The sequence below is a fragment of the Engystomops pustulosus genome, chromosome 1, assembly GCF_040894005.1.
Source record: "Engystomops pustulosus chromosome 1, aEngPut4.maternal, whole genome shotgun sequence".
In the NCBI taxonomy this organism is placed as follows: Eukaryota; Metazoa; Chordata; class Amphibia; order Anura; family Leptodactylidae; genus Engystomops; species Engystomops pustulosus.
In genome coordinates this window covers 150,276,507-150,406,050 of record NC_092411.1, presented here as the reverse complement: position 1 = coordinate 150,406,050, position 129,544 = coordinate 150,276,507, and the positions used below count along the sequence as shown (strand labels likewise).

General features: G+C 43.5%; 2 protein-coding genes across 3 annotated transcripts in view; one reads left to right on the top strand and one right to left on the bottom strand.

Moving 5' to 3' along the window:
* Window positions 1-42,471: 42,471 nt before the first annotated feature.
* On the top strand, window positions 42,472-106,912 carry LOC140064132 (guanine nucleotide-binding protein subunit alpha-15-like). 2 transcript variants are annotated; one of them, XM_072110702.1, is made up of 7 exons: window positions 42,472-42,963; window positions 51,632-51,816; window positions 54,187-54,341; window positions 59,514-59,642; window positions 68,729-68,858; window positions 88,674-88,827; window positions 101,100-106,912. In XM_072110702.1, the coding sequence occupies exons 1-7, from the start codon at window positions 42,819-42,821 to the stop codon at window positions 101,327-101,329; spliced, it is 1,128 nt and encodes a 375-aa protein (XP_071966803.1). In that variant the 5' UTR covers window positions 42,472-42,818; the 3' UTR covers window positions 101,330-106,912. The 2 variants fall into 2 exon arrangements, with proteins under 2 accessions (XP_071966803.1, XP_071966811.1); XM_072110710.1 differs by lacking the exon at window positions 101,100-106,912 and adding an exon at window positions 99,370-99,494.
* Window positions 106,913-116,298: 9,386 nt separating this feature from the next.
* Window positions 116,299-129,544, bottom strand: part of LOC140064124 (mast cell protease 1A-like) — a 14,799-nt gene continuing 1,553 nt past the window's right edge. The window contains exons 3-5 of the mRNA XM_072110690.1: window positions 121,939-122,080; window positions 117,010-117,261; window positions 116,299-116,564 (exon numbers count right to left, since the gene is read on the bottom strand). Coding sequence (XP_071966791.1) covers window positions 116,412-116,564; window positions 117,010-117,261; window positions 121,939-122,080 — 547 coding nt within the window. The 3' untranslated portion in view covers window positions 116,299-116,411. The remainder of the gene's footprint in view (window positions 116,565-117,009; window positions 117,262-121,938; window positions 122,081-129,544) is intronic.

The following is a 129,544-nucleotide window of genomic DNA, read 5'->3' as shown; positions in this document are numbered from 1 at the left end:
AGATCTATAGGAGAAGGTGGTAGTGGACGCTTCCAATGCAGGGAACGAAGACACTCGGCGGCAGTTAAGACATGAGGGAACAGTTTGGCGCGTATTGGGGAGCATGTTTAGGAGGTATTCAGACAGTTTGAGAGGGATGTCTACATGTAGTAATGACCTAGAAAGCCTCCTAACCACCTCCCAGAAGGACCGAATAATTGGACAGTCCCAATAGAGGTGGAGTAGGGAGCCATTTCCCATACCACATCGCCAGCAAACATTTGGGATAGCTGATTTAAATTTGTGTAGCAATTCTGCCGCATTATACCAGGTCATGAATATCTTAATCTGGTTTTCTTTGTAGAGAGTACAAATGGAGGACTTCTGGGCCCTAGCACATACAATTTGCCACTGTACTGGGGTAAACTGACATCCCAACCAGGAGAGCCAACGCTTCATATAAGAGTGTATAGGGGAAGAGTCCCTATGTAGGTGTTTTAGTGTAGTTGGAAATGTTTTTATATATCTTTTTCTTTGTGTATGATCATTTCCTACTATGATGCAGAGCTCCAGTGATCTGTGCTGTTTGCTCTCTCTCTCTCTCTCTCTCTCTTCCCTCTCCCCTCTCTGCCTTGCTCTGCACTAGATCTCTGTACAAGCAGTAATACTGATTCTGTGTCCTGATTGGCTGGGTTTGTGCACTTTCACGTGAATGCCCACGTGCTGTAGCCTCGCTGCCCTCACAACCAGGAAAAGCTGAAAGGGTTTTACATTTAGCTCTATATCTCAGGTTAGAAAGAGGCCAGAAACAGGATATAGGTATCGTTGGAATTGTTGTCAAAGGCTCTCTCCAGCTGTACTAAAACATTTTTTTGTCATGTAACTTTACAGTTTTGGTTTGAGCTTCCACTATCCATGTCAGGGGGTGTGTAAGTAACATGGTTGGTCTATGTCCAGAAGTTAATAAATCGGTATGGATGATTAGATTTGACAGGCAGTTCTAGTAATGTTGACATACAGTGCTCTGTAAATCATTCCCGCACCTCATTGTTTCCCAAGCACGTACATCACATTCTTAGCACTCCCTTGTTATACTAGTCTTTTATGGGATATGCCAGACAGGGCGTTTTGCAGCTTGTAGTGCAAAAGATAGCACTGTGATAGTCTAGAGGTCTTCCAGTTGTACTCTGGACAGAACTACTACCCCATGGTGATTAGAATTCTTTAAACCTATTGGGAGAGATTTCTAAATCTGTGTATGTCTGTAGTAAAGTGCCCTAAAGAACTGTCTATGCCATATTTTTGATGCGTTTTCAGGCACTCCTATGACTAATTCGACAAAAAGGTTGTGGTCTTTGAAAAGGGGGCATGGCTTTGCACCAAAAAAATAATAATGATAAAGTTTTAGATATACATAACACCATCATATTACAGAGCGCTGTACAGATAATGAGATACAAATATAAAGGGACATTACAGAGTAATAACATATTCAGATGATAGGATAGGAATGAGGGTCCTGCTCTCCAGGATTTACAATCTATGAGGATAAAGGAGTGACACAGAAGGTGACTTGTACTATGGTCCAGCCATTCTTTAGGTAATAAAATAAGTCGGGGACTGCCTGAATTTAATTAAGGACACCCAACTTAAGCAAGTCTCTTAGTTACAGATGGACCTGTTATCAAAGGTGTCTGCAATAAAGCTTAATTGTTAATCCTTGAGGCAATGACAATTCAAAATTGATTAAATCAAATTGTCACTGGGCGCAAATTTGTTTTTATCCAGAGTGACATACACAAAATATAACTATTCTAACTTGCATACAAATTCAACTTAAAGGACATCTACCACCAGGTCCAAGGATTGTACACCAAGCTCACTGACATACTGGTGTGTGCCCCCTATGGCTGAATCTGCTGGTTTTGTATTCCCTGGTTTGTACAAAAACTCTTAGAAATTATGCCAATGAGCCTGAGGGACTTCAGGCTTTATAGGTTTTAATGCAGCCTGGAGTCCCCCACGCTCGTTTGCAAGAGAATAAGAAACCTAAAGGGCTATTCCAGGAATCAGCATAATTCATATACAAATGGGTCCTTTGAATATAAGCGAATATGTAATTATTTGTGATTTCAAATTTTGCTCCCCTTAGCAGAAAAATGCTGGTGACATACAATGTAATGAAGAATTAAAATACTACCGGCCCTTTAATCAGTCCGTTAATTTCCTCCACGTGGAGAAGACACATGACAGAAGATGGATGCTGGTCTCATGTCCACATCACATGTCCTGCACCTGTCTGGGCACTTCATGTGATCACCACTATGTTTGGCTGTAGTCGGTTGCAGTGCATCCAGTATGGCCAGTGTTGTGGTGATGGCAGTTACACATCATTACTATGGTAGCAGAGCAGGACAGTCTGTTACATCATCACTGGAAATAGAGGTAGGAGGAGTTACTGAGACCTAAAGGATCATGGGCCTTGTAGTTTCTAGTGGCGGCCATTTTGGTGATAACTGCATACATTAGAGAAGCCATCAAACTATTTAAGCTCCATTTTGTGACTAATGACATTTGAGTTTTGTTACATACATTTATTTATAGCATCATGGGTTTTTGTATCAGTAGTTCATATTCCCGAAATACCCATTTAAAGAAAAGTGTATCCTGTCAGAGGGGACACACACCAGACTATAAGTGTACTTGGTTGACACTCCTTGATCCTGGTGGTAAATGTTCTTTGACATTTACAAACCTACACAACCTGAAATAATTTCAAACATAGTAAAAAAAAATCCAGCTTCATGTCTTCCTGATATATTGCCAAAATTCAGCATACAGCTCGTTTTAAGATTTAAGTATAATGCATAAACAAAGCAACTTGTTTCGGTGTAAGCCTTAGTCTTGATCGGTCGTGTTTAAACTTTGCCAATATATCAGGAGGACGTGAAGTTGGATTTTTTCTTTCAATGTTTGAAGTTGTACCTCGTTGAATCTGTGCACCATACGTCTATTTGTATACCAGCAGCAGGTGAGCTGTTTTTTTCTTATTCTTAGTTTTGCGTAACCTAGCTTGTATGTAAGTGCTTGTAATAATAAGAAGAATAAGAATAATTTTTATATAGCGCACACAGATTAAGCAGCGCTGCACAGAGCTTGTCAAATTGGTCCCTGTCCCCATGGGGCTCACAATCTAAACAACCTACCAGTATGTTTTGGAGTGTGGGAGGAAACCGGAGGACCCAGAGGAAACCCACGCAAACATGGAGAGAACATACAAACTCTTTGCAAATGTTGACCTGGGTGGGATTCGAACCCAGGATCCCAGTAAATAGATAATTAATGCTGAATGAACCAGTCACCAGCAGCTATTGATATGAACTGAAACCCGGGTGCATCAGTCTGCAGAGAAACCTATCAAGTGGTAGGGGATTACATTCTTTTGAGTAATGGGATTACAGCAGCATGTTTAAAGAAGGAGGGAAATACACAAAGAAAGATTACAATTTTTATTGAGGAGAGAGAGGCTACTGGTGAGAGGGACTGTATGAGATTTGAGGAGATTAGAGATGAGCGAGCACACTCGTCCGAGCTTGATGCTCGTACGCATTAGCGTACTCGAAACTACTCGTTGCTCGGACGAATATTTCGCCAGCTCGAGAAAATGGCATCTCCCGCCGTTTTGATTTTTCACGGCCAGAAACAGAGCCAATCACAAGCCAGGAGACTCTGCACTCCACCCAGCGTGACGTGGTACACTTACACGTCGATAGCAGTGGTTGGCTGGCCTGATCAGGTGACCCTGGAATAGACTAGCCCCTGCCCGCGCTGCTCGGATCATTCTCTGTCTGGATGCCGTTAGGGAGAGAGCTGCTGCTGCTGCAGGGATAGCGTTAGGGTGTTATATTAGCTTACTGTTAGGCAGCAGTGAGTCTACAAGAACTTAACAGCCCTTGTTAACCTGAGTGAAGTTGGCCCCCCCACCTTGTTCAAATCAAACGAAATTGGTGTCAAACGTTTGTGCTATGTTTGTGCTGGTTTGTGCAGCAAAAATTTTCGTTTGTGCCGCTATCGTTTTTAAGATATTAATGAGAGTTTCCAGAGGTCATCAGAGGTCAACCAGCCCCCCCACATTGTCCAAACCAAACAAAACTGGTGCCAAACAATTCTGCTACGTTTGTGCTGGTTTGTGCTGCTTAAATTTTTGTTTGTGCTGCTTTTGTTTTGAATAAATGAACAAAAAATGAAAGTTCAAAAGTTCAAGCAGCCCCCTCACATTAACCAAATCGAACAAAACTGGTGTCAAACGTTAGTGCTACGTTTGTGCTGGTTTGTGCAGCAAAAATTTTTGTTTGTCCTGCTATCATTTTTAATATATTCATACTTTTTTCCAGAGGTCATCAGAGTTCATTTCTTCCAAAGTACAATGTGTTTGCTAGCTCCCCCTGGTGATCAAACCAGGGAAGTGTCACTAGGTTTGTTTTTTACCAGTTCATCCTAAACACCTTTAACCTATGTAAACACCTGAACATATCGTAAAAATGATAGCGGCACAAACGAAATTTTTTGCTGCACAAACCAGCACAAACGTAGCACTAACGTTTGACACCAGTTTTGTTTGATTCCGTTAATGTGGGGGGGCTGCTTGAACTTTTGAACTTTAATTTTTTGTTCATTTATTCAAAACAAAAGCAACACAAACAAAAATTTAAGCAGCACAAACCAGCACAAACGTAGCATAATTGTTTGGCACCAGTTTGGTTTGGTTTGGGCAAGGTGGGGGGGCTGGTTGACCTCTGATGACCTCTGGAAACTCTCATTAATATCTTAAAAACGATAGCGGCACAAACGAAAATTTCTGCTGCACAAACCAGCACAAACGTAGCACAAACGTTTGACACCAATTTTGTTTGATTTGAACATGGTGGGGGGGCCAACTTCACTCAGGTCCCTTGTTATGGCTAGAATATTTTTTTTTCTTTGCTTGTGGCTGGGCTTGCTGGCACTAGTAGTGCCGATAGTACCATATTGTAACGAATTTGCAGGAAGACTTGCGAACGTTCTATTTAGCTCTTAGTGACACACATATCCATCTCAAACACCTAAGTGGGACAATTTATTAGAGGTTTGATTGAATTAGGCACAGTCTGCCGAAACAAACAGACAAAAAAAAAAACCACCAAAAAACACCAAAAATAAAAAAACACAAAAAAAATTTGCAGTTTGCACTTTAATTTTGAAAATGTTGAACCCGAGGGCTAGGGGTAGAGGACGAATTCATGTCTCAAGTTACTGGGACTCATGGTAGAGCACTGTTGAGGCCAGAACAGTGCGAACAGGTGATATCGTGGATTGCGGACAATGCTTCTAGCCATTTGTCCACCAGTCAGTCTTCCACGCAGTCCACCCATGTTACCGAAATCAGCACTCCTCCAGCTCCTCCACCTCAGCCTCCTTCCCCCCAGTCTGCCCCCTCCCAGGAAAATTTGGCATTTTGAGCTGGCATACTCTGAGGAACAGTTTTCTGGACCCTTCCCAGAGTCACAAACCACTTATCCAGTTGCTGCTGAGCTCTTTCCCGATGCCCAGGTTTTCCACCGGTCGCAGTCTGTGGGTGATGATGACATTGTTGACGTAGTGGAAGAAGTGTGTAAAGAGGTGTCGAACAATGAGGAGACACGGTTGTCAGACAGTGGTGAAGTTGTTGTCAGGGCAGGAAATCCGAGGGGGGAGCAGACTGAGGGATCGGAAGATGATGAGGTGACAGACCCAAGCTGGGTTGATAGGCCGGGTGAACACAGTGCTTCTGAGACGGAGGCGAGTACTCGACGAGAACAGATTGGAAGAGGCAGTGGTGGGGCCAGACGGAGAGGCAGGACCAGAGCTGGTGCATCAGCGCCAAATGTTTCACGTAGTGAAGCTCCCGTGGCGAGGGCTAGATTTTCGGAAGTCTGGAGGTTCTTTAAAGAAACACCGGATGACCGATGGACTGTGGTGTGCAACCTGTGCCACACCAGGATCAGCAAAGGTTCCACCACTACCAGCTTAATCACCACCAGTATGCGAAAGCATATGAATGCTAAACACCCCACTCAATGGAACCAAGGCCATTCACCTCCGGCCGGGCACACCACTGCTCCTTCCCCTGTGTCATCTGCTGCCTCTGCTATTCAGCCCCCTGCCCAAACACCTCCCATGCAAAAACCACACCTTTGCCTCCACGGTCCTCCACAGCATCCACCAATGTCTCCATGCGCAGCTTTCAGCTGTCTATACCCCAGACGCTGGAGCGCAAGAGGAAATATAGTGCAACCCACCTGCGCGCCCAAGCCCTCAACGTCCACATCTCCAAATTACTCAGCCCTATAGGCTGGTAGAGACCGAGGGCTTTCACAACCTCATGGCGGCGGCCGCCCCTCGGTATTCGGTCACCAGCCGCCACTACTTTTCCCGATGTGCCGTCCCAGCCCTGCACCTGCACGTGTCAGATAAGATCATTGTCCTGACCAACGTCGTTTCTGACAAGGTCCACCTGACCATGGGCACGTGGACGAGTGCTGCCGGGCAGGGCCACTATATATCGCTGATGGCACATTGGGTTAACTTGGTGGAGGCTGGGACTGAGTCTGACCCTGGGGCTGGTCCTATACTGCCGATGCCACGGATTGCGGGGCCTACCTTGGTCCAGGTCTTTCAGGCCTACTATGCCTCCTCCCACCCCTCCTCCAAATTACCATCCGTGGGCATGGCACCATCAGTTGGTAGCTCTAGGCACAGCAGTGCCGTCGCTAAGCGACAGCAGGCAGTGCTCAAACTGCTGAGCCTAGGCAATAAAAGGCACACCGCCCAATAGCTATTACAGGGCATCACGGTTGTGTGTGACAACGGCCATAACCTGGTGGCGGCTCTGCAACTCGGCAGACTGACACATGTGCCATGTCTGGCGCATGTGTTAAATCTCATAGTTCAGCGGTTCCTCAAGACATACCCCAATCTGTCTGATTTGCTCACGAAGGTGCGCCGTATCTGTGCGCATTTCAGGAAGTCCAGCACAGATGCTGCCACTCTCAGGCCAGCGCAGCGCCTCCTCCAACTGCCCGCTCACCGACTGTTGTGCGATGTGCCAACGAGGTGGAATTCAACATTAACCATGTTATTCAGAGTTTACCAGCAGCACAGAGCGATTGTAAACTGCCAGATGTCAACTTCCACCAGAACTGGTAGTCAGGTCAGTCAGCTTCCTCAAGTCTACAATGAGGAGTGGACGTGGATGTTTGATATCTGTCAGGTGCTGAGTAACTTTGAGGAGTCAACACAGATGGTCAGTGGCGATGCCGCCATCATCAGCCTCACCATCCCTCTGCTTGGCCTATTGAAAAACTCTCTGGTCAGCATTAAGTCAGAAGCTTTGCGCTCGTCACAAGAGACGGGGGAAGAAGATTCCCTTGTTGATAGCCAAAGCACCCTCAGGTCTGTTTCTCAGCGCATATCGGAGGAGGTGGAGGAGGATGAGGAGGAGAATGTTGGCAAGACAGAAGAGGAGAGCATTGCTCAGTCCTTCACTGTTCAGCGTGTATGGGCAGAAGAAGAGGAGTTGGAGGAGGAGGAAATGGACAGTCAGGCCAGTGAAGGGAGTGAATTCTTGCGCGTTGGAACTCTGGCACATATGACAGATTTCATGCTAGGCTGCCTATCCCGGGACCCTCGCGTTCAAAGAATTTATTCCAGCACCGATTACTGGGTATTCACTCTCCTGGACCTATGGTACAAGCAAAATTGCACTCTCATCCCTGGAGAGGAAAGGAGTGTGAGAATGCATGAATACCAGCAGGCCCTGGTGCACAAGCTGAAACAGTATTTCCCTTCTGACAGCGCTAGCGGCAGAGGGCGTACTTCTGCGGGACAAGTAGTGAGGGAGAGTAGGCGAGCAGGCTGCTTGTCCAGCACTGGTAGGGGTACACTTTACAAGGCCTTTGCCAGTTTTATGTCACCCCAGCAAGACACTGTCACATGTCCCCAGTCTCGGCAGAGTAGGGCTGTTCTTTACAGAAAGATGGTGAGGGAGTACGTAGCTGACCATACCATCGTCCTAAATGATCACACAGCTCCCTACAACTACTGGGTTTCAAAGCTGAACATGTGGCACGAACTGGCGCTGTACGCCTTGGAGGTTCTTGCCTGCCCTGCTGCTAGATTGTTGTCAGAGCAGGTTTTCAGTGCAGCTGGTGGCATCATCACTGATAAGCGTACACGCCTGTCGACTGTCAGCGCTGACAGGTTGACACTTATCAAGATGAATAAAGCCTGGATTTCTCAGGATTTCCATTCTCCACCAGGTGAAAGAAGCTCAACCTGAATAATGTATGCACTCCTCCTCCTCATTTTCCTCCTTCTCCTCCTCTTTGTACATTAAAGCAGAGGAAACTGGCTATTTTTTGCCAGGGCCAACTGGCTCTAGCTATAGTACTCTATGTATTTAATTTTTCTGGAGGGCCACCTACCCGGTCCTCTGTTTTAAACAATTTTTGGGAGTGCCACATAGAGGTACTCTATGTATTTAATTTTTCTGGAGGACCAGAAAAAACAGTTTTCCGAAAAAACAATTAAAAATAAAACCGCTATGCTATTTCATTATTCCTAGATGAAATATTCCAACAACCCCGTCTGCTTTGAAAATTATAATTTTTCAAAGTAAACGCTTCTGGCCCCCAGGCCCATTTTGGGTGGGGAGGAGCCGAGAGGCAGGGGCTTGGACAGGCGAAAGCCCGCCTGGCAGCGGACCACCAGCTCCATCCCAAGATTAGGCAGCCTCAGAGGCATCCATGCATACTGCCCCTGCTGTTTCCTGTCCATTTCGCCTCCACAATCCTCTACAGCGTCCACCAATGTCTCCATGTGCAACTTTCAACTGTCTATACCCCAGACGCTGGAGTGCGAGAGGAAATACAGCACATCATCCCCTTATCAAACAAGGTGTCAAGGAAGAATTTTCAGGTGTTTCGCCAGATACATAATGGAACTCGGCGCATCTGTCGCCGCCATGCTGGAGACCTCAAGTTGCAATCATAGCAGCCAATATGGATGCCCCATACTGTCGCTCTTAATCATGGAACCATTTCCAAAAAAAGCAATTAAAAATAGAACCGCTATGCTATTCCATTATTCCTAGTTGAAATATTCAAACGACCCCGCCTGCTTTGAAAATTATAATTTTTTCAAAGTAAACACTTCTGGCCCCCAGGCCCATTTTGGGTGGGGAGGAGCCGAAAGACAGGAGCTTGGACAGGCGAAAGCTCGCCTGGCAGCGGACCGCCAGCTCCATCCCAAGATTAGGCAGCCTCAGAGGCATCCATGCATACTGCCCCTGCTGTTTCCTGTCCATTTCACCTCCACGATCCTCCACAGCGTCCACCAATGTCTCCATGCGCAACTTTCAACTGTCTATACCCCAGACGCATATCATCCCCTTATCAAACGAGCTGTGTCAGGCAGAATTTTCAGGTGTTTCACCAGATACATAATGGAACTCGGCGCATCTGTCGCCGCCATGCTGGAGACCTGAAGTTTCAATCATATTAGCGCAATATGGGTGCCCCATACTGTAGCTCTTAATCATGGAAGTCGTCTCCATGGCTGCCTCTTATCATGTCGTCCCCTTATCAAACGAGCTGTGCAAGGCTCATTTTTCAGCTGTTTCACCAGATATGTTATGGAACTTGTTCACTATGTCGCCACCATGCTGTGTTATCGACTAAATATACCGTCAACCTTTTGTTCACATAGGAAATAATTTCAGCGCTTCTTGCTCACCTCCTTTGGTTCCTCTCTGCTACCCATTGGTTTGAGGCCTGAGTCCATTTAGGGTATGTCGCCATGACACTCTCTAGCCTGCCGCTGCTGCCGATGCCTCTGCATGCTGTCTTCTATAGTGTCAGGGTCAATTATTGGATGTTTTAGATGCTATCTAGCCTCACTCGGTCACTCTGTCATCGCCATGCTGTTGCCCATAATTTTGGCATAATGGTGCGATTAAGCAGCCTCAGAGGCATCCATGCATGCTGCCCCTGCTGTTTCCTGTCCATTTCCGTGGTGTTTCCATCCTTTTCTGAGGTTCCCAGGTGTTTGGCCAAGCTTCCCTGTGCAGAGCCTTGGTCCCCTTGAAAAATGCTCGAGTCTCCCATTGAATTCAATGGGGCTCGTTATTCGAGACGAGCACTCGAGAATCGGGAAAAGTTTGTCTCGAATAACGAGCACCTGATCATTTTAGTGCTCGCTCATCTCTAGAGGAGATAGATACAGGTAGTGGGGCAAGCAGAGGAAAGGAGTCTGGACACATTTTCCTCTATGACTGGCTCAAAAGGAAGAGAGCAAGTAAAAAAAAGTATGTGTGTGTGTGAGAGGTGTACAAAGGTGATAAATGGTACAGGAAAATAGATGGACATCAGGCAAATAAAAAGAGAATAGCAAACATTAGACAGAAAACAGAAAAACATTTTAGAAAAGTTATTCTCGGCCAGCTTACCCATCTCTTGGCCTGTATAATGCGATGTGTATCTTCAGCATACTTTTCAGAATATAATACGCCTATAGAATATGTGATGCAGACAATCAATGACAAGTAAGCATTTATACACAGAGAAGGCAAGAGAACAGCTCTTAATTTAGCTGTAAAACAATTATCTAGGAGACTTAACACATGTGGTGACCAAGAAAAACAAACTCCTTTGAAGGGCAAATATGAACATTAAATTAGTTAGGACAAAGAATGGTCAAATGTTAGAGAAAGAAACGGACAAATGCAATGCAAAGGTAATTAATAGATTAACCATTGAATAAGCAGTGAGCGACATGAATAGCAGAGTAAAGCTTGTAGCAATTAGAGATGCATACTTCTCAAAATATGCTATGCAAACCATCAATGAATGCATACATCAAGGAATTTATATGTATATCTTGTGCAGCATACGATTGTCTAATCAAATGGTGGACTCACATTTGGTGTTTTTTTTCACGACTCTTGTCAGGTGAAGACCACAAAGGCTTCACAGCCAAACACCCGCCAAACACCACGATCTTAAGACATGGTATTGCCTGTCTTTCTGTCATGGATGTCTGAAGGGTACCTGGAGACTATGGCATCTCAGGAGTATACCCTTTACTTCCGCCATTAATAGCTGCATGTTACTCTCACACTGAGCATTTCACCACCTAATTTCAGCTGGCATCTGAGACTTCGTAATATCAGACCATTCCCCAGGGTATACACAGGGTATTTCCAAAAGACACTGATTTTCTTTGGCGATTCCCGACTTTCTTGACCAAAGAAGACTCCTTCATTGACCTGCTAACTTCATTGCTTAAAAGGGAGACTTTGGAAAAAAAAAATTATCCAAAAATATCTCCAATTTGGGACAAAAGGATCCTGTTAGATGGATAGTGCAATTGGGGCATTGTTTTGTGGCGCAAATCCGATTTTTTATTATAATTTATTTAAATCTGATTATACATATACCGTGAAAATGAATGACAATGCCGTTTACGCCAAACAATCAAGCTTTTCAATACACATGGTAATTCTCACCTTCTTTTAAACACAATACATGGATGTATTAGATTTTACTCCAGAACTAATAATTACATTGTAATGATACTAAAAATTCTCATTGTACCCATTCAGAAAAATGATAATGAAATCTATATATCTTTCTTATATTATTTCTAATACCAGTATTATTCAAAACAACTTCCCAAATGTTATAAATGATTAGAAACCGGAACTTACTTGGCAGATGGAACTTTGGATGAGCATATGGAACATACATATAACTATGGTGTCTGTAAGTCAAAGAGACTATGGGACACATTGCAAAGGTACATATAATGTGGAACAGGTTTATATCACTGCTTCGGAACCTCATTGAGGCCATCGGGCCTTAAAGCATGTAATTTATACATCCAATATATTTCTCTTCTACAGGTTGTCTGGTAATGTGTATCTTCGAGGTTGTGATCAATGGGAGTAATAGTAATACATTTTTTGATGTTTAAATGAAAAATACTTTGACAACCCATGACTCATATAGCCCTTTTTTATATTGTCCTGGTGTCCATTAAAGCGGTTTTCGCATAAAAGAAAATTGTCAAATCTCAATCCCCTAGTGATGTTAACGCAATAAAGCTCATTTTAAACCCTTTACAATTTTACAGAGTTTTATTGCTGTATTAGCTCCCATCACTCCCTAGGCTGGTCAATGAAAAATTCCAGGGTGTGGGAGGGGACTCTTTAAGCAGACACATTGGGGCACATTTACTTACCTGGTCCAGTCGCGATCCAGCGGCGGGTTCTCCGACGCTGATTCGGGTTCTGCCGGGATTCACTAAGGTCTGTGCGCCGATATTCACCATGTGTCACTGCTGCGCCGAGGTCCGCCGAAGTTCACCTGCTTTTTTCTGGTGTATGTGAGTGCTTGATCTTGCGACACAAATGGCTTTTTAAATTCCGCGGTTTTTCCGAATCCTTCGGGTTGTCCGGTGGCCACGCCCCCGATTTCTGTCGCGTGAAAGTCGGCGCGATTGCGCCAAAAATCAATCGTGTGCGCCACAATCCCGTGAAATACAGCGCAAAGCGGAAATATTCTGGGAAAACCCGACGGATTCGCAGCTGCGGACCCTTAGTAAATGTGCCCCATTATGATCCATCTAGTTCTGTGGTGTGACAATGTGGTTAGATTTTTAGGGTACAGGTTTATTTACACTTTCATCTGGCTTCTGACATACGGTACTGTATAAAGAGATATGAGACAGATCAGAGATGAGATGCCTAGTACACACTGTCAGCTTTGCTACATATCTGTTCTCACAGATCTGTGCCTGCCTCCCCTTTCCAACAGATAACTTATCTGCCTGTAGCTTGCAGCTTCTCTCTCCTCACAATATGTTGTTTGCTGACAGGAAGTGAGTGAGTGAGTGTCTTTGAGCTCCGTCCTGGACGGCATGGGGGAGGGGGCTAGAGTGCAGGGAGCAGGGAGAGAGAGACAGAAATCTCAGCTGCACGACCTCACACAGAAATCAAAGATGGCATCTCCGACCCCAAGTCAGAAGTTACAGGGTCGTTTCTTGGGGAAACTGAAATTGTGTACACCAGGACTGATAGAGACAGGTTGGATTTATATCTGTGAAATGCTGTATATTTATTAATAATAGTGAATTAGAGAATGTGTTATTTTGTTATCCTGAATACATTTACAAAACTTGTCTTCGTGGGAATACCCCTTTAAGACGGTCATGTAACACCTGTGTCGTTCTGCCCATTTATTGCAGACCACACAGACATTTTTTTCTTCATTTTATTTCATCTATTGTCTATTACAACAATAAATACATTACCGTATTTTCCGGACTATAAGGCGCACTTAAAAGCCTTGGATTTCCTTATAGTCCGGTGCGCCCTATGTATGGCACAGGGCAGCGGACCATACTTACATAGGTCCCCGCTACCGGAGACCGGAGACAGCAGATCTCCAGCGGGAACTGCAGACCTGCGTGGTCTGCAGTTCCCGCTGGAGATCTGCTGTCTCCGGTAGCGGGGACCTATGTAAGTATGGTCCGCTGCCCTCCTCCACCTTCCCCACTCACCTTCCCCGCGTCGCCGCGTCGCTTCTCCGCGTTGCGTCCCGTCGCGTCCCGTCGGGTCTCCGCTCCGCCCCCGGACCTCTGCCACGCCCCCGACCCTGCGCCTTATAGTCCGATGCGCCTTATATATGGAATTATTACATATATAAGGCACATCGGACTAATGCGCCTTATATTCCGGTGCGCCTAATGGCCCGGAAAATACGGTACATCTACAAATACTGCGCATAACAAATGCATCTGCAGATAGAACCACAACATTATTAAATAACGTACCCCTCCCTCTACCCCAAATCCTATGCCGGTAAGGAAAGAACTGGACTACCAGGACCAGAGTAAATGCCCTTTGACAATCCATGACTCATACAGCCCTTTTTTCTATTTTCCCGTTGTCCATTAAAAGGGTCATGTAGTTTTTTTAGGGGATTATTGTTTTTAAAACTTGAACTATCTATATCTGCTGTTATGTAGTTATGTAATGTAGTTATGTTATGTAATGAATGACATGGCGCTTATTTACTAAGGGTTCACGGACGCACTTTCATCGGATTCCTGAAGTTTTTGGGCTTTGCTCGGCTGTGGCTGTGACATTTTTAACAGGGGATTGTTTTGCATGCGATCGTTTTCTGTCGCAGCTGCGCTGGCTTTCATGCCACAGAAATTGGGGGAGGGGGACGGGCCATCAAACGATCCGACTGATTTGGACTGAGCGCGGGATTTTACTTTCAAATCGTGTCGCAAGATAAAGCACTTACATGCACCAGGAAGAAGAAGGTGAACTCCGGCGGACCTGAGCGGGGAAGCGACACATGTAGGACATCAGGCGCACAATCTTAGTAAATTGCGTTAGAGTGCATGATCGTCAGACAATGCACTTTCTGTGAACTCATCCAGACGGGTAAGTAAATGTGCCCCAATGTGTTCTAATTTTTTTCTTCCAAACAAAAAAGAGAGAACGCATTGTCATTCATTCTGAAGTATAAGAGCAAATATAGAGAGATAAAGACTTAAGACAAAAACAGATAAAGACAAAAACATTTAAAAATTTTTTTTATGGAATTTGAAATATGCAAACAAAAATCACACTAAGATACCTACAAAACCCCAAAGCAAGTTAGGAGGCAACGGCGCAAAAAAAAATACATCAATGTGAATTGTTAATTGATAAAAATACATCAATGTTAATAAGTAACAGATCTATATAAAAATTCCCTTTCACAGAAATGGATCTTTTATTTGATCTTGATGTCTGAATTGAGACCTAATGAAGCCAGAGTTTTTAATTGGAAAATCCAAAAGGATTCTCTCTGGCTAATTTTTTTCAACAAATCCTCCCCTCTCCAATGTGGGGACACTTGTTCAATGCTACAAAAAAAAGGTACCTTAAGGATTCCTATGATGGTGCCTAGTATAATGCGCAGATAGGGAATGGTCCAGTTTCCCCATTTCTAATACTGTATATACTCAAGTATAAGCCGAACCGAGTATAAGCCGAAACCCCTAATTTCAACACAAAAAACTGGGAAAAGCTATTGACTCGAGTATAAGCCGAGGGTGGGAAATGCATTGGTTACAGCCTCCCAGTATAAAGTCTGCCAGCCCCTGTAGCATACAGCCTGCCCAGCCCCTGTAGCATACAGCCTGCCCAGCCCCTGTAGCATACAGCCTGCCCAGCCCCTGTAGTAGGAAAAAAAATAACACTGTACTCATCTTTCTGACGTCCCCCATAGGTCCTCTTCTGTATCAGACAGAAGAGGACCTATGATGTCAGATGATGTCAGAAAGGTGAGTTTTGACTTTATTTTTTAGTTGACTCAAGTATAAGCTGAGTTAGGGTTTTTGAGCACAAATTTTGTGTTGAAAAACTAGGCTTATACTCGAGTATATAAGGCACTTCTAAAATTTTCATTTACCCGAGTTTTTAATTTTCTAATAGCCCTCCCTATTTTTATAATTGTTTGTTTAAGCACTTTATTCCTGGTCGTTCCTTCTCTTTAGATTTGTAATAAATCGCCCCTTTGCAGTGATAATATAATTCATCACAGTAGACCTGAGGACTTCTAATAATATATTATATATTATTCCTTCAAAGGCTTGAATTATTAGCAAAAAAATGTTGAACGTTATGTATGCACCATCAATTTATGTTACTATACTGATATTGTTGCTACCAATCTGATTGTATGCGTCCCTTTAAGAGTGATGCATGATTGCATGTCGGTAAGCCCCGGAAGAAGCCATCCCGCCAGAGTCGGGTGAGATACCGAGTGTGCAAAGAAGTTTTTAAAACTTAAGGCTTGTTATACACAAGTTTTGTGAGTATTTACAATAAAAAATGTTATAAATGATTGCAAACTCTATTACACTATTGCAGTCTTTTCTTTTCCTTTGGGAGTGAGAGCAAAAGTGTCCCGGAACCAGAGGTGGAGAGGTGTACCACTCAGGTTAGAAGATCTTGCATTCATACTAGAATCACTTACGAGATCAGCCAACCTAGCAGTGTGGACGCCGCCCAAGAGAAGTGAGATCATAATTGGAGATTGCCTCTACTCTTGTGCTCTAGACTGGAGCTACAAAGGTACTATCTTATCCTTATTATTCTGCCGTAAATTGTAACATTGGAGCACGTAGAAGCGGAAAAAACTTTTATTTATTTGAATTTGAATTATGCATGCCCCTGCCACCTCCTTCTCCCATGTTGAGAGAATGGGAGAGCGAGATGACGACTCTTGTGTGGCGTCAGCATTGGAGAGGGAGGTATTGGGGTGTGCATAATTAGCAGCCCAGAGTGCTGGATATTATGTCCCTGTGTCTGTTCTGCTAATTATAACTTTCTTTAACTTTGTCTAGACTAGTGACCTACAGCGCCAGGATCAAGATGAAGAGGAGCAGAGGTGAGCATTCTAGCATTTTTCTGTTTTTATTAGTGGTTGAATTCCTTTAATTTGGCTTTTTCACATAATTCCAATAATTGTGTGCAGGGCAGATTTGAGCTTTTAGCTGCCTCAGGCGATAATTTAACCCCTTGACGACTTGGCTCTTTTTTGTGTTTCCGTTTTTTGCTCCCCACCTTCAAACATCTATAAATTCTATATCTATATTTTAAGAGCTGTGTGAGGGCTTGTTTTCGGTGTAACAAATTGCACTTAATAGTGATGGTATTTAATATTCCATGTCACATGCTGGGAAAAAAATCCAAATGCAGTGAAATTGGTGAAAAAATGCATTTGCGCCTATTTCTTGTGTGCTTGGATTTTACGACTTTGACGGTGCGCCCCAAATGACAGGTCTCATAAATTCTTTGGGTCAGTACGATCCCAGGGATACCAAATTTATATAGGTTTTACAATGTTTTTATACATTTACAAAAATTAAAACCTCTTGTACTTTAAAAAAAATTCTTCATTTTGACATCTTCTGGCGCTAATAATGTTTTCAAACATCGGTGTATGGTGTCATTTTTTGCGACTTTTGATGACATTTTCAATGCTACCATTTTGAGGACTTTACAGCCTTTTGATCACTTTTTATAGAATATTAGAAATTTTTCAAAATGGCAAAAAAGTGGCATTTTCCACTATGGGCGCTATTTTATGTTACGCCAGGAATTACTCTTATTATATTTTGATAGGGCGGACATTTGGGGACTTGGTGATACCTAACAAGTTTTTGATTTATACTGTTTATTTGCATTTATATCCAGGTCTGATTCTAGCCTGAAGCAAAAACTGAAATGCCATCTTCCCCCGATAACATGTGTGTTCCCTTTAAACATTAATATCAAACCTTAATAAAGCAAAACACACATTGCTCTTTACAAAATGCATATGCCTCAAAATACAGTATAAATGCATCATTCTGTCCCCTAATTAAGTGTGCCCAGGAGGGGGCTGCTTACAAAAATAAACATTCATTTCCCTCCTGGTCTCCCCCCCCACCGTCCCACTGTGACATATCTCAGCACTGTATATGCGGATGAAATCAAACTCAGCGCAGCTTCTGTGACCCTGTAAACAAACAGGGCCACAACACGGCAAGACGACGGTGTGGGACACTGGGAGGGACGTGGAGATAAGTAAATGTTCATTCTTTTAAGCAAGCCCTTCTCGGACAACCACTTTAATATACACCCCGCTGTTAATATTCATTTACATAGAGCCCCTTATGATTTTATATACAGTGCCACCACCCTAATCTAATACATATATATTTCCCCCTATTAGTTACAATAATATAATGACAGTGCAACTTAAAAATATATACAGCACTCCCTAATGCATATACAGACTCCTCTTACTTGTTATACAAATATAATCATTTATATACAACTCCTTTCAATGTACAGGGCCCCCAAATTACATTATATACTGCTCTTTTCAAAATTCAGCTCCAAATTTAATAAAAAAACTGGCCCCCTATATACAACTCCCCTACCCACAGTTTTATTAAAGTCAGGCCCCTATATATAGATCCTCCTCGTCGTCTATATACAGTCCCTCCTAGTTTCTAAGGTTCCTATACAGTTTCCCCCCATTGAAATTACTGTATATATAGCCTTCTACATACAGATCCCTATCCCCCATCCCCAAAGTTGAATGAAATTCTGCCCCCTATCTACAGATCCCACCCCAGTTTAATTATATACATTATGTTCTGGCCCACATATATGCCCCCCCCCCCAGACCCTATTTAGTTACGTAAGCAGCCTCAGAAAGTCTCCCACCCCCCATTTGATTATGTTTCAGTCAAATCATAAAGTTTCCCCATCACCACTTTTACCCTAGTCCACAATTTTATTGTTAATATAACCAGTTTAAAATGAAGAAAAACTAATACTTACATGGTATTCTTGTTTTCCCATGCTTCCCCCGATAATTTACTTCTCCTCCAGTGACGTCATCACACGCTGCCCGCAACCTGACCAGAAGTGCCTGGGTGTTCTGGAGCAGGAGAGCGGTGCAGAGAAACGGGTCGATGTTGCACCACTCTGTATATTAATGGCATTGCAGTCTTAAGACAGCTAGCAACAGCTCAGTACTTCTGTGAGTGATTGCACATTGCAAAATTACAATTATGCCGCCTCCAGCAGGGCTCTGTCAACTGCCGCCTGAGGCTGGATTTTCATCCCGCCTCATGGCAGTTGCGGCCCTGTTTATATCACTTCCAGGGAAAGGGGGAGGGGGTGATTTAATTTTTTTTAAAAAAATTGTTTTAACTATTTTTCAGACCTCCTAGGGTACTTTAACCCTAGGTTTTCTGATTGAACCTACCTTAAACTGGAATTCTACAGTATGGCAGTATATGGGAATTTTCCTTATCATTCATTACAATGTGCAACTCACCGACCCAAGGCTAGCAACGGATCGCTGCTCCCAATGAGCTCACAGGGGGCAGTGATCTAATCCAAAATGGCGGTGCCCACACATTAGTTCATCAAAAGTGGAATTTTTAGATAGAAAATTATAGCTGTAGATAACCAATTAGAATGTAACACATACTACAAACCAACAGTTAAAAACAGATAAATCTTGTACGATACTGGCCACCTCACAAGGTGGTTATTAACCCCTTTTTTGCGTTTTTGCGTTTTTCATTTTTCACTCAACACCTTCAAAAATCTGTACCTTTTTTATTTTTCCATGTATAGAGCAGTGTGACGACTTACTTTCTGCGTAACAAATTACACTTCAAAATGTTGGTATTTAATATTCCATGCCATGTACTGGGAAGCGGGAAAAAAAAAAATCCAAATGCAGTAAAATTGGTAAGAAAATGCATTTGTGCCGTATTCTTGTGGGCTTGGATTTTACGGATTTCACTGTACGCGCCAAATGACATGTCTACTTTATTCTTTGGGTCGGTACGATTACGGGAATAACACATTTGTATAGGTCTTATAATGTTTTCATACATTTAAAAAAATTAAAACCTACTGAACATCTTCTGCAGCTAATAACTTTTTATATTTTGGTGTATGGAGCCGTGGGTGGTGTAGTTTTTTGTGAATTTTGATGACGTTTACAATGTTATCATTTTTAGGACTGTGGGACCTTTTGATCACTTTTTATAGAATTTAGAATTTTTTTTTAAATGGCAAAAAAAGTGCCATTTTTGACTTTGGGCGCGATTTTCTGTTACCGGGTTAAGCGCAGTGCCAAAACCGTTATCATATTTTGATAGATCATGCATTTTTGGACGTGGCGATATCTAACGTGTTTATGATTTTTACTGTTTATTTATAGTTATATCAGTTCTAGGGAAAGGGGGGTGATTTGAGTTTTTAGGTTTATTATATATATACACTACAGTATAGCAATATATGGAGATTTTACTTCTCATACATTACAATGTGCTGATAGCACATTGTAATGCATGGGTTAACCCGTAGTATCCTCGGGTCTTCTGTGTGGGGTTGCTTCTCAGCCAAGAGAATCGGCTCTCTCACAGTCTTGCCTGAAAACACATCCATGAATAAAGAATGGTACCAGAATGTCCTCCAAGAGCAACTTCTCCCAACCGTCCAAGAGCAGTTTGGTGATCAACAATGCCTTTTCCAGCATGATGGAGCAACTTGCCATAAAGCAAAGGTGATAACTAAATGGCTCAGGGAACAAAACATAGAGATTTTGGGTCCATGGCCTGGAAACTCCCCTGATCTTAATCCTATTGAGAACTTGTGGTAAATCATCAAGCGACGGATGGACAAACAAAAACTAATAAATTGTGACAAAATGGAAGCATTGATTGGACTGCTATCAGTCAGGATTTAGTCCAGAAGTTGATTGAAAGCTGCCAGGGAGAATTGCAGAGGTCCTGAAGAAGAAGAGTCAACACTGCAAATATTGACTTGCTGAATTAACTCATTCTAACTGTCAATAAAAGCTTTTGTTAGTCATAATATGATTGCACTTGTATTTCTGTATGTGATAAAAACATCTGACAAACACATATAAAAACCAGAGGGCAACAGATCATGTGAAAATATAATGTTTGTGTCATTCTCAAAACTTTTGGCCATGACTATACAGTCTCAATGAAACTTGTAGGCTTGCCATGTGCAATGATCTCTAATAGCCAGCAGATGGCAGGCTATTAGAAATCATTGTAATATTGGTATACACATAGTAATATTGGTATATACATAGTAATATTGGTATATACATAGTATTAGCAATCAGACCCTACAGGGTTGAATTACCCTGGAGGATCTGAAATAATGGTAAAACATTTTTTAAAAAATTTAAAAAAATATGAAAAAATAGTAAGTTTAAATCAACCCCCCTTTCCCTAGATCACATATAAAAGCTAATAAACAGTAAGAATCAGAAACATGTTTTGTATCATCACGTCCCAAAATGTCCGATCTAGAAAAATATAATAACGAATTTTCCCGAAGTTTAACCCTGTAACAGAAAATGGTGCCCAAAGCCAAAAGTGACACTTTTTTGCCATTTTGAAAAATATAAAAAATTCTATAATAAGTGATCAAAAGGCCATACAGTCCTCAAAATTATAGCATTAAAAACATCATCAAAATTCAGAAAAAATGACACTACCCACAGCTCTGTGCACTGAAGTATGAAAAAGTTATTAGTACCAGAACATGGCAAAATGAAGTTTATTTAAGAAGCTCCCCAGAGCCCACTGTAATGTCCCCCACAGCCCCCAAATGTCTTCACTTACCATAGTAATATCCAACACCCCCCCCTATGCCGCCCACACCCCCAAATAATGTCCCCCATCCCCTCCACTAAGAAGTTCCACATGGCCCCCAGTAATGTCCCCCAGAGCCCCCCCCCCCCTCCCCTCAATGTATACCCCCTCCCTCATACTCATCTCTGCCTTCCCTACTGTTAACTGTAGGACTGAGGCGCAGGGACATCATCACCTTGCATCTCCTGCTCCCGGAAGCTATAGTGAGCTGCTTGAAGCAGGAGACGCTGTGTGATCGCATCTCCTGCTCTCTATAGAGGGAAATCTGCCAGGACCAAGGGAAGAGTGTCCTGCTGACCCAGGACATAACTAATGATAATTGGGTGCAAGGGCGTTGTTAGGTCAAAAAATTCAGGGAACAGTTTATTAGTTGAGTCATGATTTGACCTAGTGACACCCCTACCGAAGGGTACATTTTCTGCACCCACTTAGCATTAGTTATTTTTGAAAGAGATAATTATCGTGTCCAGTAGGTGGCAGCATTCCCCCTTCTATTGTAAGCTGCTCTGTACAGCGCTGACCCTGACTGCTGGAAAAAAGAGGAGGGAATTCAACTTTCATCATTCTTCCTTCTTTCTTTCCCTACAATCAGATAATGCAAAGGGTAGCAGAACAATAGAAGGACGGGTTAGGAACTACAGAAGCTGCTGTCTGTCTGTGTCAGCTTCAGTGGAATGATTTATATGCCCCCATCTATTTACCCCTATGGTCCCTCCACCCCCGACACTGGGGTCAATGATCATGCTAGACTAAGAAATGACTGGTGGCAGCGATTATACTTACTATAAATTTATTGGTGACAGAGGTTATAGTAGGCTGATGACTGATTGATCACAGAGGTTATAGTAGTGTGAGGACTGACTGGTGGGAATCATTTACACTAAGCTTTGGACTGACCATCTATGATCTTCAAGACTACGATACAGTATAGCTGGAGTGCATAGGAGATATGTAGGCCGCAAGCTGCTTTAGGCTTAGTGTATACTGGTTATCTGAACCACAGAGTGGATATCTGGTTCCCAATATAGCTGGTGAAATGAAATCACTGTGTAACACCCCTGCCAACGTATAGGCAAGGGGTAGTTGCGAATAAGGCCCTCTACCTGTCAGGATCCATCTGGAGAGCCTGATCAACTCACCCAAGGGATAATGCAGGGAGATCTCAGGTAATCTGCAGCTGTAGCCTCTGCCTGGACAGGCAATAGTTAAATGGGTGTAAGATGTTATCCAATCAGCTGTGTTGTAAACTGGAGTGTGATTGGAGAGGTGCTACTACCTGACGGGAAGGGGAAGAATGGGGGTGGGGGGGGGGGGGGGGGGTTATAAAACCCCTGTGCAGTGGGAGCACTCAGGAGTCTGTCTCTTTACCACAAGGTCTCTTAGCACATGGTTCAGTCTGCAGTGGTTTTACCACAGAGTGAACAGAGAGACAGAAACCAATCCCAGGACTCTCAGGAGACTCTAACCAGAGCTTAAGCTTCCACAGTTTGGACACAGTTCCATATCAATTCTCCCAGCCTGCATCTATTACCAGGCTGGTGCATTATTCCTGAGGATAACTCTCCACGACCACTCCAGTACCAGAATCTGCTGTTGACCGTTTTGGCCCGTTGCCTGCTACCTGTTGTTCAATAAAGAATGGTGAGTTAATTTGTACAATGTTCCCTCCATCTGATCCCTGGATACGGCTGTCTACCACCACGGGCTTCCTCATCCATTACCCAGGGACCTATTTTACAGACACTCAGGGTTTGCCCCAGGGAGAACCAGTACTTCAGCCTCTCCCTCCATATTTCTTGCACACACCACCTGCTGGAGACCTGCCAGGCTGTAGGACAGCTCTCCGGTCCCCATACCAAGCACCGTAACCACAGCGTGCCCTAGACCGCAATCGCCAGCCACTCTGGTATTCTGGGCCCCGGCTGCCTCCAGGCCCCAAGAAAAGGCTTGGCCCCAGTGAGGGATGTTGCAACTGCTTTGTACAACTTACACTAAATATTACAGTGGTTCAGGAATTTTGTAGACTGCAGACTTAAAACCCACATTTCAAAAAATGAAGAAGATGCTGTGACTGTGTTTCGTGGGGATTCCTACTCTTTTTTCACACGTGGTAGGTCAACAATGGAGAACATAGTGGGCCACATTTATTAAAGTGTTTGCGCCAGTTTTTGTCTAACTTTGCAATGAAAAGAACGTGAAAACTGTTCACACATATATTTATAAAATTTCTGCACTAGTTTTGTGTCACTGCTGCTCTGTGTAGTGATGTGTTGTTGGGCACGCCATGGTCACAGTGCTTGGTTTTGGGGCCGGAAGACAGGCCTACAGCCTGGCAGGTCTCCAGCAGGTGGTGTGTGCAAAAAATGGAGGAGAGGCTAATTGAAGAGATTTCTTCCCAGGGATCCCTGGGTGATGGAGGATGGGGATCCCGTGATGGTGAACAGCCTTATCCAGGGATCAAACAGAGGTACGTTGGTGCAACATAAGTTACAGTTTATTTATTCAGCTACAAACATCAGGCAACCGCCTCAGAACAAACACAGCAGCAACTTCAGCAGGCTGGAAATCTGGTAGGAGATAGCTAATCCACAGAAAGGGCTGCTTACAGCCTGGTAGTAACTTCAGGCTAGGCTGGTAAAGGTGGAGCTGAGTCCGGATGGTGGACCTCTGCTCTGGGGGCTTAAGTCTCCTAACTTTCCCTGGGTGCTAGGCAGTGGCCTGAGGCACCTCTGCTTCCTGGTATTATGACACTGGCTGGTGCAGCTCTGCAGGAGATGCACTCTTCTCTGCTTGCTTGGCTGATATGTGCTCCAAGGTGGAGTCTCTCACTTCTTTGACTAGTTCTGAAGACCTTGGAGCACTGACATGTGTTATACTCTGAACCTGTGCTCCCGCCCACCAAGGGTTTTTATACTGCCTTGGTCAGGTGGTAGCACCCTCCAACCAGCTTCCAGCTTGCTTTACAATAGTATAACGGTTTACAGGGGCCACACAAATACAAAGCTTTGGTTTGAGGTGTAAGCCTATGGTCAGGATTTGATACAAAGATAAACGGTCTGGCACAGTCTTGTCCACATCAAAAGGTTAGTGCCAACTAATATATAGTATTTGTTTCTATATTCATTAACATCTCATAAACATCTCATTGGCAGTTGGTAGCACAATGGGTAAACAGCTTACATAACGTTACAATATATATGGCTACTTTGAGTAGTGGATAAAGCTATGTCCTTTTCCTGTAAAAGGAAGGCATAATGGGATTTGCGCCGCTGGGACAGGTGTGAGCAGCTGCACTGGCTTTCATGCGACAGAAATTGGGGGACGGGCCGTTGGACGATCCCACTGATTCGGACTGAGCACGGGATTTAATTTTCAATTTGTGTCGCAAGACAGGTACTTACATGTACCGGGAACAAGAAGGTGAACTCCGGCGGACCTGAGCGGGGAAGCCACACATACATGATATCAGGCGCACGATCTTCGTGTAATGCGGCAGATGTGCATTTCGGTCAGACAATGCACTTTCAGGGATCACGCAGGATGGGTAAGTAAATGTGCCCCAATGGGGCACATTTACTTACCCGGCCCATTCGCGATCCAGCGGCGCGTTCTCTGCACAGGATTCGGGTCCGGCTGGGATTTAAGATGGTAGTTCCTCCGCCGTCCACCAGGTGGCGCTGCAGCGCCGAAAATAATCTTAACGCCCCGGAATGCACCATCCCATAGAAGGTGAAGGTGAGCGCTCCCCAAGCGACACATTTTCGATTTTTAAATGCGGCGTTTTTTCCGAATACGTCGGGTTTTCGTTCGGCCGCGCCCCCCCCATTTCTGTCGCGCGCATGCCGGCCCCGATGCGCCACAATCCGATCGCGTGCGCCAAAAACCCGGGGCAATTCATGTACAAGCGGCGCAAATCGGAAATATTCGGGTAACACGTCGGGAAAACGCGAATCGGGCCCTTAGTAAATGACCCCCAATATGTTATGGGACGATTTATGATATCATCTTTTAGTGTGCGTTGGTCGTGTGTTTCAAATTAGTTAAAGCATGTGTGCACATTGTAAGGAATGACTCAGACAACTGCTGATTCAATTCAAGTAGAAAAGGAGGAGCATACAAAGCATAACATATCAGGCTTCCCAGATCGTGTAGTCTCTTGATTGGAGAGTTTTCCTGCTGTCTTAAGCTTGAATTCCTGAAATTCCTGAGCCTTGAAGTTTTAGGTGCGGTCCACGATGCTGTCACCATCTTAAAATATATTCTCTGTTACAGTATTTATAGGAAAATACGACCAGTAGAAATTACAGGATTTGATCTATCAGCTAGGTTTACCTTAACAGTCCCCCCTAAATCCTGGAATTTCTCTCAGCTACTCTTAGTCTAGAAAGACCTATAGATCTGCCCTTATGTGTTTGTTCTCCTCTTCACCAGTTGGATGACAGCATACACCTGTTGGGTGTGCTCTAGGGATGAGCAAACATATTCGTCCGAGCTTGATGCTTGTTCGAGCATTAGCGTACTCGAAACTGCTCGTTGCTCGGACGAATATTTCGCCAGCTCGAGAAAATGGCATTTCCCGCCGTTGTGATTTTCGGCGGCCAGAAACAGAGCCAATCACAAGCCAGGAGACTGTGCACTCCACACAGCATGACGTGGTACCCTTACACGTTGATAGCAGTGGTTGGCTGGCCTGATCAAGTGACCCTGGAATAGACTAGCCCCTGCCCGCGCTGCTCGGATCATTCTCTGTCTGGATGCCGTTAGGGAGAGAGCTGCTGCTGGTCAGGGAAAGCGTTAGGGTGTTTTATTAGAATAGTGTTAGGCAGGAGTGATTCTACAAGAACCCAACAGCCCTTCTTAGGGCTACAATAACGTTATATATATATTTTTTATTTGCTTGTGGCTGGGCTTGCTGGCACTAGTAGTGCAGCTAGTACCATATTGTGAGGAATTTGCAGGGAGACTTGCGACCGTTGTGTTTAGCTTTTAGTGACACACATATCCACCTCAAACACCGAAGTGGGACAATTTATTAGGGGTTTGATTTGAATTAGGCACAGTCTGCTCATTTATTTTTTTTTACGTTTATTTCATTTTATAACTCAAAGTAATCTAATAAACAAAAAACAAAAAAAATTTACAGTTTACACTTTGATTTTGAAAATGTTTAACCCGCGGTCTAGGGGTAGAGGAAGAGGGCGTGGACGTGGGCGTCCAACTACTGCAGGGGTCAGAGGCCGTGGTCCTGGGCGGGGTGAGACACCACCTGCTGATGAGGGAGCAGGGCAACACCGCAGAGCTACACTCCCTAGGTTCATGTCTCAAGTTACTGGGACTCGTGGTTGAGCACTGTTGAGGCCAGAACAGTGCGAACAGGTGATGTCGTGGATTGCGGACAATGCTTCTAGCCATTTGTCCACCAGTCAGTCTTCCACGCAGTCCACCAATGTCACCGAAATCAGCACTCCTCCAGCTCCTCCACCTCAGCCTCCTTCCCCCCAGTTTGCCCCCTCCCAGGAAAATTTGGCATTTGACCCGTCATACTCTGAGGAACTGTTTTCTGGACCCTTCCCAGAGTCGCAAACCACTTGTCCGGTTGCTGCTGAGCTATTTTCCGATGCCCAGGTTTTCCACCGGTCGCAGTCTGTGGGTGATGATGACATTATTGACGTAGTGGAAGAAGTGTGTAAAGAGGTGTCGGACGATGAGGAGACACGGTTGTCAGACAGTGGTGAAGTTGTTGTCAGGGCAGGAAGTCCGAGGGGGGAGCGGACTGAGGGATCGGAGGATGATGAGGTGACAGACCCAAGCTGGGTTGATAGGCCGGGTGAACATAGTGCTTCTGAGACGGAGGCGAGTCCTATACCAGAACAGGTTGGAAGAGGCAGTGGTGGGGCCAGACGGAGAGGCAGGACCAGAGCTGGTGCATCAGCGCCAAATGTTTCACGTAGTCAAGCTCCCGTGCCGAGGGCTAGATTTTCAGAAGTCTGGAGGTTCTTTAAAGAAACACCGGATGACCGACGGACTGTGGTGTGCAACCTGTGCCAAACCAGGATCAGCAGGGGTTCCACCACTACTAGCTTAACTACCACCAGTATGTGCAGGCAAATGAATACTAAACACCCCACTGAATGGCACCAAGCCCGTTCACCTCCCGCTGGGCACACCACTGCTCCTTCCCCTGTGTCATCTGCTAGTCAGCCCCCTGCCCAGGGCCCCGGCCCAAACATCTCCCGTGCGAAAACCCCATCTTCGCCTCCACGATCCTCCACAGCATCCACCAGCGTTCAGCGCTCCATACCCCAGATGCTGGAGCGCAAAAGGAAGTATAGTGCAACCCACCCACACGCCCAAGCCCTCAACGTCCACATCTCCAAACTGCTTAGCCTGGAGATGCTGCCCTATAGGCTGGTAGAGACCGAGGCCTTTCGAAACCTCATTGCGGCGGCCGCCCCTCGGTGTTCGGTCCCCAGCGCCACTACTTTTCCCGATGTGCCGTCCCAGCCCTGCACAAGCACGTGTCAGACAACATCATCCATGCCCTGACAAGGTCCACCTGACCACGGACACGTGGCCGGGCAGGGCCACTATATATCGCTGACGGCACATTGGGTTAACTTGGTGGAGGCTGGGACCGAGTCTGACCCTGGGGCTGGTCATATACTGCCGACGCCGAGGATTGCGGGGCCTACCTCGGTCCAGGTCTCTCAGGCCTACTATGCCTCCTCCTCCTCCCACCCCTCCTCCACCTCCTCCTCTGAATTATCATCCGTGGGCATGGCGCCATCAGTCGGTAGCTCTAGGCACAACAGCAGTGCCATCGCTAAGCGACAGCAGGCGGTGCTCAAACTGCTGAGCCTAGGCGATAAAAGGCACACCGCCCAAGAGCTATTACAGGGCATCACGGCGCAGACTGATCTGTGGCTGGCACCGCTGAACCTGAAGCCAGGCATGGTTGTATGTGACAACGGCCGTAACCTGGTGGCGGCTCTGCAACTCGCCAGACTGACACATGTGCCATGCCTGGCCCATGTGTTAAATCTCATAGTTCAGCGTTTCCTCAAGACATACCCCAATCTGTCTGATTTGCTCACGAAGGTGCGCCGCATCTGTGCGCATTTCAGGAAGTCCAGCACAGATGCTGCCACTCTCAGGGCAGCGCAACGCCGCCTCCAACTGCCCGCTCACCGACTGTTGTGCGACGTGCCCACGAGGTGGAATTCAACATTAACCATGTTATCCAGAGTTCACCAGCAGCGCAGATGGCGATGCCGCCATCATCAGCCTCACCATCCCGCTGCTTGGCCTGTTGAAAAACTCTCTGGTCAGCATGACGTCGGAAGCTTTGCGCTCGTCACAAGAGACAGGGGAAGAAGATTCCCTTGATGATAGCCAAAGCACCTTCAGGTCTGTTTCTCAGCGCATATCGGAGGAGGTGGAGGAGGATGAGGAGGAAGAGGAGGAGATTGTTGGCGAGACAGAAGAGGGGACCATTGTTCAGTCCTTCACTGTTCAGCGCGTATGGTCAGAAGTAGAGGATTTGGAGGAGGAGGAAATGGAGAGTCAGGCCAGTGAGGGGAGTGAATTCTTGCGAGTTGGGACTCTGGCGCATATGGCAGATTTCATGCTAGACTGCCTATCCCGTGACCCTCGCGTTCAAAGAATTTATTCTAGCACTGATTAATGGGTATTCACTCTCCTGGACCCAGGGTACAAGCAAAATCTTTCCATTCTCATCCCTGGAGAGGAAAGGAGTGTGAGAATGCATGAATACCAGCAGGCCCTGGTGCACAAGCTGAAAAAGTATTTCCCTTCTGACAGCGCTAGCGGCAGAGGGCGTACTTCTGCAGGACAAGTAGCGAGGGAGAGTAGGCGAGCAGGCAGCTTGTCCAGCACTGGCAGGGGTACGCTTTACAAGGCCTTTGCCAGTTTTATGTCACCCCAGCAAGACACTGTCACCTGTCCCCAGTCTCGGCAGAGTAGGGCTGATCTTTACAGAAAGATGGTGAGGGAGTACATAGCTGACCATACCATCGTCCTAAATGATCACACAGCTCCCTACAACTACTGGGTTTCAAAGCTGGACATGTGGAACGAACTGGCGCTGTACGCCTTGGAGGTTCTTGCCTGCCCTGCCGCTAGCGTGTTGTCCGAGCGGGTTTTCAGTGCAGCTGGTGGCATCATCACCGATAAGCGTACACGCCTGTTGACTGACAGCCACATACAGGCACTAAATCTATTTAATTTTTCTGGAGGACCACCTACCTGCTCCTCTGGTTTGAAAACTTTTTTGGACTGCCACATACAGGCACTATCCAAATTAAATTGTCTCCAGAGCAGCCTCCGCATGTCGTCTTTTTAGCTGCCTCCACACGTTGTCTCCATTGCTACCTCCACACGTCATCGCCATAGCTGCCTCCATACATCGTCCCCTTATCAAACGAGCTGTGTCAGGCAGAATTTTGGGTTGTTTTCATGGCTTCCACATCAAACTTGTTAACTTTGGCGCCACCCTGCTGTGTTATCCACAAAATATACACAGAAACGAAAAAAGCGGGACTAGCACACCTAAGATAAGTATAATGAGGGTCAAGGCTATACATATAAACTATGGAACTCACAAGAAAACAGAAGTATGCCACAAGACCAAAAAAATAAAGTATAAACAACTTTTATTGATATGAATTACACCACAACACAAAAAAACCATAAAAACATTTAAAAGTGTGAACAACACACAAACAAACAATCCAGCAAGGGGACCTAGCATGTGATAGTGCTGGTCACCCCTACAAACCACCAGCTCCCCCTCCTGAGATAACACCCCCCTAGCCGCACAAAATCCAGAAATGTATCTTATAGTGGATGAAATATCCAGTGTATGTGGTCAAAGCTCATAATCCCGGGAGAATCAACAAAAAGTAAACCAGCAATCCTCCAACAGAACAATCTAAAAGCAAATGCAATGAGGTATATGTACAAGATGGATCCACATTGGATCCACATTGCTGGTTTACTTTTTGTTGATTCTCCCGGGATTATGAGCTTTGACCACATACACTGTATGTGTAACAAAGCTACAGACTCTCCCACTGGTGTGTCTCTTTACCACTTTGTTGTCTCCTGGCTTCAGGATATGCGTCCTGAGGTCACTGTCTGGATCTGCAAAGGAATCAGAAACACTTTTGTGGACCTTTTCCAAGGCCTGGTTCAACTGTATGGCATATTCCACCTGGTTTCCTGCCATCAGCTATAGGGTCTGTGGAAAGTAGAGGCTTAGTCTGGGTGCACAGCCAAAAAGTAACTCAAAAGGGGACAATCCCATCTTTCTGTTAGGGGTGGTCCAAACTGAATGGAGGGCAGCAGGAAGGCACTCGGGCCATGGTTTCCCTGTTACTTCCATGGCCTTCCGGATCTCTTTCAACCCTACCACTAGCTTGGGAAGGGTAATGGGTGTGTTTGGCCTGTTCTACATCCAAGATGGACAAGGTTTCAGTCTTTACCTGTCCAGTGAAGTGGGTTCTGCAACTGGACTCTATGGTCTCTGGGTGTCCAAAACCTGCAGAAAATCTCACTCACCAACTTCTTGGCTCTGGCAGTAGGCTTGATCGTGGGAAAAGCTTCTGGCCACCCTGGAAAGAGATCAATGCACACATGCAAGTATTCCTACATGCCACTTTTTGGTAGCTGGATAAAATCCATCTGCAGTCTTTGGAAGGGATAAAGCAGCTTGGTTGTCACCTTCTGTGGGGTCTTTACCACCTTACCCGGGTTGTGACGGGCACAGACTATAAAGGCTTTCACTAGTCTAGTGACAGGGGTAGTAATGCCCAGGCAAACCACTGGTGGTTTATGAGCGCTAGCATGGCCATTTTGGATTTGTGTGTGTGTCCATGGGTGCAGGGCTCCGAACAGGCACACAATTTCTTCTCTTCTGATGACACTCGGGCCACCAGGGACTGAAACAGCTGTGTATCAAACTCAGAACTCACCGTTGAGACTTCAGGATAGTCTCTGCGTTCCATCTGTGCTGCTGCCTTCATCACCTTGTCAGCCACATACTTGCCCTTGGCTTGTGAAGTTACCAAATTGTGTGTGCTTTTACTTTTATTATCCCCACCTCTTGTGGAAGTAAGAGAGCATCCATGAGCTCTTTAATCAGCGTGCCATGCTTAAAGGGGGTCCCTGCAGAGGTGAGGAAATCTATTGCCTTCCATATGGGTTTATAGTCATGTTTAGACCCCAGAACTATCCCTTGAGTATAGATGTTTGCCTTTTTGCCTTCTGCCAGCTGTAGCACTTCCCTGAGTGCCATCACTCCACCTCCTGCGCTGACCCGTGTGGAGGGAGTGGTTCTGCTTTTACTACCTCTCTCCCCTCCAATGAATCCTGTAAGACTGGCGACAGAAAGAAGGATTCAGAGCTGTGCACCTTGTCAGTGTGACGTTCTGGGGCATCAGGAGTGCACTCTACAGTCTGAGCTGTCTGGCCACTGCTCAGATGCATGGGCTGTACTTGGGTAAGGACACTGTGCAAGTCATGTGGGGTTTGCACAGTAACTGAGTGATCTAGGATCAACTCACTGGTCTTTCTGAGCAGATTGCTGGCTGCAGCTACTGACACATGAGGGGCTCCCCTCACGTCTGAGTCTAACCGGGCCTAATAGTGGGCCACTGGGGAATGGACTAGGACACACGTTTATGGACTAGGACACTTGTGGCGTGACATAGATACTCAGTGCAAAATAAAATAAAAGGTTTGGTCCAGTGTGCCTAGGACCTGGGCAGACACGATTTGCCAGCTTAAGGCTATGGAATGCATCAATTGCTTCCTGACTAAGGGCAAATAGGGAAGAGGCAATTCAGTCATCAGGCTGGAGGCAGCAGACCTTATCCCAGGCCTGCAGTACCTGGCCAGCCCTAGAAACATGTGAAGAGGCTTAGGGCCTTGGGACAGGGGCATATCCTGGACTGCAAACTTTCTTTGCTCTGTCAGGTCTCTACCTGTGGCTGAGAAACAATGGCCTAGGAAGACCACCTTCTCCTGGCAATACTGTAGTTTGACTCCGGAAGCTTTGCAACCTTTCTGGAACAGAAAACACATAAGGTCAATAGATGCATCCTGACAAACCTGAAGAATAGAGGCACAAAACAGTAGGTCATCCACATACTGTAAAAAACTTCATCCAGTAAGGGGCTAGTCTGCCAATTTGGAGTATGGAGTACTGGCTGGGGGAGTTTCCCACTCCAAGAACTACCTTAGCAGAGATCTGGAATTAGCAAAATATCACCATTGTCGGCTCTTATTCCTGACATCTGTCAAGAATCTCCAAGGGTGCTCAGCTGCTAAACTACAACAAAAACCAGGTGTTTTCTACAACTAATATCCTCAACCAGCCTTTATGGCTGCCAACAGAGTGGTGTCATAGGCAATTAATTTAACATAGGCATGATAATGAATGCAGGAGCTTTAAATTCTTCCCCATTGCTGACAAATGGAGGAGTGTCACCCTCAGACTGACCTGCAGCTGTTGGGGGCACTGTTGAGCTTGTGTTGGCGACCTTTGCAGCTGGCAGGGGATTCACACTGGACAGCCTGGGCCTCTTGGCAGGTGGTGCTGGATACACTGCAGGCTGGTCAGCGACGGTTGATAGAGTATTGGGCTCCATGGTGGAAAAAGCCGTGGGGATTACCAGTTTCCCTGCCACTTGAACTGGCCATGACAGATTCCCCAAAGAAAAACGAAAACCCTCTGGAGCATACGAAACCAGGGCACTGGTCCTCTGCAGGGGTGGAACCAGAGTCCCAGACAGAGAAGATGGCTGTGGAGTATTGTCCACGATTTTAGGCTTAGTGTGGAGGATGCCGGCAGCTGAGGTAGAGCAAGTAGAGTCACGCTTCGTGACAGGCCGGAGGTAAGTGTCCACGATGTGGTCCCGAGATGTACCTTGATGCAGCTGGTGATTAGCGGATGGCCTCCGGATGGGGTGCGCCTCAGAGTCTCAAAGACCTCGAGGAACTGTGATTCCTCATTGAGAGGCAAAGTCCTCAGATTTGCCATGGTGGCGCTGCGTCTTCACTCAACTACTGTAGGCACTCAGCAGTTTACTTCCTGTGCTGAGGTGGAGCAGGAAACTTTTGTGCCAGAGGACAGGGTTTAAGTCCTTCCCGCCCAGAGCTTTGGAGGGGTCAATTTTCTCCTGCGCCACAGAGCTCTGAGGCAAGATTCACACCATTTGCACAGGGGGTGAAGCTTGGTCTGTGCAGCCTGTGGGTTCCCGCCAAAAGCTGGATTTTCTTGCTGTGTAGCACAGAGGTTATTGTTTTCAGAGCTGCAGTGACGCACTTGCAGTAGCAGAGGTGACACAGTTCTTAGGTGCAGAAGCAGTGCTCTACAGAATGTGGCAGTAAAATAACACAGTCTATCTTGTAAAGAAGTGGCCTTCAACCGGTGGGCCGTGGTATACCCAGTGCCAGGCCTTGGTTAAGAAAAAAGATCGATACTCACCTCCGGCACTCCTCTTCATCCGGGGCTCTGATCTTCATCTCTCCTCGGATTCCCGTCAGGCATGTCTATGCTCTCTGCTGCACGCACCCATCAAGTGCCCACATGGCCGTGTCATAGTGGGTGCATTCGGACAGAGAACATAGACACACCTCTGACAGCACTGCAGGGAAGCTGAGGATAGAAGAAGCCAGAACCATGGGTGAAGAGGAGCGCTAGACAGTGTATTTTTTGTTTTTTTATCCGGCCCTCGCTGTAGACATTTAATTACTGGGTGGGAAAGCACTGCTAGGGGCATTTTGTAGGGGAGTGGGGGAGCACTGTTGGGGACATTTCAGTGGCAGAGCACTGCTGGGGACATTTTATTAATGGTGGGAGGCCTCTGCAGGACATGTTATTAGTGAAGGGAAGCCTCTACTGGCCATGTTATTATTGAGGGAGGCCATTGCTGGACATGCTATTTGTGAGGGGAGTCCACTGCTGGACATGTCACTAGTGAGGGGAGACTGCTGCTGTACATGTTATTAGTGAGGGGAGACTTCTCCTGGACATTAGTGAGGGTAGGCCACTGCTGGGCATTATATTAGTGAGTGGAGGCTACTGCTGGACATGTTATCCGTGAGGGGAGACCAGTGCTGGACTTGTTATTACTGAGGGGAGGCCACTGCTGGACATGTTATTAGTGAGGGGAGGCTGCTGCTGGACATCTTATTAGTGATGAGAGGCCACTTCTGGGCATTATATTAGTGAGTGGAGGCTGCTGCTGGACAAGTTAATAGTGGAGGTAGGCCACTGCTGGACATGTTGTTAGTTAGGGGAGGCTTCTGTTGGGACATGATATTAGTGAGGGAGACCGTTGCTGCGACATGTTGTTAATGATGGAGGCTGCTGCTGGACATTTGTTAGTGAGGGAGGCCACTGCTGGGACATGTTAATGAGGGAGGCTGCTGATTGACATGTTATTAGTGAGGGGAGGCCATTGCTGGTGCAACAACCCTGCCAATGCATAGGAAGGTGACTAGTTGCGAATAGAGCCCCCTCCATGTCAGGATCCTTCTGGTGAACCTGATCAACTCATCTAGAGGATAATCGTAGGATAACTTAGTATAATAGCAGCTGTAGATGCTGCCTGGAAAGGCAACAGTTAACTGGTGTGTAATTAGCCACTAATATGTCTGCTATGTTATCTGGAGTATGATTTGAGAGGTGCTGCCACCTGACCAGGGGGAGTATAAAAACCCCTGCTGTATGAGAGCACATGGTCTCAGGTCTGTCTTAGGAGTCAGGTTGAAGAGAGTGACAGAGTGTGCAGCACAACTTCAGTGCTGCCACAGATACTAATCCCAGGAACTTATAATGCTTCAGGCCTACTGTCTGACACTTCGGGCGAGTCTGGAGGCTCTAGCCCAGAGCTGTAGCTTTCACAACACAGCTCCTCCTCAACTATCCCAGCCTGCATCTACGAACAGGCTGTGTGCACCATTCCTGCGGGCCACTCTCCATGACCACCCCAGGCACCGAAACCTGCTGTTAACCGTCTTGGGGCCATTGCCTGCTGTTCAATAAAGAACTGTAAGTTGGTTTACACAAAGTTGCCTCCGTCTGATCCCTGGATACGGCTGCTTACCATCGTGGGCTTCCCCATCCATTCACTCAGGAGTTGCCCCAGGGAGAAACCATCACATCATGGAGAGCTGCCAGGCTTTAGGTTAGCCCTCCGGTCCCCATACCAAGCACCGTGACCACAGTGTGCCCAAGGCCATTCTAGCCAGCCACTCTGATATTCTGGGCCCCGGCTGCCTCAAGGTCCCAAGAAAAGGCTAGGCCCTGCTGGCGGATGTTGCACTGGACATGTTATTAATGAAGAGAGGCCACTGCTGAACATGTTATTAGTGAAGAGAGGCCACTGCTGAACATGTTATTAGTGAGGGGGCCACTGCTGGGACATGTTATTAGTGAGGGGAGGCCGCTGCTGGGACATGTTGTTAATGAGGGTGGTCACTGCTTTTGATATTTTATTAGTGAGGGGAGGGTGCTAGACATTTGATGGACCCACTGTTTCACACAACCAACGGGAGCTCTTCATTGTGAGCACCCGACACAGGAATTACTCGTACAGGTCATTTGGACATCATATACGAGTTAACCTGCACCCATTTAACACCCCGGCTACCAACCGCAAAGGTGACTATGATAAGTATTAAATGCCCGCTGATGAGCCTAAGCAGGACGAAACATGGCATGTAGGGACATGCTCTACCTGACACCACTATTTTAAATAATTAATTTGTATACCTTGCCCTGGACTTTTTAGGTCTTTAACAGGGCCAGTGTTAATAGGGAAAGGTTCCAGTCGGGTTGCAGCCTCTAGGGCTGCGGCTCCGAGCCTAGGACATTTAGGGTATAACAGTCACCTTTCTGGTTAGGGGTTAATAGGTATAGTACTTTTATCCAATCCCCCATTTTTTCTGACAGTTTGACCGTACCCTGTGGACCCATGCCTCCATATACAGCCCCAACCCGAATGCACCATCTACAGAATTGTTTTCTGAGATACCGGTTCCAGCTTCCTCATCTGAGTCCTGGTACACATCGAGATGGTCAGACAGGAGACGTTGCTTCCCCTCTTTTTTTAATCATAGGCCATCTCATTGGTGAGTCCTTGTGGATCATTGCTCTTATTTATTACTATGTTGGCTGTATTTTGTGGTAAAATTAGGTACACTCAGGTCGGCTTATACTTGAGTTTATATGGTATGTACAAAGACAAGGGGACATTATAGGTGTTTGGGGGTTGCTAAGGAAAAAGGGGTATTGTAATGTCCCCTTTTCTGTAGCCATCTTCTTATTAAAACATTAAAAGGGTGATACAGAAAAAGAGCAGCTACAGGAAAGGGGGCATTTAAAACCTGGGGCTGCAGTAAATGGCACACTAAATGGTTTGGGGTTAGATATGGACTATTTGCGAGGCACACAATTTTATTTTCCAGGAACCATGGTAAGAGGGTTACCAGGCCCGGTCCCTGGTAAAAATGTTTGGGTGCAGATCCCCAGATACAAAAAGATTGGGGAACACTGTTGTAAAGCACAATCACACTTGGGCCTTAACCCGTATGGCAACTGGGATAGGCAGCACAGTCTTTATAAAACAACAGTTCAAAGTGCCAATATAAGGCACAGAAGTAAATATCCTGTTCGTGATGCAACTTGCAAGATCCCTCACCGGGGCCTAGCGTTTCTTGGGTGGTTGTAGACAGCCGGTGCCCAGAATACCGGAGTGGTTTATGCGTCCTTGGGCACGCTATGGTCAGCCCAGGAGATGGTGTGTGCAAGAAATATGGTGGGAAAGGCTAATGAAAGAGGTTTCTCCCTGGGGTGTATATTGGAGTCCCTGGATGATAGAGGATGGGGAGCCTGTGGTGTTTATACAGTCTCATCCAGGGATTTCACAGAGGCACATTGCAAATCAACTTACAGTTCTTTATTAAACTTTAAACAGCAGGCAACGGCCAAGCGGTAGCATCAGATTCCGCAAGCTGGAAGGCTGCTCTCAGCCTGGTAGTAACTTCAGGCTGGGCCGGTAAAGATGGAACTCTGTCCGGATGGTGGACCTCTGCTCTGGGGTCTTAAGTCCCCCTACTTGCCCTGGGTGCTAGGCAGTGGCCTGAGGCATCTCTGCTTCCTGGTATTATGATACCGGCTGGTGCAGCTCTGCAGGAGCTGACATGTGCTCCAAGAGTCTCTCACTTCTCTGAATAGTTCAACAGACCTTTCAGCACGGACATGTGCTGTATTCTGAACCTGTGCTCCTGTTCAGCAAGGGTTTTTATACTCCCTTGGTCAGGTGGTAGCACCCTCCAATCAGATTCTTATTGGACAACAACATTTCACATTGTTAACTCTTGCCTTACCAGGCAGTGGCTACAGCAGCAATTACAAAGTTCTCCAGACCTCCTAGAGAGGTGATCAGTCTCCCTAACAGCTCCTAACATGGAGAGGGTGCTATTCCCAACAACCACCTTGCCTATGCGTTGGCAGGGTTGTTGCACATATTCCAGTTTTTATGAATCAGGCGCACTCTGCGCACTCTGCACACTCCATAGACAAATTGCACACAGTTTTGATAAATGTGGCCAGAAGGTAGTAATACATTTAAGAGTCTATCTAGGATCCCTGATTTTTTTTAGGTCTGCCCCGTCTGCTGTAAAACAAGAGAGATTTATAATTTCCTTTCTCTGGCACTTAGGTACAGTACCACACTTTGCAGGGTCATGCATGGCTGTAGTGGGTGCATGCTATAGTTGAATAAATACAGAGGCCTGTGGTTATTGTAGTCTGTTCTGTCTCAGAAACCTCAGCTTCATAAACAGCTAGTAGCATCCTACCAAAGGCCTGTTTGCCTGTGTAGTGTGCAGAGGGCACCAGATTCATGATTTGTGGTGCCCGTACTTCATGAATCTGGCACCCTCTGAACTGCTCTGACAGAGTGCACCACTTTTTTGGTGCACCATTAACATAGGGCGTGTGACACATCCCTGTTAAATCTGGAGCACAGTCCGACTGAGCACCGGAACGCATTGCAGAAATTTGTGTTGCGTGAAGCATAGTTCAAGCAGTTTGCACCTAAAAGAACATGCAAAGTCCAACAGAAAACTGGGACACTGCCCTTAGTAAATGAGCCACAGTATTTCATCAGTATTTTGCATCAGTGTTTTAAGTCAAAACCAAATATCTATAATGGAAAACTCTATGGGGCACTAAAGGCCATGTGCCAGTTTTCTGGAGGACTTCACATGTTCTTTTAGGTGCACACTGCTTACACAGGTATTTAAGAAGTGTCTGCGCCACATTTGTGTTGCATGCAACCCTTTTGTGTCACGGCTGCACCATTCTTCATGTGACACAAATTTCTGCACTGAAATGAGCTTTCTGGTGCTCAGTCAGACCGTGTACCACATTTATCATGCAAAGTCCAACAGAAATGTGTTCCACGCCCCATGTTTAAGGTGCACCAAAAAAAAGTTGCTGCACTCTGATGGGGCAGTGCAGGGAGCGGCATATTCATAAAGAACGGGCTCCACAAATCCTGAATCTGGCGCCGTCTGCACACTACAAAGGAAAACTAACCTAGTGCAGTTTGCACAGTTTTTAATAAATGTGAGCCTGTATCTTTTCATTGTTTTGATCCCACTCCTGGTTTTGACTTAACACATAATGATGGAAAATACTGACAGTGTTAAAATGGCCATAGTTAGATGTTTACAGGGAGAGTTGACTATGCACAGATTACTACAATCCCAAATAGATTGGGTTAAACCTCAATGACTATGTATCACATGTAATTTGAATAAAAATAAACCTTTATTAATCAAATATTAAAAATATATTTTCATTTATCACAAAGAGAAAGCCCAGATAATGAAGTAAGTATTAACAAGGGAAAGTCCCTGAGCCAGCCACTAGATGTCACTATGGCACACAGTTAGGACAAGGAAAAAAAGAAAAAATATGTTTCTTAACATCAATGGCTCCCAACGTGTAATTGGCTAAATACATCAAAAAGAAGAATAAAGTTTTCATAAAGCAGCTCAAATGTAAATGCAGAAAATTCATTCTTACCCAAAACTGTGATAGCTCATAGGAGTGTGCCTCAATGCACGTTTCGTGAATGTCTCCTCAGGAGGCATGTATGTTGCATATAGGTAAAGTGGTATTTAAATAAGGGGCCAACCAATGGTGTGTGAAATCCCTACTTATTACATTCAGTGACTGCAGGTGACTTGTCTATGGACTGTAATTGTATCTTCTTAATTAGGTCCAGCATCACCACGTCTCTTCTTCAGCCATTTGTCCTCCCTGAGACACAGACATCTCATGTTCTTCCCTCCCTACATCTTGATACCCTTACAGTGTTATCCTGCTGCTACCCCTAACACTCTCCCCAAAGTACTGTAAGACTGCGTTCACAAGTGACGATTGCCTTGTATTTATGCAAAACAGCAGGTACTGGTTACTGATCACATGCATTTCTTTGAAAATGAAGATCAAGCAGAGCACCACTCACAGGGGTTTGGCTACATAGAAAGTCCTCCTCAACATACTGGTAACAGAAAATAACATGGTAAATGCCATAAAACACACGTATATATATATGAAATATTTTCAGTTGTTTCACACTTTTTTGTTAAGTACTGTATACAGTTCCACATGTGTTAATTCATCTTTTTGATGCCTTCAGTGTGAATCTACAATTTTTATAGTCATGTGCAACATCCCCCACCGGGGCCTAGCCTTTTCTTGGGGCCTGGAGTCAGCCGGGGCCCGCAGTACCTGAGTGGCTGGCGGTTGCGGCCTAGGCACGCTAGTGTCACGGTGCTTGGTATGGGGAACCGGAGGGCTGTCCTACAGCCTGGCAGGTCTCCAGTAGGGTGATGTTGGCAAGAAATGATGAGGGAGAGGCTGCTATAGCGGTTCTCCCTGGGGCAACCCTTTGGTGTCTAGAGTATGAGTCTCTGTGTAGTGGACAGGGTGCCTGTGATGATGGCAGCCGTAGTAGCAGGGACCAGACGGAGGCAGAGGTTGAACAAAAACAACTTACAGTTCTTTATTGGAACCGACAGGAACCGCAGCAACGTGCCTTTAACAGAGTAGTGGAGTGCTGAGATGCAATTGGAGGGAGCCATAGGATGTAGATCACCAGCCTGGATGCAGAGGGCAGGCTGGGAGGTAGCTGTGTCCTGGAAGGATGCTTCAGCTTTTCCTGGGTTGCTTCAGGTATCACCCTTAAAGGTAGGATGAAACCCCTTTCTTCACTATACTAGCTATTAGCTCCACTCTTCAGGCAGGGGCTAGGCTCTTCCTGCTCTTGGTCTGGTGTGCTAGCTGCACTGACTCCTCTGAGTCTCTAATCTGAGAAAGTGAACTCTCTCCTCACATAGCACTCTCTTCTGAGAGAGAACTTCACTTCTTCTGGAAGTTTCCTGACCGGGTCTTGTTACTCCCCCTGGTCAGGTGGTGGCTGCCCCTCCAATTACATCTCAGCTTACATCTCAGCTCACAGAGACAAAGTATAACACATGTGATTGGCTGACACATATGACATCAGACAAAACACTTAACTCCTGCCTTACCAGGCAGGATCTACCACTGCAATGTTCCCCTGTGTCCTATAAGGACTATGTAGTGTGATGTAGTGACATGCTGTGGGGCTGACTAGACCCTACACAGGCTTCAAGCTACATGGTGGGACGTATTCGCAACCACTCCTCTGCCTTGCATCCGCGAGGGTGTTGCACATGAAAATACAGAAAACTCTTTTTCTGAGAAGGTGTATCTAAACTTTTTGTCTGTACTTAATACATATATACTGGTTTACACACAGTACATGGTCCCCAATCTTTATACCCCCTCCCCACTCCGCCATAATATCTGAGTAAAGTAATGTCCCGCACACAGCCACCAGTAATGTCCTCACACAGCCCCCAGCAATCTGCCCACATTCCCCAGTAATGTCCCTACCCACAGTAATGTCCCCCACACAGCCCCCAGTAATGTACCCACAGCACCTAGTAATCTGGCCACAGCCCCCAGTAATGTCCTCACACAGTCCCCGGGAATCTGCCCTCAGCCCCTACTAATGTCCCCACCCCCAGTAATGTCACCCACACAGCCCCCAGCAACCTGCCCACAGCTGTCAGTAATGTCCCCAACATTGCCCCAGGTAATGTGCCCACAGGCCTCGGTAATGTGCCCACAGACCAGTAATGTCCCCCACAGCACCAAGTAATGTCCCCCACAAAGCCAAAATATTGGGGGCATGGGCCCCCAATATTTTTACCTAGGGATGTCACTGTTTAAAGAAGAACAAAACTTAAGGCCTTATGGACATGAACATGCTTTTGGTGTGCTAGTCATTTTTTCAGTGGCAGACACACAATAAGGTTTAAGTTCAATGTGTTTTGGGTATAAATAGCCAGAGGACTCTAGTTTCGCCACTGCCTTCCTCATACTTTCCTAAAAGTTCTATGTAACCAAAATAAATTGTCATAATAAAAGCAACCTGTTTTGAAAAACACAACAATCCCTTATTCAGCTACAACAAGATTAAAAAGTTATGGGCTATGGCATTCCTAAAGGTGAAAAACAGGCTGGTCCAAGATGGTTTAAATAATCCTGGATTGCCAAGGACTTTTCTGAAGGAATTGCTTCCACATGGACAAGGTACACACCTTCAACTGAGCATAAATGCATGCTTGGGACAAAAATATTTCATGACATTGCTTGTGATTTGTAGACAGTGACTGTATTTACTATTTGCAAATTTTATGAAAAGTAAATGAGAAATTGATGTCATTATTCTTAGGTCGGTCATGTTCTATGATGAATGCAACACCTGCATAGGCATTAACCACATAATTATATTGTGTATTGTCATCAGTATCACTCGTGCTGGAGGAGTGAACTCCCAAATCTTCTCCCTGTTTCTTCTTTTTTTTTTTCTCTATTTATAATAATATTCTCAAGCTGCAGTTATGTGTTCATAACCTGTTTGGGCGGCTCATGCCAATGGGAATACATAGCGCAGGTGCGGTCGAGAACTGTCAGCTCGAAAAACTTGTTTCCTTATCCAGTTTCCACTTGAGTTTGACTTCAGCTGCTGAAACACTTCAAGTAGCTCTCATGTAGCAAGCCAACTGCTCAGAAGGACAGGTTTGAGTGTATTACTGAGTAAATCATAGATTTACTTTTCTATGCAGCCATCCTTCCATTCTCTTGTTCCTAAACATTTCTGAAAAAGCCATCATCGCTGGATTCAGCCGGAAAGCCAATGTGGTCCCCAAATATACCAGCTAAGGCTCTCTGTTCAAAGACAACTTGAAATCTTGAGGGTGACAGAGATACCTAGAAAAAATGGACATGAAACGTGATGAGGTTGTCTGCTCTTTGTACTAGAGTTCTGGGATAGAATTCTAGAAGTGTTACCACTGATATGCGGTGGTGGTGTGGCTGGTGCTTCTGCCCCCCCTGCTTGTCCGAGGATGACAAAATGGCATTGGCTGTCAATAAAGAGATTGATAGAATGCTTCAAATACAGAAAAGGACGGATAGGAGAGTGCTGAAACTTCTACTTTTAGGTAAGAGTTAAATTATTAGCCATTACCTTGACATTTTTTCAACAATAATTTATTTAAGGGTATAAAGCAGTACTCTTGCAGATATTTAGCATAGATATTTGTTATTCAAAAGTAGGAGTTGTTCCAGGTTGCAGTTTTGCATTTTGCAGTGACCCCCTTATTGAATGTCCATCACCATGGGAAAATGATGCTCTATAAATAACAATAAAATCTAGGTAGATTCCTTTGATGGTCTTGGCATAAGAAACTGAACAGGATTCAGCTATATGAACTACAGCAAAACTCGTGTTTATGTCATATAGTTGTGCATGTTGTTAAGGATATGTCAGGATATTTAAGCCTTTTTTTAGATGTCCATGATTAAAACAGATATGAATCTGTGATCACCAGAAACAGATCATGCATCCGGTAACTTTAGATCCATTCATATGTCCTGGGTTTTTATCACTGACTGTAGGTGACAAAAGACTGCACTCTAATGTCATCCTGGTGTGGTCAGTTTTTCACATATGGTGCTAGGAAATCATGAAAAAGTAGCAGCTCAGAACTGTGAAAATTTGACAAAACCTGGATGGCACTCAGATTACTAAATCAGTTGGATAGCACTGGATAGAACTAGTATAGAAATCTTAGACAAATCTCATAGAATGCATAGGTTTATCATTTTTCAAAAAGTTCACATACATCATGAGCTTCAGGTATTGTTTAGATCATTGTTTAGTGTCATGAGAATAATACCCCAGAGGGGCTTTATGGGGGACGAATACGTTTGTGTAAATGCAGCCTCACTCTGTGTGTTCAATATTCCCAGCAAAGTTCAATTTTCCATGTTACTTTCAAACTAACAAAAAAAGTTGTGAAAGCAGTGATTCCTTGCATCATATAAAACTTTGGTGCAAGGAACTCTATCCCTGGTAGTGTGGGCATTTACTTGAGATAGGACACTGCATAGTCTATTATTAACAGACCAGCCATGACAGTGTGCAACTGCTCCATAAATTCATAAGCTCTTTTTGTCTGGATCAAACAGACTTCTATCCGAGACCATTGGTAGGCCCAGGGGTGTCACCAGAATGCATTGTCAAAACACAATTAGACTGCAGGGGTTAATGAGAGTGATATGAAAACATGGCTGTCAGATCCTTGTAACTGAGACCTAGAAAACCCCTTTCGGCTCATGTGAAACTGGTCTACGCGCCTAATTTCTACATAGCAGTCTCAGTTAAGGGAAGTTGTGGAAAAACCCTTTATTACATTTTTACCTCACCCATCTCACTATGAACAAGGAAATTCCATGGAAGATGATTCAGTGAAAAGCAAAGGACTGACAACATGTACACATAAAATAAGTTTTATCAAGAGCTGTCTTGAAATGTGAAATTAATTATACATATCTGACTGCATGCACACCAGGTTCTTGCAAAAACATGTGGGCCCTTATTCCAAAATGGTACTCCTTTTTTAAATAGCATGAATAGCATTTATGTTTTTATTGATCTCTTTGAATTAATGAAGATTTAAACAATGCAAAGATCAGGAGGCATGTCTCCTAACCCTCTCAGATTCAATCACAGATTTTGGGTCTGTCCCAATATCCTAGAGAAGTCCATTCAACAACAATAAGATAATTTCACTTACATAGGACATGCATGCATCAAAGGAGTTCCACCTTTTTTCCTCCATCAAGAACTACACTTTATGAATAGTATGTAAGCCAGAAAAATCCCTAAATTGCTTAAATCGTTTCTTTATACTCTTTTTTTTGTATTCATCATACATGTCAATAATCATAGAACAACCCCAATAGAGTGTTTCAAAATGTTTTTATAAATGAATTGAAACTATATACTATATCAGAAATGCCCCTATCCCATTTAATAAGCCTTAACGGCTTAGTTAACAGCTGGGAACCTTCTTTCGTGTAGACAGACTACCGTACTTAGGTCTCTGGGGGATAAATAGTAATTAGTGGTACAGTGTGTGACAGTGTCCTTCTGTCCTTTGCTAGCAAAAAAAATATTTTTTGTGAAACTCATTTTATCATGGAGATATGAAGGAATGAGAGGAGGAAAATAAGTGGCAAAAGATACATTTTCTATTCACTTATTGATTTATGTAAAGTTTGTTAAAATGTTAAGACTCTCCAGCAATCTGTAACATTTTTTTTATATAAATTCTGTTGGTTAAGCCTTTTATCCATCATCTAATAGAGAGTAATAAGTAATGGACCACAGGTTGCTTTATAATAATCTTTATTTCTATAGCGCCATCAAATTCCGTAGCGTCTTACAAATCATAGGGGACATATACAAATATAATAATACTACATTACAGAGTACAAACATTTATATGGAACAATAGGAATTAGGGCCCTGCTCACAAGAGCTTACATTCTATGAGGATGAAGGGGGTGACACAAGAGGTAAAAGAGCTAGTATAATAAGAGAAAAGTGTAAAATAATTTAATAAATACAAATTCTGCTGCCATCAGCCGCAATCTTATATACAAGGTCTTAGGTGAAAGTGACTGCAGAGAAGCCTGATGCTTGGTATATATCTAGTGTTTGCTGAATAAGCAACGGGAGGAGGACATAGGATGGATTAGTAAAAAGATAGTTGACATTTCATGCAGGTAGCGAGTGTGATAGGCATGAATAAAAAGATGGCTTTTAATAACACGTTTCAAGGGACATTTCAGAGAATTGGTGATGTGCTGGAGATGTGCAGATCGAAGAGCACGGGTTGGCTATAGACTCGGATGAGTCGAAGATAGGTTAAGCCTGGCTGCTGCATTAAAGGGGTTCTCCGGTCACTAAATGTACTTTTTTTAACTGACCAGTTCTTTTGCATATATTATAGTTGCACACCCTTACCTCACCACCCTGGGCTGTATACTTTCATTCCTTTACTTGTCACATCAAAGCTCACTGCTGCAGCTGCACCACTCCAAGATGGCTGCCCCCATTCTGCTAAAAGATTATCTCCCACAATCCCCCTGGTCAGCATAGCTTATTCATACAGAGGAAGTGCAGTCATACCCCCACAGCAGAGAACAGGGAGCTGTCTGCTAATGCCCAACTGGAGAGCAGAGAAAGTATACAGGTAGTTTCTGTGGAAACTAAGTGTAGCAGGAGCTGCCAGGGCACAGGGATGACTTTGATTTCATGAAAAAGGGGGCAGAAGATTTAATGACACTGAATTAGTGAAGTGATAAGTGTGGAGTGATAAGGTATAGTGAGGTCAATCTTTGTTACTGTAGAACCACTTTAAGAATAGATTTGAGAGGAGAGAGTTTAGTGAGTGGAAGACCAATTAGTAGCGAGTTACAGTAGTTTAGTCAAGAGTAAATCAGATCAACAATTAGCATTTTAGGATTTTCAATTGTCAGAAATGGGTGGATTCTGGAGATGTTTCTGACATGCATGCAGCAAGAGCGAGAGGTCGGAGTCCAGCACAACCTCAAGACAGCGTGCCTGCTGCCTCTGTGCTATTGTGATCCTACAGACAGAGATGGAGAAGCCATGGTTGGGTCAGTTAGTAGATGGTGGAAAGATAAGGAGTTCAGACTTAGAAAGATTACATTTCAAGAAGAGAGAGGACAGATGTTAGAGAAAGCAGAGAGACTTTTACTAGCGTTCTGGATTAAGGCAGGGGTGATGTTACATGCAGAAGTATATAGCTGGGTATCATCATAGAGATGATACTGGAAACAAATCTGGGGATGGTTTGTCCGATGGGGCAGTATATAGGGAAAAGAGAAGAGGACCTAGGACTGAGCCCTGAGGAACCCAGACACTGAGAGGAAGAGGAGAAGAGAAAGATCCAGAAAAGGAGACACAAAAAGTGTGATCAGTGAGATAGAAAAAAGAGTACATTGTCCTTCAGGCCAATGGAGCGCAGCATCCTGAGGAGAAGCTGGTGGTCCACAGTATCAAATGCTGCTGATAGATCTGGAAGAATGAGCGGTGAATAGTTACTTTTGGATTTAACAGTGAGGAGATCATTGGAGACTTTAGTAAGAGCAGTTTCAGTCGAGTGCATAGTACAAAAGCCAGATTGAGTCAAGGTGGGAGTTAGCTGAGAGATAGCGGGTTAGTTGAGAACAGACCATTCCAGGAGCTTGGAGATGAAAGGGAGATTAGAAATTGGTTGGTAGGTAGTAGCACTGGATGGGTCCAGTGAAGGTTTCTTAAGTAATGGGGTAACAACTGCATGCTTGAAAGAAGAGGGATGACACCAGAAGAGAGAGAGAGGTTGAAGTGACTGCTGGTTAGACTGTACCAGGTGTGAGGGGACAGAGGCATTGATACAGTTAGTGGGTCGAGCAGAGGAAAAGAACCTGGACACTTCCTCTGTGATTGGCTCAAAGGAAGAGAGCGAACAAGGTAAGGTACCAGAGGGATTAGTGGGATGAGTGGATTGAGAAATTATTTCATGGTCTGAAATAATGGTCTGAAAGTGAAAAGGAAGAATTGGTACATAGATATTGAACAAAGTCCGGAGAAGACCAAGTCTAGGATGTTTCCCTCATTATGAGTGAGGGAATCGGAGAGTTGTGAAAGACCAAGAGAAGTAGTTAATGCTAAGAGCTGAGAAGCAGGCGGGCAAACAAGAGTGTTAATAGGGACGTTAAAGTCTCCCATGATTATGGTTGGAATGTCACATGATAGAAAGTGAGGAAGTCAAGAGGCAATGTGGTCAAGGAACTAATGGATGCATTTTCTATTTTCTCTATATTCATGTTTTTTTATGACTCATTGCTTGACTTACATAGGTGTTTGTACACTTTCTGTATTTCCTGAAGGTTTAGTTTGTGTTACATAACTAGAATCACATGAATGCAATGAATCATAATGCTACATTTATCATTTATTACTAATTATTAAGATCTCTAATCTCTTATGGTACTCTTAACTGTAACCATAGTTTATATCCTAGATAAGCCTGTCAAAATACTAAAACTCTGCCTTCTATGATGGAAACCCTCAATAACTGTTTCTTATAAAGGTTCACATAATCTGCAAGCATCTGTGAACAGTGAACAGGTGATCTAGGATCTGTGAACAGTGAATAACTGAACAGATATTGCAAAGATTCAATGTACTACATGACATAAACATAGCATTTTTGGCACAATGGGGGGAATTCATTAGGACCTGTGTTTTGAACTTCACTCTTAAAGTCCCCCGCCAGCGGTCTGTCGTTCGCATCATCTTAATGGATATGGGCACAAAACTCCACCAGTTCCGATCTGTAGACCAGGCCTGAACTGTCAGAGCTTTTTGCTATTGTTTCCACTTGAAGACTATAGTAAATATGGCAGGCCTAGTGTCCACGACGGGCCCGTTCTCCGCCCCAACATGCCCAAAGTAGAAGAATGCAATGATGATTTACTCATCTCTAACAATTTATTGAAACAACAGCCAACAACAATGGTGGGTATACACCCACAAAAAATGTCAACATCTCATTAACTTCTCATATGGCCTTGAGTATCAATTACAACCTGACAATGAAATCTTGTGCTGTTCACAAGTCGACTAATTGTCTTCTGAGGCATGGCAAAACAGGCCATTCCATTTGTGGTACCCCATTCTCCAGCAGCTATTCCTTAATGATGTTAACTTGATGAGCTGGTGGATGACTGTGTAAAACAGTTCTGTATTGACTAGAAACATCTAGCTACAATGTAACTCCACTACCGGGTGACAACAGTGGCTGATGTATAGCATCTCCAACAATGTTTGTACCTATCATTTCTACACAACTAAAATTTAGTGAACAATACTAAAACATTTGTTTCTCATCCAGAGTAGATGATCCCTGATCCATGCAAGATGATGATGGTGTGGTATTCTTCCACATAGTCTATCACGCAACTCTCATTGATTTAAGAGGTTTGCAATAATCTGACGTGAAACTCAGGTGCCTTTCACCTCCCTTAAATGTGCCTGGAATTGTGTGGCATTCATCATCCAGTCTTGCAGAGAATCATTCACAATCAAGCAGTCATCAGTGTATGGTGTGACCAAAGGTTTTTCTGTGACTTTTTCCGTTTCTCTGTATCTCTGTTGCCTCCTGCTAGTGGCGCTATGATACTTGAAGTTCAGAGGCCACTTCCATCTGAGAATAACTTGCTCATAAGCTTCCAATGGTGAGGTACTGTTGATCAATTGTTAAGTGTCATCTTGGTCTCATGATGTCCAAAGGTGACGAGGAAGTCTGTTTAAATACCAATTTCTAAATGTAATAGGAAATGTATTGGGCGATGGATTCATGGATTTGAATTTTGCGGTTAAGCTCCTTCTTAAATAACAATAAGTTGTGCAAAAAGTTATGAAACATTGAACATATGACCATGTGCAGTAACAAAGGTTCACATATAGCTCTCCTGTATAGGTTATAGTGCATTTTAGGTTCATAATAACATTTCATCCACAAGATAAATATGCCTGTTTGTGAATAGTGTATAATGGGACAGATTTATCAAGCTGTCTGAAAGTAAGAATATTCTTAGTTGCCCATGGCAACCGATTACAGCTTAGCTTTCATTTTACCAGTGCTCATGAAGATTTTAAAGGGGAGCTATGATTGGTTGCCATGGACAGCTACGAATATTCTGACTTTCAAACAGCTTGATAAATCTGCCCCAATATCTCTATTTTTACTTGGCGGTAAGCAGCTTTACATAAATGCTGCAATACCTTTATGTTTACAATATAATTTCTTGCTACAGCAGGAAACACTAAGCTCTTCCTATAGAACAGAAATGATGTATAAAAACTTGGTATATATTCCGAAAGGGAATGTATGAGCTTCTTTTTTTAATGACTAAATAAAATCAGATTTTTCTAATCAATTTTTATTTACGGATCTTTTTTTGTGATATGTTTTATTTTATTCCCTGTCTATAATAAAGGAGGAAACAATGTACCAGGATTACTCAGACTGACAAATGAAACAAGTGGGTAGGGAGGGAATGATGTCTTTATAAAAGGCTATGATCATGAGATCATGATGACTAAAATTGTAATTAAAAATACAGGCAGTCCCTGGGTTATGTACGAGTTCTGTAGGTTTGTTCTTAAGTTGAATTTGTATGTAAGTATACAGTAAGTATAACTGTATATTTTATAATTGTAACCCCAACCACAATTTTTTGGGATTGTCATAAGGTTCAGTATCAACAATAAAGCTTAATTGCAGACACTTTTGATAACTGTCACAGCTGATCATTGAAGCCTAAGGCAAAAGTACAGTAAATTTTAACATCAGGAGGTCCGTTTGCAACTAGGGGTTGTCTGTAAGTCGGGTGTTAAGTAGGGGACTGCCTGTAGTGTACTTCTTGGACTAAATATTAATATCTTTCCTCATTAACTAGTGAAGAAATTCATAAATTAAAGGGTTTGTCTATTAGTTGAAAAACATGTCTGCTTTCTTCCAAAAGAAGGTTTAAGAGGTGACACCATGTACACTGCCGCATCACTGCTGAGCCTTAGTATACAAATAGTGATCACACTGCAATGTATAAAGGTGATTATTGCTTGTTTGTTGTGTCCAGTAAAAAGTTTATCCTGAACAACCCCTTTAAGAGAGCTTGTTAAACACAGAACAATATGTTTTGTTTTGTGTAATATGGGCACTGTAAGTAGTTGTAAGAGTAAATGGAATAAAATCTTTTTCTAATTTTGCAGAAATATGCTCTGTCATAGTAAACACACATCAAATTCTATACTGGTGTATGGTAGAAAGATTGTTCAGATTATTCCTTTGCTGAAACTCTCAAACTTATAATATAGAAATGGAAAATAACAAAAGCAATGTTAAAATAGTCCCAGGTGTGAAAAGGTTAAAGTAAATGTTTTTCTGATTTATTCCTTAATAAAACTTTCTAGTGGTTTAAAACACTGAATCTGTAGCATAGACATAGTAGGTAAAGGTGGTGTAGCTCATTGAAGACTTAACTTCTAATCACAGGATACCCATCAACCACTCAGTGCTCATGAGTACCCCGTTGTCAAGTGATGATTGCCCATGCATGCCGCTGCACCATTGAAAGCTGTAAACACTATAATCGAAACACTACACAGGAGCTGCACTGTATGTTAAAGATGCCGGATGCGCCTGACAATTGAAGACTATGCGCTAATATTTAATAATCTGGTTCCCCCTGCACATTTGTGAGTAAACTGCACCTATGGCACTTTGGGGCACATTTACTTGCCCCGTCACTGGAGTTCACAGAAAGTACATTGTCTGACTCTAATGCACTGTGCAGCGATTCACTAAGATCGTGCGCCCGATATCATGAATGTATCGCTTCCCCACTCAGGTGCGACAGAGTTTACCATCTTTTTTGTGGTGCATCTAAGTGCTAGGGCTTGCGACACAATTTGAAAGTTAAATCCCGCTCTCAGTCCGGATCAATCACTGTCTGACGGGACGCCCCCTTATTTGTGCTGCATGGAAGCCAGCGCCAAAAAAAGGGTTGCGCATGGCACAATCGCAAAGTGCCCGCTACTTAAATACCTGTGCAATCCATTTTACCTTTGAAGATATGCACAGTCTGACTAAAGTGTGGCACAAAGCATTAGTAAATATGACCCTCTGCCTCACGTTTGATACATTTTTGCTATTATATTTAATGCATTTGTGTGTATCTTTACAGGGACAGGAGAGAGTGGAAAGAGCACGTTTATCAAGCAGATGAGAATCATCCACGGATCTGGTTTCTCAGAGCAAGACCGCAAAATTTATGCCAAGCTAATACATCAGAACATTGTAACTTGTGCGCAGTCCCTGGTGGGGGCTATGGAGATCTTCAGGGTACCTTATGTCTGGGAGGAAAATAAGGTAACAGTATCTATATATTGATATCATATATGAGTGCGCACATTAATCCTGGTTCTTTTTGAAGTTATTGTTAACAATTATCTGCACACTGGTTCCTTTCTGTCTTTCCTAGTCATTTCATGATAGATATTTGTTATCCATAGTGATGATGAATATAAGAAGCACATACTATAGATCTGAACAAAGAAAACCCTATTATTAAATACTAAATCACAGGTAGAAGCCTGTTAGAGAAAACATGATAGTTTAATAGTATGTAATCATAAACCACACATAACCACTTTTTCTGATGTGCTTTCAGAACTGTATCTGGCTGTATGGTTCAGCGCAGTTACCAAGCTAGTCCCCTTCTATGGTATTGTGTTTGCAGAGACAGAGCTGAGAGCTGGCTTAGGCCCAGTTCACATCTCCATTAACCTTCAGTTATTTTCTTCTCTTGAGCCAAACCAGAAGTAGTCAGACACACAAAACAAGTGCAAGTCTAAGGTAAAATGGAAATGTACATGTTCTTTGTGTTTGAGTACTCGTGGTTTTCGCTCACAATAACCCTAACACCCGGAGACCCTATGGAGAAGGGAGAAGCATTTTATTACTGCTTCTCCCTTCTCGACTCCTCACTGCATTGCACTAAAGTAGCACGATGCATATAGGAGCATAGATGACACTGCCGCCGGCTCTATAGATTCAGCGGTCACGTGACCGCCGGGTCTAAAGGGGTTAATCAGAGCTACTGGGTCTGATCAGACCTAGAACAACTCTGATCAACATTAGCCTTCACAGGTGGTCATTTCCCTCATGTAACTTGAGCTCTTATAGAACCCCCGTTACAGGGGAAAACTTGTAAAAGAAAATAAAAACTGAAAATGTTCCCCAGGGGTCTTTTATGACCTCATGTGTGACATATAAAGTAAAAACCCACATACACAAAAGTATTAATAAATCTTCATACAAATACTTTTGCATTTCCCCATATAATAAAAAAATTCCCCCGATACACTACAAAAAACATCGCCATAGTTGCCCTGTTTTCCCAAGACTGTACATATTATATATCAAATGACCAAAAAAATAGGGAATTCATTAATAATGTTCATTTTGAGTTGATTTGAAAAAAATAATGTATAATAAATTACAAAAAAAAGGCCTTTTTCCACTTCTAACCCTAAATAAAAATGAAAAGAGAAATCTTTAAACTTTTATGTTTTAACTAGCTCTATATGTCCCAAAAAAGCCGCCAAAATTTTTAAGGTAGCACACACAAAAAAAGAAGTGATGGCCCTTAAACCGCCATGTACGAAAATTTGCTAAACATTCCCGGTCATTACAGCTTTTTCAGGCCGTGTCACTAACGGGTTAACCATATCGTTTGTGCTTTAAAATACTGATTTGTTGGCATTATATATACATAACAACTGATGGGCTGTGTAGCCAGTTTAGTATTACCTTTTAATATTCTAGTGAGATCTTTAGTGGGATATGTTATAATATGATTTCTTGAGTCAATGCCAATGACTTGTGTGTATTATGGAAATGGGATTTTTTTGTATCTAGTAAGGTTAATTTCATATGTGGCAGATTAGTTTCAAAAGCTTCTGTGACTAGTCCATACATCTGGGTTTTTAATAATTATTTTCAATAATTCATTTACATGATATAGAAACAATGTTAGTAGTAACACATTGTAAGTAATTTTGTTGGATGTTTGACTAGGGATGAGTGTACTTGTTAAATTTGGGTTTGGCTAACCCCAAACTTTAAAATCCTGTTTGGTTTCGTGCTTGGGTGTCAAAACTTGCACCCCCCCACCCCCCCAACAAATAACACGATTGCCGCTGTTAACTATTTAACTGCTTTGCTGCTGGCAAAGTAAACACCGACATTCAAACTACTGCTGCCACGTGCACTGCTATTTTGAGGTGGGTCGTTGTTCCCGATGAACCTCTCTAAAATGGCAGAATCTAGCGCCAGCACGCAGCTGCAACCGTTTACATGCTGACTTTGCCAGCACCCATCACAGGCATTAACTGAATGGGGAAGTTGAGCTGAACTATGCCCCTAACATCCAACAAAGTTCTAATGAAGTGCCCTTAGCCCCCATTTTTGGCTGGATAGCATATATGCTCTGTCTATCCATACAGTATAAGCATCAGCATCAGAAGATGTTTCAAGATGTGCCCTTTTCACAAGGAACTGTTAAGAGATGCTCAAATTTCATTCTACAGAGAAATATAGCCCATGCCCGTCCTTGTTCTTTGCAAATAGCGAGGGTCAATAAGATAGGAACCCCATACAAGATCACATCTATACAAAGTATATGAAAACAAATGCTTTTAAGAAAATTCAAAAGTTTACAATGCGTCTATTTTTTAGGTAAATTGTAAAATAATTAGAGGCTTGGATGTATATAGTATTCAGCAACTAGAAAAACATCACGCTTTAGCCATCAGAAAACTATGGAGTGATCCTGGAATCCGTAAATGTTATGAGAAGAGAAGAGAATTCCATCTCCTTGACTCAGCCAACTAGTAAGTGTACAAAAAACCCTGTAAGTATGAACATTGCAACATGTAGGAACGCACCTCTCATAGTGTTTGTATGTAACTGTAACGTTAAGCCTGTCTCTGTGTGTAACAACTGCTAGATATGACACTATGTACAAAACAATTTCCCCACAGGGGATCAATAAAGTACTATCGCATCATATCTTAATTGACAAATATAGAAGAAAGAGACTTACTTGCACAGAATACCCAAACTTCAAAACAGACACTAGTCATTCAAAACAGATACGAGTCCAACCATGCAGTGTTCTGGTTCCCATGTTTAGATTCCAGAAAGCCTCCCTATTACAGAGCACTTTAACACTTCCACTTTTAAACTAGGGGTGTTGCCACAGTGTACTTTTTTTCAATGTTTTGACACAGCTGAAAGAAGGGGAAGTGCTCACTGCACAAGTGCTGAGAGAGTAGGGGGGGGGGGATGAAACAGTGTAACAGTCTGTAAAACTAGATTACAGATGGCATAAAACCTACTTCAATGTACACAGAAGTAATATACATGAAAACACAATAGTTGAAACAAATTTTACTAAGTAAATAGAATTTCCATTATAGATTTAAAATGTCAGACAACATAGGAGCAACAAACATACAAACGATTTCTCAAAGGAAAAAACAAGGAAAGGATTCTAGCATATCAATGAAGAAACTGTTAAAATGTAAAGTTTAATTCATCTTCATAAAAAGCCTGCAAATGGCAGGGAAACAGGCATAGAGACATAAGAAACAAAACACGAAGACAAGGCTGGCACCCGTCTCTAGCACCCGTGATCGGAGTTTCCTCCAATCGCAGGCATTAAACCCATATACACGCATCACTGGTCACGCATCACCGCAGCATGCTCAGTGTGTTACATAACACAGTGTAATACATATGTAATAGTGTAATCTGTACATCTGTAATACTTCTGTATTACACTGTGTTAGGTGAAGAAGAGCTTGAACTAGCAATCAGAGCATCGCTTGTTCCAGCCAGCCTGTAAAATTAAAGAAAAAAAGTTAAAAACCCCAAGTAAAAAAAACACTTTTTAATAAAAATAATTAATTAAATAAAGTTAAAGTCCCCTAAACACAAACATTCCCTATATATCTGATAAAGTAAAAAAACTAAATCACCAAAAAAAACCCACATATTTGGTATCACCGCATCCATAACAATCTGTACAATAACTCAGAAACATTATTGGACCCACTCGGTTAGCACCATAAAAACGAAACCCGAAAAACTTGCCAAAAATGTACATTTTTCATAACATCCCTTCACAAAAATGTTTGGTTATGTGCACCAAAATGGTACCACTGAAAAGGACAACTCAACACATAAAAAATAAGCCCTAAACCAGCTCTGTCAACTAAAAAATATTAAAGTTATGTCTCCGAAAAGATGGCAATACGAAAATAAATGAGATTTTCTCTGTATTAGTTTTTCTTCAGTAAAATTGTAAAAATATTTTTAAAAAACTATATAAATGACGTATCACCGCAATTGTAGGGATCTATAAAACAAAGATAATATGTTATTTTTATGGTACGGTGTACGGCCCGCAAAATATACAAGAAGATATGAAACCAAAATTTACAATTTTCTTTTCCTACATACATTTAAGAGTTAATAAATTCTCATCAATAAGCTAATGACCCACTAAAATGAAGTATTTGTAAAGTGCATCTCATGTCACAGAAAATAAGCCCTTACATGTCCAAATTGCCAAAAAAATAAAGATTGTACAGTCAATTAAAAGGGACGATGCATAATCTGCTCTGAATGGTGCAGCTTCTCTTCAATGACCAAAACAAAATAGGGAATTCATTAACCCCTAGGGGACACAGCCTATTTTGGCCTTAAGGACGCGGCCCCATTCTTCAAATCTGACCTGTGTCACTATAAGTGGTTATAGCTTTGGAACGCTATGAGATATCCAGGGGATTTTGAGATTGTTTTCTCGTGACACATTGTACTTCAAATTAGTTTAAAAATTTGGATGATATCTTTTGTGTTTAGTTATGAAAAAAAACAAAATTTGGCAAAAATTTGGAAAAATTCTTTATTTTCAACGTTCTAAATTCTCTACTTTTGATGCAGATAGTCATAGCTCCCAAATAAATTCATAACTTACATTTCCCAAATGTCTGCTTTATGTTGGCATGGTTTTTTAAGATTCCACATATTTTACTAGAATGTTATGAGGCTCAGAATTTAGGTATCATTTTTCACATTTTTTGTAAAATCACCAAAACCCGCATTTAGATGGACCTGCTCAACTTCTAATTGACACTGAGAGGCCTAAATAATAGTGAGACTCGTAAATTACCCCATTGTGGAAACTACACACCTCAACGTATGAAAAACCACTTTTAAGAAGTTTGTTAACGCTTTACGTGTTTTATAGGGGTTAAAACAAAATGGAGGTGCAGTCTGCAAATTGTAATATTTTTTCACAATACACCCATTTTGGGTGGAAAATTAAACATTTACAATGGATTAAATGAATAAAGGCTCCAGAAAGTTTGTTACCCAATCTCTCCCGAGTACACGGATACTCTATATGTGGTGGTAACCTGCTGTATGGGCGCACGGCCGGGCATAGAAGGGAAGGAGGCGCCATCCAGAGCAGATTTTCTATGTCACATTGTACAGGCTATAATTTTTTTCTTTTTTTTTAATGTGGACCTATAGGGGCTTATTTCTTTTGCCACATGAGATGCACTTTTCTGGTACGTAATTTGGGGGAATCTATAGGCTAATTGGTGAGATTTTATTAACTCTTTGTTGGTGGAGGAAATGAAAATCATCACTTTTCAGGAAGATTTTTATGGGTTTTTTTTTTTGCCCGTTTACCATACCATAAAAATAGTATATTATTTTTATTCTATGGGTCGCCACGATTACAAAAAGACCTCATTTATATAGATTTTTTATTTTTTTCCCATTTCTACTGCATAAAAAGTAATTTGGCAAAAATGTTGTTAATTTTAGCATCACCGTCTTTCATATGCATAACTTTTTTATTTTTTGCCTCACAAATCTGTTTAAGGGCTTATTTTTTGCGAGAAGGATTGTTCTTTTTAGTGGTCTTATTTTAGAGTGCATAACATTTTTTAAATCCCTTTTTAGAGCATTTTTATAGGGTATTAATTGAAAATGATCTTTTTTCTGGAGCTTTTTTTTGTTTTGTTTTTTACGGGGTTCACTTTGCGGATCTAATAACGATTCTGTTTTATTATGCAGATTGTTACGGACGCAGGGATACCAAATATGTGGGGGTTTTGTGTATTTTATTCAATTGTACTGAATAAAAACCAATTTGGAGAAAATCTTGTTCATTTTAGCATCACCATCTTTTCATATGCATAACTTTTTTATTTTTCAGCTTACAAATCTGGTTAGGGGCTTATTTTTTGCGAGAAGAGTTGTTCTTTTTAGTGGGCTTATTTTGGAGTGCATAACATTTTTTAAATTACTTTTTAGAGCATTTTTTGATAGGGTATAATTAAAAATTATCTTTTTTCGGAACGTTTTTGCGTTTTTTTTTCTACGGCGTGTACCGTGCGGGTCCAGTAACGATTCTGTTTTATTATACAGATTGTTACGGACGCGGCAATACCAGATATGCGGGGTTTTTTGTGTTTTTGTGTTTTTTATACTTTATTAAGTGTTTTTATGGGAAAGTGACATTTTAGGGGCTTATATTTTTATGTATTTATTTTTTATTTATTATAATGTGTAGTGTTAAGTGTTTTTGCATATTTTTACTTATACATACTTGAACTTAAACCAGTGATGCTCTGATCACTGGTTTAAGTTCAATACACTGCTCTACAATACTATTTTATTGTAGAGCAGTGTAAACTGTCTGAGCAAGCTTGCGCATGCTCAGACAGTTTACAGCCAGACCCGGAAGGGGTCTGGCTGCCATGGAGACGGGCAGCTCCGGGGCACATACCAGTCCTCTGAGCTGCCCAGAAGTGGATCGGATCCCCCGGTAAGCGGCACGGGGGATCCGATCCACAGCGCAAACACCCTTACACGCCGCGGTCATGTTTGACCGCGGCGTGTAAGGGGTTAACACTCGCGATCGGAGCCGGCTCCGATCGCGGGTGTTAGCGCAGGCTGTCAGCTGTACTAGACAGCTGACAGCCGCTGCTTCTGGTACCGGCTCCGTTCGTGAGCCGGTGCCAGAAGCAGGACGTTATAGAACATTCCCGTGCGCTAAGCATCTAGCCCCGGGGACGTACTATAACGTCCTGGTGCGCCTAGGGGTTAATAATGTTTATTTTGAGTTAATTTGAAAATTAAAAAAATACATTAAAAAAGCCTTTTTTCCACTTTTAACCCAAAATCAAAATAAAAATGGAAAAAAAATGTTTAAACTTTTATTACCTTTTTAATTAGCTCGAAAAAAACACCACAAAAAAAATTTAAGGTAGCATGCAAAAAAAAAAAAGATGTTATGTTTTGTGGGAGGTGATGGTGATTGGCCCAACACGTTCACCTCCAAAACTCTATTGGTGCAGTAGATTACAGGTGGTGTATGAGTAAGGCTACATTCACACGACCGTATGATTTCTCCAGTCCCGTATTTACGGGCCGTATGAGCCTGTATATACGTGACGTTTTTCATCCGTATGCAGCACGTATTTAACCAGTATTTTCTACGTCACCCATAGACTTCTAGGGCATACAGAACTGAAATACGAGAGAAAATAGGACATGCTCTATATTTTTATACGGCTAATATACGGTACGGTACGCTACGGTGTCAAAAACGGCAATATAAAAGGTTGGACGTATTGTCCATTGAAATGAATGTGCCCGTATGTAACCCGTTAAAAAACTTTACGGTACGGTACGGATACGGCTGTTTTCATACGTCTGTGTGAATGTAGCCTAAGTTTATCTTGCTTGGTTTTGATTTCCTTTAATAGAGAGGAAGATAAAGTAATGGTCCACTGCCTAATTATTAGAAGGATTAAAATGGGAATTTCTCAAAAACAACATAATGGACAGAGATAATAGAGGAAGGTGGAATTGCTTACCACTACGGTAATCTTAGAATTAGCTTTGTTGCACAGCTCTATGATGTGGGATTAAATCATGGTTTCCCTTTCCTTTGCTTACAATGCTTTCCTTTCTTGCAGCTATTTTACCCACCTGGAAAGGATCACTAAAGATGGTTATCAGCCTACCAATGAGGACATTTTGAGGATTCGAATGCCAACTACAGGAATCAATGAGTATTCTTTTACAGTGGAGGGAGTTCATCTTAGGTGAAATATGAAGCCACATTTTTTTAACACTTTATAAAAATTCCATGTATCAAGGGGTACACATTGGGTTGCCAGCTTTTCAACTGAAAAAATACTGGCCACAGGAGGTTGTGAGACTCAAAAATATTGGCCACAATAGGTTAAGTCCTAGGGTGCCTTTAATCTAGTAGTGCTAGTGCATGTGCCTCCCTGTGTCCCTGGAGCTCTCCAGATTAAGTTACCTCACCGCGCTCCAGCAAAGGTCTCCTCGCTCCGGCAGACACGTCCCAGTCTCTTAGGGAATGCACACCGGCCGTCTAAGTTTTAAAGGGCCAGCTCACCAATAATTGGTGCTGGCCGACCGCCTTTCCAGATAAATTCCAGGCCTCTTCCTGTGCCGGATCTTAGAGTATTGTGCTTTAGAGAAAGCTTGCTCCTGATGTCCTTTGCATTTATGGTGATTTCCCGTTATAACCTAGGCTCCGTTCCTGACTTCACTCCTTTGTTGCCAGCTCTGACCTTCTGCTCCGTTGCCCACTCTAATCCTGTGCTGCTTGTCCTGACCAGGACTCCGTGTCTGCGTTCTTATTTTGTATCTTGCCTTGGGCACCACCACAGATAAAGTTGCACCTGTGGAAGTACCTGGTGGTACCACGCTGCAGCAAGTCCAACCCGCTTTGCGGCGGGCTCTGGTGGAAACCAGTAGCCACTTAGACTCCACTCCCAGGTGTTGGTTTACGTTGGTTTATCGTCTGCAGTGGTCCAGTGGGTCCACTACCAAAGTACACATAAAAACGCAGTCACATGGGAAAAATAGACAAATAGGGAAAAAAATGGCCTAAGAATAAAAATAATGGCCTAGCTGGTAGATTACTAGTAATAATACTAGTAAGAAAGTGAGCACAGACCACAAAAACCAGCATTACAGGCAGGCATTACAGGTTGCCTTCAGGTTACAGTAGGCCCCCGGATGACAGAGCCTCAGTGGGCCCCTTTGCAGTGAACTCACCTAGCGTCATTAAAAATTTAGTAACTAAAACAGTCTCCTGTTCCCTAAAATATTCCCTACATTATCATTCCGAACAGTCCCCTAATGGTTATTTTATATACAGCCCCCTTATGGTTATTTTATATAAAGCCTCCCTCATCCCGTATGGATTGATTAGGTATAGCCCCGTCACTCCTATGGATTCCTTATGTACAGCCTTATGTGTGCCCCCCAGCAGCTCTGGGCCCCAGCACTTGCCCAGGGATGCCCAGTCCTGGGACAGAGTACAGGCACAACTCTGCAAGAAGCTTCAATAAGTAGAAATGCTACAGGTAGCTGCCGTGTCCAATCCTGAATACCAAAAGTTGATCAGAGGCACATAGAAGCATAGTAAATATATACTATAGGTAAAAGATATACTAAGGTATATACCCGTAGGGGTATAGATATTTGGGAATGGCGCTACTACTTCCCATATGTTCCCATCATCCTTTTTATTATTTTATTTGCTAAATAAAAATGTTATTGTGATTAATCTCCTGATCATATATAGATAATTTTCAAATGAAGTTGCATTCATATGGGGAGTGGGAGCGCAATTCCCAAGTGTCTATACACCTAAGGACTGAGTATCCTTCTACTATGCAACACCCAAAATGTCACCTGGTAAAAGAGTTGAAGGAAAAGGGGATGTTCCTAATGTAACAGGCCAGAGTATATCCCCAGTCCAAACTATACCCACAGTTAAAGTGGTCTCGGCTACATTATACCTTTACATTAGGCACTATGTGCATTTTGCCTGTGTAGTGTGCAGGGTGCACCAGATTCAGCAATTGTGGTGCATGCTCTTCATGAATCTGGCGCTGCCCTGACAGAGTGACACAACTTTTTTGGTGCACCTTTAACATAGGGTTAAATTCTGTCTCAAACAACTCTTGAATACATGTGCAAGCAGTTTGAAAATAAAAGAACACGCAAAGTCAGGCAGAAAACTGGCGCAGTGGCTTTAGTAAATCTGGACCATCGTGTTCCCATAAACATGGTTAAACTCAACGTGATGTAATTGCAACGTGTGAATGCCTAACATTCTGTTTACATAAATATTGGGGCTCATTTACTAAGGGTCCGAATCGCGCGATTCCGTCAAGTATCCTGACGTTTTCCGATTTGCGCTGAATTCCGCTGGGATTTTGGCGCACGTGATCAGATTTTGTTGCTGGGTTGCATGCGATGGAAGTCAGGGGGAGAAGCCGTCGGAAAAACCGCGGTACGGTACGCGGTATGTGTTGCTTGACACGCACTTACTTGCACCAAGAAATAGAAGGTGAACTCCAGCGGACCTTGGCGCAGAAGCAACACCTAGTGGATATCACCGCATGGACCTTAGTGAATCCCGGCCAGACCCGAATCGCGACTGGACGGGGTAAATAAATCTGCCCCATTGGAGCAGATTTACTTACCCGGTCCTGTCACGATCGAGCGGTGCGTTTTCCCATCGAGGATTCCACTAAGGTAGTGCGCCCGATGTCCACTAGGTGTAGCTGCTGCGCTGAAGTCCGCCGGAGTTCACTATCCTATCCTGGGTGCAGCGTGTGTCAAGCGACACATTTTTTTTTAATTCCGCGTTTTTTCCGAATCCGACTGCCACGACCCCCGATTTCCGTCGCATGCATGCCGGCGCCGATGCGCCACAATCCGATTGCGTGCGCCAAAAACCCAAGGCAATTCAGGGAAAAATGGCGCAAAGCGGTAATATTCGGGAAACCCAACGAAAAATAGCGATTCGGGCCCTTAGTAAATGACCCCCATTGTGTCTACATAATTATTGCGTTTACATTTATGCAGTTTAACCACTTTCTGCTCTGCTGGCACACTGACTTAGTGCCCCGCCTTTGGGGACGCCGTTCGTTCCTATGGCAGCACTGAGGTGTCCCATGGGGGAACTAGTAAAAAAGTTAAAAAAAATGTTATTCAATAAAAAATAAATTAATAAAAATCCCCATAAGCCCCATAACTTATAAAGAGTCATATAATGCACAAAAAGTCTTAATCATAACACAAACCCCACATATTTAGCATCAGCATGTCCGTAACGACCCGTAGATTAAAAAAGATCATTATTAAACACACATGATGAACACCGTAGAAAAAAAAATTATGATTTTTATCTATTTCATTCCACAAATACTGCAATAAAAAGTGATCAAAAAATATGTACTCCAAAATGATACTGTTGAAAAGTACAACATGTCCCACAAAAAAAACAAAAACAAAAAACAATAGGGAATATCAACCCCAAAATGGTTACATTTGAAAAAGCATCTCATCCTGCAAAAAAAAATGCCATCATATGGCCCCAATTATAGAAAAGCAAAAATTTTATAGCCTACAAAAGGGACAGTGAGACAATTAAAAAGTGTGAATGCAGCCTTCACGTTCACATAGGGGCTCATTTACTAGGTGCTCCGCGCCTGCTTTCTTCGGGTTTCCTGACTTTTTCCATTTTGCAACGAATTCCGCCGGGATTTTGGCGCACACAATCGGATTTTGGTGCAATCGCGCCAGCTTTCACACAACAGAAATCGGGGGCGTGGCCGACCGAAAACCCGACGGATTCGGAAAAAACGCGGAATTTAAAAAATGAATCAAGCCCTCACATGCATGGAGAAGAACCAGGTGAGCTCCGGCGGACCTCGGCGCAGCAGCGACACCTGGTGGACATCGGGCGCACGGACCTTAGTGAATCTCCGGAAGACCCGAATCTTCGTCAGAGAATGCGCAGCTGGATCGCGACAGATTACATAAACGCTGTAAACAATGTTTTACAGGCGGTCCCCTACTTAAGGACACCCGACTTACAGACAACCCATAGTTACAGACGGACCCCTCTGCCCCATGTGACCTCTGGTGAAGCTCTCTGGATGCTTTACTATAGTCCCAGACTGCAATGATCAGCTGTAAGGTGTCTGTAATGAAGCTTTATTGATAATTCTTGGTCCAATTACACCAAAAATTTTGAAACTCCAATTGTCACTGGGGCAAAAGAAAAAAAATTGTCTAGAACTTCCATTATAAAATATACAGTTTCGACTTGCATACAAATTCAACTTAAGAACAAACCTCCAGACCCTATCTTGTATGTAACCCGGGGACTGCCTGTATAATTATTTTTGCTTAATCCTTACAGTACTCAGCTAGAGATGAGCGAACATGCTCGTCCGAGCTTGATGCTCGGTCGAGCATTAGGGTACTCGAAACTGCTCGTTACTCGGACGAATACTTCGCCCGCTCGAGAAAATGGCAGCTCCCGCCGTTTTGCTTTTTGGCGGCCAGAAACAGAGCCAATCACAAGCCAGGAGACTCTGCACTCCACCCAGCATGACGTGGTACCCTTACACGTCGATAGCAGTGGTTGGCTGGCCAGATCAGGTGACCCTGGGATAGACTAGCCGCTGGCCGCGCTGCTCGGATCATTCTGTCTCTGGATGCCGCTAGGGAGAGAGCTGCTGCTGCTCAGGGAAAGCGTTAGGGTGTTCTATTAGCTTACTGTTAGGCAGGAGTGATTCTCAAAGAACCCAACAGCCCTTCTTAGGGCTACAATAACGTTCTACTTTTTTTATTTTAATTTGCATCTTTTACCATTTTGTGAGGAATTAGCAGGGGGACTTGCTACCGTTGTGTTTAGCTCTTAGTGGCACACATATCCATAGCAAAGACCGAAGTGGGAAAATTCAGTAGGGGTTGGATTTCTATTAGGCAATAACTCAGTGTCATCTCATCTGGCATAGTACTGTGCTTCCTTTGATACTTGGCTAGAAAATAGCCATAGGAGAATACAAACAGCTTCTTGAAGCCTACAGTAGCGTTCTATATATTTGATTTCTGGTTGATCTGCTGGTGGCTGTAGTTTCTGCAGTGCATGTACTTGCCAATTCTGAGCAATTTGTAGTGAGACTTGCGACCGCTGTGTTCTGCGCTTAGTGGCGCACATATCCATAGCAAAGGCTGAAGTGGCAAAATTCAGTAGGGGTTGGATTTCTATTAGGCAATAACTCAGTGTCATCTCATCTGGCATAGTACTGTGCTTCCTTTGATACTTGGCTAGAAAATAGCCATAGGAGAATACAAACAGCTTCTTGAAGCCTACAGTAGCGTTCTATATATTTGATTTCTGGTTGATCTGCTGGTGGCTGTAGTTTCTGCAGTGCATGTACTTGCCAATTCTGAGCAATTTGTAGTGAGACTTGCGACCGCTGTGTTCTGCGCTTAGTGGCGCACATATCCATAGCAAAGGCTGAAGTGGCAAAATTAAGTAGGGGTTGGATTTCTATTAGGCAATAACTCAGTGTCATCTCATCTGGCATAGTACTGTGCTTCCTTTGATACTTGGCTAGAAAATAGCCATAGGAGAATACAAACAGCTTCTTGAAGCCTACAGTAGCGTTCTATATATTTGATTTCTGGTTGATCTGCTGGTGGCTGTAGTTTCTGCAGTGCATGTACTTGCCAATTCTGAGCAATTTGTAGTGAGACTTGCGACCGCTGTGTTCTGCGCTTAGTGGCGCACATATCCATAGCAAAGGCTGAAGTGGCAAAATTAAGTAGGGGTTGGATTTCTATTAGGCAATAACTCAGTGTCATCTCATCTGGCATAGTACTGTGCTTCCTTTGATACTTGGCTAGAAAATAGCCATAGCAATAGGATAGCATTGTTTGGTTTTAAAAACTCAAAAAAAAACAAAAAACACAAAAAAAAAAAAAAAACACAAAAAAAAACAAAAAAAAGTAAAAAAAAAAATAAAGTTATAACTCTCATTTTAAAAATGTTTAACCCGAGGGCTAGGGGTAGAGGACGAGGGCGGGGACGTGGGCGTCCAACTACTGCAGGGGTCAGAGGCCGTGGTCCTGGGCGGGGTGAGACACCACCTGCTGATGAGGGAGCAGGGGAACGCCGCAGAGCTACACTCCCTAGGTTCATGTCTGAAGTTACTGGGACTCGTGGTAGAGCACTGTTGAGGCCAGAACAGTGCGAACAGGTGATGTCGTGGATTGCTGACAATGCTTCGAGCAATTTGTCCACCACCAGTCAGTCTTCCACGCAGTCCACCCATGTCACCGAAATCGCCACTCCTCCAGCTCCTGCACCTCAGCCTCCTCCCCCCCAGTCTGCCCCCTCCCAGGAAAATTTGGCATTTGAACCGGCATACTCTGAGGAACTGTTTTCTGGACCCTTCCCACAGTCACAAACCACTTGTCCGGTTGCTGCTGAGCAATTTTCCGATGCCCAGGTTTTCCACCAGTCACAGTCTGTGGGTGATGATGACCTTCTTGACGTAGTGGAAGTGTGTAAAGAGGTGTCCGACGATGAGGAGACACGGTTGTCAGACAGTGGGGAAGTTGTTGTCAGGGCAGGAAGTCCGAGGGGGGAGCAGACTGAGGGATCGGAGGATGATGAGGTGACAGACCCAAGCTGGGTTGAGAGGCCGGGTGAACACAGTGCTTCTGAGACGGAGGAGAGTCCTCGACCTGAACAGGTTGGAAGAGGCAGTGGTGGGGCCAGACGGAGAGGCAGGGCCAGAGCTGGTGCATCAGCGCCACTGTCAACTAGTGAAGCTCCCGTGGTGAGGGCTCTTGCGGCGAGGGCTAGATCTTCAGAAGTGTGGAGGTTCTTTAAGGAAACACCGGATGACCGACAGACTGTGGTGTGCAACATTTGCCAAACCAGGCTCAGCAGGGGTTCCACCACTACTAGCTTAACTACCACCAGTATGCGCAGGCATATGAATGCTAAGCACCCCACTCAGTGGCAACAAGCCCGTTCACCTCCGGCCGTGCACACCACTGCTCCTTCCCCTGTGTCAGCTGCTAGTCAGCCCCCTGCCCAGGACCCTGCCACAAAAACCCCATCGTCGCCTCCACGATCCTCCACAGCATCCACCAGCGTTCAGCTCTCCATACCCCAGACGCTGGAGCGGAAACGCAAATATAGTGCAACCCACCCGCACGCCCAAGCCCTTAATGTGCACATCTCCAGATTGCTTAGCCTGGAGATGCTGCCCTATAGGCTAGTAGAGACCGAGGCCTTTCGCAACCTCATGGCGGCGGCCGCCCCTCGGTATTCGGTCCCCAGCCGCCACTACTTTTCCCGATGTGCCGTCCCAGCCCTGCACCAGCACGTGTCAGACAACATCATCCGTGCCCTGACCAACGCCGTTTCTGACAAGGTCCACCTGACCACGGACACGTGGACGAGTGCTGCCGGGCAGGGCCACTATATATCGCTGACGGCACATTGGGTTAACTTGGTGGAGGCTGGGACCGAGTCTGACCCTGGGGCTGCTCATATACTGCCGACGCCGAGGATTGCGGGGCCTACCTCGGTCCAGGTGTTTCAGGCCTACTATGCCTCCTCCTCCTCCCACCCCTCCTCCACCTCCTCCTCCGAACTACCATCCGTGGGCACGGCGCCATCAGTCGGTAGCTCTAGGCACAGCAGCAGTGCCGTCGCTAAGCGACAGCAGGCGGTGCTGAAACTGCTGAGCCTAGGCGATAAAAGGCACACCGCCCAAGAGCTATTACAGGGCATTCCACATCAAAGTTGTTAACTTTGTCGCCACCCTGCTGTGTAATCCCCAAAATATACTTGCAAACTTTTACCATTTAGGGATATTATTTCAGCGCTTCTTGCGCATCTGTTTACATTCCCCTCACCCGGCATATCCTAAACTTATAAGAATGCTACTACACTTGATCTTATACAAAAGGTTCTTAGAAGTGCTGTTTGGGGAGTAGCCTAGAGACAGGGGCTTGGATTGGCGAAAGCTCGCCTGGCAGCGGAGCGCCAGCTCCATGCCAAGATCCAACTAACATAGTTTTAACTGCAGCACCTTTAATCTACTACTAGTTCACTGCCTCCATACATCGTCCCCTTATCAAACGAGCTGTGTCAGGCAGAATTTTGGGTTGTTTTCATGGCTTCCATGTTAACTTTGTCGCCACCCTGCTGTGTAATCCACAAAATATACTGGCAAACTTTTATCATGTACCGATATTATTTGAGCGCTTCTTGCTCACCTCCTTTGGTTCCTCTCTGCCACCCATTGGTTTGAAGCCTGAGTCCATTTAGGGTATGTCGCCATGACACTCTCTAGCCTGCTGCCGCTGCCTCTGCATGCCGTCCCCTATAGTGTCAGGGTCAATTATTGGATGTTTTAGATGCTATCTAGCTTCATTCTGTCACTCTGTCATGGCCATGCTGTTGCCCATAATTTTGGCATAATGGTGCGATTATGCAGCCTCAGAGGCATCCATGCATGCTGCCCCTGCTGTTTCCTGTCCATTTCCGTGGTGTTTCCATCCTTTTCTGAGGTTCCCAGGTGTTTGGCCAAGCTTCCCTGTGCAGAGCCTTGGTCCCCTTGAAAAATGCTCGAGTCTCCCATTGACTTCAATGGGGTTCGTTATTCGAGACGAGCACTCGAGCATCGGGAAAAGTTCGTCTCGAATAACGAGTACCCGAGCATTTTAGTGTTCGCTCATCTCTATACTCAGCCCTTTTTGGTTTTTGCGTTTCTGTTTTTTACTTCCCTCATTCCAAAAGTAATAACTTTAAAAAAAAATTTTTTACAAAGATGTTTTAGGGCTTGTTATCTTTGGGACAAATTGTACTTTTTAGTGGCGCCATTTAATATTTCATGCAATGTGCTGGAAAGCTGGAAAAGCGGTGAAATTGACAACAAAAAAACATTTGCTTCGTTTTCGTGTGGGCTCTTTTTTCTGTGCTCCAAATTACACTCCCCTTCATTCTTTGGGTCGGTACAATCACAGAGATACCAAATTTATATAGGTTTTATACGACAATTGTTCTTTTGGATGGTTCTCATAAATCTGCTCCGAATTAAATATGTCACTTGCCATTGTTCACGTGGGACAGTTAACATTACTGGTGACACTAGATTCCTAGTGGAAGACTGAGCATTATAGTTATATCGCTTATGATAGATCTTTAAAAGACGCAACAGTGCCATAATTTACAGTAACGGGTGGCATGCAAGCATTGGAAGACATTGTGGGTCTTAACATTGTGACACATTATAATATTAATCATATTTTATATACATAGACTGGTGGATGTTGGGGGTCAGAAATCAGAGAGAAAGAAGTGGATTCATTGCTTTGAGAATGTGAATTGCCTTATCTACCTGGCATCACTTAGTGAATATGATCAACAGTTAGAAGAGAGCAAAGAGGAGGTAAGAAATGTATCAATGTTAGATATCAATGTTGGACACTAAAAGAATGTCTTGAAGGTATTTATGGCTTACGTGATTGAAGAACACCTTTCACCTCTTCTGACATGTCTGTTTTAAATAGTAGTATTCATTATAATGTAATACTGGACTTGGAATTAAATAAATATGGAGTCTTTCAGTAAGGTAAGGCTACCTGCTACCTGTGCTTTTAACTGTCTCATTTAGACAGGTGTGTCTGTTGCTTGTCCTCTTGAATTGCAGAAATGGGATGTTCATGTGCAGTAAGTATTTGCATGTTTATTTCACGTCTGCACGTCATTGGTAGTGATGAGCGGTTTGGATTGAATTCGGGTTTATAGAGTTTGAACATTGTGGAAAAATTTTGTTCAGGACATGGACTCGACACCATACTTGAACCCAAACATGGGGCCCATTGGAGTCAATGGGAACCTGATTTTAACACCCCAAAGATTGCTGTAAAATGAAGGTACTAAGGGCTAGAGGTTTAATCAAAGGTTGGTTTAACAATAATGGGCTATGTAAATTAAAAAAACATTTTTTAAAAAATTATATAAAAAAATAAAATGCTGTTGATGTCACTGCACTCGAAGAAGGTATTGATAGTGATGAGTGGACCTGACTAGCACTGTTGGTGAAAGAGGATACAGCTAGAATGACAGTAAGCGGCAGCTAGAAATCTTTGGCTTTTTCTAGGGATTATGAATACACTATGTGTATTTCCATACCCTAATTTTAGAGTAGTGACAGTAACTGCTGGTGCATACCTGTAGTTATTATGGAGTGACAAGAACTTCAAATGTGTATTCAAATGAGGAATGAAGCAAATAAGGGACACGGATGTGGTGCTGCTGCTGGTGCTGCAGGCGGAGGACTGTTACATTGGTGTACCTGCTACAACTTCCTCTGGCAGCAGTGCTTACCGCATATTCATGTAGGCCACAATAGAAAGGAAAGGCCAGACAAAGTTGAGGCATTGGTCTATTACATTGCAAAGAGTGCCTAAAGATCCATTGGATTGTCTTCAACCCACTCTACATACATGTCATGGAGCACTTGCCAATGCCCACAGTTGCAGACATATACACTCACCGGCCACTTTATTAGGTACACCATGCTAGTAACGGGTTGGACCCCCTTTTGCCTTCAGAACTGCCTTAATTCTTCGTGGCATAGATTCAACAAGGTGCTGAAAGCATTCCTCAGAGATTTTGGTCCATATTGACATGATGGCATCACACAGTTGCTGCAGATTTGTCGGCTGCACATCCATGATGCAAATCTCCCGTTCCACCACATCCCAAAGATGCTCTATTGGATTGAGATCTGGTGATTGTGGAGGCCATTTGAGTACAGTGAACTCATTGTCATGTTCAAGAAACCAGTCTGAGATGATTCCAGCTTTATGACATGGCGCATTATCCTGCTGAAAGTAGCCATCAGATGTTGGGCACATTGTGGTCATAAAGGGATGGACATGGTCAGCAACAATACTCAGGTAGGCTGTGGCGTTGCAACGATGCTCAATTGGTACCAAGGGGCCCAAAGAGTGCCAAGAAAATATTCCCCACACCATGACACCACCACCACCAGCCTGAACCGTTGATACAAGGCAGGATGGATCCATGCTTTCATGTTGTTGACACCAAATTCTGACCCTACCATCCGAATGTCGCAGCAGAAATCGAGACTCGTCAGACCAGGCAACGTTTTTCCAATCTTCTACTGTCCAATTTCGATGAGCTTGTGCAAATTGTAGCCTCAGTTTCCTGTTCTTAGCTGAAAGAAGTGGCACCCGGTGTGGTCTTCTGCTGCTGTAGCCCATCTGCCTCAAAGTTCTGTGCATTTAGAGATGCTCTTCTGCCTACCTTGGTTGTAATGGGTGGCGATTTGAGTCACTGTTGCCTTTCTATCAGCTCAAACCAGTCTGCCCATTCTCCTCTGACCTCTGGCATCAACAAGGCATTTCCGCCCACAGAACTGCCGCTCACTGGATGTTTTTTCTTTTTCGGACCATTCTCTGTAAACCCTAGAGATGGTTGTGCGTGAAAATCCCAGTAGATCAGCAGTTTCTGAAATACTCAGACCAACCCTTCTGGCACCAACAACCATGCCACGTTCAAAGGCACTCAAATCACCTTTCTTCCCCATACTGATGCTCGGTTTGAACTGCAGGAGATTGTCTTGACCATGTCTACATGCCTAAATGCACTGAGTTGCCGCCATGTGATTGGCTGATTGTAAATTAAGTTTTACAGAGAAGTTGGACAGGTGTACCTAATAAAGTGGCCGGTGTGTGTAGTTCCCAACAGCTTGTGTTGGAGGATGATGATGTGGACAGTGTACCATTGCAGGACATCTACTGTGATGAAAACAAAGTGCCAACTTCTGCGGCTTTCTGTAATGTGAAGACAGACAAGGAAGGCTACGGTGAGGGTTTGTTGAAAAAAGATCTGAGGCGTGATGACGATGTCCTGGGCCAAACGTGGGTCAAAAGCATTTATAATTTGGAGGAAGAGGTAGCCACAAAGCCAGCGGTAGCCAGTAGAAGATGCTGAAGGGTGTAAAGGCACGTCTATAGCCACAATATTGCCTGCTGCAGCCCACTGTGCCCATAGACTGAGCACAAAAAGTCTGGTCCAGAGGATCTCCATGGCACGACTGGTACTATAAGGCATCACTGGATGATTCAAGTAGTTCTAAGACTGCTATTGTAACATAACATTGTATGATGCAAAGAGTACAAAAACTGTTGCTGTAATTTACCACTGCATGATGCAAATAGTTCTAGGACTGGTCCTGTAACGTAACAATGTATAGTGCACATAGAACTAAGACTAGTACTGTAAGGCATCAATGTATGATTCAAATAATACTTAAATTTGTACTGTAACGTGTACGTTGCAATTAATAATAAGGCTGCTATTGTTAGGCATCCCTGTAGGATGCAAATAGTACTAGGACTGGTACTGTTACATAACACTGTATGATACAGATAGTACTAAGTCTGGTACTGTAAGGCATTACTGTATGATTCAAATAGTACTTATACTGATACTGTAACGTAACATTGTATGATGCATATAGTACTTAGACTGGTACTGTAACATAACACTGTATGATGCACATGGAACTAAGAGTAGTACTGTAATGCAACACTGTATGATAAAAATAGCACTAAGACCGGTACTTTAAAGTATCACTGTATGATGAAAATAGTATGAAAATTGGTACTGTAAGGTAATACTGTATGATGGAAATAGTACTAAGCTTGGTAATGTAACATAACACTGTATGATCCAAATAGTACTAAGACCGATACTGTAACATAATACCTGTATGATGCAAATATTACTAAGACTGGTCCTTTAAGGTTTTAATGTATGATGCTGTAAATGCAAATAGTACCAAGACTGGTCCTGTAAGGTATTAATGTATGATGATGTAAATTCAAACAGTACTAAGACTGGTATATAAGATATTACTGTATGATGATGTAAATGCAAATAGTACTAAGATTGGCCCTGCACTAAAGCAACCAATGAATAGAAACATGCAGATCTTTAGAGTGCCATAAAAAGGCCAATGATTTCAGATTTCCATCCCTAATCACACCAGCCTCTTCTCCCTACCTAACTGCCCTGAAAAGGGTAATTCATTTTTACTCCATTTTTAAGTCCATGCCATTCTGACTGACTCAATATCTCACTAGCTCTGTTTCTTCTCTGTAATAGCACTGGGACATGTGATTCTACCACTAATACAGCAGGGTCACATGTCCCATCTGGTCATAGAGGGCATGGCTCTGGTTGCTAAGGGGCTGGTTGGTTGCACGAACCCCTTGCCCAGACGACAGGCTGGTGCTCGGCTTTGGCAACATGGGTGCTGAATCCACCATGTTCAGTAAGAACCCGAACTCTGTAGTTCGGGTCCTGTCACACTAGTAACCAGTTTTTTTCACATCTTTCACATTACTTTGTGCCCAGCCCAGTTGATAGCTTATCAACATTTGAAAAAAAAATGGACCATATATATTTTTTTTGTGGATTCATTGACTACTATGGAGGTCTGTGTTTCACATGTGAGAAAAAAAAGTGCATGCTGGTATTTTTTTTTTCAATGTCTGCGCATCCGTAAAGACGCTTAGAAAAAAATGCTATCTGCAAACAAAATAGATAACAAACACATCAAAAATACCCATCTAAGTGAGCCCTTAACAGTTGTTTGCATGCTGTGTGACATCGGTGCTCCGCTCATGTGTTGATGACATTGTAAGAGGACTGTCCTTGCTGCAAACATAGGACCAGCTCACTAGGGCTCCTGCACATGCAAAGGTTTGTGTATTTTTTACAGCCAACAAATGTCCCCATTCACTAATATTCATGCACAAGGGTGTGGAAGGTCCTTTTTGCATGCACACTACAGCCTTGTGTGTGAGCCCATAGAATGATATGGGGATGTGTGCAAGCTGTTGAAACAATGGACATGTGCTTTTAGCCCAGGTGTAGAGTTCATGGTATTTTTGCTAGAAATTAGTAGCTAAATTGACAATATTGCTGTTACCAGTTGGGGATTCTATACTTGAAAAAAACTTGGCACTCCTGTGATACTTGATTTGCATATTTTATTATAGTGAATTGGCAATCCAAAATTAATGCAACGTTTCGGTCTTATAACATCAGACCTTCTTCAGGCACTGTACAGAAAATGAAATATATAAACAAAATAAATACATACATCTCGGTAATAAGCGAAATAATAGGTATAATTAACAAAAATGACAATAAAAGGATCATGATAAGTGTGAGCCAAATGTGATGGTGGCCTGATGGGTATCGTGGATGCTGCAGTGGACATAACCATCCACGGGTGAAGACACGGCCACTAATGAGGTCTAGATAGATGATGGTGAGAACTATATTAGGAGATAAAAAAGGGGATCCAAGTGTACAGGCACAATGAAACGGAATATTAAGGAAGCATAGAGAGGAACCAAATGTACAGGCAAGATGAGATAGAGCAATAAGGAAGTATTGAGAGGATATTGTTTGTGTCCAGCAGGTGTATAAAAAGGTATCAGTGGTGTGATATCTGGCAACGTGGTGTCCAGTAATGTAACCCTATAGTGTCCCAGGGGAAACTGTCTTACCGGATTGCTGGGCTTGCGGTGGTGTGAATACGGTTCTATGACCGTTGTGGAACGCGGGAGACCCCGCTGTAGGTTGGCTGAGCTGGTGTTATGTTGCGGATCACGGTTATATAAGCTGTGGGACTGGAACCGGAAGCGACGTTCCGGCTATGCGTTCCAGCGCGGAACGCGGAAGTGCATAGAAGCCGGTAAGAAAAAAAAAATTTATGGGGAGGAGCTGTGTATGATATAGAGGTGTAGTGCCGCTGAGTGATGATGATTGTGTGTGAAGTCATGGCAATGGTGCCTAGGAGAAGAACAAAAAAAGGGGACAGTACAGGACAGAGATAAATTATACCTTAGTGATGCTGGTGTCAGACTATTGAATCTGTAAATAGAACAAGACATGTTAAAGAGAATAGTGCTGAAACATGGATGTACAATTTACTGTCACATGAGTCCCTGTAGCTCATATTCCCTGTTCAGTCCATTGGGGGACATAGCATCTTGTCTATGTATCCAGAATGCTTTGCGGAGACGGAGTTGTTTAACTCTGTCCCCTCCGCGTCTTGGAGCTGGTACATGTTCCACTACTTGGAACTTCAGCTGTGAGATCCTGTGATTAGCCTGTTCAAAATGATGGGGTAAAGGTAACGGCAGTTTCTTGCAGCGAATATCGTACTTGTGGTTCGAGATGCGGTCCTTTATATGGTGGACAGTCTCGCCCCCATATATGAGGCCGCAAGGTATTTTATTACATAGACGACAAAAGAGGAATTACAGGTAAAATAGTCATTAATTGGGTATGCTGTACCCGTGCGTGGGTGGTAGTCCTTGTCTCCTTTTTTACCATTCCTGGTAACAGGAAGGAGAGAGGTTAAAAGTTCCCTCCCAGCATCCTCCCACCAGTGTCTGCCAAATAACCACACCTGGAATGGATGCAAATGTATTTATTTAGTATGTTAAATCACACACAAGAATACAACAAAACAATCAAAATTAGGGAGGGAATAAATAGGCCGTCATGGTGAACTAATGGAAACTGATTTACCGGTAGGTTCTAAATCTGAATTTCCATCACGTCCCCCATGACGGCCACCTGGAGACTTATCAAATGAGATGATAAGTTAGAGTGGGATAACCGATTGGAGCACCTTCCTTCCGAAGGCCAGATCTTTATTCTTTGGAATGTTCAATCTGTAATGTTTAAGTAATGTATTTTGGGAAGCCCAAGTTGCTGCCCTGCAGATCTGGTCTAACGTAGCTTCCCTTCTTTCTGCCCACGATGTAGACATGACTCTTGTGGAGTGAGCTCTTATGTTCGATGGTACTGGCTTGTTCTGTAGGCTGTAACACTTTGAAATTGCCATCTTGAGCCATCTAGCTATAGTGACCTTAGATGCCTTTTTTCCCTTGTTGGGTCCCTGGAATTGAATGAAGAGGTTATTATCTACGCGCCATTCCCAGCCTCCTTTCAGAGAGAACACACTCTCAGCTCTGCTCAGCCACTTTATGCAGACTGATTAAGCTGCTCCCACCACCTGTGTCCAAGGTGCTGGACAACACAACCTCAGCACTAAGGCCTTGCATAATAGGAAAACCTAGGGGAAACATACCGCCCATCCACAGTTAACCCCTTCAATGTCTCACATACCCTCCCCCTCTGTTTGACCCTGTGGGGGCGAACACCTTTGGCCATCAGACAGTGGGTACGAGACAGGGCATCGGCATTCCCATGCAGCTTTCCTGCTCGATGTTCTACCGTGAACTTGAAATTCTGCAACATTAGGAACCACCTTGTGACCCTGGCGTTCCTCTCTTTAGCCTGACTCATCCAGGTGAGGGGAGAGTGATCGGTCACTAGTGTAAACTGTCGCCCTATCAAGTAATACCTCAGGGATTCCAGAGCCCATTTAATCGCCAAGCACTCCCTCTCAACTATACTATAGTTCTTCTCAGGAGGTGTGAGCTTGCGGCTCAGGAATGTCACGGGATGTTCCTCACCCTCCACTACTTGGGACAGGACAGCCCCTAAGCCCACGTCAGAAGCGTCAGTCTGCACAATAAAGGTCTTGGTGAAGTTAGGGGTGATCAGTACCGGTCCCTCGCACAAAACAGTCTTAAGTCGCTGAAACGCCCCCTCAGCCTCTTCACACCACTTTACCATTACCGACCCGCTACCCTTGGTCAGGTCTGTCAGGGGTGCCGCTATTGTCGCAAAATCGGGAATAAATCGGCAATAATAGCCCACTATGCCTAGGAAAGCCCTCACTTGCTTCTTGCTCACAGGTCGTGGCCACTGCTGTATCGCCTCCACTTTATTTACTTGGGGTTTGATGACACCTCGCCCAATACGGTACCCCAGGTAACGGGCTTCTTCCAGACCAAGTGCACATTTTTGGGGGTTCGCTGTCAACCCTGCTGCCCTCAGGGAGTCTACCACTGCTTGTACCTTGGCTAGATGACTCTCCCAATCGTTACTATAGACTATGATGTCATCCAGGTAGGCCGAGGCATATCTCCGGTGAGGTTTTAGCACGAGATCCATTAACCTCTGGAATGTGGCGGGAGCCCCATGTAGCCCAAAGGGGAGTACCACATACTGAAATAGCCCATCAGGAGTAACAAAAGCTGTCTTCTCTCTAGCCCTGTCAGTAAGGGGTACCTGCCAATACCCTTTCGTCAGGTCAAGGGTGGAGAAGAACCTAGCCTGTCCAAGTCGTTCTATCAACTCGTCAACTCTAGGAATAGGGTAAGAATCAAATTTGGATACCTCGTTCAACTTCCTAAAGTTATTGCAGAACTGTAGGGAACCATCAGGCTTGTGAATCAACACAATAGGACTCGACCAGTCACTTTTAGACTCCTCGATAACCCCCAGGTCTAACATCTGCCTGACGTCTTCGGTTATGGCTTGCCGGCGCGCTTCAGGGACCCGGTAGGGTTTTTGGTGTACCCGGATGTGGGGTTCGGTTATGATGTCATGCTTGATGACTGAAGTACGACCCGGTAACTTAGAGAACACATCAGCGTTTCGGAGAACAAACTCCTTCGCTTCCTGAATCTGGGCCCTGGAGAGGGACTCCGAGATCCGTACTTCAGGCACCTTGGCATCGGGCACACCTACCTCGGGTGTCACCTTCTTGGGGAAAGACGCTTTTCCTACTCCCACGGCTATCAGGGACTCTCTTTCCCTCCATGGCTTTAGGAGGTTCACGTGGTATATCTGTTCAGGTTTCCTCCTCCCCGGCTGATATACCTTGTAGTTAACCTCCCCTACTTTCTCCATGACGCCATATGGACCTTGCCATTTCGCCAAGAACTTACTCTCTACGGTGGGCACATGAACTAACACTCTGTCGCCTGGGTTAAAGGTCCTGAGTCTGGCTGATCTATTGTAGACCCTAGACTGGGCCTCTTGTGCTCTTGTCATGTGCTCCTTTACAAGGGGCATTACTGCCGCTATGCGGTCCTGCATATGGGAGACGTGTTCAATCACACTACAGTGGGGGGTCCTTTCCTGTTCCCAGGTCTCCTTAGCTACGTCCAGGAGTCCACGCGGGGAACGGCCATATAATAGCTCAAAGGGTGAGAAACCTGTGGAAGACTGGGGTACCTCACGTATGGCAAACATCAGATGAGGCAACAAACAATCCCAGTCCCTCCCATCTTTGCTGACCACCCTCTTTAGCATCCCCTTCAAAGTCTTGTTAAACCTCTCGACCAGGCCATCTGTCTGGGTGTGATATACAGAGGTGCGGAGCTGTTTAACCTGCAGTAATTTACACATCTCCTTCATTACTCTAGACATGAATGGAGTACCCTGGTCAGTCAAGATTTCCTTGGGGAGGCCTGTGCGGGAGAATACCTGGAACAGCTCCCTAGCAATGTTTTTGGAGGAGGTATTCCTTAATGGAATCTGGATACCGCGTAGCGTAGTCCAGGATAACCAGGATGTACTGGTGCCCCCTTGTGGATTTGACTATGGGGCCAACCAAATCCATTGCAATCCGTTCAAACGGCACCTCTATGATTGGTAATGAGACCAGAGGACTCCTGAAGTGGGACACCGGGGCAGTAAGTTGACACTCAGGGCAGGAGCTACAATACTGGTTTACCTCCTCCCACACCCCGGGCCAGAAAAATCTCTGCAGGATCCTCTCTCGGGTCTTCTCAGCACCTAAGTGCCCTCCCAGCACATGTTTGTGTGCCAAATCTAGCACCAGCCTATGGTGAGATTGGGGTACTACAAGTTGCTCAACCTCCTCACCCCGTATCTGGTCAACCCTGTACAACAGTTCCCCAACAATCACCATTCGGGGGTATATTTTGTCAGCCCCTGGTATTTGGAGTACCCCATTTATCACTTTAACATTCTCCCGTGCTTTAAATAAGGTAGGGTCCTGTAGCTGTGCAGCCCCAAAATTTTCACGGGAAAAAGATCCGGCATGTCGGTTACCTCCTCGTGGCCCGCGACATCACCAGCAAGGACCTCTAGGGGAGAGAATTCATCACATGGGGTCACCCCTACTGCTGGTGTGGGCACATTGGCCTCAAAGGGTTCAGGGGCCAAGGCCGGACATAACTGATGTCCATTATCTGCAACAGCACCTGAGGTGGGTCTTCGTCTCCAGAGGTCCCAAAACACCGGTAAGTCTCTGCCGATAATAGCCTCATGAAACAGGGTCCCCACCACCCCCACTTCATGGGTGACAGTACCACAAGGTGTATGTAGGTTGATGACAGCAGTGGGATATTCGCGAGTGTCCCTATGTATACATAACACTCCCACTTTACGCCCACTGTACAGTCCAGGATCAACCAAAGTTCCCCGCACCAGGGTGACCAGACTCCCTGAGTCTAGCAAGGCTTCCACCGATTGTGACCATACACACTTGGGGTTCTGCATCCGTGACTGACTCGGCTGCCAGAACCGGCCGGGCAAACAGTGACATTCGCCGGGTCTGGTTGCAGTCCATTGGCTCCACTGACAGGGGACAGTTGGCAGCAATATGGCCCATTTCATGGCATCGCCAGCACTGGATACGGCTACGAGCCTCACTGAGTTTCTGTGTATCCAAGCCCCCCAGTGGACCCCCTCCCAACCTGACCTGTCTCCCCTTTTCTGCAGTAGCAGTCTTACCAGATGGTTTGGTGACCCTGTCACTGGCACTTCTTTGTGCGGGAGACATAAGTAGAAGATCCTCTGTAGCCCGATATATCTCTCTACTAGGGACACGAGTTCCTCAGCATTGGTTGGACCGGCCTGTCCAACCCATCGCTGGAGCCGAGAGGGCAGAGAACGGATGAACTTGTCAAGAACAACTCTCTCGACCATTTGTGCCGGGGTGCAGTCCTCTGGTTGTAGCCACTTCCGGACAAGGTGGACCAGTTCATGCATTTGGGAGCGTGGGGGTAGTTTTTCTGAGTACGCCCACTGGTGGACCCGGCTGGAACGGACTTGTATGGTGACCCCAAGACGAGCCAGGATCTCCGCCTTTAGCTGGGGGTACTCACGGGCCTCCGTTTCACTCAGGTCGTAGTAGGCCTTCTGCGATTCACCTGTCAGGAACGGTGCCAGGACATCTGCCCACTGCTCAGCTGGTAACTCCTCTCGCTCAGCTACTTGCTCGAACACAGTGAGAAACGCCTCCACGTCGTCGGTCGCCATCATCTTTTGTAAAGCCTTTTGTACTGCAGCCCGTGCGGAATGCTGGACAACCGGGTACCCTTGCAAACCAGTATGGGACCCCTCAGTAGTCGTCGCTTGCGGTGCTGCCATAACGCCAGAAAACTTTTCCATCATCAGCTGGAACATGGCTCGGGACTCTTCCTGCTGTTGCTGTAGCATGGCTCGGGACTCTTCCTGCTGTTGCTGGAGCATGGCTTGCTGCTGTCGGGACCTCTCCTCCTGCTGCTGGAGCATGGCTTGCTGCAGCTGTCGATTAGCCTGGGACTCTTCCTGCTGCTGCTGCCGATTAGCTCTGGCCTCCTCCTGCTGCTGCTGCCGATTAGCTCTGGCCTCCTCTTGCAGGTATTTAATAAAGTCCTCCATCTTGGCTTTATCCTGCAATTTGCCTGCTGCTTTCACCCAGGCCATGCAATGTTGCAGGATGTAGCAAGCCTTTCAGGTGTGTGTCTTTTGAACTGCCCGCATCCTCCACCATATGTGGGAGATTTGGCCCAGTAGAGACCGTGGTAGCGGGGTGCTGTGATGTAGTTCAAGACAGTGACACCAAAGTACAGTCCAAAACAGGTCTTGCCTGCGTTTATTGCAGCAGCAAAATAAAACAGCCTTTACATTCAGGCATTAAACAAACAAAATCCTACCCGTCAGGGTGCTAACTAAACAGAATTTCTCTAACTCACCACTAGTACATAAAATAAGTCGCTGCTCCAGGCACAGAGGTCAGGGCTGTGTGCTCTCCAGCCTCCTTTCAGAGAGAACACTCTCAGCTCTGCTCAGCCACTTTATGCAGACTGATTAGGCTGCTCCCACAACCTGTGTCCAAGGTGCTGGACAACACAACCTCAGCACTAAGGCCTTGCATAATAGGAAAACCTAGGGGAAACATACCACCCATCCACAGTTAACCCCTTCAATGTCTCACAGTGGATTAAAGGTATTTTAATACAATGTGCCTTACATCAAGCGTATGCCATTCGGCCTCCTTGGAGGATGTCGGATTATTGCAAAATGACGGCAGGATAATTTCCTGATTTCTGTGGAAATCCGAGATCACCTTGGGAAGAAAAGCAGAGTCAAGAGTTATTATAATTCTGTCATCTAAAATTTTTAAGTAAGGCTCTTGTATAGAGATGGCTTGGAGTTCTCCTAGTCTTCGGGCTGAGGTTATAGCTATCAGAAAAACTGTTTTTAAAGTCAGGTTTCTGATGTCAGAACTTTCTATTGGTTCAAATGGACCTTTAGTTAAGGCATTGAGAACCAAAGTAAGATCCCAGGTAGGGATTTTAGTAAGGACCTGAGGACGGATCCTAGAAGAGGCGGTTATGAATCTTTTTACCCGCCTATTGTCCATGAAAGGCACCCAGGGCAGACACCTGCACTTTTAAAGTGCTTATGGATAGACCCTTTTCTAATCCAGCTTGCAGGAACTCCAACACCTGAAAGACATTAGGGTTATCTTGTGATGGAGGTTTATCCCCACAAAAGGATACAAATTTTTTCCATATTTTATGATATATGGCAAATGTCACTGGTTTTCTACTCGCCTATAGAGTGTTCACCACCTTTGAGGAAAGACCCTTCCTTAACAGGAGTTCCCTTTCAGGATCTATGCCGATAGGACGAAATAGCTCGGTCTTGGATGAAGGACTGGGCCCTGGAATAGAAGATCGTTCTCCGGAGGAAGTAGGATGGGTTCCTGAAGAGCCATGGATCTCAGAAGCGGGTACCAACTCTTATTCCTCCAATTCGGGCAGATTAGTATTACCCTGGCCCTGTCCAGGTAGATCTTGCGTAGCACCTTTGAAATCAGGGGAATTGGGGGAAAGGCATATGCTAGTAGCTGGTCCCAAGTATGGCTGAATGCGTCCAGAATCCAGAATGGTTCTCTTGCGTCTAGAGAAAAAATGGTTGCACTTTGTATTCTCTCTTGAGGCAAACAAATCTATGAGTGGCTGCCCCCATAGGGTGATCAGTTGGTCGAAAATCTCCTGCTTTAGGCACCATTCGTTCGGTGAGAGTGTTTTCCTGCTCAGGAAGTCTGCTGTTAGATTTTCTCTTCCACGAAGATGAGTCGCAGAGAGAGATAGTCAATTGTCTTCTGCCCATTTGAAGATCTTCTGCAATAGGGCCAGTAAATCTTGAGACCTGGTTCTTCCTTGTCTCCTCAGATATGATACAGTGGTGATGTTGTCGGATAATATTAGGAGGTGTGAATTCCTTAGGTGAGACCTGTTGGATCTCAATGTCTTCCAAACCGCATGTAACTCTCTGAAGTTGGAGGATCTGGCATTGATTTCCTGAGTCCATTGACCCTGTACCAGCTGATCCTGGAAACAAGCGCCCCAACCTGACTTGCTTGCATCCGTCTGGATGGTAATCAAGGGCTGTTGGATCCATGGGACGCCCCTTCCTAGATTCTTTGCACTTAGCCACCTCAAAAGATCTCGTTTCACACTCAGCAGGATCTGGACCTTCTTCTCTAAGGCTCTTGGTGACCTGTCCCAGTATGAAAGGATCCAGCTTTGGAGTGACCTGGAATGGTTTTGGCACCTTGATACCACTGGGATACTGTCTGTCATCTGTCCTAAGAGCTTCATAGCTGTCCGGATTGAAACACTTGGCTTTTTCCTGAATGATAGTATGAGGTTTCTGATGTTGTCCTTCTTGTCCTGCGGAAGAGAAGAGATTTGACGACATGAATCTAAGATTACCCCCAAGAATTTTATCTGGGTAAGGGGGGAAAGATTTGACTTTTGAAAGTTGACGATCCACCCCAGACTTGTGAGTGTAGAAATAGTAAAATCCCGAGACCTGATTAGGTCTAAGCTGGTATTGGCTATAATCAGGAAGTCGTCTAAGTAGGAAACGATAGACACGTTCTGATTTCTTAAGAAAGCAACCACCTCTATCATCAGTTTGGAAAATACCCTGGGAGCGGAAGAGATTCCGAAGGGTAGTGCACAAAATTGAAAGTGGTGAGTTACCCCTTCCAAGGAAAGAACAGGGAATCTTAAATATTTCTGAGAGGAAGGGTGGATAGGAACATAATAATAAGCGTCTTTTAGGTCTATGGTGCACATAAAGGAGTTTCGGTGGATGAGGGGTATAGCAGATCTTACCGACTCCATCTTGAAACGTCTGTATGTTATGAAGCGATTTAATCCTCTCAAATTTATTATGAGGCGGTTCGATCCGTTGGGTTTTTTCACTGTGAACAGAGGGAAGTAGAACCCTTGTTCCTCTTGATTGAGCGGAACTCTCAGGATGGCCCCCAGTTGTAGCAGGTTCTGTACCTCCTGCCAGATGGTGACCTGTGTAGAAGGAGATGACGAAGATGGACAGAAGTATCTTTGGGGGGGAAGACGGGAGAATTCTATTCTGTAACCATTTTTTACAAAGTCTCTTGCCCAGAGATTTGATGTTATCTTCTCCCACTGAGAAGCATAAAATGTGAGTCTTCCCCCAACCCTGGCGTCACTGCTTTTTACTGTTTGATGGGTCACTATTTGAGGAGAATAAGAAGCCACGACCTCTGCCTCCCTTGGGATAGCTCCAGCGGCCTTGTTTGCCCTTTCCTCTGTGGCTCTCCCTTTGGTCCTTGGGGCCACGAAAAAATTTCCTTTTGGTGTCAGGTAGATTTTCCGGAAATCCCATCTTCTTGTCGGCGGCTTTCTCAAGAATGGCATCGAGGTCCGGGCCGAAGACGAATTCGCCGGAAAAGGGGACTCCACACAATTTTGTTTTGGAACTTATGTCTCCTCCCCATTGCTTTAGCCAAAGCACTCTCCTGGATGCGTTGGATAGGGCCCCTTCTGATCAGCTGAAAATCTGATGGACTCTGCTGAGGCATCAGCTAAAAACGCTGCCACCAGTTTTAGGAGAGGAATATTTTCTAGGATAATTTCAATAGGAGTATGGTCCTTAACGTGATTTTCCAGCTCCTTCAGCCAGAAGAGTAGTGTCCTGGCTACAGAGGTCACGGTCAGGTTAGACTTAAGGTTTAGCATAGATGTATCCCATGCTTTCTTGAGAAATGCTTCAGATTTCCGTTCCATAGGGTCCCAAAGCTGGCCTGCATCTTCAAACGGTAAATCCATCTTTTTAGACACCTTGGAGACTTGTACGTCCATCTTAGGACAAGCATCCCTAATTTTCAAATCATTGGGCTTGAACAGGAGTCGCTTCCTGAAATTTTTGGAGACCGTTATCTTCTTTTCAGGTTCCTGCCATTCTGCAGTAATCAGATCTTTCAAGGCATCATTGACAGGAAAGACTCTTCGCTTTTTGTTTCTCAGTCCTCCAAAGAGATCCTCTTACACTGATCTAGGAGGGATTATGTCCTCGATATTTAACGTATCCCTGACTGCTTTAAACAGTCTTTCCATTTCCTCAATAGGGAACAAATACCTGGCTTCTGAGTCCTGTAAATCAGAATGTGTTACTTCTGAATCTTTATAGGAACAAGATGGAGATTCTGAGACATCTGAATCTGATGCAGGAGTGGCTAAATCTAGATCCACACGAGCTCTTTTAGGGGAGGGACTCCTTAATCTCATCCATAAAGGAGGTTTTTTTTGTCTCTCAATTATTTATCTATGCAAGATTTACATATCGGCTATTTATGCGTATCGGGTAATTTGCTAATGCACATATTACATCTTCTGCTCTGAACATCAGACGATTTTGATTTGGATCTTGCCACTTTGCCCCCTTTCTCCTGCTTCTCCTCCTTGCCTTTCACCTTTCCACCAGATTCCTCCTGGAAGGGAAGGAGGAGAAATTTGTTGCAGGAGACCATAATAAACACACATATATATATACATATATATATATATATATATATATATATATATATATACAATAGTCCAAAAAGCGTGTGTGGAGCGGCACCGTGTGTAAAAACAATGTCGGGTGCAGGTCTTCCTAAGAGGTCCGACTTAGACCCCAATATGTAGTAATAGACAGTCGAGAAGCAGCACTCCAAAAATTCCATAAAGAAAGAAGTTTATTCCATGGTGGAATAAACTTCTTTCTTTATGGAATTTTTGGAGTGCTGCTTCTCGACTGTCTATTACTATATATATATACATATATACCATGTGGAGGACTCCTCCAGCACACTTACAGGTACCAGCAGGTGGAGAGAGCCTGCATCTGCCTCTTCAGACATGGCTGTGACGGCAGGGAGACAAAAAACACACGGCTGCAGAAGTGTCCAGAACAAACTTTGAACTTAGACCTCAGATCAACGTGTACCCCCAAAAAGGAACTTAAATACCTTCTAGGGGAGCCCATCCCCCTGTTGAAGGCTGCAGCCGGCGTTCATGTTCCGAGACCCGGCATCTGGGAGCATGAACAGGAGCATGAACGGGATTGATTTAAGGCATACGGAGCGCCACCGCTCTCCCTTAGGCGCCGCTGCCAGTGGGACGAGCGGTGTTTTCCAAGGCCGGACGGGGATGTCCAGGGAGGGCCGGAGCCGCCCGTGGACCCAACCTGCGTGGCTTGGTCGAGGACTGCGCGACGGTTATTGCTGTCGTCCCCCCTTACACCTGGATGATGCAAGGAGAGACCTTCTCTCCATCCTGACCCTGTCGGAACAGGAAGAACACTGGTGGGAGGATGCAGGGAGGGGACTTTTAACTTCTCTCCTTCCTGTTCCCACAGAGGTCAAAGGGCATCCTCCAGTTGGCCGTCATGGGGGACGTGATGGAAACATAAAGTAATTTTCTTGTAGTGTGAGGAGGTCAAGGCAAAATTGTTTAATTTTTGGTGGATGATGCGAATTGTCCAGTAGGTGTGCTGCAGCGTAGATACCTTTGTCGTGCTGGATGCTTGTGTAAAGACTTGAGACATTCCATGTGACAAGAATGGTGTCAGGTGGGATCTGTTGTAGGTTATGGATGTGTGTCAGGAAGTCATTGGTATCGAGGAGAAAAGAGGGTGTTGTCTTTGTCAATGGTGTCAGTATTTTTTCTATGAAGATGGCCAGTGGTGAGAGAAGGGAGTCAGTTGAGGCAACTATGGGTCTACAAGGGGGTTTGTCTAATCTTTTATGTATTTTAGGTAAAATGTAAATGACTGTAATGATGGGATTTTGTTTTTGTAAAAAATTGTATGTCTTTTGATCTATGGTATGGTCGTGGAGTTATTGGTCTAGGGTGTTTTTAATCTTCTGGGACAGTGTATTAGTGGGATCTCTAGAGAGTTTGCGGTATACGTTAGTATCGGATAATTGGGAGAGTATTTCCTCAGTATAATCCTCCCTGTCCATTACGACAACGGCACCACCTTTATCGGCTGGTTTGACTATCAATTTTTTATCCTGGATGAGAGACTCTAAGGCTTGGCGGTCTGTGCCTGAAAAATTACTGGGGAAATATAGGAGACCCCTTTCTATGCCGCGTTTAAATTTCTGAAAATTTTTGTTGACTGAGGATATAAAATTCTCGATTGCGTGGTCGTTTTTGGGTGGTGATAAGCTGCTTTTGGTGCTGAGGCCCAGATCACTTAGTCGGATGAGGACTGATTGGGAATCCTGGAGGGACCAAGTGTGAGTGGTTTCAGTGGAGAAGAAAGTCTTAAGTCTCACTGTTCTGTAGAACCGTTGCAAGTCAAGTTCCAACTGAAATGTATTAAGTTTTTGCGCTGGGCAAAAGGACAATCCTTTTTGCAGGAGTTCCATTTGCGCAGGACTCAGGTTAGAGGAGGAGATGTTCACTACCAGGTAGGGGGACTGGTGGTGAGGATGTGATTACCTGCGATCGAGCTATTAGCATCCACGATACCAATCAGGCCACGATACCAATCAGGCCACGATACCCATCAGGCCACCATCACATTTGGCTCACACTTTTCATGATCCTTTTATTGTCATTTTTGTTAATTATACCTATTATTTTGCTTATTACCGAGATGTATGTATTTATTTTGTTTATATATTTCATTTTCTGTACAGTGTCTGAAGAAGGTCTGATGTTATAAGACCGAAACGTTAATGAGAGGTGTTGCAGCCTACTTGTGCACCCATACCACCAACATTGAGTGACGTGTACTACTTCCACAGGGGATTCTATACTAACACAGTGAAAAGAAGGTGGATACATATGTCAGTTTCCATCAGTTATTTTATCTTTAAATCAACACAGCTGATGCTAAAACTGATTCAAAACATGATATGAAAATATAAAAAACTGAAATGTGTGAATGCACCTGTACACTATGCAATCACAGCTGATACCATCATTTTGACAAGGAAATAACGGCCAGCTATCAAATTGCATCTAAACATTTTTGTTATATATTTTGTGACATGTTGAAGACATCTGAAGTGCCATCTCAGCAATGTTTTATTATTGTACAAACATATCACTTAAAGGGAACCTATCACCAGAGGGCATTTTTTTTAGCAGGGGACAGGTTCCCACAGACAAAATAATACATAATGCAAACATGTTTTTTTAAAAAGCTCTGAGTTATATGGTTTGTGAAACTATATAACTATATAAAAAACTTTTCCTGGCTCCCTGCCAGCTTTCACATGCGAGTCCCAGGGGCATTTGGAAAGGAACTTTACCCCCTTCCCTCCCATCCTGAGGTGAATGCTCGTTCTTGCCACTGTTCAAATCAAGCCTCCCCCCCCCCTCCTCCTTCCTTCTCCCTCATATTGCATCCACCCGTCTCCACTCACTCTGTGAATTTCAATTAGTATCAGCTGCCGATTGAAGCGCGAGATTTGCTTGCTGCGGTCAGCACAATGAGGAGGAGTAGGAAGGGGAGGGGACTAGATGTAAAAAATTAAAAAATCAAGTGTTTTCAGGAGTGTTTTCAGGAGGGCAGGACTCAACTCCTTTGTCCACACGCCTCATGTGAAAGCTGGCATGGAGCCAGGTAAAGTTTAATATAGTTTATATAAAAATCATAGCACTGAGAACCTTTTATTTAAAAATATAAAAAACAAGTTTGCATGTCTGTGGGAACATTTCCTCTACCTGACTAATGCAGCTCTCTCCGGCATCTCTAGATACAAAGGGGCCTCTCAGGATAAAAGACAATATTATCAAAGCAAAATATAGAGAACAAACTGCCACAAATCATATGTAAAATAGTACTGTGGATGAATGCATAGAAAACATGGGTGCTGGGCAGCAGGTTGATAGTACATACAGTTAATAAATGTTATGTCTATATAAAATATATCTACTGAGGTATGTCCCAAAAAATGAGAACAGAACTAAAAAAAAAAACGTGATGATAACACCAACTAATCTAAAGGTGTTCGAAATAGCTGACAAAAAGTGCAAAGTATTAAAGTGCAAGTGCAGAAACTCAAAGTACAACATAAAAGGATCCATATTTTACCTCAGGAGAGTGAAGAGAGACCACGCTGCCCAGCCCCGATACGTGTTTCGGTCAACAGACCTTTGTCAAGGGTTGGTGCTGGGGAGTTCTAACTGTTATTAAATAGAGACCGATGGCCAATGGATATTCCTGTCCTAATACTAACACCTGTGGAAGCTACATTCACATGGCGGTGCATTCCCCGGACGCATGCAAGCCATGCAGCAGGGAGGAGCAGCAAATGTCATCACAAGGAGCATCATGTATCCCCTTAAGTTACTGTCTAGATATAAGCTCGGTCAGAGAAAAGGAGCAACTTATCTACCCTTCCACTTTTAAATTATGTAGACATTCACACCTGACTAATCCAGATAGATTCATCAAGACACTTTTTGACAAAAGTGCACCAAAATTTGTCATGACAAACGGGAGGTACATAGTTAGATTAAATAGTCTTAAACTGCACCAGATACTTGCTACTCAGCAATAGACAGTTTAATAAATTTGGAACAGTTGAAGAATATGGGGGCATTGCAATCTAATCTGTCTACCTTTAATTTAACCTATAGCCAAAAAGGAGCATTTGTGATTCATGTGGCATCTTCGCTGTGGTCTGACATTGCCTTTTTTTTTTACATAGAATCGCATGCGGGAGAGTTTGGCTCTTTTCAAGAGTATAATGGAGTTGCCCTGGTTTACAAACACCCCTATCATTCTGTTTCTGAATAAGACTGACTTGCTTAGTGAAAAAATTTGTTTCTCTGATTTGGCTACATACTTCCCCAGGTTCAAAGGTCAGTACATTCTTTGGATAAACAATATGCAATATACTGTTAACGAACATCTTATGGTGCCCATTTATATGCTGCTTTTTAGGCTTAAAGGGGTATTCCCACTTTGGCAAATAAATGTTAATGTTTGTATACTGGAAAGTTAAGTTAGTTTCCCATATATTTTCTGTATAAATTCCTCACAGTTTTCTAGATCTCAGCTTGCTGTCCTTTTATAGAAATCTTCATTGTTTATATCCAGTGGATAGAAATATGACCATGGTCACACAGGTGCACAGCTCACTATAACACACAATTTTGATTACTCTCTATGATTCTAACAAGCCGTGCACCTGTAACACCATGGTCAGATTTCTGTCCGCTGGAAGTAAACAATTAAGCTTTTTATACAAGGAAAGCAAGCAGAGATCTAGAAAACCGTAAGGAATTGATAAAGAAAGTATATTGGAAAATGTAATAACTTTCCATGAAACAAAACCTTTTAAAGAGAATCTGTCAGGGCCACTAAACCACCCACAGGTCCTTATGGACCGGTGCTTAAGTGGCACCCTTTAGCAAGTTCCTATGTGCCCGGTATTAAAATAAAAAACATTTATACTTACCACGTTTCAGTGCTCCCCATAACCGCACAGTCCGGTATTGAAGCCAGCGTCCTACACCTTGGTTTCACTGTGCATGCGCTGTGGTTATTGTACTTCACTGCAATGAAGCTGGGATGTAGTGCTCTGTCTTCACTGAAGTAGCGAGCACAAAAGATGGGTCCGATGCGCCTCATCGGACCCAACTCTATGTAAGTATAACATTTTTTCTTTTTATAGCACCCACGGAGGGACTTGATTTGGGACACTAAACCGCAAGTCCATGCTGACTGTGTGCGGTATAGTGTATCAAATTGCCCTGACAGGTCCTCTTTAATTAATAATTAAAGATGTTATTTCAGTGTTTGACCTCTCAAAACCTCTTAGGTTATGGCCAGACAGGGCAGCAACTGTACATGAACATAAACACAGCCCATAGCTTCCCATGTGAGAGGAACAACCAGCAAATATGTCTTGACCAGAAGTGTAACTACAAAAGGCACCTGTAGCAAAATAATGACCCTTTCTTCCCTATCCACAAAAGCATGAACGTCACAGGCTGTAATGCACATGGCTGCATAACTGCCGCCTATGGGTGCTTGTACACAGTGCATCGCAGCAGTGGTAAACACTCCAGAATTTAATAGACTATAATACTGTTATATATTCTATGGGGTCCTGTTTATATAATAATTTATTATGAGCAATATATATATATATATATATATATATATATATATATTATTTCTTATGTGCACACTATGTCCAGTATATATTGTAAATCTAAATAGTGCCCCCATAACAAATAAAATACTTCGCCACCATAATGAATTAGAGCCCCACAGAATGAATACAAATATTGTACTTTATAATTTTTACTAAGGGGCCCCCTTTCTTAGCCTTTGACTGGGTCCCTGATGGGAATACTAATGGGAATGCCAAGATGGCGCCCCTATTCAGACCCAAACAATCTAATGTTGACAAACTAACCTAATATGCATTACAAATTGTATGTTTTTTTGTAAATCAGATAATTACAGATTCTGTCTTATAGCATGTCATAAGTTTTACTTCATGAGAAAAGAATAACTAGATGGATATCATATCAACTATACGATATCCATCAGACCATGCCTTAACGGCCTTTATACTAACTGTCCATTATATCAGATTTTCTGTGATACAATGAGGTCAGTAGAGGATGATTAATATCCTTTTTCCAACTGAGATACTTTTCACCACTGAATCGACTTGACATATGTGTGTTTTACTATATCTGTTTAAAGATTATGCATTACTTCAGGAGGAAAGCAAAAGAGATAATGACACCCCCTCCCTTTTCTCAGAACACTCTTCTAAGACTGCAAATGCATATGATTTGCACATTCCATATGACAGAATATGTGTCACGGGTGGACCCGCGACCCACATCGCGGGTCGCGGGCTCACCCGTGCCTCTCGCTCCCCGCAGGCACCGCGCCAGCGCGTCTCACCTCTCCCCGCTCCCGAGTCCCGGCCTCGCTCCCTGTGCGCGCGGTCCTGCGCCTTAGGACGCGTGCGCGGCACTTCTAGGAAATTTAAAGGGCCAGGGCGTCATTGATTGGCGCTGGTCATTTCCCATGAGGCTATTTATATCTGCATCTCCCAACTAACCCTGCCTGATCTTTGTGCCTCACAGCCTTAGAGAAAGCTCTGTTGCGATTTGCCTGTGTTCCAGTGTCTACCGCGTTCCTGTGTCTCCTGCATGCCTGACTTCCTCCGTGTTCCTGTGTTGCCTGACCTCCTCCGTGTTCCCGTGTACCAGTGTTCCTCCGTGTTGCTGTCGTGTGTGCTGTGTTCCCGTACCCTTCTGCTTGGACCTCCTGTTGCTGACCCCGGTTTGGACTCTGACGTTGCATCTCTGCCTCCTGCCCTGACCCTGTGCCTGGACTGTGACCTCGAGCTTGACTGCTGTTTCTGTACCTCAACCTTGGCCGCCACTGCAGACAAGTCACGCCTGAGGAACGACCTGGTGCTACCACGCCACAGCTTGTCTAACCCACTTTGCGGCGGGCTCTGGTGAAAACCGGGTTCCACTTAGACTCCGCTGCCAGGTAGTGGCTTGAGTCATCGTCTGCAGTGGTCCAGTGGATCCACATCCCGTAAGCCTGACAGTAAGATCCGGCCATGGATCCCGCCGAGGTTCCGTTTCCTAGCAAGCCTGACCTCGCTACTATTGTGATGCATCAAACCCGGCAGATTGCTGCGCAGCATGATCAGCTGGAGCAGGTCACTGACATGTTGCAGCAACTATTAGCCAACCAACAACCGCAACAGGTTCCGGAAGCTGCTCTAGCGACTCCTACAGCTCCGACTCCTCTTCCAGCTGTTGAACCCAGGATGCGCTTGTCCATGCACAGCAAATATGATGGTGATCCTAAGATGTGCAGAAGTTTTTTAACTCAGTGCTCCCTGCATATTGAGCTTATGCCGACCCAGTTTATTTCGGAGCGATCGAAGGTGGCATTTTTAATCAGCCTACTCTCTGGGAAAGCTCTGGCCTGGGCTACACCCCTGTGGGACAGAAGCGACCCTGTTACGGCTTCTCTCACGGCCTTTGTGTCCGAATTTAGGGCTGTGTTTGAGGAACCAGCTCGGGCCTCCTCCGCCGAGTCTGCCTTATTGAACTTACGCCAGGGAAATTCCTCCGTGGGAGAGTATGCGGTCCAGTTCCGTACTTTGGCGTCAGAACTTGCCTGGAATGACGCCGCCTTGTCTGCCGCTTTCAAGAAGGGTCTCGCTTCTCATGTGAAGGATGCTCTGGCCGCTCGTGATCTGCCGTCTACTCTGAGTGGTCTCATCACCTTGGCCACCCAGATAGACGTGTGATTTAGAGAGCGTGCTGAGGAATCACGCCTCGAGCAACCTCAAGTCCGTCCTCGACGCCTTCCCCGCCTGGCCCCGGCCTTCCAAAGACCACTCCAGCCTCAGGTCATACCACCCGCAGAGGAGCCTATGGAGTTGGACAGAGCTAGACTCTCCTCCCAGGAACGCATCAGAAGGGACCAGGGTAACCTTTGCCTTTATTGTGCTAGTCCGGAGCACTTCATCGGGTCCTGTCCTATCCGTCCTCAGCGTCCGGGAAACGCCAGCACCTAGTGTTCTTGGGAGAAGCGTCCCTAGGTGTCTGCCAAGCTTCTCCACGTCTGTTGATTCCGGTGTTTCTCAGCGTTGGCGCCAGTCCCCAGATCCAAGTCTCTGCTTTCTTGGACTCCGGTTCTGCAGGGAATTTTGTGGATGCCACTCTGGTCTCCCGGCATCACATCCCAGTGGTTCGCCTTGAGAAGCCGTTGGTCATCTCATCCGTAAGTGGCCAGATCATCTCTGACCCGGTCCTGTAACGCACCAGGCCTCTGTCCTTGCAAGTCGGAGTATTGCACAAGGAGAGACTGTCCTTTTACGTGCTACCTTTTCCATGTCCTCTATCCTGTTGGGTCTTCCGTGGCTGCAGCTCCATGCTCCTGTTCTCAATTGGATGACAGGGGAGATCCTTCATTGGGGTCCTGAGTGCCGGTCCCGCTGTATAGGGGCCTCCCTGCCTGTACCTGTATTGGCCTCCTCTCTGTCTACGAAGCCTTTGGAGGGTTTACCCACGTGCTACCAGGACTTCTCTGACGTCTTCTCTAAAAAGCAGGCTGAGACTTTGCCACCGCATCGACCCTACGATTGCCCTATTGAGTTATTGCCGGGCACTTCTCCTCCCAGAGGCCGGATGTATCCACTCTCCGTTCCTGAGACCACTGCCATGTCAGAGTATATCCAGGAGAACTTGCAAAGAGGTTTCATACGGAAGTCCTCTTCTCCTGCGGGTGCAGGATTCTTCTTTGTTACTAAGAAGGACGGCTCCTTGCGTCCTTGTATTGATTATCGTGGACTTAATAAGATCACGGTTAAAAAACGCTACCCTCTGCCACTGATCACAGAACTGTTTGATCGCCTGCGCGGTTCCAAGATTTTCTCTAAGTTGGATCTTCGCGGGGCCTACAATCTTATTCGTATCCGCAAGGGAGACGAATGGAAGACAGCATTTAACACCCGAGATGGTCACTTCGAATACCTTGTGATGCCTTTTGGATTATGCAATGCTCCAGCTGTCTTCCAGGAGTTTGTCAATGACATCTTCAGGGACCTTCTGTATACGTGTGTAGTGGTCTACCTAGATGACATCTTGGTGTTCTCTCCAGATCTCAAGACTCCTCAATCTCACGTACAGCAAGTCCTAGGCCGCCTTCGAGCCAATTGTCTCTACGCTAAGCTCGAGAAATGTCTCTTCCATCAACGGAGTCTACCTTTTCTTGGTTACATCATCTCCGACAGGGGTCTCCAGATGGATCCTACCAAACTGTCATTCTTCAGTGGCCACGTCCAGAGGGTCTTCGCGCCATTCAGAGATTCCTAGGCTTCGCAAACTACTACCGACAGTTCATTCCTCATTTTTCTACTCTTGTTGCTCCCATCGTGGCACTCACCAGGAAGGGGCGCTAATCCACGCCTTTGGCCTCCAGCAGCTGAAGAGGCCTTTGCAAAGTTAAAATCCGCCTTTGCTAAAGCTCCGATCCTTTCTAGACCTGATACAGAGAAGCCTTTTATCTTGGAGGTGGACGCATCTTCTGTCGGTGCAGGGGCTGTGCTTACCCAGAAGGGACAAAGGGGCCGAACTCTTACGTGCGGTTTCTTTTCTAAAACTTTTTCTACTGCAGAGAAGAACTACTCTATTGGTGACAAGGAACTTTTGGCTATCAAACTTGCCCTGGAAGAATGGCGATATCTTTTGGAGGGTGTTCGCTATCCAGTCTGTGTTTACACGGGTCATAAGAACCTTTCGTACCTCCAGACAGCCCAACGTCTTAATCCCAGGCAAGCCCGTTGGTCACTATTCTTCTCCTGCTTCAATTTGAAGATCCACTTCCGACCAGCAGAGAAGAATATCAAGGCTGATGCCCTTTCCCGTGCCTCAGATGTTGTTGGAGAAGAGCCGGTTCCTCAGTATATCATCTCTCCTGAACAGTTGGTTGCAGCCACTCCTGTGGATCTTCGGCAGCTTCCCCCTGGCAAGACGTATGTCCGACCTGCTCTGCGGAAGAGGATTTTGTTATGGGGACATTCTTCCCGCCTGGCTGGGCACCCTGGGGTGCAACGCTCCGTGGCCCTCATCTCCCGCTACTACTGGTGGCCTGACTTGTGGTTTGGGACTTTGTGGGATCCTGCACCTCCTGTGCTTGAAATAAGCCTTCTCGTCTAAAACCGGCTGGTCTCTTGCTTCCGTTGCCTATACCCAGTCGCCCGTGGTCACACGTGGCTATGGACTTTGTCACGAATCTTCCATCTTTCTCGGGCAATACTGTCATCTGGGTGGTGACAGACCGGTTTTCGAAGATGTCTCATTTCGTTCCTCTTCCAGGTCTACCGTCTGCTCCACTTCTTGCCAGCCTCTTCTTCCAACATATATTCCGGCTACATGGGCTTCCCCTGCACATCGTCTCTGATCGTGGAGTTCAATTTGTCTCCCGCTTCTGGCGCTCACTCTGCAGCCAACTGCAGGTGAAGTTGGACTTTTCTTCAGCCTACCACCCTCAGTCCAATGGTCAAGTGGAGAGAGTCAACCAGAGTCTGGGCTGCTACCTGCGTCATTTTCTCTGCCCGTCAGGACGACTGGTCCACTTTGTTACCCTGTGCAGAGTTCTCCTACAACTCTCTGGATTCTGAATCTGCTGCAGCTCCATTCTTTATTGTCTATGGAAGAATTCCACGCCCACCACTCCCTCTCTCAGTTCCCTCGGATGTTCCTGCGGTGGAAGAATTGGTGCAGGACCTCAGCTCTGTCTGGAGACAGACTCGTTTATCTCTACTTCGGGCGTCTGCTCGCACTAAAATCCAGGCCGACAAGAGACGCAGACCTCCTCCCGTCTTCTCTCCTGGGGACAAAGTCTGGTTATCTTCCAGGTACGTCCGGCTGAAGATACCCGGGTACAAGCTCGGTCCTCGATTCTTGGGTCCTTTCGAGGTCCTGTCCCGTATCAATCCTGTATCCTACAAGTTGCGGCTTCCTGCCACCATGCGCATCCCGAACTCCTTCCATGTCTCCCTGCTCAAGCCTGTCATCCTGAACCGCTTCTCCCGGCAAGTACCTCCTCCTACCCCTGTGGCTGACTCCACTGACACCTATGAGGTAAAAGACATCCTTGATATGAAGACAGTAAGGGGGAAGCGGTTCTTCTTAGTCGACTGGAAGGGGTTCGGTCCGGAAGAGAGGTCTTGGGAGCCGAAGGACAATATTCTGGACCGTGATCTTCTGCAGAGATTTCTTCAGCCCAAGAAGAGGGGGAGGCCGAAGGCGCCACACCAGCACGTCTCCCCGCTCCCGAGTCCCGGCCTCGCTCCCTGTGCGCGCGGTCCCGTGCCTTAGGGCGCGCACGCGGCACTTCTAGGAAATTTAAAGGGCCAGGGCGTCATTGATTGGCGCTGGTCATTTCCCCTGAGGCTATTTATATCTGCCTCTTCCAACTAACCCTGACGGATCTTTGTGCCTCACAGCCTTAGAGAAAGCTCTGTTGCGATTTGCCTGCGTTCCAGTATCTCCTGCGTTCCTGTGTCTCCTGCGTGCCTGACTTCCTCCGTGTTCCTGTGTTGCCTGACCTCCTCCGTGTTCCCGTGTACCAGTGTTCCTCCGTGTTGCTGTCGTGTGTGCTGTGTTCCCGTACCCTTCTGCTTGGACCTCCTGTTGCTGACCCCGGTTTGGACTCTGACGTTGCATCTCTGCCTCCTGCCCTGACCCTGTGCCTGGACTGTGACCTCGAGCTTGACTGCTGTTTCTGTACCTCAACCTTGGCCGCCACTGCAGACAAGTCACGCCTGAGGAACGACCTGGTGCTACCACGCCGCAGCTTGTCTAACCCGCTTCGCGGCGGGCTCTGGTGAAAACCGGGTACCACTTAGACTCCGGTCCCAGGTAGTGGCTTGAGTCATCGTCTGCAGTGGTCCAGTGGATCCACATCACGTAAGCCTGACAATATGGACAGTCATCATCAATAAAAAGGAGAAAAAGAAAAGTTTGGCACTCACCACGTATTTAAAATGTATCTTCTTTATTTTTTTGCATTATAAAAAGACAGCATACACCACAGGGAGAAGAGCATGGTTACACAGTTAGAATCGGCTCCCACGTCATTGCTTGCGGTGCACTACCCCTGAATCCTGAGAAAAGGTTTTATGTTGATACACTTTGTTATTTCTGTAAAACACTGTTCTACTGCCATGGTGTATCCCTTATAAAAATCTTTAAATGTTGATCAATGTAGATTACATTATTTATGCAAAGTGATCATACATTGTTCTCTAATTTTGACCTCCAGTGAATATACACCATATTTACATATATACAGTAACATATAGCATATACACACACATCCAGTATATACCCCATAAACACTCTCAGTATATACACCATACACACATGCAGCATATAGATACATACGGCATATACACACCATATACACACATACATCATATACTGTACAAACATACACACAGTAAATACACCATATCCACACATATAGAACAAATACACATCACATCACACATACACATAATATACACACATATAAAGCATACTCACATCACAATCCATACACATATGAGTGTGCATGGAATGCATATCCTGCATGTATGTGTATACCTTCTGTATATAGATGTGTATGTGTGTACATGATGTGTAAATGCTATATGTGTGTGTATGGTGTAAATATTATATATATGTGTATATACTGTATGTTTGTATGGTATTCATATACTGTATGTATGTATGCCTGTGCTCCCACTGACCAGGGGTTTTATCCTTTCCCTGGTCAGGCGGTAGCACTTCTCCAATCACAGTCCAGTTTACAATACAGCCACGTAATTGGATAACATTCGACACCCACTTAACTATTGGCTATCCAGATTGAGGCTACAGCTGCAGATTACCTGAGATCTTCCTGCATTATCCTTGGGTGAGTTGATCAGACTCACTGATGGATCCTGACAGGTAGAGGGCCTTATTCCCAACTACTCCCTTGTCTACACGTTGGCAGGGGTGTTGCATATGTGTGTATATTCTAAATGTATATGCAGAATGGCTAACCCGCTCAAATAATCATTCCATTAAAATACATGATTCCTCTGCGCTATGAGATGCTGTGCGTTGAAAATGTGCTTAGATTATCAGGGTACATGGTTTAGCTGTATAATCCAACCAAAGAAAAAAAAGCAGGAAGCGTATACAGGGCTAGATTTAAAGCAGAATATTCTTTATTAATAAACAAAAGGTAAGACACAATTGCCACAGGACAACAAACAAAATATAGAAACACTTAAAAAGTACACCAAGAAAAATTCAAATCACCCCCCTTTCCCTAGAACTGATATAAAACATAATAAACAGTAAAAATCACGAACATATTAGGTATCGCCGCGTCCCAAAATGCCCGATCTATCAAAATATAAAAACGGTTACAGCCGGCGGTGACCTCCGAGACGCCCAAATGTCCGAAATGCGACTTTTACACCTTTTTACATAACATAAAAAATGAAATAAAAAATGATCAAAATGTCGCACAGACCTCAAAATGGTAGCAATGAAAACGTCGCTTCATTTCACAAAAAAATGACCCCTCACACATTTCCGTGCGCCAAAGTATGAAAAAGTTATTAGCGTTAGAAGATGGCAAAAACATTTTTTTCTTTTTTGTACACATTCGTTTAATTTTTGAAAATGTATTAAAACACAATAAAACCTATATAAATTTGGTATCACCGCGATCGCACAGAACCAAAGAATAAAGTAGGCGTGTTATTTGGAGCGAAGAGTGAAAGTCGTAAAAACTGAGCACACAAGAACGTGTTTTTTTCAATTTTTCCACATTTGGAATTTTTTTTCAGCTTCGCAGTACATGGCATGTTAAAATAAATAACATTACGGGAAAGTAAAATTTGTTACGCACAAAATAAGCCCTCACACAGGTCTGTACATGGAAAAATGAAAAAGTTATGGATTTTTGAAGTTGGAGAGCGAGAAATGAGCCGAAAAACCCTCCGTCCTTAAGGGGTTAAACCCTACTACAGACTGCCTAGGTGTCAACAACAATAGACATAAATGTCAAGGTGAAAATAACCAAGAAGAGCTAAAGTGCAAGCGGTATCATCAATAAAGGTTAAAGTGACCGATGCAACAAGGCTAAAAAAAATAAGACCTACATGCCTACTATACGATACCATAAATGAGCTCTAGCTAGTGTGCGAGGCAGGCAGGTTTGGGCACTGAGAGAGGGGGGTAAGCAGACCCACACTTGCTAGAGCTCACCATTTATGGTATCGTATAGTAGGCTTGTAGGTCTTATTTTTCTGAGCCTTTGCTGAAGACTGCTCAATATACCACCTTTTTTAAATCCTATATATATTTGGCAATTTCTGGTGCCGTCTCCTGGAGAACGCTGCAGTCAACTTACTATAGTTCCTTGTTGAGGTGAGCAGCACTAACTTCTAGATTAGCTCCCTCATTACTTATAATACTATACGAGGCAGTGCCACCTTTGTTGTCTTTTTTCCTTTTTGCTGAGAGCTTATTTTTTGGTTGACAATTTGTTCTTTACATTGGTATCATTTTGGTGCATGTTCCTTTTTTGATCACTTTTCGAAAAGGGATTAGATGAAAAATCATAGTCGATTTTTGGCAAGTGTTTCCTGCTTTTTTTTTACTGCATTCACCATGTGTGTCCAGTATTACTTCAGATTTATTACAGTTTGTTACGGACATGGCAATACCAAATATGTGCGGGTTTATTGGTGACTTTGTATTTTTTTCCACTTCAAACACTTTGAATTGTTTAGCGAAAGTGGTGGGGACTTATTTTATTATTTTTTTTCATTCTATAATGTTTATTCGCATGCTCAGTCAATTCATTCTCCTGCCAAAAGAAGGAAGGCTATGGGGCATCGGGCAACCTCGGTGTTCACCCCGGACACCCCGGATCAGATGCCCGGTAAGCTCAAAAGGAGGTCCAGTTCAGGTGGGACGCAGGTAGAATCCACATACATGACTGTGAGTGTTACAGCATTACATACATACTCAAATATACAGCTAACTATTAGCCAAACCGGGAGTTGGAGTGGCACAAATCTCAGATAGGGCCAACGTGTATATATATATATATATATATATATATATATATTTATATATATATATATATACTGTGAGCTGTCCTGAAGAAGTTAATCAGTAAGTGAAGGGAAATCTAAAATATATCATACTGATAGATCTACTACATCTAAAATATTTGTAAACCAGCTGCATTTTTTACCCTGGCGAGGTACAGTGCATTTTCACCACTGTGTAGAGGATGATGGTAGCCAGTCTGAGCACAGTTTAATGGCTTCTGTTTAGAAATGTAAATGCTGGTACATTGATGATTTACAGAAAACTTTGATGAAAGACATTTCTTTTAAAACACAGAAGGTATTTGCCAAAAGAGACAAATGGTACAAATCACCCCTGTTGGCATTCAGCTCTTTTGCATTTTGAGAATAGTTTAAATACGGGTGTCATGCAAAACTTCTTCATTGAGCAAAACTCTAAAAGACTCAACACCACTCAGCAATGACAGAGCATAACCACTGTATTATATACACATAATTACTGTCGTTTACAGGCCAGGTAACCGACAGGTAACCATCGTTCTAGTCTAGACTGCCACACTAGAACACCTTTATGAAGGGTTTAATGTTTTGTCAACATGACATTTGATAGACTTTTCCAGTCCTCACAACCGTAACAAAACTGTTACAAATTTTTATAAATCAATAGTGCAGACAGTAATAGTAAACTTTGTTATATACTTTATTAAAGGAATATGTCCCTTTCTTTTCCCACTTTCTTAAGCGTCATCAGATTCCTGTCTCCATATTCTACTGACAACTGTGAGAGAAAGGGTTTGTCCTAAACTTTGAAAGTTATTCCCAATCCACAGGACATGGGCTAACTTTTTTTTCTGGTGAGAGTTCACCAGCTCGGGTTCCCACTGATCATAAGAACGGGACCTCCAGTAATTAGAAGAATGGGGACCCCAGTCAGTTCTAGGAAATTGGTGGGAGATAGCCAAGGACAGTCGTACACAGAAATGAGCTACAGGCAGTCCCCGGGTTACATACAAGATAGGGTCTGTAGGTTTGTTCTTAAGTTGAATTTGTATGTAAGTCTGAACTGTATATTTTATCATTGTAGCTCCAGCCCGAACTTTTTTTGGTCTCTGTGACAATTGGATTTTAAAAATGTTGGATTGTCATAAGAACCAGGATTAACACTAAAGCTTCATTACAGACACCTGTGATAACTGTTACAGCAGATCATTGTAGCCTAGGACTAAAGCACAATAAATTACCAATATCCAGTGGTCAGTTTGTAACTAGGGGTCGTATGTAAGTTGAGTGTTCTTAAGTAGGGGACCGCCTGTATAAGCAACAACGCAAGAATTAGGTGGCAAAAGTAACCTATTAATAGATGGAATGGGCAGGCATCGCTTGGCTAATTCCAGAAAACAGAATTGAAGTGCTATCAAACTTTTAGGAAAATAGACCGATTTTTATTATTTTTTGTTGTTGAAAAGCAAAATTTTCTTTCTTCTGTAGGTCCTCGGCAGGATGCTAAAGCTGCTAAAGATTTCATTGAATCAATGTATTATGAAATATACGAGAAAACAAAAGTCAAAGATGTTTTGGGGAAGGAGAAACAGAAAACAGAACGTAAACTTTATCCACATGAAACCTGTGCCACCGATACGGAAAACATCCGTAAAGTATTTAATGACATAAAAGATCATGTGCTCAGGAAGTTCCTGATAGACTTTGGAATTGTGTAATGAACATTGACAATTATTTACTGTTATCTTCTGCATGAGTGTTATCCAACTGGCAAAATCAAGGAGAACATCTTTATTACTTCTCCTATTATGTATCAAATTTTATGACCAATATCGTGCCACCGGTTTTTACAGTAATTACAGACCTTTTATTGAAAAATGTAGAGATCATATACATTTATATTCTACACAAAATGCAAGACAGCACAACCTTAGAAGGATATGACTCATACATTGTAATGTAATGTAATGCACATTACCTACCTCCCTGTGCAACCCTATGGTACAGAGAAAACAGTCCTGTGCATATAAAGTTAGGCAAAAATAAAATGCAGAAGTTAGTGAAAGCAGTATTGATATCACACATCTCAGTTATGATCCAATGTTTTGCCATTATTTTCCTGTATGTTAATTTTAACAGTCAATTTTCAACCAATGCCACCCTTCTAACCTCTTATTAGAACAATTTGCATCAGACCAAAAATGAGTAAAGAACTGTGATTAATTGTGTTCAACATTTAATTTATATTCATTTAAATGTATCTCTTTTAAGCAAGATATACCATGGGGCACATTTACTAAGAACAGTGCAGTCTGTACTATGTGCCAGATTCAGGATTTCTGGTGCACATTATGCATGAATCTGGAGCCCCCTGCACTGCTCTGACAAAGTGCACCAACTTTATTCAGTGCACCTTAAACATAGGGAGTGCAACACAATGCACAATAACTGCACTGATATGTTCCTTCACCTTATGTCTCCATCCTCTCTCCCATATAGACTCTGAGTCCTTACTTGCAGTGTCCTCCTTCCACTTGTCTCCTGATCACTGTAGTTTTATATTTTGTACTTGCATTTGTTATTATCTTACTGATTGTATAGCACCACGGAATTAATGGTCCTCTATAAATAAATAATAATAACTTTGCATGTTAAATCCTACACACAGTCCGACTAAGCACCAGAACTTCCCCTTCAGTGCAGAAATTTGTGTTGCATAAAGAATAGTACAGCTGTGTCACAAAAGGGTCACATGCAACACAAATGTGACAATGATATTTCTCTAGTTACTACCTGTGCAAGTACTTTGCACTAGAAAGAACATGCAAAGTCTGACAAAAAACTGGTGCAAAGTGTGTTCCCATGTGTACAGGCTGGTACATGATTTATTGGTCTCTAAAAACATTGTACACTAAATGACAGTCCCATCTTACATAAAGAAGCTATTGGCACAAGTAATTCAGGAATGTATTGGTCAGTTACAACTCTTATGATGGAGAAACCTTGTATTGATGGTTTGCCCAAATCACACAAAAACACCTCCCCTCACCCCTTCATCCTATAATTTCAGGCGTTGGTTCTTTGAATAAGAGACTAGGTGCCTGGGTTGATTCCCACCTATAACTCAGCTTGTATATAGGGTTTCTGGTTACCTTTAAGAGGATTCAGAAGTTTCAGGTTATTACATGTGACATTGTGACAATTTTCATGTATTCCACAATTTAAAGGAAATCTATAGTCAAAATCTTAGTAACAAATATAATTAGACTACCACAGTCATGGTGCATGGATCTGTGAGTAAGTGCCGCCTGGTTTATCATGCTTGATTTTGATGGCAGATTTCTTCTAACACTAATTGCAAAAGAATACCACCATAGCAAATACAGCATATACCATCACGATCTACAATGTTTCATTATACTTGCCATTGATTTTTTATTACAGTACAATTTATTTATGGTTAATGACAAATATTTACAGATTCACATGTTGCTGGTGAAGGGTGGTATCTTAGGTGTGAATCTGAAGTTCACATTTGACCAGCCAGCTACAGAAACACATTTCCTTGATATAAAGATTATAACTAACATGAAGAAAAGACGTACCAAAGCCACGATGTGTTGTTCATCTTAAAGGAAACCTACAATTTGATTTTATGCATTATGAACCAAACATACCTTGAGAATGCTGTAGCTATACTGATGCAGAAACATATCTTGTTTAATCTCTGAACTGAGTGGTTTTGATGAAAAAACTATTATACAATTATGATAATTAGGCTCTGTCGCTCCTGTGGCTGCCCGGGTTCTCCTCACCCTAATTATGCACTGCTTCAGGGAAACTGTATTTACTGTGTTGTCACTGACAGGTAGAAGTAATTAATCGCTGAACCATCCCCCAGCTACTGTGTATGAGTCATCCAGCTCAGGTTGATTTGTTTTGTCGGGACAGTTCAGGAAGCGTAATGTGTAATGTGTTTATGCTTGGCACCCAGGATTAAACAAGATATTTTTCTGCATAAATGTAGCTAGCGCTTTCTCAAGGTATGTTTGGTTCACAATGCATAAAAACAATGGTAGATTTCCTTTAAGAACGTGATTCCATTCTCTTTACGTGAAGCTGGCAACCAGTACATACAATAAAATTTGTTACAAAGGCAGAATTAGTTGAGGCAAAGAGAATATGTTCCAATAATATCACATTGGGCGAGCAATGTGGCCTTATCAAATGAATATTAGAACAGAGAGGGTATTTTTAACTTCATTAAAATGAAACAGTAAACAGAATTAAGACAATAAAAAGAGGATTTATTATTTGTTAACTACGGACAATAATAAGAGCAAGAACAAAAATCTGTACCAGCAAAAGAATTATTCAAAAATACTAACAGATTTTGAATCTGGACCCTGCCTTAAGTGAAATCTCAAAAGATAGTTTTACAGATGTGTAGCCTAAAGAGGCAAAACATTGAGGAATGTGTAACAGACAAAACAGAGATACGTGGTTATCAACAAAGGGTTTGTTTACATTTGGGGAAGATGCAATATCTATACTTTTTCTTTTATCAGCAAATTGACAAACATTAATCAATTAAGTGAAATGATATAATTTTACATCCTTTAATCAAGTTACATATGCCATTGTTTGCACACATCTAATATAACATATGTGGGTTACACTATATGCAAATTAAAATCTAGGTGCTTACCTAACTAGTATTAAAAATGGTGATACATGTGCTTTGGGTTTTGCAGAACACATTTGGGTCATTTATCTCAGGCTTTTCTCTTTTTTGGCAAATTTGCAAAATTGGGACAAACTTTGCAACTTTCCCAATCGCCTGGCATTTTTCATTGTTGCACCTGATATATCTTTAAAATCCCGATGTTGATGTAGAAGATGGTGCAATTTTGGCGTAAATCGCGGTTAAAAATGTAAACTCTAATCCAGATCATGCATAGGAAAAACTTTAAAAGAGATTGCAGAAGAGTGTGTTGATTCAGCAGCTGGATGTATCAACATCTACGATAAATCAAACAGGTCCCAAACCCTGAATAACCAAAAAAGCCACGCACAAATGTCCTGACTAAAGATAAATGACACCCATTGAGTTACTCAGGGGAGATGTAACATCTCTCTTTTCAATTTTTCTGTAAGGTAACTGAAGAAAAATGGAGATAATTAATGGTATGAATGACCATGTAAGTGACAGGAGGACGTGCTGTGATAGCTACATTTTAGTACTTTTAATCATTTCTTTAACTACTACTAAAATGTAACTACCTTTGCAACTCCACCGATATCTGTGTTGAATGTACACCATTATATTTATTCTCTTGCATTGAACTGCAATCTGACCAGCCTTGTTAATTCTCATACACGGCCTCTGCCATGGAAACGCCAATACTGGTGAGCTGATTCATAAGCCATAGCTATTAATTTCTTTACTAATAAATGACCATCTACTTTATATTAATGGAGCAGAACGATCATGCACGACCGTCTGCTCCATTAGTCAGAGGAGACCCCCACTGATCAGCATGTTAGGCCCTATCCCGTGGATAGGGCTTAAGTTTGCTTTGTGGGAAAACCCCTTTTAGTGGCTGGCAATATGCATTATATCAGATAATAGAACGTATCTAAATGCTGTATATCCATAATCTTTGGCTATATCTTGATGACATTATTGCATCTTATTGGGTTAGGTTTTGCTTTAAATCAGATGTATTGTGATTTTAATTTAGCATTGCCATGAAAATATTCAAAACATTTAGTTTAACCCCTAACAAATATTTTTTTCTCTATGGAGGTGCTGCAGCATTTTTCCATTTTTATTCACAAAGTGGAAGGCATGAATTAACTGGACAACAGATACATTTCTGAACAAGCGTCCATGTTTCTATTTAATGTAATATATCTTTGAAATGTTTTCTCTTTTGCAATTGCACTTTATTATTCTGTTATTACTGTATATTTTTGGGTACTCACTAACATATGTGGGAACAGAATATACATATTAACCACATTTTTGTATTCTGGGGCTAATTTATCGTTAATGTCTTTATATAAGAATTTCAGTGCTTCATTTTAAATAGTTTGGTTTGAATTCATCCCAAAGTTTTGTAATTTCCTTGTGACGTTTAACTCATTACTGATTAAATCGGTTTGACGTGATACATTAAAAAGACACCTTTAGATAGCCCACAACACATATTTTCGAAATAACCTCCTTTTCCCTTTTAAAAGCATATTCAACATATGTCCTGATGTTTTATAGTTCTTTTATAATTTAATCTTATACCTCTGACCCGTAGGTATAAGCTACTATGGGTCCTATCAACAGAACTTTCCCACAGAGTTTCAGTGTATGCAAAGAGGTGGTGCTACGAGTACTTACCTCTCCTCCTGATAGGTAGAGAAGAAGATGGGATCCCCAGAGTGCCTCCTCTTTGCATACATTAGAGGTATAAGATTAAATTATAAAACATCTATAAAACATAAGGACATATGTTAAATATGGTTACAAGGGGACTAAGGGGGTTATTTATAAAATGTGCTTTGTTGTGGGCTTTCTTTATAGGTGACAGGTAACCTTTAAAAAATCTCCAGTCAGTATAGCCTGTTATCCTAAAATGTTGAACTAAAAGATCCCATGTCCTCAAAAAAAAACCATGAGACATACCCAATGTTCCTCCTCTATGGAAAATCATTTCTTACTGATGCTAAATATGGAAATCAAAACACATCTCCAGAAATCTAGTTACCATAACTCATACACAGGGCTGTTTGACCTGGCAATTTAGGCCAAGTGACGAATGTGGAGGGGGACAATGCTGCTCTTTCGTTTGAAATAGTAAATCCAAGCATTGTTCAAACTTTTCCGTAGAATTCTCTACAGTTCTCTACTAAAGTTTTACCTTTGCAGAAGAAAACTCCCTACAGCTGGCTGGGAAGAGGGAATCTTGTCAGAACAAGGGCCCTCCATGTCTGTTACTGGATTTCTCTAATAACTTAAAAAATGTATTTTATTTTGTTAAATTACTATGACAAGTCATTAAATTACAATGACAAGTCATACATTACCGTAACCCCAATTCAAAGTGATTGGCAAATGGTGTAAATAAATATCACACTTAATAAATGTAATTGTCTTTCTTGTTCTTATTGCATATTCAAGTTGCTTTGCTTTTTTTGTTAAAAATTAAAGGAAAATAGATTTATGTGTCCTATACTAAAGACATCTATACACAATTTAAACTATGTGCATCCACCCAAAATAAAAATGTGACTATTTAACTTCTTATTGGTGGTCATTTATCTTAGAATTTTCTAATTGTTTCCCATATTTTTGCGACTTTTTTGGCACATTTGATATATTTGTGCTTCATTTTGCGACATTTTCACTCTCCAGAGTGAAATGACTTTGTATTAGAAAGAGTGTGCAAACTCCATGCACATGTGTCTGCACCAGTGTTGTGTCGTGGCTGCACTGTGTCCAACAAGACAGAAAAATGCTCCAAAAGAGATATATTAGTGCTTTGTTGGACCATGGGCCACAATTCTGTCCGACGCGCGTCACTATTGTGTCTATGCCACAATTTTGCAGCATGAATGAAGTGCACCAACATAAAAAAAAATGATGCACACTTCCAGAGCAGTGCTGGGAGAACCAGATTCATGAAGAAAATGCACCACAATTCATGAATCTGGCGCACCCGGAACACTTCACAGGTAAAATTGATAATTTCTGAAGATTTGTTACAATGTATAATTGGGGTTGTGGCCATTGCAACTGTAACAGATCATATGCAAAAAAAAAAATACTGCTATATTGCAGTACGGCAATATATGATCGATTAGACAACCATGTCTGAAAAATAGAAAAAAAAAATTACAGAAAAAACAAAGTTGAAGTCACCCCACTTTCGGCTAATGCTGGTGGTGAAACCTGTAAATAAAAATAGCACTCAAAGGTCAGAACTACCACTTTTTGTAGTTTTGCAACATAAAAAATGTAAGTAAAATCTGTTTAAAAGGCTATACAGTCCTACAAATGGTATTAATGTAAACATCATCATGTCCTGGGAAAACTTCCACCCCACACAGCTCCATACACCAAAGTATGAAAAAGTTATCAGCGTCAGAATATGGCAAAATGAAGAATTACATTTTCTTATAAAAGGATTTTTTTTTTAAATTTATTAAAACCTAATAAAACCTATATAAATGTGTTATTTCTGTAATTGCACTGACTTATAGAATAAAAGGGAGGTGTCTGTAGGAGTGGTTAGTATATATCTCTGCTTGTTGAATACATTTTTCACCCATGTACTTTGTCTTTTAATCCAGACTCACCTTCTGCAATGGTATATATCTGTTAATTACCTTTGTATTGCATGTGTCTGTTTCTTTCTCTAAGATTTGACCCTTTTTTTCCTAGCTGATTTAAAGGAAACCTACCACTTTAAAATGACATTTATAAGCCAAAAATACCTTGCAACAGCTTTGGGTGAGCTGATGCCAGAGCATATCTTGACTATTTGCATAAAACGCTGTAAAACATTTTTAAGCGTTAGATTCAAACCCCCCTTGGCGCACCACTATATAGCCCGGGGCACCATGTGCGCGACTGTGCATGCGCCTTATTACGAGGTCCCGGAGAGCTGGTGATGTCACTGAGCTCTCGGGTACACTTGTACCTGTGCAACTTAAAATTATTATTGCGGCCAGCTTCGCACGCGAAGTTGTGCAGGCGCGAGTGTGCCCGAGATGTCAGTGATGTCTCCGGCACGTCTTAATAAGGCGCATGCACGGTCGCACGCATGGTGCGCCCGGCTATATAGTGTTTTGAGTATAACGCTTAAAAATGTTTTACACGGACTACAGCGCTTTAAGCAAATAGTGAAGATATGCTCCGGCATCAGCTCACCCGGAGCTGTTGCAAGGTATTTTTGCCCTATAAATGTCATTTTAAAGTTGTAGGTTTCCTTTAATGTCCCTCAATAACTTTGTTTTTCTCTGTTTAGAACTTGATCCACATGTGTTAAGTCTCCTAGATTAATTGCTTTATGAGCTGAATGAGGGCCTGGTCTCTTGTTTTCTGTGGGTAGAAATTTAGTTGTAGTATAGGATGCTTGCATTCTTTGATCGTTTGCTTATCATAATATTCTGCTAAGTATCATATTCTGACAAGTATATACTGAAGTTATACACTCACCGGCCACTTTATTAGGTACACCTGTCCAACTGTTCGTTAACACTTAATTTCTAATCAGCCAATCACATGGCGGCAACTCAGTACATTTAGGCATGTAGACATGGTCAAGACAATCTCCTGCAGTTCAAACGGAGCATCAGTATGGGGAAGAAAGGTGATTTGAGTGCCTTTGAAAGTGGAATGGTTGTTGGTGCCAGAAGGGCTGGTCTGAGTATTTCAGAAACTGCTGGGATTTTCACGCACAACCATCTCTAGGGTTTACAAAGAATGGTCTGAAAAAGAAAAAACAACCAGTGAGCGGCAGTTCTGTGGGTGGAAATGCCTTGTTGATGCCAGAGGTCAGAGGAGAATGGGCAGACTGTTTCGAGCTGACAGAAAGGCAACAGTGACTCAAATTGCCACCCGTTACAACCAAGGTAGGCAGAAGAGCATCTCTGAACGCACAGTACGTCAAACTTTGAGGCAGATGGGCTACAGCAGCAGAAGACCACACCGGGTGCCACTCCTTTCAGCTAAGAACAGGAAACTGAGGCTACAATTTGCACAAGCTTGTCGAAATTGGACAGTAGAAGATTGAAAAAACGTTGCCTGGTCTGATGAGTCTCGATTTCTGCTGCGACATTAGGATGGTAGGGTCAGAATTTGGCATCAACAACATGAAAGCATGGATCCATCCTGCCTTGTATCAACGGTTCAGGCTGGTGGTGGTGGTGTCATGGTGTGGGGAATATTTTCTTGGCACTCTTTGGGCCCCTTGGTACCAATTGAGCATCGTTGCAACGCCACAGCCTACCTGAGTATTGTTGCTGACCATGTCCATCCCTTTATGACCACAATGTACCCAACATCTGATGGCTACTTTCAGCAGGATAATGCGCCATGTCATAAAGCTGGAATCATCTCAGACTGGTTTCTTGAACATGACAATGAGTTCGCTGTACTCAAATGGCCTCCACAATCACCAGATCTCAATCCAATAGAGCATCATTGGGATCTGGTGGAACTGGAGATTCGCATCATGGATGTGCAGCCGACAAATCTGCGGCAACTGTGTGATGCCATCATGTCAATATGGACCAAAATCTCTGAGGAATGCTTCCAGCACCTTGTTGAATCTATGCCACGAAGAATTAAGGCAGTTCTGAAGGCAAAAGGGGGTCCAACCCGTTACTAGCATGGTGTACCTAATAAAGTGGCCGGTGAGTGTACATTGCAGTTAGGGCAGAAGAATAGTAAGATGAAGAATCTTTTCTGTTTTCTCTGTCTGCTATGGTTGTTTTACTTGCCTACCTTCCTTCTATTCCAACAGTACCAACTAGCCATATCAATGCCTCACTTCTTCACACACCTTTGTACACCACTCACACACTCATACTTTATGTAAACATACTAACCGATCACAGTGTTCTGTTGTGAAGCAAGAAATAACTTCTTATAATGCATCTTTTGTCTTTTCTCTTTCTCCTTCTGCCTTCTCCTAACCAAGACCCACCTTCTGATTATTTTAACACTTCACAGAGAAACCCTGCTAACCTCATAAAGATTCAGTGTACCCCCTCTTCTCCTTCTCCTTTCGTCACCCCTTCAAAATGTGCCTTATGGAATGCCTGCTCAATAAACTAGAATCTGTCCCTGACCTCTTTCTTTCCAAGTCCTTTGCCTGCTGGCTCATGGACCAGCAGAATGACTCTGCTTTGGATGCTAAATTGTCTCATGGCGGTTTATACTTTCCTCACTGCTCCAGACCTGAGAATAGGTAGGGAGGATGGGTAGGCATACTACTCTATCCAAGTTGCACCTGCCAGGTCATTCCTCTTCTACCCTCTCTTACTTTCCCATCTTTTAAGGTTCACACCCTCAAACTTTTCCACCCATTTTCATTTGGTGTGGTTGTAGTATACCGTCCTCCCAGCTCAACCTATCAGTTCCTTGACAGCTTTGCCTCTTGGCTTCCTCACTTTCTATCCTGTGACATTCCAACCATTATCATAGGAGACTATTAATACTCTTATTTCCCCACCTGCCTCTCAGCTCTTAGCACTAACTACTTCTTTAGGTCTTTCACAACTCTCCGATGCCCCCACTCATGATGAGGGAAAAATCCTAGATTTAGTCTTCTCCTGACTTTCTTCCATATATAAATTTAACAATTCTTCCTTTCCACGTTTAGAGACCATAACCTTCTCTTTCAATAATACTTAACCTTCACAGAATCCTTCCACTCATCGCTCATCCCGGAACCCACATGGCATTGATACTCACCAACTCACAGAAACCTTGCACTGCTCTCTATTAGAAATTTTCATCACAGACGCAGGCAACCCTGGCACACAGAAAAAAACTTGTTTCCTTTGGCAGTGCTCCAGGATTGCCAAACGTCTGTGGAGAAAATCGTGTACATCTGCAGACTTTCTACACTTCAAATTTATGCTAAAAACCTATTACTCTGCCCTTCACCTTCCTAAACAGGTCTATTTTACTTATCTAATATCCTCTCTCTCTAACAATCCCAAAAGACTCTTTGAAATTCTTCACCCTTTGCTAACACCAAAGGTGCAGCCACCTGTCACAAACCTTAGGGCTGAAGATCTGGCCACCTACTTTAAAGATACAATTGATTGCATTTGCCATGAAATAATTTCTCAATCCGCTCACCCCATTAATCCCCTTCCATCAGGTATCTTATCTTGTTTGCTCTTTTCCTTTGAGCCAGTCACAGAGAAAGAAGTGCCCAGGCTCCTTTCCTCTGCCAGACCCACTACTTGTAACAGTGACCCCATCCCCTCACATCTGGTACAGTCTATCTCCCCAGCAGTCACTTCTCACCTCAATAAAATCTTCAACCTCTCTCTCTTCTGGTGTTGTTCTTTCAAGCATGCTGTTGTTACTCCATTACTAAAGAAAAATTCCCTGGACCCATCCAGTGCTACTAACTACTGACTAGTTTCTAATCTCCCTTTCTTCTCCAAACTTCTGGAATGCCTGGTCTATTCTCGACTAACCGCTATCTCTCAGCTAATTCCCTCCTTGACCCTCTACAATCTGGTTTTTGTACTGTGCACTCCACTAAAACTGCCCTTACTAGTCTCCAATGATCTCCTCACTGCTAAATCCAAAGGTGACTATTTGCTTCTCATTCTTCTGGATCTATCGGCAGCTTTCGATACTGTGGACCACTAGCTTCTCCTCAGGATGCTTCGCTCCATTGGGCTGAAGGACACTGTACTCTCTTGGTTTTCTTCCTATCTCTCTCACCACACTTTCAGTGTCTCTTTTTTTGGATCATTCTCTTCTCATTTTCCTCTCACTTTCGGGGTTCCTCAGGGCTCAGTCCTAGGTCCTCTTCTCTTTTCCCTATATTCTGCCCCCATTGGACATACCATCAGCAGATTTGGTTTCCAGTATCATCTCTATGCTCATGATACCCAGCTATATACTTCTGCATGTAACATCACCCCTGCCTTAATCCAGAACACTAGTGAAACTCTCCGCTGTCTCTAACATCATGTCCTCCCTCTTCTTGAAAATGAATATTTCTAAGACTGAACTTCTTGTCTTTCCACCATCTACTAACCAACCCAACCATGACTTCTCCATCTCGGTCTGTGGGATCACTATAGCACCGAGGCAGCAGAGGACTCTGTCCTCTCCTTTGCACCATATATTCAATCTATTGCTCACTCTTGCCGCATGTGTCTCAAAAACATCTCTAGAATCTGCCCATTTCTTAGAATTGAAAACTCTAAAATGCTAATTATTGCTCTGATTCGCTCTTGACTAGACTACTGTAACTCCCTACTAATTGGTCTTCCACTCACCAAACTCTCTCCTCTTCAATATATTCTCAATACAGCAGCCAGGCTCGTCTTTCAGACCAAACAATACATGGATGCCTCCAGTCTGTGCCAGTCAGTGCACTGACTGTCTTTCTCCTTCTGAATTCAGTTTAAAATAATAACCCTCATCTCCTGGACTTCTCCTGACCAGCACCAATTCTCTGGAATGCACTTCCCCGGACTCTAAGACTAATACCCACCCTCTAAAGTTTCAAACGTGCTCTTAAAACCCATCTTTTTAGGCAGGCCTAACACACTCACTAACCGCATGAAATGTCAACTCTCTCTTTACTAATCCATCCTATGTCATCCTCCTGTTACTTATCTGGCAAACACAAGATATACACTCACCGGCCACTTTAATAGGTACACCTGTCCAACTGCTCGTTAACACTTAATTTCTAATCAGCCAATCACATGGCGGCAACTCAGTGCATTTAGGCATGTAGACATAGTCAAGACAATCTCCTGCAGTTCAAACGGAGCATCAGTATGGGGAAGAAAGGTGATTTGAGTGCCTTTGAACGTGGCATGGTTGTTGGTGCCAGAAGGGCTGGTCTGAGTATTTCAGAAACTGCTGATCTACTGGGATTTTTTCACGCACAACCATCTCTAGGGTTTACAGAGAATGGTCCGAAAAAGAAAAAACATCCAGTGAGCGGCAGTACTGTGGGCGGAAATGCCTTGTTAATGCAAAGAGGTCAGAGGAGAATGGGCAGACTGTTTCGAGCTGACAGAAAGGCAACAGTGACTCAAATTGCCACCCGTTACAACCAAGGTAGGCAGAAGAGCATCTCTGAATGCACAGTACGTCGAACTTTGAGGCAGATGGGCTACAGCAGCAGAAGACCACACCGGGTGCCACTCCTTTCAGCTAAGAACAGGAAACTGAGGCTACAATTTGCACAAGCTCATCGAAATTGGACAGTAGAAGATTGGAAAAACGTTGCCTGGTCTGATAAGTCTCGATTTCTGCTGCGACATTCGGCTGGTAGGGTCATAATTTGGCGTCAACAACATGAAAGCATGGATCCATCCTGCCTTGTATCAACGGTTCAGGCTGGTGGTGGTGTCATGGTGTGGGGAATATTTTCTTGGCACTCTTTGGGCCCCTTGGTACCAATTGAGCATCGTTGCAACGCCACACCCTACCTGAGTATTGTTGCTGACCATGTCCATCCCTTTATGACCACAATGTACCCAACATCTGATGGCTACTTTCAGCAGGATAATGCGCCATGTCATAAAGCTGGAATCATCTCAGACTGGTTTCTTGAACATGACAATGAGTTCACTGTACTCAAATGGCCTCCACAGTCACCAGATCTCAATCCAATAGAGCATCTTTGGGATGTGGTGGAACGGGAGATTCGCATCATGGACGTGCAGCCGACAAATCTGCGGCAACTGTGTGATGCCATCATGTCAATATGGACCAAAATCTCTGAGGAATGCTTCCAGCACCTTGTTGAATCTATGCCATGAAGAATTGAGGCAGTTGTGAAGGCAAAAGGGGGTCCAACCCGTTACTAGCATGGTGTACCTAATAAAGTGGCCGGTGAGTGTATATACCATGTTCTAGGCTTCTTTGCAGTCACTTTCACCTTGGACCTTGTATATAAGATGGCAGCTGATGGCTGCTTCAAGCAGGAGAATTTTTATTTATTACCATATATAAATGCTTGAGAATGGCTGCATAGAGTCAGCCGAAACGTAGCTCTTACCACTGGTGGAATAAACATTCACTATTTATCTTGGAGTGCTGCTTCCTTCCTTGGAGTTTGTAACTATATATACTTGAGTATAAGCCAAGTTTTTCAGCACAAAAAAACTCAAGTCAATAAAAAATTAACACTGTACTAACCCTCGCAGGTCCTCTTCTTGCTTCCGATGCTCCATTGCCTCTTTGGCTCCTGTCGCTCCTCTTTGACTCCACTCCGGGCTGTTCAGCTCCACTTTGGGTCCCCTTGCAATGCCTACGGCTCACAGACAATTACATTGGCAAGCGGCTGACATCATTGTGTGTGCTGGCTGTGTGCGAGGAGCCAAACGATCCAAAGAGGAGCAGGAGAGGAGCCGAAGGACCCAAAGAGGCACCAGAGCATCGGAAGCAAGAAGAGGACCTGTGGGGGGGGTATTGGAAAAGTGAGTACAGTGTTAATTTTTTTTATTAAAAGCTTTGCATATTTGGGGCAGGGGCTGGCCGACTATATACTGGGGGGTGGGCTGGCTATATACTGCAGGGGTTGGCATGCTATATACTGCAGGGGCTGGCTATATTTTGCAGGGGCTGATAGGCCAAATACTAGGGGGGCAGTGGTTGGCAGGCTATATACTACAGGGGCTGGCAGGCTGTATACTGGTGGGGTGGATGGCTATATACTTCAGGGGCTGGCCGGCTATATACTGGGGGGGATGGCCTGGCCATATACTACAGGGGCTGGCAGGCTATATACAGGGGGATATTGTTCAGTTTTTTACTGCCTGGAGGCTGTGACCAATGCATTTCACACCCTAGGCTTATACTTGAGTGAATAGGTTTTTTTGTGTTAAAATTAGGAACCTCAGCTTATACTTGGCTCTCCTTATACTCAAGTATACACTGTAAATTATTTTATACTGTTCCCTTATAAATAATCGCTCGGCCACTATAAAAGTGCCTTTACCTCTTGTGTCACTTTTAGAATGTAAGTGTAGCACCTTCCACTTTGTGTAAGCAATGGCAATGTACTGTGTATATACCTTTAATTGTTATATGTTTAATAAAGAGATGACTGGCCTACCAAGGTAAGAGAGCATCAAATGATTATGGGAAGAAGATGGGAGGAGTTTGGAGTCCTTAGTGTAGACTGAAGGAGTCTGAAGCAGCATGTCTTAGAGGAGACAGTCAGGAGAGCCTGAGTCTCAGAGGAGCTAAGCAGCACAGCAAGCAGAGGTTGTGCCTGTAATAAGCGGAGTGCAGTCCAGCTGAGGAACAAGTAAGAAGCATATTGACGTGCACCAAGGTGGCCGGTGTCTCTACAGTTCAAGTCAAAGTGTGCAAGTGCACTTTTCGCAAGGAAAGTGTTATACACTTCCTCCTCCTTTCATCCCCTGGGAGCCAGCCCTAGTCGGGAAGGGTTCATAACAACACGCTGATCCACCACACCTATCTCCCAGGGCCCAAGTCAGCGAATATTATCCCAGCTGGCGTCACAAACGTATCCCTACAAGTCCTTTCCTCACCCCTTTTTCAAGGAGTCTAGTGGCGGCCTCTGGTTCCCCGTCAGTACCCTCCGTCTAAGAGGACGGGGCACAACATAAGCTCTTGCGAGCAGGGCTCTCACTCCTATTATTCTCTATGACTGTTTGTACTCTATAATGTAATATTATATTTGTATATGTCCCCGAGAGAAGATGAAAAAGTTGGTGAAATCAGAAAATAATTTCACCACTTACATTTTTCTTTAAACTTGTCCATTATGATATTGAATTTTTATTCACTTTGATTGTTACCAGTAAAGTCACCACTACCAGATATACAACTCTATTGGAAACTCAAATGATGACCAAATAATCCCAATACTTGGCAGCTATTACTAGACATAATTAATGTTGCTTCATTTTATAATGACTTCAAGAAGATACAGAAAAATTTTATGAATCAATTTTTTTTATACATTATTGCATTTTGTTATTTAATATAAAAGGACCATATAAGTAAAATTAACATAAAAGGGTATTAACATAACAGCGCCTCCAAAAGGATCAGATGTCTATGTCTTCATATTGGGAGATGGTTTGTTTGATCCAATCCAAGTATTTTCCAACTCTTGCATAAACACCGGGCGGATGATTATATCCAAATGACACAATGCCTGCTAAAGCCCCATTACAAATAAGAGGTCCGCCTGAGTCTCCCTATGGAAAGAGTAAAAAATGAAATAAAAATATTTGCATATATTATTCTAAATATTATGTGTATTTAAAACAAATATGTATGTGCTATAGACAAAATTACTATTTTACTATTTATTATTTTAGAATTATTGCCACTCATGACAGTGGGTAATGTCTTATAAATGGCCAATGGTAATTTTAACCACTAAGGAATATCCATGATGTACAAACATTCAAAATGCTCTCACAACTAGTACACTCATACATTTTTTGCCATAATATCCACAAGAGAAGAAACATAGCAGGACAGAATCAGATCCCATTAGGACAAAGAGGGGTAATCAGGTGTCGTTTCAGAAAGTTTAGCCCAAGTTGTTTTAAATGGATCTGACTGTTCTTGACGCAGAAGATAAATGGATGTGTATAATCCTACAATGGAGCATTTGCTAGCAGTTTGCATAGTTACCTGGCTGGAATCGGTGATTCTATTGTGGCTCCCTGCACAAATCATTCCATCACTCAAACCAGGGTAGTAACGACGACACAATCTGCGGCTCACAATAGTAACATTGGTCTCAAATAATTTATCAGTGGTCTGCAGCTTGTCAATGAGCCCCCAACCTGCAACACTGCACGGTGTATTTTTTGGAAGGTCACTGGTGCTTGTAGGAAGCGGGATTGGCTGTACATACTCATTTATCTCAGCCTGGGAGGAAAGCTGGAAGGAGCAGAAATACGAATGTCACCAACGTCATTGATCCAAGGTTAAAAGCTTATAGATGCAGATAAAGATTGGATTATTAACAAAGGTAGGTCATAAATTCACAGTTAAATTAAGCAAAATTTGCAACAAAACATACACTAAAAAATATAGTTTAGATATTTTATTCCATAATGCAGGCTAGACGGGACATTTTTTTAAACTTTATTATACAGCAGACATTCACTGTTAACTGCCAAGGTTGAATCGTGCACTTTGGTGCTGCTGTATTGGCCATCACAGTACTTAAAAGTAGCAATTGACTGTCGACAGTCTCTCCAAAGCTTCCAGGTTTGTCATATTCTACAGTGTACCATTGACAAGTTTTAATTGATAAACAGTATAATTGAAACTTTTTTACCCCCTTGATTGTACTGACCCAAAGAATAAAACATATGTTTTATTTGGACCTAACAGTTTTTTAATTTCTAATTTCAGAGCAAAAATGTTTCTGAGCAGTCTTTTTTATCAGTTTCCTTTTGCACATTTTCTGCAACATTTCCAAATTGCATCCCAACTTGTGGTACACAGTTTTTGGATTAATTTGCTTTATCTACCTAATGAATCCAGCTGTTTAGACTCTTTCGCACTTGCATTTTTCACATGCATGTTCTGCATGTATATTTAACATGCAGAACTTACACTGCACTCTGACCCATTGGCCCATTCATCAAAAAAAGTACAATCTGCACTACAGTGGTGGCCAAAAGTATTGGCACCCCATGCAATTCCATCAGATAATACTTGTTTTCCAGAAAATGATTGCAATCACAAATTCTTTGTTATTAAGATCTTCATTTATCTTGCTTGCAACACAAAAGAAAATGAAAAAAAAGTCAAATCATTGATCATTTTACACAAAACTCCAAAAATGGGCCGGACAAAAGTATTGGCACCCTCAACATAATAGTTGGTAGCACAGCCTTTATACAAAATGGAGCTTATTTACCAAGGGTCCCGTGGCCGCATTTCTGTCGGGTTTCCCAATGTTTTCGGGGATCACGCTGCTGGGACAGGTATTTGGTAGGTGATAGTGTCGCACACGATTGGATTTAGTCGCAACCGAGTCGGCTTACAAGGGGGGACGGGCCGTCGGACGATTTAACTTATAAAATTGTGTTGCATGCCATGCACTTACATGCACTGGGAGAAAGATGGTGAACTCTGGCAGACCTTAGCGGGGAAGCAACACATGCAGGATATCAGGCGCGCAATCTTCTTGAATCGCGGCACAGTGCATTGTTCTTCCGGACCCGGTAACTGCCATTGTGAGATCTCTCCACAGGCGTTCTATGGGATTCAGGTCTGGACTCATTCCTGGCCACTTTAGAAGTCTCCAGTGCTTTCTCTCAAATCATTTCCTAGTGCTTTTTGAAGTGTGTTTTGGGTCATTGTCCTGCTGGAAGACACATGACCTCTGAGGGAGACCCAACTTTCTCACACTGGGCCCAAGCAGCCCCAAAACATCAGGGAACCTGTGACATGTTTGACTGTAGGGACCGTGTTCTTTTCTTTGGAGGCCTCTTTTTTTCCTGTAAACTCTATGTTGATGCCTTTTCCCAAAAAGTTCTACTTTGGTCTCATCTGACCAGAGAACATTCTCCCAAAACGTTTTAGGCTTTCTCAGGTAAGTTTTGTTTTTTATGTTTCTGTGTAAGAAGTGGGGTCTTCCTGGGTATCCTAACATACAGTCCCTTTTCATTCAGACACCGACGGATAGTACGGGTTGATACTGTTGTACCCTCGGACTGCAGGGCAGCTTGAACTTGTTTGGGTGTTAGTCAAGGCTCTTTATCCACCATCCGCACAATCTTGGTTAGCCACAGTGCCATGGCCTTTAAACTTCTTGATGACACTGCACACAGTAGATACAGGATCATTCAGGTCTTTGGAGAAGGACTTGTAGCCTTGAGATTTCTCATGCATCCTCACAATTTTGATTCTCAATTCCTCAGACAGTTCTTTGGTCTTCTTTCTTTTCTCCATTCTGAATGTGGTACACATATGGACACAGGACAGAGGTTCAGTCAACTTTAAACCATTTCAACTGGCTGCAAGTCTGATTTAGTTATTGCCACCACCTGATAGGTGCCACAGGTAAGTTACCGGTGCTGTTAACCCCTTATCACCGACACTAGTTTTCAGCTCTATGACCAGACTCGATTTTTCAAATCTGACATGTCTCACGATAATTGGTTATAACTTCGGAACGCTTTAACATATCCCGGTGATTTTGAGAATGTTTTCTCGTGATACATTGTACTTCATGTTAGTTATAAAATTTAAGTGATACGTTTTGCAATTTGTTCTGAAAAAAAGGGAAAATTTGGCAAAAGTTTGTAAAAATTCTTCATTTTCCTAGTTTGAAATGTTCTGGTTCCCAGACAGGAAGTAAAATTACCCAAAAAGCTTGATATATTATATTTACGGAATGTCTGCTTTATGTTGGGATGATATTTTATGCATCCTCTCACTTTTCTAGGATGTTATGAGGCGCAGAACTTTAGGTGCGATTTTTCTCATTTTCATGAAAATTGCCAAAACTCACATTTTGAGGGAAAACTCAGCTTCCAAGTGACTTTGTAAGGCCTAAGTAATAGTAAAACCCCATAAATTACCCCACTATAGAAACTTAACCCCTCAACGTATGTAAAACAACTTCTATTAAGTCCATTAACCCTTTAAGTGTTTCACATGGGTTAAAACAATATGGACCTGCGATTTAGAAACTATAGAATTTTTTTGGAACATACATTCATTTAGGCCAAACTGACATTTTCAGAATAAATTAAATGATGAAACGCACTGCAACGTTTGATGCCCAATTCCTCCCGAGTGTACTGATACCACATATGTGGTGGTAAACTTCTGTACAGGCGCACGGCCAAGTATAGAATGAATGGAGGCGCCATTCACAGCAGATTTGTATTGTCACATTGTACTACCTATACATTTTTATTTTTTTTTGGTAATGCAAACATATGAGGGCTTAATTTTTACGGGATGAGATACAATGTATAGATAATTTATTTTGGGAGTCTAAAGCTTATTCATGAGATTTTATTAACTATTTCAAGGGGGACACAAACAAAATCATCAATTTTTATTTTGGATTTTTAGCATTTTTTTCCCCCCGTTCACCGTAATGTAAAAATAATATTTTATCTTTATTCTCTGGTTCACTACGATTGCGGTGATACCTCATTTATATAGTTTTTCTTATTTTTGCTCAATTTTCCTGAGCAAAACCAATATTGGAGAATATCGCATTGTTTTTACTATTGACAACTTTTTAGGGCCATAACTTCTGTATTTTTCTGTTGTCAGATCTTGTTGAGGGCTTATTTTTTGCGAAAAGAGTTGTTCTTTTCAGTCGTATCATAATAGGGAATGTAGCTTTTTTTGATCATTTTTTAGAACATTTTTTGTGATAGTGTTTGATGAAAAATTGTATATTACGGGAAGGTTTTCGTGGTTATTTTTTTCATCGTTCCCCGAGCGGGTTCAATATTGATTTAGATTTATTGTACAGATTAATACGGACGCGGTGATACCAAATATGTACATTTTTTGTGTGTTTTTGTGTTTTATATACTGTATTTGCATTATATGTGTAACTGGGGAGATTATGGGACTTTATTTTATTTATTTATTTAATTATTATTATAAAACAATTTAATCTTTTTTTTTTTTACTTTCACTTATTTTCAACCTTTTGGCTTGAATAAGCGATCATCCGATCGCTTATTCAAGCCTCTACACTGCAATACACTTGTATTGCAGTGTATAGTGTAAGTAACTGAGCATGCCACGCATGCTCAGTTACTTACAGCCGGGTCCTGCCAGGAAGGCAGAACCCGGCGAGAAGAGGAGCCGACAGCCCCGGGTCACTCATCGGGACCCGGGGCAGCGGCAGGAGGGATCGGATCCCCCGGTAAGCACACCAGGGGGGTCCGATCCACGGGGGACACACTTGCACGCCGCGGTCATTCTTGACCGCGGCATGTAAGGGGTTAAACACCCGGGATCGGAGTTTTTCCGATCCCGGGTGTTAGTGCCGGGTCTGGGCTGTGATATCACAGCCCGACACCGGCACTATAATATCCCGATGTCCCGAAATCTTCTTCTGATGCGGCGCCGTAGAAAGGCGTTGCATCAGAAGAAGTACCCTTAATGACCGACGTAGATTCCCGATAGGGTGGTCATTAAGGGGTTAATTACACAAATTAGAGAAGCGTCACATGATTTTTCAACAGTGCAATACTTTTGTCCACCCGCTTTTTTATGTTTGGTGTGGAATTATATCCAATTTGGCCAGACAAATTGAATAAAAATAATAATACTAAAGAATTTCTGACTGCAATCATTTTGGAAAAACTGAGTATTATCTGACAGAACTGCAGGGGTGCCAATACTTTTGGCCACCACTGTAGGTGTTAATAGAGCCTGGAGCCCCTCAGGCTTGTTTTCATACAGTCTTTCATCCTGGTGGTGAATGTCCTTTAATAAAGTTAGTTTCTAAAGAATGAAAGTTTATTACAAAATGTACTAACATCTGCACTATTGTTTTATGCAATTTTGTTAAAATTTTAGTTACACTTTAAAGGTTTTAAAGAGAAGAAAGGTTATTCTCACCTTCAACAATAGAACATCGTTGAATGGCATAGATTCTTCATCATCATATTCAGGGTGCATGTGATAGCTCTCAACGCCTATAATCTGCTGCGTTTCCTCTGGCTGAGAGACATCATGAGCTCCAAGGATAACGTCTATGTCACTGTAAAGACAATAGGGGAGATTTACCTTTTCTCTTTCTAGTTTCCCTGCCAGTTTCATTAATTTGTCTTAGGTGGATTTTCCTTGTGTAAAATTGGATGTGTACCTCATGCACACAACCATTTTTTCTCACATAAAAATGGCCACTGTAGTGTTTTAAAAGTGTCTTCATTGCCTTTAAAGGGAACCTTTATGATCACTTTATTTAACGTGTAACGTGACGTGAGACTGCAATGTGATGAATAGAACATGTCCTATTTTTTGACGTTTTTACGGCAAATTGGGGCACATGTATCAATGGTTTGGCTTACCTTTTTCTCCCTTCAAAGTTCACCATTGTCTAGTCTAGTCTTTTCGATAGTGTCCCTTGACTTATCTCCTTGACCAGGCATAGAAATTAGCAACTGATTGCAACGTTTGCAACTTTTGTTTTACAGTCGCAAATTCATTAAAGACCAAACTTCACATGTATCAATAAGGAAAAACTGCTAAGATACATCTGACCAGCAGAAAAGCCAGCCAGACTTATGATACATGTGCCCCATTGTCTCCAAAGAAATCTATGGGAGTGTAAAAAATATGGGACATATATGTTGGCATTTTGCTGTCCACCATATATGTGCCGTTTTCCAGTGGGGTTGCCCAGGAGACCCACACTTGTGGGAGAAACTTTCTGGCAGAGGTTTACAGAAGTTTTAGCACATCAGTCCAGGGTCAGATCGTTAATAAAATTGTATGCTATCAAAAGAGCCAGTAAGAGCCAGAATCCACAGCAAGAAACAGTAATGAAGTCTAACCATGCTCTCAGTAAGGGGAAATGGATTCTGGGCCACTATTTGGGGTGGACCCAGCTAGTGACATATTCTGCCAGCCCACTGTCTTTTTAATGGATACGTCTTGCTTATGGTGACATATGGTGAAATACGGGAAATGTACTGCCAATTTTACAAGTTCGTCATCTGAGACCAGGCAAGCTTCTGCACACTTCACAGATGGCCATTACAACTATCTTTAGTCTAAACTGTAGAATTCATTAGGTAAGTTAAGCAAGTCCATTCAAAAACTGTGCACCACGAAAAGTTGCTGAAAAATGTCCAAAAAGCAAACTACTGATAATGGATAATTTTTGCACTAACATTTTAAAGAAAAATAAAGATAAATCTCCCCCATCATTTACACCGGTAGTGAGCATGTTGTAAATGTTTCTTTTTGTTCAAGGTGCACATTCACCCAGCTCCACATGTACTTCTGTGGGAACTAGCTGCCACAGAATTCCCAAACAACTCAATCAAGTGCTATTTTTATATGAAGTATTTAGGGGCTCCCCACAAGAAACTGGCATAGAAGCACTGATAAATTCCCCCAATAATTCTGTATCCTTTATAAAGGGAACATAGCTATAAAGTGAGAAATTTTGAATGTTGTCTTACTGTGTGATGATTTTTCTTAAATAAAAATGTGCATAAACGTCCCTATGTTTCCATCTGGCACTATTATTTTTCGTGTTTAGAAGAATAGATTGTCTATCCGTCTGTCTGACTGTTAGTATAGCTAATAGACAAACACATTTAGATCCACACTGATAGGAATTGACTGTGTAACAGTGGCTTAATTCTGCACATCTCTTCAATCTCTAAATCATAATCAAAATGTAAGGTAATATGCACAATACTTACATGCTTAATAAAAATCCTCCTTACTAACATATATATAAAACTAGAGACCATTATACAATGGGGCAGATTTACTTACCCGGTCCCGACGTGATCCCGCGGTGCGCTGTCCGACATGGGTTCGGGTCTGCTGCGATTCACTAAGATTGTGCGCCCAAGTTCCTGCATCCGTCTCTGCTCCACCGAGGTCCCCCAGAGTTCACCTGCTTCTTCCCGGTGCATGTGAGTGCTTGATCTTGCAACACAATTCTTTTTTAAATTCCGCAGTTTGTCCGAATTCATCGGGTTGTCTGGCGGCCAACCCCCCCCCCCCATTTTTGTCGCATGCAAGCCGGAGCCGATGCGACACAATCCAATTGCGTGTGCCAAAAACCAGGGGCAAAATTTGCCGCACATCGGAAATATTCACGAAACCCGACGGAATCCTGATCCCACGGACCCTTAGTAAATGAGCCCCAATGCCTTCAAAACAAACATACTTGTGTTTACCACAACAAACTAGTTAAATACATTAAATATGTTCTACATGTTAATACAGACATAAACAGAAGTTCATTTTCATTTGATACTTTTTATCAGTACTTACAGTCCACTATAGCTTTTTAGTCCATCCTGTTCACTGATTGTAATTAGAATAATTTTTAACAGTATCCAAAGAAGGGGCCATGTTTTATTGGTGCACTGATTTTCTTCTTTCTATGCTACCCACCACCACCTTGTTGCAACCCCTGGCACTGCCCCCATAGACAATTATTAACTTTCTATTAGGATAGATGAAAACAGGTGCACAAGCAAACATCATCCCAAGACTGTATTTCTAAAGTGAGAAAAAAATGTTTGTTTTGGGAGCTTATAAATAGCCCAACATAAGGCTTCTTGAACCTATGTTGACTCCAATAATGTCCCATATATATCATAGTGTCTGTACCAGGTTGTTTGTCTATCTTTTCACTAAAAAGAACATCTTTTGAGCTTGCACATGTATTTATAAAGTTTATATACCACTTTTGTGCTGCATTTGCACTTTGTCTTTCAATTTTGAAATCTGTCCAACTGAAGGGGCATTGTGATCAGGGGCGGACTGGCCATTAACTCCACCGGGAGAAATCCCGGTGGGCCGACCTGTCTGGGTGATCTAGGGCCGGTCCGTGCAGGAGCATGTGACATAGGATGTCTGCACTGCACTGTCAGCACGGAGAGCAGCCTCACCTACATACACTACAGGCCGCCCGTGCACTGTACTGGGGTCAACAGCAGAGAGTCCGATGGAAGCTGCTGCCCCTGTGATTAGCAGACAGCTGATTACAGCTACATGGAGCTCAGCACGGCTCCAGATAGGACAGCGCTGAGGTCAGGCACAGGGCACTGCTCCGGCCCCTCCTCCCACAACCAGGAAGCAGGAGGCTGCTAGACGGGACGGAGAGGGCTGGGGAGGAACACAAGCCATGTGTATGGAGATCTCAGCCCTGCCAGGCAGCTGCTTCCCTGCACATTGATTCTCCCCACAAAGAACTTTGTTACTCTCATAAATAGTAAGTGCAATGTGTAAAGTAGTTTCTTACATTTTATTGACATATTTATGTGAGTTTATATATATATATATATATGTAATGTCTGGTCTGGGTATGTACTAGTAATGCTGCTGCCATTGTATGGAGAAAGCTTGTAGGCTGAGCTCTCAATACAGAGCAGGTGTCAGCCCTTGTGGTATACAGCCCGCCAGCCCTTGTGGTATACAGCCCGCCAGCCCTTGTGGTATACTGCCCGCCAGCCCTTGTGGTATACAGCCCTCCAGCCCTTGTGGTATACAGCCCCCCTGCCCTTGTGGTATACAGCCCGCCAGCCCTTGTGGTATACAGCCCGCCAGCCCTTGTGGTATACAGCCCGCCAGCCCTTGTGGTATACAGCCCGCCAGCCCTTGTGGTATACAGCCCGCCAGCCCTTGTGGTATACTGCCCGCCAGCCCTTGTGGTATACAGCCCGCCAGCCCTTGTGGTATACAGCCCGCCTGCCCTTGTGGTATACAGCCCGTCAGCCCTTGTGGTATACAGCCCGCCTGCCTTTGTGGTATACAGCCTGCCAGCTCCTGTGGTATACAGCCCGCCTGCCCTTGTGGTATACAGCCCGTCTGCCCTTGTGGTATACAGCCCGTCTGCCCTTGTGGTATACAGCCCGCCTGCCCCTGTGGTATACAGCCCGCCAGCTCCTGTGGTATACAGCCCGCCAGCCCCTGTGGTATACAGCCCGCCAGCCCCTGTGGTATACAGCCTGCCAGCCCCTGTGGTATACAGCCCGTCTGCCCCTGTGGTATACAGCCCGCCAGCCCCTGTGGTATATAGCAGGCCAGCCCCTGTGGTATACAGCCTGCCAGCCCCTGTGGTATATAGCCGGCCAACCCCTGTAGTATATAGCCACCAGCCCCTGTTTTATATAGCCTGCCACCCCCTGCTCCCCCCAGTATATAGCCTGCCACCCCCTGCTCCCCCCAGTATATAGCCTGCAGCCCCTGCTCCCCCCAGTATATAGCCTGCAGCCCCTGCTCCCCCCAGTATATAGCCTGCAGCCCCTGCTCCCCCCAGTATATAGCCTGCAGCCCCTGCTCCCCCCAGTATATAGCCTGCAGCCCCTGCTCCCCCCAGTATATAGCCTGCAGCCCCTGCTCCCCCCCGTATATAGCCTGCAGCCCCTGCTCCCCCCAGTATATAGCCTGCAGCCCCTTCTCCCCCCAGTACATAGCCTGCAGCCCCTGCTCCCCCCAGTATATAGCCTGCAGCCACTGTCCCCAAAATAATGCCTGTAGGAAAAAAACAAAGTGTACTCACCTTCCGATGCCAAAGGCAGGTTACCTTCTATGCATCAATGCTCCGGTAGGTCCTTTTCTATCCATTGATGGTCCAGCATCGTCTCCGAGTCCTCGGCTGTCCGTTGCAGGCACTATGATGTCAGCCGCTCGCTGCTGACCGCGCAGGGTCATGGAGCTGATGCTGGAGCATCGGTGGATAGAAGAGGAACTGCCTGCGGGCATTGGAAAGTAAGTACACTTTTTGTTTTTCTTCTAGACTTTAGTATAAGCCGAGTTAGGGTTTTTCATCAAATTTTTTGTAGTGAAAAACTTGGCTTATACTCGAATCTATATGGTATATACATGGAAAAATTTTAAAGTTATAGGGTTGAGTGTTGTGTATCTAAACGGCTTTGTGTATTGCTCCTCTGCACACCAATGTAGATTAATATTTTCCATGGAAATATCTTGTATAGGGGGCAATAATATAGTAGTTATATTCCTGTACATAGGGGGCAGTATTATAGTAGTTATATTCCTGTACATAGGGGGCAGTATTATAGTAGCTATATTCTTGTACATAGGGGGCAGTATTATAGTAGTTATATTCTTGTACATAGGAGGCAGTGTTATAGTAGTTATATTCCTGTACATAGGGAGCAGTATTATAGTAGTTATATTCTTGTACATAGGGGGCAGTATTATAGTAGTTATATTCTTGTACATAGGGGGCAGTATTATAGTAGCTATATTCTTGTACATAGGAGGCATTGTTATAGTAGTTATATTCTTGTACATAGGGGGCAGTATTATAGTAGTTATATTCCTGTACATAGGGGGCAGTATTATAGTAGCTATATTCTTGTACATAGGGGGCAGTATTATAGTAGTTATATTCTTGTACATAGGGGGCAGTATTATAGTAGTTATATTCCTGTACATAGGGGGCAGTATTATAGTAGCTATATTCTTGTACATAGGAGGCATTGTTATAGTAGTTATATTCCTGTACATAGGGGGCAGTATTATAGTAGTTATATTCCTGTACATAGGGGGCAGTATTATAGTAGCTATATTCTTGTACATAGGGGGCAGTATTATAGTAGTTATATTCTTGTACATAGGAGGCAGTGTTATAGTAGTTATATTCCTGTACATAGGGGGCAGTATTATAGCAGTTATATTCTTGTACATAGGGGCAGTATTATAGTAGTTATATTCCTGTACATAGGGAGCAGTATTATAGTAGTTATATTCTTGTACATAGGGAGCAGTATTATAGTAGTTATATTCTTGTACATAGGGGGCAGTATTATAGTAGTTATATTCTTGTACATAGGAGGCAGTATTATAGTAGTTATATTCTTGTACATAGGGGAAGTATTATAGTAGTTATATTCTTGTACATAGGGGCAGTATTATAGTAGTTATATTCCTGTACATAGGGAGCAGTATTATAGTAGTTATATTCTTGTACATAGGGAGCAGTATTATAGTAGTTATATCCCTGTACATAGGGGGCAGTATTATAGTAGTTATATTCTTGTACATAGGAGGCAGTATTATAGTAGTTATATTCTTGTACATAGGGGAAGTATTATAGTAGTTATATTCTTGTACATAGGGGCAGTATTATAGTAGTTATATTCTTGTACATAGGAGGCAGTATTATAGTAGTTATATTCTTGTACATAGGGGGCAGTATTATAGTAATTATATACTTGTACATAGGAGGCAGTAATATAGTAGTTATATTCTTGTACACTGGGGGCAGTATTATAGTAGTTATATTCTTGTACATAGGGGCAGTATTATAGTAGTTATATTACTGTACATAGGAGGCAGTAATATAGTAGTTATATTCTTGTACATAGGGGGCAGTATTATAGTAATTATATTCTAGTACATAGGGGCAGTATTATAGTAGTTATATTCCTGTACATAAGGGGCAGTATTATAGTAGTTATATTCTAGTACATAGGGGACAGTATTATAGTAGTTATATTCTTGTACATAGGGGGCAGTATTATAGTAGTTATATTCTTGTACATAGGGACAGTATTATAGTAGTTATATTCCTGTACATAGGGGGCAGTATTATAGTAGCTATATTCTTGTACATAGGAGGCAGTGTTATAGTAGTTATATTCTTGTACATAGTGGGCAGTATTATAGTAGTTATATTCTTGTACATAGGGGGCAGTGTTATAGTAGTTATATTCTTGTACATAGGGGGCAGTATTATAGTAGTTATATCCCTGTACTTAGGGGGCAGTATTATAGTAGTTATATTCTTGTACATAGGGGGCAGTATTATAGTAGTTATATTCTTGTACATAGGAGGCAGTATTATAGTAGTTATATTCTTGTACATAGGAGGCAGTATTATAGTAGTTATATTCTTGTACATAGGGGGCAGTATTATAGTAGTTATATTCTTGTACATAGGGGGCAGTATTATAGTAGTTATATCCCTGTACATAGGGGGCAGTATTATAGTAGTTATATTCTTGTACATAGGGGGCAGTATTATACTGGTTATATTCTTGTACATAGGGGGCAGTATTATAGTAGTTATATTCTTGTACATAGGGGGCAGTATTATAGTAGTTATATTCTTGTACATAAGGACATACGACAGCACAGGTAACCAAGGATGCTTACCCACAAGCTCTATAGCATTTCTCTCTTGTAGCGCAGGCAGTGGTGTCATCACTGCACCCGCCAGCATGCCGATGCCATGCGCAATCGTGGGTATCCCAGGGCGCATGCATGATCTTAAAAGCAAAGCATCCTTGGAAACCCTCAATTGATTGTAGGAGGATATAGTGCTGAAACTGCTATGAAGATTTACCCTGCTCATTAGCAAAACATTGTTTAAATTAAGTCAATCCACTAACAATGTGACTTGTAACATTTTGCAAATTCCACCCACATCACATGACCCCGCCTACTTCATTTGGCTCCACCCACAACATAGGGCCACTCTTAGAATTTTTTCCAGGGCCTC

What these genes read in the sequence shown, in the direction of transcription:
- LOC140064132 (XM_072110702.1), top strand. Translation starts at nt 42,819, where the DNA reads ATGCGGTGGTGGTGTGGCTGGTGCTTCTGCCCCCCCTGCTTGTCCGAG. An exon ending in CTCCTTGACTCAGCCAACTA is followed by an intron (nt 54,342 to 59,513) that starts GTAAGTGTACAA and finishes CCTTTCTTGCAG; the next exon opens with CTATTTTACCCACCTGGAAA. An exon ending in TAGAAGAGAGCAAAGAGGAG is followed by an intron (nt 68,859 to 88,673) that starts GTAAGAAATGTA and finishes TTTTTTACATAG; the next exon opens with AATCGCATGCGGGAGAGTTT.